At 48.1% G+C, this 109,204-nt stretch overlaps 5 protein-coding genes across 6 annotated transcripts in view; 2 read left to right on the top strand and 3 right to left on the bottom strand.

Annotated features, from left to right (window-relative positions):
- Positions 1-8,489: 8,489 nt before the first annotated feature.
- On the bottom strand, positions 8,490-33,253 carry LOC136565832 (protein argonaute-3). Its single transcript, XM_066564663.1, has 19 exons — positions 33,166-33,253; positions 26,441-26,612; positions 25,271-25,391; positions 24,519-24,727; positions 23,189-23,325; positions 20,987-21,121; positions 18,763-18,850; positions 18,484-18,631; positions 18,056-18,175; positions 17,452-17,574; positions 17,142-17,275; positions 16,545-16,729; positions 16,112-16,271; positions 15,376-15,466; positions 14,224-14,418; positions 13,779-13,913; positions 13,112-13,213; positions 11,852-12,051; positions 8,490-10,785 (listed from the first exon to the last, which is right to left on the bottom strand). Exons 1-19 carry the CDS (start codon positions 33,182-33,184, stop codon positions 10,677-10,679), a joined length of 2,583 nt encoding a protein of 860 aa, XP_066420760.1. The 5' UTR covers positions 33,185-33,253; the 3' UTR covers positions 8,490-10,676.
- A 2,577-nt stretch (positions 33,254-35,830) lies between these two features.
- Positions 35,831-58,668, bottom strand: LOC136565820 (protein argonaute-1). Its single transcript, XM_066564640.1, has 20 exons — positions 58,588-58,668; positions 51,511-51,694; positions 50,669-50,789; positions 50,358-50,539; positions 49,946-50,082; positions 49,711-49,845; positions 49,355-49,442; positions 48,218-48,365; positions 47,996-48,115; positions 47,075-47,197; positions 46,553-46,686; positions 45,207-45,391; positions 44,898-45,057; positions 44,522-44,612; positions 42,635-42,829; positions 42,376-42,510; positions 41,409-41,510; positions 40,404-40,603; positions 39,486-39,980; positions 35,831-38,376 (listed from the first exon to the last, which is right to left on the bottom strand). Exons 1-19 carry the CDS (start codon positions 58,610-58,612, stop codon positions 39,872-39,874), a joined length of 2,574 nt encoding a protein of 857 aa, XP_066420737.1. The 5' UTR covers positions 58,613-58,668; the 3' UTR covers positions 35,831-38,376; positions 39,486-39,871.
- Positions 58,669-60,075: 1,407 nt separating this feature from the next.
- Positions 60,076-75,057, bottom strand: LOC136565825 (protein argonaute-4). 2 transcript variants are annotated; one of them, XM_066564653.1, is made up of 18 exons: positions 75,039-75,057; positions 72,316-72,481; positions 71,542-71,662; positions 70,390-70,571; positions 69,856-69,992; positions 69,642-69,776; positions 69,388-69,475; positions 68,787-68,934; positions 68,591-68,710; positions 68,244-68,372; positions 67,972-68,105; positions 67,316-67,500; positions 66,912-67,071; positions 65,641-65,956; positions 65,060-65,194; positions 64,196-64,297; positions 63,782-63,981; positions 60,076-63,689 (listed from the first exon to the last, which is right to left on the bottom strand). In XM_066564653.1, the coding sequence occupies exons 1-18, from the start codon at positions 75,055-75,057 to the stop codon at positions 63,581-63,583; spliced, it is 2,586 nt and encodes an 861-aa protein (XP_066420750.1). In that variant the 3' UTR covers positions 60,076-63,580. The 2 variants fall into 2 exon arrangements, with proteins under 2 accessions (XP_066420750.1, XP_066420751.1); XM_066564654.1 differs by lacking the exon at positions 75,039-75,057 and having other exon boundaries at positions 68,591-68,686; positions 72,316-72,407.
- Positions 75,058-80,376: 5,319 nt separating this feature from the next.
- On the top strand, positions 80,377-94,602 carry CLSPN (claspin). Its single transcript, XM_066564837.1, has 25 exons — positions 80,377-80,415; positions 81,175-81,304; positions 81,860-82,320; positions 82,615-82,779; positions 83,371-83,460; positions 83,689-83,761; positions 84,018-84,126; positions 84,653-85,206; positions 85,662-85,853; positions 86,274-86,476; positions 86,846-87,048; positions 87,250-87,314; positions 87,709-87,914; positions 88,493-88,653; positions 88,740-88,966; positions 89,185-89,299; positions 90,041-90,122; positions 90,432-90,526; positions 91,083-91,247; positions 91,332-91,453; positions 92,080-92,207; positions 92,489-92,591; positions 92,676-92,758; positions 92,948-93,109; positions 93,307-94,602. The coding sequence occupies exons 1-25, from the start codon at positions 80,377-80,379 to the stop codon at positions 93,418-93,420; spliced, it is 4,047 nt and encodes a 1,348-aa protein (XP_066420934.1). The 3' UTR covers positions 93,421-94,602.
- A 13,969-nt stretch (positions 94,603-108,571) lies between these two features.
- The window catches only part of C23H1orf216 (chromosome 23 C1orf216 homolog), a 3,587-nt gene continuing 2,954 nt past the window's right edge, over positions 108,572-109,204 (top strand). The window contains exon 1 of the mRNA XM_066564690.1: positions 108,572-108,652. The gene's annotated coding sequence lies outside the window, so the exon portion shown is untranslated. The remainder of the gene's footprint in view (positions 108,653-109,204) is intronic.

The following is a 109,204-nucleotide window of genomic DNA, read 5'->3' as shown; positions in this document are numbered from 1 at the left end:
TTTGTGCAACATCTCAAGTCACAGCTCTACTTTACTCTTGAAACATTTCCCTTTTGCTTCGAAAGCCCCCAGGACCTTTATGGTGGGAACACATTCACGCTCCTGCCAAAGCAATGGGACACCAAAACAGGGGAGCAGTTACCAGCATATGAGAAAGAGCAGACACATGGGACAGGATCAATCCACCAGACTGGTTTATTAGAATTTTATTCAGAAAAGGAATCCCAAACAGCATGACTTTTTCTTTTATTGAACAATATAAACCCATGGTATTAAATATGCAAAATTTCTATGTGTGACATTGCTTCCAGCAGTCTCCAAAACTAAGAGAGCTCACTGGCCAGTGAGCACACACGATGCCACCTGAGCCACCTTCTTCCCAAAATCCTTTAATATTAGCTTGTAACCAAATGCTACCAATTACTGTGAAAGCTCTGGAGTAACACCTGCTGACAGACAATGTCTTTGTCCACGATCACACTCCTCCAGCCAGGTGAACAGCCCACTTTTTCCCCACCAAGCACCATTTATCCACCATGAGGCTACCTGGGGAGCTGAAATGCTTATTTCAAGGGAAGAGACAATAACAGGAAGGAGGGTTTGTACCCTGTGAGTCCAAAGTGTCATTGCTCCCCTGGAACGCTGATCTGTGCACCAGTGCCTGTAAAACCAACATTTCTGACCCAAAACTCGCTCTGCCCGCCCCACTGCTGTGCTGCAGCTCACTTTTCACACCTGCCTGCAAACAGACACCAAACACAATGAGCTAGAAGCAGGTTTTTCTACAGGAAAACAACGTGTAGTTGTCTCAAGGAGAGATTCAACACTGAAAAACTGCAAAAATGAGAAGATTTCACTGAAAAACAGAAATCAAGTTCAAAAAAAAGTAAACACTACAGCCACAGGAGAGAAGTGATGCACAAAAGCGAGTACCCAGAAGAAGCCATTCTGCACTGCAAAGCTGCCAGAAGCTAAACTCCATCTCTGGCATTCTTCCTCTCACCAAGTTTTGTTGGTGTTCAATTATCCTCACTACTTCAGGAGCAATACTCAAGTTTTCACTTTGCTGGCACACCATCAGGTTCCAAAACTTCCAGAAGTTCTTTAAATTCAGCATTGCTCCAGTGGGCATCACTTTGCTATTACATCTGAGTGGACACTACCTACCAAGACACGTATTTTCTATCAAAAAAACTGGTTTTGAAGATATTTAAGAGATTTGCAAGTGTAAGCAAAATGAAAGTTTATTAGTAACTATTTTAAAAGCTAACTTTTGCACACCTGTACTGAAATGGGTCGTGGATCTATGATTTATGGGCAAGCATGGCCCTAAACTCAACATACAGCCATATTTTTGTGTTGCTAGATAGCGTTATAGCATTAATTTTCCAACTGCCAAATGCGTTAGAAAGACCTGTGTAATTCTCAGCAATGAATAAAACCCCTTTCATTTAAATAAACTTGCCCTCTGAGCATCTGTTTCACAACAAATGGGTTGGTTTAAAGAAAGCAAGATGGCAAACACAGGAGACTGACCCCAAGGGGCTTCAGCCTCGGGCAGAGCTGCAATGGGATGGGAGGGAAGAGCTCCAGCTCCCAGCAGGGATGGGCTCCAAACAACTGGAATCACTGGAAGATACAAATGTGCAAGAAGTGCATGGGTTTGTATCACGAGGTTACCACTGTCACGACATGGTTCACCCTCAGATCACCCGGTAACTCACTCTCGTAAGGCGATGTGAATCATCACAAGCATTTTCTAGATGAAAAATGAGGCAGAATCATTTCCCCCAGGTCAGGAAGGGAACCTGCTTCAGAGCCAGCTGGTTCCAGAGCTCCTGGCTGGACAACTTGCCAGTGTCTCAAAACAGCTTCAAATAGAACCTGTTGGAAAAGCTCTTCCATTTTGGTCTGAAAATCAGCTTTTTTTAGCAGCTTAAAGCCCAAACTGGCATCTAAGCACACATGTGCTTACTTCTGCACAGTGCAGTGTCTACAACTGGTGCCAGAGGATGGGGGATTGTTCCTCTTTCCACACCCAGGGGGCCACACGATTCTGTCCCCAGACATCGCCACCCCTGCTGCTGGCAAACTGCTTTCTGAACTTATCTGTGACATTTAATCCTCACCTCCACGTCCCCACTGAGCAAAGCTTTGCACTGCTCCCCAACATTCACTGGACAACATTCCCCATGTCCCTGCAACCTCCAAATGGGTGGGGAGGGGAGAGAAAATGGAGTGTATGGAAAGCTGCAGGAGCACAGTAAAGAGCGAGGACATCACTGGACAGGCAACATTCAAATAAAGGCAGAATTAATGATTCTCATTAGATAAACATATCAAGGTTAAATTTTATTTTAGAAAATTGCAAGTCTACCAGGAAGTAGATTTATTTGATGACATTACTCTCCAGAAACCACTTATTTTAAAAGCTTCTCCTCTCTGGGTAGTTCTAATTCACAAGTAATTCAGGGCTTGCTTTGATTAAATAATTCAACACAAAACCAACTCTGACCAAGGGTTTTGAGCTTTAAAAACAGTTCAAGAAAAATACTAACCATCCTACCAATGCAAATACTAGTTTTTCCAGCTCTGTTCCTGGTCAGAAAAAGGCACATACTTGCTCTCAGTGAGTTCAAGTCCAACACAAAAAGTTCAGGATACCCAAGTTCATGTCTGATGTCCCTGAAAGGTGTGAGCTGATCACAGCTCACCTGACACCCACCCACCTCCTACCCAGTCCTTTGTTTCTACAGGCTTTTGTCACCATCCCACCCCCACCCTCACATCCAGAGCTGCTCTGTGCTCCAAGCAGCCACAGCATCCTCAACATGGCTAATTCCATCCAGGCAGTGGAGGGAGAGAGACCTGGTCAGGGAATGGGGAGGTAGGTAAGAGCTGAGTAAGAGCAGAGCAGCTGCAGTGCTACAGCAAAAGGAACTCTACACCTGCCTGCTGCTGTTCCTGGGAGCCAGGCACACCTCCAGCAACCAGGAATCTCTCAGGGCATCTGTGTTGTACAGCAGGGCCACATATTGCTCACAAAACCCCTTGGGTTGGTGCTGTCTGAACCAGTGGATCCACTGGAAACTGCATCTGTTCCACCCAAGTAAGGGATTCCAAGGTTTGGATAAAACCACAGTTTGGTTTCAGGGGACAGCTGTCACAGGCACTGCCACCTGGAGAAGAACAGCCACCCCTAAAAATATACAGGAACATGCTTTTCCCCTCATACATTAGTTTTTGAATTAGCAGTCCCAGAATAACAGAGTAGTCTGGGTTGGAAGGGATCTTTTAAAGCTCATCCAGACAAACCCCCCTGCTGTGACCTGGGACCTCTAGACCAGGTTGCTCCAAGCCCCATCCAATCTGACACCGTGGATGTTTTCTGAGATGGGGCAGCCACAGCTTCTCTAGGCAACCTGTGCCAGTGTTTCATCACACACATTGTAAAATTCTTAAATCTAGTTTGAACTGACCTCCCTCAGTTTAAAACCATCACTCCATATCCTGTGGCAACAAGCCCTCCTAAAAGTTCACCCCCATCGTTCTTACAGGCCTTTTCAAGTACTGAAAGGTACTGAAGTTTTACTTTTTTATTTACTACAGGAGGCAAAGGAGGCTCTGCTGCTTCTTCATGAGCATCAATATTCTGATGTTCCCACTCGATAACTTTTAAAAGAATTTGAATAACTCCTACAGTGCTCTGTTACTTTGAGTCTGCCCTTTCTGCTTCTTCCACCTTTTTTCTTTCCCTTGTAGAGCTGTCCCCACAGCCACAGGATCTCAGTGTCCCACAGGTTCTCCATCTCCTGGAGGTCCTCCCTGTTCACCTGCAGCTGCTCCTTTTTGTGTTTTGGTTTGCTGGTTTGTTTTTGTTTGGTTGGTTTTTTTTAAAGTATTTTAATAATGTCTATTTTCAGTAGTTTGTTAGCTCTTATTTAATTTAGATACTTTAAATCATCATGCACCCTCCAATGACTGCAACAGAAACATTTCTACTGGAACTAAACCTCTCATGTGGCAGCTCATGGACACCAAGGCAAGAGATTTGTGTCCAACAGAAAACTGCTTCATCAGGTGCAAGTTCATTCCTTTTGATAGAAAGAAGAGGCAGCAACTTCCTTCTAAATCTCAACAGGTTCAGTATGAGCTAAATATAGAGAGAAACAAAGCAGTTGGTTGACAGGCAGGGGAGGAGATGGAGGGTATTGCTGCAAACAAGCTGATGGTGCAAGATTTTTGGCCCTTTTTAGTCTAAAAGATAGAAACAGCTACTTCTAAAAGGGTCAGGAGACACAGTTTTGGCTCAGAATTTAGACTGAAAAATGCTTTCTAAACCCCAGCCCAGTAACATTGACAAATTGGAAATATAAAATAATTGAACATCATGGCAAGCTTAATACCAACACAGTGGCATTGGGCACTGCAGTAAGACAAGAAAGTTGGTACAAGCTACAAGAGACATTGGATCATGTCTCAAATCAGAAGAAATTACAGAGCAAAGAGAGTCAATTTGTGCCTGGGGAGCTGCAGCATCCCCTCAACAATGAGGTGTGGGCAACTCAGCAAGGGCACTGCCCAGTGCTGGGACTCTGAACCCCACATATTTCATTGATGATGTCCAGAAGCTCTGCTCACTCCTAGAAAAAGTCTGGACACAAACATATTCCTGCAAAGAGACCACTTGGAATTACTCTGTGAGTTCTGTGGTTAAGCTCCTGATATTCAAAAATATCCTGACATCAAGTTATTCCACATCTTGAATGCCCAACACTATAAACAGTAATAAAATGCACAAAATCATTTTAGTTGTAGAGAAACAAGGTACCAATGAAGCACTTGTCTATGGCGAGCGGGTTAATTGTCTCCTCTCAAACACGACTGGTTAAGCCAACTTTCTTTGGAGAAGAAAACCAAAACATTCAGAAACTTCTCCTGCCTAAAAATAAGTGTTAAAAGCAACACACAGAGCAGACACACAGACCTATGAGCTGCACACAGACCACCAATAAATATACAGAAACACCACAACAAAGGATAAGGCTCATCATAAAAGAAAAATCCCATAACTGCTACTCAGACTGATACCAAAGGAAAGGGAAGTGTTTTTTGCAGGCATGTGCAAGCACATTACAGTGTCAAAGCACAACTTTGCTATTATTATTACTTTATGCAGCATTACAAGGTTACTGAGGTGCAGTGTTTAATAGTCTAGTCTACAGCTTTTCCTGACTGCAGGAACGCTCACCAAACTCACCATGGACCCACCCCCTCATGGCATCACCCAGCCACCAAGCTGCTCCCATCCAGAGCATCCAGCGCCCAGCTGGCAGTCAGAAACACCCACTGATCCACCCCAAACACACGTGAGCCATGTGAGCACCAACCATCTCCCAGGCCATCCTCCTAAGACACCCTTCAGTTTGTGCTTCCCCTAAGAGAAGCCATCCTGTGGGAGCTATGGATTCCTTTCAGCACCAATCAGGTCCCCATGGCTTCTGCCACACCCCAACCCCCAGTCCCCTCAAAATGAAGAGGTAAATCACATTGACCAAACCCAACCTAACCCCAGCCTACCAGCTGAATTTGGTGATCGCTCCTCAATGCCTCTCCCTCCAAAGGAAAACACCTTCCTGGTTATTCTTGGTCCTGACTCAGAGAAGCTGGTGCTTGAAAGTACCTAAAAGATACCATCAAACACTTGGCATTTTCAATAATTTTTCTTAAATTTGCAGCCACGTACAACTGGAAAATAAAAATCTACAGCACCATCTTCTAAAAAGGCACTTTCTGAGGACTGTCTTGCTTAAAAAAAATAAAAGTCACTCCAAGTTTTAAACAGTGGAACTGCTTTGTTTGAAAAGGACCCTACGGTAACAACCCGTGTCAGGTGAGGGGGTACCTCAGACAGGATGTGAAAGGCCAGGGCACGTGGGATGGAAAGTAGATGGAGTCTCCCCAACACCCTTATTCCTGCCAAACCAATGCTCTGATATTTTCCCTCACACGCCTCTCCCTTACAACTCCTTCCCCACCATATGCACCTTTATCTACTCAGGGAACAACAATTTGGGTTTTAGTGTCACAGAGATCAGGATTTTTGAGATTCTGCTCGGGAGGTAAGATGTAGGATCCTGTATCCATCTTGCTCATACCTCAACTACAGAAAGTACAAAATCTTCTACCAGCAGAAAGCATCAACGAGCTCAAGCTCTAACCACGATATTTTACAAAAACAAGGAGTGAATTGGCTAAGTGAAGTTTGATTTCAACATGTGCCAAACCAAAAATGATATTCCAAACATGCAGCATCAACCTAAAGTACCATCTTTGGGTAGAAAAGACAGACAGAAATCTTTCCCTTTGACACCCCTATGGAATTTTTCACCAGATCCAAACAACCTGCCAGTAGCAGCCATGAAACTCCACAGCACTGAAAGGGACAGAGCATCTGCCCGGCCTGACCAGAGACCACGATGGCCATTTAGAAACAACCACCTTTGAAAACTGAATTTACAGGTCCAACACACATCATCTGAACTTTTGATTCCTTGGTTATAAAAGTGCTTTGAGTAAGGTTCTAAACCCTCAATTCACAAAACAGGGAAAATACCAAAAGTGGACAAGATATGAAGAAAGTGTAAGAAAAGGGAAGGAAAAAAAAAAGGCCTTAAGCTTGAGCTTGGAATTTCACCAGAGTGAACTTTAAGACTAGTAGAAAACCAGTATTTGTAGCTGGAATTTTTACAGCAGACTACATGGTATCTCATGTTGAGCATTTTATAGGACAAGTATTTGTACATGAAGAAGTGAAAATCATTTAGGACCAAGAGCATCTTGAAATAATTTGACTGACAACTTCCAGAAACCCATTTTACTCCTGAAAACCATTTCTGTGGCCAAACTCCCAAAAGAAGACCGGAATGAATACTATAAAAATAACTTTTGGACACGTGTAACCAGATGACACATGGAACAGTGACACAGCGATCCTGAGTCAAATGGCCACAGCTCAAGTCCCTAGAAAGGGAAAAAGGCGACTTACAGCGGAGCCACTCCTCCTGTTGGCAAATGTCGCGAGTTTAACGCCTCAACCACAAACATCCTGGGATTCTCTCCAGCTCTGGATCTAGCAGTGGCCAGGTGGGAGGTTTGGGCAGGGCTGGCTGGGTGAGGAGGGGCTCGGTGATACCCTGGGCCTGCCCCCACCACGGGAGCACTTAGTGGCACTTGTTCAGTACAAGTGAGGTCTCAGTGTCTGAGGAGATGGGAACTGCTTTTCTCCACAGGCAGAAACCCGAGGCCAGTGTCTGCAAAGCAAGAAGAGCCATCAGCCTGTGCCCACATCCCTCTTTGGACTATCCACAGCCAGCTCTCGGCCAGAGAGGGGGATCTGCTGTGCCACTCAAGGTTTCCTCAAACAGCACATAAAATTTGAGGTTTTTTTTTCTTTTTCTTTTTCAAGGAGAGCAGGTACAAAAATAAAAGAAATCCATATACTCTGAAAATATACTGGAAACTGCCACCACAGATGAGGTACCATTTATCCCGACCCCCCACCCCCAAACTGCAAACATCAAAATATATATGTTTTTAAACAAAAGAAGAATATCTGGCTATTTAATCTCAGTTAAAATGACAGCACCCTTTGTTACACTTGATATTTCACACCATTAATTCTCTTTTGAAAAAAACCCAAGATATCTAACTAACCTTGATTCCTTGCTTTTCTCCTCATTCCTTAGTGCAGTAATTGTCCATCTCCATTTAAATAAATATAGCAGCTACAGCATCATAAATGTGTGGCCCTCACAACGTCAGTAACTTGATATCATAATACAAAGAAGTATCGGCACTTGACGTAGATATTTGCAAAACCAAGAAGAGAGATTAAAACTTCCAAATACTCTTCACATGAAAACCAGGTACAATGTTACCTTGACAACTGAAGTCACTTTGCCAATGAAGTTTCTTTAGTTTTTGGTGAAAGTAGTGAGCAAAAAAGCTTCTCAAATCCGAGTCACCGAGCATGGGCAGGGTGAGAAGCAGCTTTGAAAGGAGAGCTAGAAGGCTTTGTAAAAAGGAATTTTCAGCTAAATGCCAGAAGTCCACAAGAACTCTTTGCAAAGTAGGTTTTTTTTTAAAAAAAAAGTTCTCTGTTTTCAAAAGAAATTTCTGTATAAAGCTTAAGCTGAACCTTTTACAAACAGCATTGCTACTGAGAGAGCTTTAGGAGAAAAGTGTCAGGTCACAGACTGGGAAAAAAACATCTGAGAGACTCACTGAGAAACCACCTCGCTCAAAGGACTCTGTCACACCCCCCTCCCTGCACCAGGTGTGTCCAAAGGCACCCACAGGGACAGGGCACTCCAAGCTGGGACCCCCTGGCTCTGGGGGTCCCCAAATCCTCAGGGCCTCCTGAGCCTCCCACCAAGCACCCCCAGCCAATGCCCACCCCCACCACTGTTTCCAGTGCAATTTTAGCTTTGCCAAGTTAGTCTTTGACATTATTTTCCTTGTTTTTGAGAGATAAAATAGGTATCTACACCAGCTGTTAGTAAAGCTCTTGCAGACAGTGTTGTGAACAGCACTACGGACATTTCCATACAATATACAAACGCACAAAATACAGTACTTGGTTTTTCTGGCAGAAAAAAGGGGGTTCATGCCTGGTGAAGCAAAATGGGCTCAGATTTTAGGCTCAAAATACAGTATATTGGCAAACAGCAGATTTGGTGAGAATGAGGAGAGAAGCTACTTAGACCAACCAGGTTTTCATGTGAGAGCAGGTGGAGGTCGGGAGGGCTGGGATCACAGCAATGCCCATACAAACAGCTGCAGTAAATATACTATGAACCAGTGCAAATAAAAACAGTCAAAAATGCAGTTCACGAGTTTACAAAGTGCAAAACTCCCCAGTCCCCTCGTTGAATAAATGCTCGTCTCTGACATCTTAAACATTGGTTTTAAAGTGGAATGAAAGAGTCCCATTGGTTTGTTTCACATTTCGGTGATTTAACATGTTAGAACTATCCCAGCCCTCTTTATTTGCAAAGTGAAATGAAGTTACCAATAACTTAATTTTAAAAGGAAAGTCACTATCAAAGAGGAAAAAAGCCTAAAAACTTTTATTAATTCCAGACATTTTACTGATGTCAAATAGGTTTAACTAAGCATGTAAAAACTGAGATCTTAATACAAAACCCTTTCCATTTAATTCAAATATGCTCCACATTTCAAAGCCAAAAATAAGGCCAATTCCTTTGTTAAATCAAAAGACTGCAGCAACAAGTAAAGCTTGCAGAAGTCTAGAAGCATTTTTTGTAATTTTTTTTTTGATTTAAAAAAGGAAAATTCAAGATTCCTTCTGACTATAAAACTTTCCTTTCAAAATTAAGGCTTTTACTTTGTCCTTTTAAAATCCTGGAGGTGTCCATTCTCCCATGGTCCGTGGTACGGACACTGCTTCAGTACAGCTCAATGGACACAGTTTTTCTTTAGAATGCTTATTGCACTAAAAGGTAGCAAAACAAGTTGTCAGTTTCTTTTTTTAAAAATAAACATGATTACATTTCTAAAAAATAAAAGTTGATGTTGACCATATGTTCCGTAATAATTAAATTAAAGCATTATTATTACTCTAATAAATATAAAAGAAACAAAAGGAAGCTAAACTTCAAACACACATACATATGAATCACATTAAGGTGTGAGAGGCAGCAAGTAAAGTAGCAGGTTTCTTTTTTTTCCAAAAAGACCTTAGCTCTAAAGTTTCAGTTCTGGTGGTTACTGTATGTCATCCCAGAAAACCTGGGACATCAGATCTCACGTGAGGCTTCAACAGATTTGACTTGCCAGATAGGAAAAAATTGAAACTTTTGGACTAGGTAAAACAGCAGCTTTAGTAAATTCCCCCAGGGAGCAAGAAGAGTTGGGTCACTACTGCCTGCACATGAACCACGAGCTTCTTGGATTGCTTTTGAAAGGGAATTCTTGGAGCTGAGAACTCCAAAGCTGTGAGAAAAGACACAAAGGCAGCCATTGGCTAAATTAGGTTCAAATTATTGGATTAGTGTGCAAAACATCTTCCCCCCCTCACTGTTACCTAGCTAGTGCTGTACATTCCAATGCACTTGGATATGTTCACATTCAAACGCTCGATGGCAATACTGAGAGAAAGATTCCTCAGTGCACGGGGGTTAAAAACTTATTTTCTTTTTTGCACACTTCCCTTCTCCAAACAATCACTGTGATTGTTTCTAAAAGGTGGTTTGTTTTTTTGTTTTAAATTACACAATAGATTTTAGTTTATTATTACTATCTTTTTTTTTTTTTGCAACAATAGTTGTGCTGCCGAGCAACTTGAGGTAAAGGCAGAAGAGGGTTAAACTACGAGAAATAATAATTAAAAAAAAATGATGGCGGCGGCTTCCCACAGGAGCCCGCCCCAAAAAAGCAGTTGGCTGGTTTCATATTGCATAATAGTGCTGTGTTCCTGGATGAAGTAAACAATCTTCCTCGTGTCAATTTAAGGGTGAGCCTCTCGCCCCTGCACAGCGTCAGCTCCAGCACGATGGGAGGCACAGCCCCTAAACCAACCCCCTGGAAACATACATTGTATGTGGCTTAAGTTCTCAGTTCTCCTCTCCGTGAGTGTCTCCCGGGTCATTGACTTAAGCGAAGTACATCGTGCGTAAGGTGTCTTGGTGAATCTGTACAGCCTTCGCCAGGGCCTGCGGGTCTCGCCCGTTGCTCTGTCCTGACACGTGGCTCCCTTCAGCACTGCAGGGAACGAGGGAGAGACAGGCAGGGCTGTAAATTGTATTAATTCGGATCAAAAAGCTGCTTTCGTTCTCTTTGATAGAATCACTCAGGTTGGAAATGACCTCTAAGGTCGAGTCCAACCTGTGAGCGATCCCAACCTCATCACCCAGCCCAAAGCACGGAGTGCTGTGTTCAGTTGTTCTTGAGCGCCTGCAAGGACGGGGACTCCACCACCACCCCAGGCAACCCCTTCCAATGCCTGACCACCCTTTCCATGGAGAAATTCCTCCTGACGTTCTGTTGTTCTTGAGCACCTGCAAGGATGGGGACTCCACCCCTTCCCTAGGCAGCCCCTTCCAATGCCTGACCACCCTTTCCATGGAGAAATTCCTCCTGATGTCCAACCTGACTCTCCCCAGGCACAGAATGAGGCTGTTTCTCCTTGACTTATCCCTTGTTCCCTGGAAGCCAAACCAGCCCTGGTTGGACCCCCCTGTCAGGGAGTTGTAGAGACTGAGAAGATCCCACTTTTCTCCAGGCTGAGCCCCCAAAGGACTGACTCTCCAGACCCTTCACCAACACAGCACCAGTGACAGAGCTGGACACTGAGAAATATCAACTCTCATATTCACTCAGCCACCTTGAGGCTTTTGACAAATCTCTTCACCATGGCTGCTCAGCTTGTTCATCTAAAAATAAGCCTTTTATAAATAAATTGATGACTTGAAGGTTGTAAAATACTTCTGACATACAGAGTTAGATAAGTGGAAGCACTTAACATTTGGTTCATTCATGACTACTCTGATTCTAAAGCAAAAAAATTAAATCGGTGGCTTGATTGCCTCAGACCACGTCAAAATCATAACAAAACACTTCAGTAACTGAATTCTTTTTATCTGAGTGTTATTCAGTAGAATCCACCAACCCACTCTGGTCTGATGTAGAGCAGCAGCTGCCAGGAGCGATGATCTTAACATCAGTCCTAGAGGCAACAAAAACTGAGCGCAAGACCAGCAGGAATCACCCAGACACAGTCAGGTGCCTTTAGGCCTGACAGTGGATGAGAGCAGAGGCTGTGATGTACCTGTCGTGTTCCTTGTCCACGAGGTGGTAGCGTGCTCTGAATGCCACCAGGTGAGCGTAGTAGGCGGGCGCGGGGATGGAGACGGAGCGGGTGCAGCGCACGTACGTGTGGCACAGCTGGTACGTCAGCAGCTGCAGCTCGTCTGCTGTGAAACAGTTGTCATCCCACAGCACGTGGTAGTGGGAGGGACGGCTGGTTCCCTGCAGAGATGGGCATGGACAGTCACTTGTCTGGGTTTCCATAAATAAGTCAGGTTTTGATGCCCAGAAAGGGCCAGGCTATCTAGTGTGAATGCCTACGTAACAGCAGCTGAACAAGTTCATTTTTATGTCAGCTCTAAATGTATTTAAAGATTACTGAGTCTAACATATACATGATTTTATTGCTCTGTATGTTCTTGCTTGGATAAAACCCCTCAGTGAGCAACATCTACTCCCAACATGACTAAACCACAATTACAGCTCCTCTTACCTACCTTCAATTAAACTGTTTCTCATGAAACATCCCAGAGAAACACCCAGTGCTTTTAAATCCTTCTGGTTCCTGAGCCCCCTAACTGCAAGTATGAACACTAGAAACTCAAGTTAAATCTTCCAGTGCACCTGAATTGGGTGAATAGTTGTGCTTTAGCCAAGCTACAAGTCTCTCCTTTTAAAACAAATATATCTGGAGTATCAATTTAGCTCAGGTTCTTTATGCCTTGTTATATTAAACACAATGAGCTGCAACTACACCCAGCATTTCTGCTTCAAATGATATAAATCTTTTCTGCTTCTCCTTGATATAAATCTTTTTCCACAGGGCCAGAAAGCAGCTTGCTCAGACACAGTGTAAAGGTTGACAAAAATCCCATTGAAATGATTCAAAACTGGAAAAGAAGTCATGCCCAGCCAACCTAAACAAAACTGATGACAATGTGGTCAGACGCACATGATAAAAATTTAAAGAGTAAATTTTTTTCTAACCTTTTAAGCAATAGCCTGATACAAGGCTATAATATTTTTTCAGAAATAATAACATTACAAAATAAAGTGACTTCTTAAAAACAAAACTTTAAAAAGCACCACTTACCATCAGTGAAAATTTAAATGTGCAAATAATTTGTTAAGCAAATCATCCTCTAAGTCTCACAATAATGTTTTATCTCAGATAAAACCGAGCTAAAAGAACGTTTCCCTGCTAAGTAACTGTTTGTAAACAGGTGTCACAAAAAGAAGAAAAACAATTTGTTCTAAATTCACATTTACAAAGCATCCATACCTGTATTCCAGCATGGCTACAGAGGTAAAAATCAAACTCGTAGGGGTGTGTAATGTCTGTATCTACAGTTGTCCCAGCTGGAATATTGCCACTTCGTCCAACCTAGAGAAGAGGTTTGTTAAGTGCAGCCTCAGCTGTTTATACAGCTCAATTGTAATGAAAAATACAAGTTTCTATTCACCACTGGCAAGGTTTCGGCACATCAAGCACCACAGAACTGTTTGGAATGTGCCACTACATCAGCCTTGGAGGTTTGACAAGGACACTGGATGGCTCTCCAGCAGCTTACACAACACTGCACCTCCAGCACATCAGAACCTTCCAGCTCAGGCTGAAGAGCTGCAGACATTTGTATTTAGAATTGTCAGCTTCAGTTTGGATTGATTAACTCAGAAAAAAGGTTCCACCATTTTGTACTTTCTTTTATTACTGCTGGAGATTGGTCCTGAGTAGTCACATGGATTTTAGCTCCAATGTGATGCTGTGGGGGTTTTTGACAGACTTAAGGTCAATGATTTTTCAATTTGGAGCCCAATTTTATCAAATCAACACATCCCTGCATGCACATTTAACCAGATGGACAGAAGCCCACGCTAATATTTTCTCCAGCAGACTAAAAGCTCCTCATGAAGCTTTCCCAAAAGGCTCCTCAGAGGGCAGTGATTACCCTTTCTGTTCTGTCAGCACAGAACAGCCGCGTATGATGTCTCTTCTGCACCACAATGTAGGTTATTCCAGGCTGGTAATCCTTCTCCAAACTGATGCAGGCTTCTCTAATGGCCAGCAGTTCATAATACAAAACCTACAAGCACAAGAACAGAGGGGTTTAAGTTTTCCTTCCACTGTATTCTACACACAACTCTGTGTAGTTAACAAGTACAGCTTTGGCACACAACTGGTAATCTCAGAAAGTACTTAGAGATATGTGATTTCCCAAATTTGAAGACTTCTTCCCAGACAGGAAAACAGCTGCAACTCTTCTTACCCAACAAGATTAAGAAATTCTCTCCTCAATTATTTTGTGTAAACATAAGCAACTCAAACAGTACAAAACAACACCTGCAGCTACTACAGAGTAAGAGAATCTTTCAAGAACCCACAACTGAACCAACCTGTCGGAACTGTCCCTCAGAGACCCCGTCCCTGTAGAAGATGATCCGGGTGGGCTTGAACCGTGTTGATTTGTAGAACTGGATGAGCAGCTCCCTGACCATGGAGGCCAGGTCCTGGATGATCTCCTGCCGGGGCCTCTGGACCCTCACCGTGGCACAGTACCGGCTGGGATGAGCATCCATGCTGCCTACAACCTGGGGGGAGATGCACCAGGGGAGGCTTCAAGCTCAAATCTATGCCAAAACAACTAAAACCAAAAAAGCCAAGAGAGGCAAGCACAAGATGTTTGTGCTAAACAATAGCCACAGTAACACTTTCAACAGGAACTTGTACTTGGTACAGGTTTAACACCTTTTGCCCCCAAGCATCCTGAAATGCACCTGCAGAATTTGGCTTCTCACTTAGGCATATTTTTATAATCCAGAGACATTTTTCTGTGACGTTTTCTCACCTTTAACACTGAGAAAAACCTCAGCTTCCCTTAGTTACTTTAAACACAGATGCAGTTTCCTGCAATCAATGACAACTAAAATACCAAGGGGACGAAGTAGGAGAGGACTGACCAAGCCTCCAATCACCACCTTGAGTTCCTGGACTGTACCAACACAAAAGGTAAGAAATGTCAAAAACATGTCTGCCAAACCAGGCCTTTAATGACACTTTTCTCCTTTAAAGAACCAAAAAATGTTACTAGCTAACTGTTGCAGTAAGGAAGAAAAACCATAAAGAAAGGCCTCATAAAATCAGGCCTGCTCTGGCTGGCCTGTCATTTCTTCTAAGGCAGGCTAGCTATTTATGTGAATACAGAATGGGCTTTTTCCACCATGAAGAAAATGGAGTCCTGTGTGATTTATTCCCATAGTTAATGTCACCAAGCTGTATTATTTCCTTGAGAATATTTCTGCAGAAATATATTATTTAACAATGTCATTTTACCTTGATTTAAAAATTAAAGAGCTAAGGAACCACTCTGAAGTATAAGGCAGTTTTTTTCTTTTAAATACATGATTTTTAATATCATTGGGACTGTGTACAAAGAACTGGCATAAGCCCTGAAAGATATTTGATATGGACATAGCCCATAAGTTGCACTTACTATTCTAACATTTACCCACAATGAAAAAACACCATGTAAATTTAATAAAACTTACAGCAGCAATGGAAGGCTTCTTTCCATCTCCAGCTGGAGGGTGAGTGACATCAGCTCCCAAAAAGATCACTGGCTGCTGGAACACAGAAGGTCTTCAAAAAGAAAAAAGTGCTAAGTCACACTTGTAGCTGAAGAGCTGCCACAAGGTCATCGCTCACCGTGGGGGTTGTTTCTGTCTCAGCCTTATCAGGTACCCGGGCCAAGGCTCAACAATGGGATCTTTGTGCACAAGAGGTGAACTTGGAACCCTCCCCAGCAGAGCCCAAAACACACTGCAAACACACTGCCAGAACTGGGGCACGACTGGTGGGGAGCAGCCCCAGGGCTCCAGTGGAGTGGCACAGCCAGGGGCTTCAGAGGCCCCATGTGAGCTTGGGGGTCCCCTGAGCCCTACTGAGCTACAGCACCAGCATACACATTATACTGTTCTGCAGGACTTGAGCAGCAGGATGCTCTTACACTGCCTTTAAAATATTTTTCCTCACACAACTGTTCCGCATTTCAACTTTGATACTGATCAAACATTTGACAAGAACCTTGGCTGAAGACCTACTGCACAGGCCAAGCACCACTCTGAGCCTGTGCTGGAACGAATTTAATTCTACTTCAAATACCACATACTATTATCAAAAGACTATTTTAAATTAAAACTTGGCCACATTTAAATTTTGGGTGCTAAGAAGCAAACGTAACCATATCTGTTAAAAGAAAACCCAACGCAATCTCCAGAGTCTTACCGTTGATGAGGTACAAGGATGTTGTTGATTCCTCCTAGTTTAACATTAATCTTCAGGCACAGATTTGAGAGGGTCTGTGGAGATGTTTTAATGACATTCTTGACCTGAACACACTGTGTGGCCATTCCCAACAGCGTGTCTCCCACGCGCTTCACCTCCGCTGGGAAGCAAACACAAGGAGACAGCTTGAGTCCTTTTGAGGTTATTGCTGCATTTTGATCTCAGATAAGTCACAATAATTCTAGTGCACATACTGTGCAGTAACTTCTAACTTAGCTGCATACTCAGACCTGCTTCCAATTTATCTTCAGACACAAAACAATGGTGTCCAATAGCTAAAGGATGGTTCTGAGTAATTTTTAACATATGCTGGGCAGCAGATTTCTCCAAATAATACCTGACTGAACAGGTAAAGACAGAGGTGTGCCCTTACCATACACAGGTGTCTTCCCTGGCAGGATGACAATGATGAGCTGAAGCCCTGAATAGGTGTTCTTGAGGTGTCGGAACATGGGCTCCACGCTGTCTGCACCCTGGGCGTACTTGCAGAAGCAGGGCTGGCCCTGGATGGGCATCCCGGCGTCCTTGGAGATCTTGCGCAGCTGGTCTGTGAAACCCCTGCAGATGAGGAGATTTTTGGATTTGTGCAGTAGCAACAGAACACAATAAGCAAAGCACAAAGGGACAGAATCGTCAAAGGAAGATGATTCCAAATAGGTTTTAAAGCAGCATTTTAAAAATGTTTGTTATGCGAAGGGTGCACAGCTGTGAAACACCACAGGCCAGAATGGGCTAAAAAATAGTCTAGACAGTACTTTGTTCAGGTGTCAGAAGGGACTATATACAGTGATATTACAAGACAAACACCCCACAGTGTACCCAGGATAGTGTTTTGACTGTAAGCAAACCAGCCCAGATTCCCACTCTAACATCTCACATTAAACCCAGGTAAAATGCTCATTGTAATCCTACATTCGTGTTTCACTCCATTAAGAGAACAGTCCAAAGCCTGAACCATAACATGCCTTACTTCAGAATTTCTTCTCTGCACTGTCTCTGCGTTGCAAAGCAAGCTATGGCCCACATCTTGATCTCCACCCCAGTGTGGAACTGTTTTCCTCTCATGTCCCACACACCGTGGCTTGGTGTTGCCACGGTTCGATTCTGGGGAAACAAAAGCAACAGACACTCAAGTGACTAAAAAAAGAAGCAGCCGATGCTATTTGCAGTTTCAGGAGAACAAAGAAGAGTTTATCATTCAAAGCCTGATCCCTGTAGAGTCAAAGTGTACAGGAAATCACTCCTCAAAATGGAAAGCAGAGGAAAAGCCAAAGCCTCACCCGTCCTCCATACTGCAGCATCGGGGCTGGGAGCACACGTCCTGTCACATGGGCCATCTCATCCCTCACTTTGAACTGGAACTCTTGGACAAAGGGATCTGCATCATAATTTGCACTTCTCACCTAGGAGAGATTTACATGTTACAGAAATATCTGATTATAATCTATATAATAAACCATAGGCTAACAGGAACACTGCAGATGTGTTCTTAAAACAATTTCATTGAAAAAGGCTCAGACGTGACTGCTCAATATTATCAACCCATCCTCAATGAAAACAATTACTACCATGAGATCTAATGGATGAGATGGTTTCTGTTCCCTTCATTACTCAAGTGCTCATTTTCAGTTTGTTCATTCAAAAGTATTTTTTTGAGCATTTCCTCACAGTAAATTAAATGTGGAGATGATAATGCAAGAGCCTGTACTATGGACTCATGTTATCTTTGCATGCCATTTTAAATAAATCCTATTAAAAAAAGTAGTTCAAATCTATTAAGTTAAAGGACAAGGAGGAATGAAAATCCTAGGAAGTTTTGCATGAATATAATCCAGCCCAGTGTCACTGAGCAGTGTCCCATGGAGCTGGGACTGGGGCACTCACCAATCTGCTGATCTCCTCCTGCCTGTCTGGGGCAGACCTGGCTGTAGCTTTTATCATGGTTGATGTCTGATTGTCTGTCAGCTTCTTGATGCACCTCTGGCCAGCCACGATGTTACACACCTGCAGGGAAATCAGAAGCATTAATTCACACCAGAAACACTCAGATCACACCACACTGTACACACATGACACTGTGCTGCCACTATGAACCCCAATGTGTTTGAACAACTGCCCATTATTTCTTGTATTTCTACACTTCAAAGCACTGTAGGATGCAGACAGTATTTAGTGAAATTAAAGAGTAAACCATGTACTCTATACATGCAAACCCATAAACACACTTGTATTGCAAAGAGCATAGATTCTTAATGTTTTGTAAACTGACAGAACCCACCCAAGCCCAGCTGATCTATCAGAGTAAGGCTTACTTCTAAAGGCAGGTAGGTGTGTTTTTGTTCCTGTCCCACTTGCAGACAAGGAAGGTGAGGGTATTTCAGCTGGAGGTTGTATTTCTCTCTGAAATACTGTGCTACTGTCCTCTCCACAGTCTGGCCATTTTCTAGCTGTAAAGGAAAGCTGAGAAGACAGACATTTTAGTAAAATATTATCTGTCTAATAGCATCATCCCAAAATGAATGAAATAATCAGGTCCTGTTACTCAGTGTGAAACTATCACACATTTCATGCTCTGACAGAAAGGCTCTTACGTTTGATGACTTGCAGGCCGTCTCGTTACGTTACAGACACGGTACTTCCTCCTCATTGTCCCACAGTGAGTCACTTCTACCTTTAGACCTGCATAAAAGCATCAAAAAAACCTGATGCCATAACTACACAAACATGTACACAGGAAACACAAGGTTTTAAATGATAGAACATAACAGCTTTGGGGTCAGCATCAAATAGCACAAAGAAATTATTATTCGCCAAACATTTTTACTTTCATTATAATTTGAGTTCTGACTAATCCTGGTGATTATCCTCACAAATCATGACGTAAAATATTTAATGTTCAATGGCTTCTGAATTTCATTTCAAAAGCATTGACTGAACTCGGACAGCAGTTTTCACCATATCCTCCTGTTCTCATTCTCAATCTTGTACATCTCTCCAAACTATCAGTTCCAATATAATTGAAATTAAAAGGACAAAACCAGGTTTCTACTTTATCATCTTCCCCCCAGCCTTCTGTCCACATTCATACTGTAATTTTCTTTAATTTCACTGACCAAGTTCAATTTTGCATGTTGAGAATCTCGTCTCAAAGCACCCAGCCTACACACCAGAGCCTCTCCAGACTTATCTCTGCCCACGATAATCATGACAGTGGCAGCTCCAGGAGGCTCTGGGGGCTGTTGCTGTGACTGTGCACACACTGTGCTGCTCACACAGAGCAGCCTCAACATCTGCTGGGAGCACCGAGCTTACCACACGAGGGCTGCACAGCATCCACACGCTGCTGTCCTTCCCCAGCTCCACAGGACAGAAAGCAGCTAAAAACAAAGCCTGGGTACTCAAAGGTTTCACCTCCAGTAGTAAAGTCTAATTTTAGTGATGTCTAGGACTAGAGGCCTTTGAAAGAGCAGTGGGATGGCTCATCCTGTTGAGGTTTGTGTGGATTGTGGACCACTGACTGAACACCACCCAAAATCAGGTCGCCAGGTACCAGACACCAGACTGTGTTTAGTTTACAGGGGACACAGACATCACAAAGAAGCACTGACTGTACCTGCTTGCTCCCTGACAACACTAATTGCATCAAGAACATCAGTATTACTCAGAGGACGGCACAGTAAAAATAAACCACCACTGCCCTGACACGGCATTAAGAGAAAATAGAGAAAAGAAACCATGGGGCACTGTGACCACAGACAAGGGCTGATGAACACAGAGATATCTGGAACCCATTCCCTGCTCTGTCATTACTCTGCTGTGACACTACCAAGGCAGTGCCCTCCCCCAGTGCTGCTCACACACAGCCAGCTCTAATGCAGGGCTTGTTTTGCTGTACATGGTCACGTCCTGGCTGGAGCTCTCAGACCCTACAGCAGCAAAGATGAGTCTGAGAGCAAAGGGAGAACTTTCAATATTTTCTGACTATGGTAACAGAGCCTCTGAGGCACCTGAGATCAAGCAGAGGCAGTTTCTCAACCTCCAGTTACCTGCCCTACAGAATTAAGGCAGACAGGCAGATGTAAAAGGGGGCATGCTAGGACTAGTACAAAATAATTTCTGTCTTTTTTCAGTCATGGCTCTTCTGTGAGCACATCCCTTTATGATTACAGTTCAAATTTACTTTTTAGCTGCCCAGTATTTCAGTAGAGTCTAATCTTGCATCAAGTGTTTAAGAGCTGAGCTCCTCCAAGGCTTTTCTCTCTGCAAATTACACTGGAATGAAGGATATGGGAAAATACAAACCCAAGTAGCATATATGGAGTGAAACCACTCAAACCAGCAGCTTATGCAATTCCTTTGGAATGGAATTTGGCCTTCAGCTGCAAGTGGTACTTATTTTTCCACAAGGCAATCAGTTATTAGAATTCACTATAATACTCTTTCATAGAATCAATGTTGGCCCTGAAATCAATGTTCACTTTGCCACAGCACTGAAACAACAAGAGCCCACACACAATGCCAGGTGGCCTCAGGGACCCTGGGTTAGGAGAGGTTGGCAGAAGCCACTTACCTCTGCCCAGGCAATGAACAACGTGCTCCCTCTTTCCCTCTAAGCCACTGGAATGTTTTTCAGCTCCCATTTCTGCAGAGCTGCATTGTTTGTCTCAGGATTAGAGCTACACACATGGATACTACAATTCTCTTGGCAGTTCCAGGCCCTTCTGATCCATGTTAAACAGACTTCCAGTTAAAACAATTCCCTTAGAATTAACTTTACTGTGTTACCTAGGAAAAAACCAACCCATCTCTACTCACCCTTTATCTCTTTGGTGAATTTTACCCGATGAGAATCAGTCAGAGGTCTTGGTTGTTCATCAATATTATGAATGTCAAGGACTTCACACATGAACTGAATTACGGGTTGTGCTTTGTAGAAGGCAGTGGCAGAAACTGCAAAGAGTAAAATATGAAGTGTAAAAAAACCCCAGTCAAAGTATTGTGAAGCAGCTCAAACATCAATATTTCTTAGAATTCCACATAAACCTCAGGCACATTTAGAAACAGAACAGTGAGTTCTGCAAGAGTAAAATATCAAAAAGCCAGCAGAAAGTCTACAGTGACACATCTCTCTACAGTACAGTCATCCTGCTACTAACTGGAATTTCAGGGGTTTAAAAGGGTTTTTCCCCCAGAGAACATTTATTTCTAGAAAGCTGCAACACCCCAGAGAGACATTCTTTTACCTCTGCAGAGACAGGATTAATATCCCTCTACCACAGACTTTTGAATATTAAAAGCTAACATAATTCAACGTGCAATATAATTTTGTCAGTTACACAATCTGCTCAATTACTGAAACAATATCTGGTGTAGACATGAGCACTATTTTGACTATGCACAAATTGTGTTGGTGTAGGGGGAGTGCAACTCTTGATCTACTCAAATCTCCTCCCCTCCCCACATGCTAATGACACTATCACTTTAAGGGGCAATATACTGGTTTTAAGCAGGACAGCTGACTTATTATAAATCATAAATTACCCTCTTGACAAAGTTATAAGCAACTGAAATGACACCTTTGGCAGGAAGGGCGAGGTGGGACTAGACAGAGCTCAGACACAAACTGTTCCACACGTTTCAAACTTTAAATGTCAACAACAGAAAAGAAACACTCAACAAGCATTTATCAGTTTTCCAGATCTCATGTACCAAACCTGCCACACATCTGTGCTCATACAACCCAACATTCTTCAGACATGTGTCACTTGAGCAGCCTACCAGGTTCACATGAGGCATCAACCAACACCTCCAGATGCCTGAGACTGCTCCAGATTTGAGTGACCCCAAACCCTCACTCTCCCCACCCTGGCAGTGTGTGGGTTGTCTCCCACAGCAACACTTCCATGGAGAACCTCATCCAACTAAACAACTGAAAAACCTCCAGTGATGGGATGTGAAGACAATTTCACAGCCTCAAATGAGGAAACGGAACAACAGCTCTGTGAATCAGCATTAAAAAGGGCTTCAAATTTCTCATTCACAGGAAGGACTGAAAAACTTTTACTCCAAGAGTTACTACTGCACTTGTTAATGCTGGTAAGAAAAACTTGTGTCACAAAGTAACAGCACAGTACATTATCAATTGGTGTAAATTCATCCTCTTCTACATGAACTGCAGTTCTCTCAGTACCTTACATATAGATACCAGCACTGGTTCTTTTTGGGACAGGTTGAGATTTTTACATTCAAATTTTTAAACCACAGCTGCTGTTAGAAAGGCAATTTTACAAGAACAAACTCTGTAACTCCAGTCACACGAGAATCACCCACAATTTACGTCAACCAGAACACATGGACTTGCAAATTTTTAGCAAGACAGCTCAACATCTGCAATATTTTATTATGCTCCAAGCACAACCTGACTTGGAGTGCTCAATGTAGAGCAAGACAATTTACCTTGGGTTTATAAAGCATTTCAAAGACAGTGAGAACTGAATGCAAATCAGAGAAAACCTCAGGCAGCACCTGCATCTCCACCACTGACACTTTTCAATGAGGGTTTAACAACTAAATAGAGTTGAGTGCTCACAGGACGAGGGAGTCTGACACAGGCACCAGTTGGTCTCAGATCCATTCATCTGGGACTCAATACAGTGCTGCAGAGCTGATCCTTTTGCATAAGAAAGCCTATTCCAATCAGCCCTATTCAGAGAAGTGTTCGGGGTATGTTTTCCAGAGTTTTCTTGGAAGTACTGAGCACCACTCACTGTGTACAGCTGCACAGAGACACAGTGCAGGCAACCTGCCTCTGTCACTGGGGATGCACCAATACTGAAATTAAGCAGGAAAACAAGCCCTGTGCAATTCCATCTTATGTAGGGATACTGGTTTTTATATGGCAGCTAAATTTCTGCTCAAACATTGACACCATGAAAATGCAAGGAAAACAGACTGAATTTCTAGGTAGCCTTTGCCTTACATGTCTGGTCTGAATCTCAGCCCTGAATCTCCACTTACCATCGATGTTGAGCATCATTTTCCACATGGCAGGTCGGACAGACTGATGGAACCCAAACCAGACCTCCCTGCCCCCTCCCAGGGGGTGGTCATAGCCTTCTGGAGCTGAGAAGAAGGAGCGGCCCACGGGGGTGTACCTGGTGAAACAGGTGGCCACACATTTATGCTCTTGTTTTCCAAACATCAAATTCACGTAACAAAGATTATAACACACTGCATTATTATTTTTTGGCATTTTGTGCACCAGCAACCTGTGCCAAGAAGCAAGTATAAACAAAATACTCTGAATGCTTCTTTTCCTATTGCAGTGCTTTTAAATTTAGACAAAAAACATTTACTACTTTTAGCAATGCACAAACCACTTTCAGTTTTTACAACAAATCAGGAACTAAGTTAACTTACCCTTCCTGATCTTCTGCTTCAAGAAAGTGGGATCTCCACCACAGCAGATTCTGTACAACAGCCTTGTCTATACTGGCCTGACCCTTAAATACCATTTTTTCTAATTCATAGGGAACTTCTGAATACAAGATACATTGAGAGAAGCAAAAGTTTGGGTGAAACAAAGAACTAGATGAAATGATGTTTCTCTCACAGGTAGAAAACAGCTGCTCCTGAGCCTCCACACCTCCTGTTTTGTAATGCACAGGCATTGGTACAGAGGCTAACATCTTCAGATCTGGGGAAGCTGAGGAACACTGGATTCCACAAAACCACAGGGCACTTTTTTTCGTTGTCAGCTACACGCAGTGAAACCCATCAGAGCTATCAGTGAAACCTATCAGAAATCTGCTCAGAGCAAAGCCATTGTGCTGCCTAAAGCCAAGAAACTTCAAAAGTAACTTTCATTGACCAAATCAAGCAAAATTAGCCTTCTCTAAATGTCAGGGCTCTGAGATAAAATAACAAATATGAGACTTGGTTAGGACAGATCCTGGTCCCAGCCATGTATTTCAGAGATGAGAAGCATGACTGGTGCCAGTGTACCAATGGATTAAAGAGACTGCTTTTCACAGGCACTGCCCTCACTTGGCTCAAGCTGAGCAGAACCAGGACAGCAGTGCTGCAGCTCACTGGAACCTCTCAGCATTTCTATGAAGGCCCGTTATAAATGCCTGATGTTTCTTGATCTTTTCCAACACACACATCACCTGCTCTGCCTACAGAAACGCTTGTACAGGACTGACTATAAGCTCCCTGTTCAGCTCACCAGCAGTGCTGCAGAGGGCAATGAACAGTTTCTCTTTTCACCTGTGAAGAAATGGGGATGAAGGTCTCCCAGTGGGGATACTTCAGGTAAAGACAGACTGCAGGAAGACAGTGAACCTACTTCATGGAGGGGAGGTGTCGTAGCACCACATCGACAGCATGAACAGGGTTAGTGCTGATAGGTTTGTCTAGTTCCAGAGGCTCAGGCAAGGTTCTTCCTGTCAAAACTTCATGCAGCAAGTGCCAGCTCACCCGAGAAACAAACTTTATTGACACTTTGAAGGGACGATCTTTTCCACCTTCTCCGGGTAGTGTCACATCCAAATCCACCTGGGCAGGAGAGAAAAGAAAGAAATAAAAAGCAGCTTTTTAATCTGGAGTCTGGTAGCCTTGAGATTCCACTCGTTCCCATAACTGGACCAGAGACTCAAAGACTCAGATATTGAAGACACAGCACGTTTGATGAAAGTACATTATCAAATGCACACAGTGAAGAGAAGTGGGCTCTGACCAAGCACAAGAGGACAGAATAAATTTTTGTCACCCCAAATCATAAAGCAATACATTCTAGAAAAACTCTGGCTTGTTTTTTCAATTCATCATAAGATCATGTGTTACAGTCTGTGAAATGAAATGTTTTAATAGATTTTGCTGTAGAAAGCAGCTACTAAATTATACAGAAAGTTCAAAATGCAACTATTACATGAACATTTACATACATTGGAATTTGCAGGAAATATATCAGAAGGACTCCGTTTCAGTACAGATGCTGTAAGATACATCCAGCTTTTCAGAAATCAGCAATATTTAAAGTTGGGTTTTTTCCTTTCCTATGAAGCTGCTATTAATATAACATGTTCCCAGTTATCTTACCCCAGTAGTGGCCACAGGAAGTGGATTGGCTGTATAGAGGCTTCTTTTCCCATCATAAACTGGTCTACGGTCCCCAAATATTGTCACTTTAAAATGCTGCACCATAGAGTCCACCACGTCCCTGGAAAAAGGGGATATTTGCATTGAAGATGTTTCTGAAGAAGGATCAGACCCAAGCTGGCTCCCACTCTCAGGTGTTTTGCTGAAGTAGTTGCAATAAACAATACTTGAGTGAATTATAAACACCCACTGCTGTTCCAAAAGGTGCTTCACGTACTTTAACTAAATAAACACAACAGAATAAAATCAGAATCAATGCAAATGCTCAAACACTGGAGAATATTGGTATTGAGATAATTTCAGAAACTCCTAGAAATTACCAAGGCCTTTGTATCATCTTTATGATGGGAAACAAGAACACTGTTACCTTGGAAAAAACCCACAAAGTGGTACTGTGAAAAAACAGCACAAAGCCCATCTGGAAGCTCTGCCAGTTCACTGTACTGTCTGCAGCAATGTTTATCTGCTCCTTGATGAGAGTTCTGAATTCTGCCTACACTGGTTATAAACATGAGATGCCCTAACAAAACAGGCTTGGCAGTAAGTCCTTAATAACCTGAGTTTCTACAAAATCATGCAAAAGTCTGATCCAATTTGCACACAATTATAGATTTGCCTCCCTCGCTTTATTATAAATTGATGGCAATAAAGATTAACCTGACACAAGCACTGAAATTACACTTGAAAAACCATAATGAAATTTTCAGCTTATACAAAAATGCTTCTTGATGCAAGTAGTAGATAAAACTTTTGGAACACAGCAGACTTTTGGAGCACCTCCAAGTGTAACAAGCCTTTGGGATCTGAATTCTTTGGGAGGTCTCGGTGTTTCAGTGGCACAGAATGGAAACACTTTCCTTTCAGCACATGCAAAGCAGCCTTCCTGCACAGCAGCAGCTTCCAGGCACCACGGCCTGGCCAGGCAATATTAACCCAAAGTACTTCAGGAAGATGATAAATATTGACTTCCTCTTCAAGCTGAATGAGCAGCAGCACTTTCACCTCCCAGCTTGGAGGTGGGGAAAAGGAAAGAAAGTCTCCCTTTCACGGCTCCTGATGTTATTCAACATTCCCATTGGTATGATTTACAAGACAAATGTATCTTCTCACCTGTTCACCCTCCGAGGACACTTATCTGGTTTGATATCCACCTCATAGAGGTAGACATCAATCTTTGGGATTTCAACTTGGAAGCAGTTGGCCAGCAGTTTAATGGGCTTGCCCATGGTGCCATAGCCGGGACGTCTGGGCACCATGAGCAGGGGCTGGGCCCCCACGGGTCCTGTGAAGGAAAAATCCCACAGATTAGGAGAAAAGCACAACAAAAAATCCCCTGAACCAACTCCCAGGAGAACCAGGTGGGCACCAGAGCCAGCACACTCGAGGAAAGGAAATCAGCTGTCTCCAACAGCATGAAATTCCAAACAAATGCCTGCCCATTATTAATCCTTAATCCTCCTCCTACATCTAGATTGTTCTCTTACTCATGAACTTCAGTGATCAGCATGAATAAAATCCGGAGGTTTTGTTTAGATTTCCTAAGAAAACCCAACCAAAAATCCAAAACAAAAAGAAAAAAAACAACCAAACTCAAAAACCCTTAAACAAAAACAACTCCAAAAATAACACAGAAAGTTTTACAAGTCTTTTCTGAACACCCTGGTAATAATCAAGTGGCTGCAGAGTACAAAAATACAGAAGTAACTCTGGACTAATGCACAGGATTTGAGATAAACTCTTCATTTCAGTGCCAATATCAGCTTAGTCTTGGAAGACAGATTATTCTTGAACTTTGCTGGCTGAAAATAGATGAAGAGTAAGACCATTACCTCCCATCTAACTGCCCCCATAAAGCCAATTTGCCAGAAGAGTAAAGACTAAGATTAAGACAGGATTGTAAAACTCTTGATTACTTGCAGGCTAGAGAAGAATACCCAGAACTGCTCAGAAACATCTAAATCTGCACTGAGATGGGTACTTTGAAAAGTAGCTAAAACACCTACAGATTTGTTCCATTCTCATCTATTTAATTTGCTTTGCATAATTTAGGTGAGAACCCTCCACTCAAGATTTGCATTACTCATGCCTTACAAACCAAACACGGTAGTAAACATAGCCCATTTCCCAGAATTTCTACTGGTATTTCCACTTAAAAGCACTTCTTTCCAGTTAAGAAACAACAACAAACCCAAAATGCTTGGTAGCCTGAGTTTTAAGAAGTTACTCGTGGTACAAATGTCCTGATTTTCAGAGCATTTGAGCGAGGTAGTGCAAAGTTCTCCCCTCTCCTCCTACTCGGTGACGCAGGCAGCAATTCCAGCCCACTCGTTTTCATTGCAGAGTTAAAATGTCAAGTGCTGGGAAAAATGGTTTTTATTTGCCTTTTGATTAATCTCCATAATTTCTGTAAAAACCCTGTATTATCTTGAAAGAAATAATCATGTCCTGAAAACAGGTGAACATCAAAGCCAAGTTCCTCTGTAACATTTGTCTGGCTCTACCCAGAAAACTACTGAAAAATTCTGAGTGGGGCTGGCTTGGAGCCACAAGATAAAACAAAACAGAAAGCAAGAAGCATCATTTAAAACCCGCTCACAGACTCTGCTTATGCAAAACTTGTTCCAAGCATCTGCTCTCTTCAACTTTTCCTTCATTTTAATAATCTCACGTGAGTAAAAGCAGCCCTAGAATTTACTCCAGCTATATTTGCAGAATATAAGCATAAGCAAAAAAGTTACTACTAAACATTTGAGTGGCATAAACAAGTCAACAGTTTGCTTTAATATTCTAAAGACATACACAGCACAGTTTATATTTAGTTCCTATCTGGAGGAGAGAGTAACAAAACTGATGAAATAAAGATAACATTAAAAAGGTTCTTTTAGTCTGGTCAGCCTTGGGTGTCCCGCTCACCCTGGAAGAAGTTAGAACCCAGATTTTAGCAAACAGGACTTAAGTGACCAATAAATGAATCACAAGTGCAGGTCTACACATTGTTCAGGTGTAATTTAAAAAAATTCAGCTATTTTGCTATTATTGTGTGAATCATATGCTCCCTTGGACAAATGAACTTAAAAACATGAGTATGCCAGTACTGCCCAAATATAAGGGCACCCACTGAGAAGACCCTGCTTTGAAGAGACACTGACTTGCCAGATTCTGTTGTCAAAGTCTTGTGTCAGTGGCCTCAAAGCTGTGACTCAAAGCCCAATAAAACACAAATAACCAGCGAAGCTCTGGGGATGGTTCTGCCGCTGATCTATCGGTGACTCACCCAACCTCATGCCTAAGTCCTGTGTCAAGCCCATGGAAATAAACACACAAACCAAAAATATTCAAAGTACTATTATTCTACTGAGTACAGGATGCCCGAGTGGCAGATCCTTTCCTTCAAGTCCTTTAACCATTGCAAAAACAAAGTGGGTCAAGGCTGAAAAACCTTTCTCAAAGCAGCAGCAATGTGACGCCTCCTCCACAGGGGATGGAGCAGCTCCTCAGTGCTTCCAGAGAGTTCTGTATTGCTCAGCTGCCCACAAATTTGAGAGGAGAAACTTCTTTGTGTTAAGGAAACCAATATTCTGCCATTGCAGCACCAGGTACATACATACCATAGAATCATGGAACAGTTTGGGATGGAGTCACTTAAAGATCACCTCATTCTCACCCCCTGCCATGGCAGGGACACCTTCCACTGTCCCAGAGTGCTCCAAGCCCTGTCCAACCTGGCCTGGGACACTTCCAAGGATGGGGCAGTCACAGCTTCTCTGGGCAACCTGTGCCAGGGCCCCTCCACCCTCACAGGGAAAAAAATTTCCCAATACCCCATCTAAGCCTGCACTCTGGCAGTGGGAAGCTATCCCCCCCATCACTCCAGGCCTTGTAAATTGTCTCCCTTCTCAATTTTTCTTGCAGGCTCCCTTCAGATATATGCCTAGGACATTCTTAAAAATCCAAGTAAAACCCCCAAACTAACTCTGTTCAGTGTGCTGGAGCAGAGCTCAATTCATAAAATCAGCTCAGCAAAGCTCCCAGCACTAAAACTCAACTGATTTATAACAGAAAACAATGAACACACAAACAGGAACTATAACTGGTGTCTCAGATAGATTCTTGGAAGGCTTTTGTGCAGCAAGGGAGCACGTCTCAGATCATGGAATGGTTTGACTTGGAAGGGATCATAAAGCCCCCCCAGCTGCACTCTGGAAGTCCCTCTAACGGCTCCAACGAGCTCCGAGTGAGAATCTTTTCTTCCATGGAAGTATCAATGTTCCAATCAAGCTTGAACACAGCCAGAAGGGACGGCGATTCCTCGGCAGCCCAGCCAGCACACGGACAAGCCTGGCCTGCATCCAAACCCTGGCTGCACCTACCTAGCAACCAGAGAAGCCCTGTCGGAATAAAGCCTGAGCACAACGAGCAGGAGCTCAGAAACCTGCAAATGCTTCCAACACACCATTGTACAAAAAACTGCAGCTCCTGGCACAAGCAGGGTTTTTACAGAATGAAGAAAACCCCTGATCTCCAGCAGGATGCTAATAGGAAATGCAGATTTCCTTACAGAAAGGGCCATCCCCACCAAGCTTCCAGAAAAAAATTATCCTCTTTCACACTGTGGCTTCAGCATTATAAAGCCAAACTCTAATAACAGAGATAACTTAGTAGTTTTATTTTTGTTTATACAATAGTTCTAAATCCAACTGGATGGGTGGTGGAACTGCCTAAAACACAACAGCAAGGCCTGAGCAGGTAAATACAACTTACTCTGGCTCAGGAACACGAGGCAGATTTGTGGAACCGATTCCAGCCTCAGGCTGGAGCTGCACTGGAGAGAGCTAGAGCTCTCACAAGGAAGGGGAAAAAATAAAAGACTCCCTTTCACAGGGCCCCTGGCCTCTACTCAGAGGCCCAGCCTGTGGAGCTCTAAGAAGATTTTATCACTAACAAAAAATAACCTAATTCTGGATTAAAAAAAATACATAGAGAAGATTTGATTCCAACGTTGGTTTCAATGATCGAGCGCCGTCTGCCAGAAATCATGAATTGCCTCATTTCTGTCACTCGGCCCTGCTGGGTGGCATTACATTATTTATGAGTAATGCAATCCATGTTTTCTAAACATTCCTCCTTGCAATTTAGGGTTTGGTTTTTTTCAAGGTTTCGGATACTAAGTCATGTTCAAACTCATCAAAAGCCAACATTTTGATGCTGTGCTCTGTGACTGCCAACTGCACAAGCAAGTACTGGTGTGGTAACTCATTCTGCCCTAATGGACTTACAGAAAACACACTGGAGTGTTTTGGGGAGAATTTAAAAGACAATCAATGCTTCTGAACCATTAAAAAAATCTAAATACAAAAGCTTTAAGCCCAAAAATGCAGCTTATATGCACATAGTGGAGTTAATACCCAATTGCTCTGGGAGAAGAGAATGTGCCAGCCCACACAAACCCTGCACAAGTTTTCCCTGGAAGGTATTTCCACAGACCAAAATCTGGAATGTAAAAATTAGCTCAAGAAACACTCTTCGACATCTTCACCCCTAAGGAAGCAAAGCTCTGAGGATGAAACAATTTTCGATGTTCATACTGTGAGTCAAACAACTTCCACAGCAACTCCAGAGGAAATCTGCCACTGTATCTTACAGTAGAATAACTTTTGAAGGCAACTATGAATCACCCCCTTCCCTGCTCTACCACACCCACAAAAACGGGACTTTTAATGGGCTTCCCAAAGCACTACTCTGAATCAGAGAGAGAAAAGCCACTTCTTGGGATTTTCTCTGCCCAAGCTTTGTATGGAAAATAAACAGAACATTAAGGATGCCTGCAGTGCCTCATTAAAAACTGAAATTAAAAAATCCAATCCAAAACAAATTAACACTTTCAACACAAAAAGATGTGAGCTTAGAAAGAACAATGTAGGACATGGAAATGAAGACAATGGCACTGACACAACTTGGTTACACCACAGAACATCCCCTGTTGCTTGAACCTCCCTGCCTTTTGGAATTTTACTGAACATTCTCCTGGTGGAAGTGCAATGCCTGACCTGTGCTGAGAGCAGCTTTTCCTTCACTTCACTTTCCCCACCAAACATTTTACTGCTGTTCCTCAGTTTGGCTCCACCACAACCCACACCCTGAGCAGCCACCTTCACATCCAGCTCCTACTTTCAGTGATGTTCAAATTCCATGGACCAGGAGAGCCACAATACGCCCCAGATTCCTTAGCCTAAGCCTCTCACACAAACAGGACATCACCCACAGCACTGCTTCATCCAAGATGTCCTGGCACACACTTCCACACTTTACTCCAGGGATACTCACACCCCAATCTTTGTTCCCCTCTCTGCTTATTTCATCCCATGTTTTCCCTTCATGCACAGAAAACAAAGCACAGCTCAGTGTCTTTCTCTCTTTCATGACAGAGCTTTAATCCTCATTTGCTCCACCAAGGATGGTTTGTGTCCTCCTGCTCCAACACTGCACTTAACACTTCCCTAGACACAGGAAGAACCATCCCTTGTTCTGGACATGCCTGAGCCCACAAGGAACACTCTGCAGCAGCTTTGCTAAAATCCAACACATTGCAGCCTAACAACAGGAAAATTCACCCCAAAGGAAAACTAAACCATTTATGGGTTCCTCTTGCAAATCTGTTTATCAGGAGACAACTACAATTGCACTAGGTTATAATGAGAGTTTATTTAACACTGTGTAAGAGAGCATTATATGAATTCCACCAGATTGTTAAAATCCTGCACCTTAAAACATTCTCAACCCATCACGACCCCAAGCCAGGCAACAGCTGAGGTAGGGAGTTTTTCCAGCCAAATGCATCACTGTCCTTAAATCTCCAAGTATGTTAGAAAAGGATCTCCATATGGAGATGGGAAGGCACGTTTTGTGTTGACACCTTCAGTCTCACTCTTGTATTTTCACCACCTGTGGTACCTATTCAAGTGGCAGACATGGAACTCCAGGTGGCTTTGGACATTCCCTTTGCCATCGAGGTACAGCCAGGGAATTGCTGACTAAACACTGCCCAACCCTCAACCCTCCTCCACTCTTCTGCCAGATTTGGAATAAGTTATCTTGAAAAACTGAATCAGAACTTCTTTCTCCAACCCTCAAAATCCATTTAAACCACAAAGTTGATAAATACTGAGCATGTGCTTTCCCAGCAAAAGGATCAAACGGCCAAAATCTGTAGATTTTCATAGAATCACAAAATTATTTGGGTTGGAAAACACCTTTAAACCCATCCCATTCCACCCATACCATGGGCAGGGACACCTTTCACTATCCCAGGCTGCTCCAAGCTCCATCCAACCTTGTCCTGGACACTGCCCAGGGATGGGGCAGCCACAGCCTCTCCAGGCAATAACTCCTCATGATGATTATTGTGAAGCAGCACGCCCAAAGGCACAGGAATTAACCCCAAAACTCAAGTGCTAACACACAGGGGCCAATTAGCGGGTGTGAGCCCGGAAGGAGCTGCTCGAGGGAGCGCTGCCCGGTCCCGCCGGGCTCTGCGGCTCCGTCCCTCGGGCACCGGCACGGCGCGGGTTACGCAAGCCGGGCACCCCGGTTATGAAATACCGACAATTCCTCCTCCACCTCCGGCACGGCAAGCAGGGCACGGAGCGCCTCGGCCCCGGCTCTGCCCGGTACCAGGGCCCTGCCCGCGGGGCTTGGCTCCTCCCGCCCGATCCCGCTCGGGATGAGCTCGGCCCGGCCGCTGCCCCGCGGCACCGGGGCGGGCACTGGGACTTGTGGGGGATGGCGCGGGGGGCCCGTTCCCCGAGCCCGCCAGGCCCCGCCGGGCCCGCGCTCACCTGCGCTGCCGATTTCCATTCATGGAGCTGGGGCGCAGCCGCTCGGGGCTGCGGCGGCCGGCGCGGGGCTGCGCTAGGCGGCGGTTCCTCCGCCGCGCTCCCGGTTGGGCCGCTCCCGGCGCTGCTGCCGGTGCCTCTCCCGGCGCTCCCGGTGCCGCTGGCGGCGCTCCCGGCCCCTCACGCGGCGGCGGAGGCGGAAGTGGCGTGGCCGCCCCGCAGCCCCGGCTCGCGCGGCCGCTCCCGCCCCGCCGCGCGCGCGCCCCGCACGCCGGAAATCCCGCCCGCGCTTCCCCTGCCCCCGCGCGCGCCCCGGCCTTTCCGGGGGAAGGGGAAGCGGCGCCGGAAGCGGGCGGGGCGCGAGCCGGCGCGGTTGCCACGGCAACACCGGGGCTGGCGGGGAGGAGGCGGGAAAGGCGGCGGGAGCCTGAGGAGCCCTCAGGGCCGGGGCAGCGCGGGGCGGGACTGGCGTGCCGGGACACCGCTAAAACACACATGAGCCCAGCGGGAGCACCGGGGGTTGTTCCCGGCTCCGCGGCGTTGTGGTGTTTGAGTATAACGCGTTATGTCTGCGACGTTTTCTCCCTGCCGCAGCAGCTGCCTGTGCGGCGGCTTCGAGGGCTTGCAGCCCGCTCCCCAAGGAACTCAGCTGATGTCTCCTTAATCCTCACTAAAGGCGCCAGAAAAAGCCCCGCGCCCTGGCCCCGGCGATGTTCCCGGGAACGGGACACGGACACGGCGGGTGGGAGCGGCCGGCAAGGCCCGCACGCTGTGCCCGCTCCGGGTGGCGGGACCGCGACACTCGGAACGAGTCCGGCTGCGGGAGCCAGAGGGTGCTCGGGCCCTGAACGGCTCCCCGGGGATGGGCACGGCCCCGACCCTCCCAGAGCTCCAGGACAGAGCTCTCCGCACTGGGTGGGATTGTTGGGGTGTCTGTGCAGGGCCAGGCATTGGGCTGGATGATCCCTGTGGATCCCTTCCAATTTAAGGATGTTCCATGATTCATGATTTGATGATTCACTATATCAACATAAATTCAGAGCTTATGCTTGCCCTGTCCTCATTTTTGAGACTTTTTAGCAATGTTCAGTACCGCTGTGTTAGGGATATTTTATACAAACTGGCACCAAACAGGCAGAGGGGTGAAAGGGGCAAATGGCATGTGGGGAAGAGATTAGAATGTGACAGATGCAACAGGCTCAGTGCTGGGTCAGGCAGTGACACCGTTATTTCCTCTGCCCTCAGAAGATTTTTTTTTTTTTTTTTTGTAAAAACAGTATATTGGGACTTTTCCAAGTGGGTTTGAACCTGCTACTCATTGTCTAGAAACAATGTCACTTTTTCTGGTAGTGAGAGGGGCCCTTCCCCTGGGAAACAACTGGGAAGGTACCAAAGAACTGGAATTTTAGGCCAATGGAAGTTAAAGATCCATAATCCAAATGTCAGGGTCATTATTAAGAATTACCATCCTGAAGATTCCCAGCTGAATTAGTCTTTAAAAGCATAAATTTAGTTTTCAGGTAAGTGACACAGTAAGGATTTTAAACCCATGCAAATTAAAGGTAACCTGCTAGAATATTTCCTTAACTGAAATGGGGAGTGGGAAATGTGATCTCCAGGATGAAGCAGATACGTGGGAGAGAGGCATCTCTGCAAACACACATCCCTCAGGGGCAGCACATCTGGTCCCACAGCTCGGGCACTGTAATCAGCACCAGGGCCGGGGCTCAAATGCTAATCTAACACTTGAAACCAGTTTTCTGACCTGTTTTCCAGGACTCCAAACCCAGCTGCGTAAGGCACGATTTGCTGTTGTACCTCACATAGGAAAAGCCCCTTTAAAACTGCTAAAGATTATTTTTAAAATAGGAGATAGAACCCACAAAGCAGTTGGATGTGTGCAGGACCCCAGCTCGGGACAGAACTTTCTGGTGCTGCAGTTAGGTAAATTAACTGACAAGTGCCTGCATGCCATTAGCAAGCACTTCCTTAAAATTCCTTGGCATTATTCAAAAACCTAGTTAGAGCTCAACTGCTAAATCATTCATTGGCTTAAGGTCTGCCCCTGCATCTTTGTAAGGTAAAACAAAGAACTCCAACAAGAACTCAGAGGATGGTAAACAACCTTCAGTTCTGGACCCTAAAACTCAACCATAGGCTGCTGGCAGTGGAGACTAGGATGTCTGCAAGATTTGCAAAGCTGGGAAATGTAAAACATGATGGGAAATGCAAAAGATGAGGCAGTGCAGAAACCCAGAGGATCAAGTTTAACCTCAATCCAAAAGGAGTCTGAAATCTGTCCTTAAAGCACCTCAGAGCCAAGAGCCCCTGAAGCATTCAGTGAGGCTGCAGGAACAGCAGATTTTGATGAACATTTCTGTTTTCTAATAACCCAGGAGCCCAAAATCAGTCAGTTCTCAGGTGACATTTTAATAAAAGTGGAATTGTACTGTATTCCCAGAAGATTTAAGCACAAATTTGTTTGCTTAAGTGTTTCTCTCATTGAACTGAGACCTGGACAGTGAGGGGTGCTGGATCCTCTGCAGTGTCTGATGCAATTCAGCTCCAGTCAGCGTTTCCCTGTTTGTCCCCCAGCCTTTCCCGAGGGAATGCCTGGGATGCGCATGTCCCTTCCCCACCAATGTGACTCAGGAGTGTCACCCCGACATATTCACATTGCTTTTATTTAGGTCTTCTGCCAACAGTTACAGGGTAACAGACACTTGGGACTGCAAAGTCGAAGTTGCAAGCAAAAATCAGGACCAAGGCAAAAAAAAAAAAAATCCACAAAGGCAATTAAATCAAATCCAATATAAATACAATGTTCTGGAGCTCTTTAATCATACTGCTTTCTTTAATAAAGACGTGGTTAGGATCTTACAGTATTTTCTTTTGGCCTAATCCAAGGATTTTGTTACTCTTCATCAGTCTTAATTCCACACATACAAAAAAAAAAACAACTGATATTCCACCTTTAAAATATAAGCCATATTTTCTTAATAAAATAAGTTTTGTGCTGCTGCTTGTTTAGTAAGTACTGTACATCAAGTGTTCACGGCTATTTAACAAATGGACCATACAGAGTTCAAGCTAGAGCAAAAAAAACCCACAAGAAAAATAACAACCCAAACGGAGCGTCCTGTAAACACCCTATGTACAGTCCCACACTTGCTCATAGAAAGGAGGTACGAAAGGGGCTGGAAATCAAACACAAAAGCACTGGAGTCCTGGAAATTTTCTTTCACAACTATTGAAGTGCAAATCACTCAGGCAAGATATGAATTTCACTTGTTTATTGCTCTCCTGCTGTCTGGCTTCCCTTCCTGAAACAATCACATTCTTTTATTTCACACTGATTTTCCAAGAAGAAAACCTTCCGCGAGGCAACGCTGGATGCTTGGGCTGTTTGAGACATCGTGTGTGCGATCCCAGAACACCCCGACTTCCCTGGAAGCTGCGGGAAGAGGGCAGAGCAGCCCTCCCACCTCGTTCTGCTCAGATATGAGATAAGGGAAACAATAGCATTCCACAGGTAAATGAAAGCTACTCCTCTTCCCACAGAGCTGCATGCACTCGGCAATGCTTCCAGAGACTCGGAGCTGATCGGGATGCCCGTGTGGGGGTTGTGGCTAACTACAGATCCTGATATGTACCTGGGGTAACACCTATCCGCTACAGGCAGCAAAACGCACCTCAACATGCAGCTACTCGTTTGCATCTCAGACAAGAGAGGGGGAGAAATGCCGATGCCAGAGCGCGGAGAGGGCACGGTGCATAGTCCGGTATAGAAAACATGCGGGTCACTCCAACCTCTCTAAACTTCTTCAAAGTGGAAACAGGGTTTAAAGGGCACAGCAGCTACTGAGTTTGGCTTTTTTGTTTATCCAAAACCATGAAAACCCAACGCAGAGGGTGAAATAAGGGCAGAACACCAGATCTGCAAGTCAACAGCTGAGAGTTTCAGAAGCTGTGAAGCTTTTGTGTAGTTAAAATTGCTGTTAAAAGTAGGTGCTACATCAGCAAGTCTTCATTCATAGTTTTCTATGAACAGCCACCTTACAAATGAGTGCAAATCTTAAAGGTCCATTTTACATTTCAAGTCTCAAGGTTAAAAAAAATTGTTACAGAGCAACAAGCTGTTTCTGTAAATGCCCACACTATCTCTTTTCAAATGGTTAAAAATGGCACGTGCTATGCCACAGCTACTAAAAGACATTTCAGAATTCTAGACCCAACTAAAACACTAAAATTAAAACGAGGAACCAAAATACCTTTGCCCCTCACTGCAGAGCAGCAGCCAGGCGCGTTCCGGTGTAATGCTGGTGAACAAACTGATTTGCAGAGAGAACCTTGACCTTGACCCCGATTTTATTCTTAATGAGGAGCTTTCTAACACCAGGTGAGCGGGAGCAGCCCCTCTGAGATTGTTTTGCTTTCAATGAACATAAGTCAGAGTTCGGAGGATGAGATGGAGGTGCTGATTGGTGTCACTATGCAGGCACTTGTGTAGAGGAATGTAGGCTTCTCATGTTGACACTTAGTGTTGATGTGTTCCCTACGCTCTAAAAGCCTTCCTAAGAGTTCCCTATCTACTGACCACGGATAGGTCCTGGTCTCCTCCCCGTCACCTTGAGGATATACAGCAGTGGAGGTTGACACAAGGTGCAAAGGAGGATATGAACCAAACAGTGTGGTCTTGAGGAAAACAGGACTGTGCTAAACGTAGGATCTTCACCAAACGTGACATCAGTGGGCTCAGCACTTAGTTTGCATAGCATAGTGATGTTGTCACTGTTCACAAACACGTTGCCCCAAAAGAAAATGGGAAGAGTGAATTCCCGGGGTTAGGACAGCTCAATGGGCCAACATGACCGGTGTGGGTTTCATGAAGGCAAGGCAAGTTTCAACGTCAGAAAGTACAAACCAAAGAGGTGGAGATGTGCTTCTGTCCGCGCGCGGGCCAGGGGCAGCGCTCGCGTGGGGCCGCCTGGGAAACGCGTTCGGCAGGAAAATGATACCAGAGCTCTTCCCCTCAGAACGTGGCAGGAGCGTGCGCCTCGTTTGTCTCTTGAAGGAAGCGCTGTGAATACTTCATAGGAAAAAACCCAGATAATGTGCCCGGATGATATCAGTACTGAGCTGCCACCACGGCCCCGCCACCGTGCGTACGGTCACTGTGCAGCAAAACGGGTCTGAAAAGCAGTGACCAGGTTCCTGTGGGGAAAAAGGCTGTTTTCCTGGTACAAGCACAAATCAGGAGTTTCCCCCCTGACAACAACAGGGATTTCATCATTCTAAGGAACAATCTGGTGTGCTTTCAGAATAAAAACCCTGGGCATGAGAGCAGTGTGATACCATGACACAAAGAGCAGCAAAACCTAGCAGCAGAGAGGGTGAGAGCCTGGAGGTGCTGGAGGTGGGGATGTGGTAGGTGGGAAAGCAGCCCGGGCAGACACGTGCCAAATGCACACAGGCAATGGGCACTGTGGAGCACCCGGCACTGCACAGGCTGCAGCACTCACTGGACAGAAGCATTGGAGAGCTGTGGTGTGAGCACACAGCCTCAGGAAGTGTGGGGATGTAAACTCTGAGAATGTTAATGACTTGTGGATTTTGGCAACAGACTCAATATCGTATAAAAATAATGTTTAGTAAAAAAATTCCGGTGTCCATCATAAAAATTGGGGGGGGGGAATAAAAGAAAGAAAAACATGGATAGCGCTTTCTGTCCTAATGGGATGGAGATGCCCCCATTTGTCAGAAACAGTTTTAAATAACAAGTAGTACATTGGAAACAAAAATGGGTCAGCAGCCATTAAACGTGTCCTGTATGAAAGTGCACATCTTTCAAAGGGGTTTAACCACCGTGAGGTTGTGATCTGACACAAACTGCAACTGAGGACCATAGAAATTAACTCCTTCCGATGGAAATATGGACCACCATCAAGACAAGATTACTAGTTTCCTTACAAGATTAAAAACATTGAAATTTTGCAGCATCATAGTAAGGCACTCACCCATGGAAAAGTCTGTGACTGTTGCTTTGAGCAGCAGCAGCTGACTAGCTTGTAACACGAGGAAGACAGTTTTCAGTTCTGAGCTAAGTGCTAGGGTGCCTTACATTATCTGGGGGGAATTACTCAGGGGCGGGGAACTGTTAGTGTTACAATTCTCCTATAAACTAGTTGTTTTGTTTTTGTTTTTTTTTTTTCCCCTCAACCCATTAAAGCATCTCATAATCTAAAATATTAGTTTTATAAATCTAGTCTTCTGTTTTAAGGCTCTAAAAATCCCCTCCCCCAACCCCCACAAAAAATACCTACCAGCGCCTGGTGGGCAACGGAGGACCAAAGCCGCCAGTTCACAGTCAGGAGTCTCTAGTATTGCATCTTAAAAATGAAAACCTGCTTCCGCCTCCCGGGAGTTTTATCCCTTCCCTTGAATGCCTTCATGTGTTTGGTCAGGTCAAAATTTTGCAAAGCCAGAAAAAATTAAAAAAATAATCATCATCGTCATCAGTCTCTTCCAATCCTACAAAGGTGTTGGATCGTTCTGTCCCATGGTGCTGGTCTCCTGCCTCAAGTCGACACTGCCTGCCCTGCAGTGATTTCTCATTGGAAAAAAAAACAAGGTGTCCCAATGCTTCCTTTTTTGTATGGCTCCTACAAATCTGAAAGCTTTCTTGAGTGAGGTAACAAAAGTTAGGCTTTCAAGCAAAGTACATGGTACGTAAAGTGTCCTGATGAACCTGCACAGCCTTCGCCAAGGCCTGGGGGTCTCTGCCGTTGCTCTGTCCAGATATATGGCTGCCCTCGCCACTGAAAATCAAGGAAATCACTGCATAATTATTTCATATTTTCCCCCCAGGAACACTGAGAAACTCCCCTGGAGATGGGGATTAGCTGAGTGCTGGCAGCACAGGAAGTCACCTCACTGCAGTGCACAGGGATGCTGTGCATGCTGGTGACTGCCTGTACTGCAGATTCCAGCACCTTGAGGCAGCTGGAAATGCTCACACACCCCAGGAATGCTCCCACAAGCCTGGGATGAGCTCAGGATAGGATTTAACTCTCCTTTATCCCCATTCCCCTCTGCTGGGCCTTAAGAGGATGCAGCTACATGCAGTTCTTCCCCTAGAAATGCTCTGCTGCAGCACTCTCAGATACAGGCACTTTCAAACATCAGGATGCCCTGCCCATGCCTGGCTCTGCCCTCCTAGAGCCATGGGCTGTGTCCCTCACCTGTCGTGCTCCTTATCCACGAGGTGGTACCGTGCCCGGAACGCCACCAGCCGGGCGTAATAGGCTGGGGCTGGGATGGAGACGGAGCGGGTGCAGCGCACGTAGGTGTGGCACAGCTGGTACGTGAGGATCTGCAGCTCGTCCGCCGTGAACCGGTTGTCATCCCAGAGCACATAGTAGTGGGACGGCCGGCTGGTGCCCTGGGAAGGAGAGGGCCGGTGTGAGAGGTGCTGCTGGCACCTGGATGCAGCTGCCTCAAATCCCCATCAGCCCCTCCCTGAGCTAAATGATCTGCCAGCCAGCCTAGGCAGGAGGGATGCCTGTGCTTCCCTGCTGTGAGAACCCTACACAGCATGGAGGCAGGAAAGCCCTTGGCACCAAGGTGCAAACCAGTACTAATGCTGCTGCCTGGTGCCTGTTCCCTCTGTGCCACACATCCCCCACTGCATCCCCCACTGCATCCCCCACTGCATCCCCCACTGCATCCCCACTGACCCAGGCCAGCTCCTGCTGTCTGCACAGAGGAGGGGAAGCCAAGCAGTCTCCCTTCTGGAAGCAGCTGCAGATTACACGAGTGCAGTTTTTCCAGTCCGGTTTCTGACTAATCTTGGCTGCCTGCAGCCAGGCAGCTGCAGAGCAGGCAGGGACGGCTGGCCTGGCTCTCCCGCCCACGGCCAGACAGCAGGTCCCTGCTGATGAGCAGGCGCCCCGGCGAGCCCGGCACGCTCAGACACCAGCTGACAAGCTGCTGAATTGGCTGCTCTGATGGAGGAAAATCTCTTAGGAGAGACCCTTGGCTCCAGGAGAGAAACCGAGTACGTGCCACACAATGCAGTAGCAGCACAGACCCTGCACCTGCTTGCCAAACCACCGCAGTGGCAGCTCAGATCCAACTATCCTCAAATCCTGGCTGTTGACAGGGCCAGGACAAATGCATGAGGACAATCTGTAACAGCAGCCAAAAAACCCAGCATCATCCCAAGAGCCAGTGTTGGAGCACAGTACCTGAATGCCTGCATGACTGCACAGGTAGAAGTCAAACTCAAAGGGGTGGGTGATGTTGGTATCCACTGTTGTTCCTGCTGGGATGTTCCCACTCTTTCCAATCTGCAGGGAACAGAAAGAGATCCAAGCACTGCAGAGTTTGGTTATTTCCAATTGCCAAGAGTACTGTCTTTAACACAGCTGCCCTGCCCCAGGACCATGGTAGAGGGTCCCCATCTCCTTTTGAGATGTAGAGATGGTCTCCAAGTGCCCATTCAGGGGGGACAGAAGCAGCTCATCCTACTCTGCTCCCTGCCCAAATAGGCCTGCTGGCATTTTTGCAGGCATCAACACCAGGCATGACATGGAGACATAGCCAACAACATGGGAAAGAGAGCAGCAGGGTAAGGGCTGGGCAGGGGCCCATCCTACTGCAGAGATGAGGAAAACACCAGGGATCTCTGTATAGCATGTGCTGGAGTCTGTGCCACAAGATACTGGGGCTTTTATATCCTGATCAAAAACTGTCCTTAGTTCCCAAGATTAAATCTTCCTGCTCATGTGGAGCAGTCTGGTTAGACTCAATCTTACCATTAAATTCAGATGAAATCTAGGAACAGTGACAGCAATCAATGTTACTACACAGCACACATGAACAAGCTGTGAGCAAGCAAGGGGTTATTTAGACTGTCACGTCAGCAACTCCAGCTATCACCAAAACAACAGATGTTTTCAAGCTGACAGAGGCTATTTCAAGAGTCACCAGGATCATCAGCACCCAGTAACTCATAATAACACCAAACAGCTGGCTGGGCTTCTAGAAGCAGACTAATCCATGTGGCTGTAGGAGTCCACTGAGCAGCACGTTTCATTCAGAGCAAGCTCTCCCTGCCAGTGGTGAGATTTCCCCTCGGAAAGCCAGGGCTGGCTCTTCCATCAGACAGGGATGAATCAGCCGCCTCCAGCCCTGGCACCCTGCAGCACTCACCCTCTCGTTCTTGTCTGCGCAGAAGAGACGGGTGTGATGCCTCTTCTGGACGACGATGTAGGTGATGCCAGGCTGGTAATCTTTTTCCAGTTTGATGCAGGCGTCTCGGATTGCCAGGAGCTCATAGTGAAGGATCTGGAGAGACAGAGAACACAGAATGAGGGGACACATCAGCACCAGCTGTCTCTGAGCACCCTTAAGGAGCCTCACGGGAGCTGGTGCAGCCCTGCTGGCCAACAGGGATCTGGGGGTTCCTCACCTGTGGGAGCTGCCCCTCAGGAACACCATCGCGGTAGAAGATGATCCTGGTGGGTTTGAAGCGTGTGGATTTGTAGAACTGGATGAGGAGCTCCCTCACCATGTAGGACAAGTCCTCGATGATCTCCTGGCGAGGACGCTGCACGCGCACCGTGGCACAGTACCGGCTCGGGTGGGCGTCCATGCTGCCCACGACCTGCAGCGACAGACAGACAGACAGACAGACAGACAGACCATGTCTTACACCAGGAAGGACAGAGGGGATGTGGGACATTCCCAGCTTCCACCTGTTTCCCACACAAACACCTGGCCACGGGCAGAGCACCTGAACTCATGGATCAGATGGGACAGCAAATACTGTACAGGCAATCAGTGCCCAAAAGGGACATCCCTGGTCATGGCCACATCCTGATGTCACACTCTGCCATGCCCTTTTAAACATTTGTGGGAATTTCCAGTGAGACAACTTTGGTGGGTGCCACTGAATATCGTGGCTGTGGGGGACTGCTGCTGCTCTGCCCTTGCTTCACTTCTCCTGCCTGGCAGTGAGAGGGAGTGGGGCTGCCCCAGACAGCCATGGGCTGCCCAAGGATGTGGAAGGTCGAGTCACTGTATGGCAGCCATTGAGCAGGGAGTTCCCACTGCAGTGCAGGCACACCTCAGACACGCCAGAGCAACAGCTCAGGGGCAGCTGGGCTTGGCTGTGACACAGAGCTGGGGGCACAGTGTGAATCAAGTGCTGGCCCGTGTTGGGGAACAGACACCCAGCTGCCTCACTCCCCACACTCAGCAGTGACTGCACTGTGTGCCCCACATTCCCTGAGCAGAGGGAAAGCACCACAGACTCCACATCCTGAGCAGCGTGAATCTGCTGCCCCTGCCCTCTCCAACACTTTCACTTTCACTCTGCAAACAGCTCTGGGACTGGGGCTCCCCCACTAGAAGCAATGTGTATAATAGAAACTGTTTCTTTAGTTTCAGCCACAGACCCACTGCTATTGTCCAACCAGCAACACACCAAGGACATGGTCAAGTTACTTCAAAGGCTCTACCCTTCTCCTCCCCTGTAGCTTCAAAAAAGCTTTCACAAAAATTAAGAAAAAAGCCCCAGTGGTCCTGCACAAACCACAAAAGATATTTTCAGAGGGGAAGCTCTGCTGCCAGGAAACAGACTGTTCTGTCCCACCCACACCTACAGCAAACAGCCCAAAGCCTTTCCCAAGCCCTTCTAATTAAGAAAAAAACACTCCTCCAAAGACGCATTTGCATGCCAAGGAAAACCTGAGCTGTGAGTCCTGGAAAGTTAAGAACTTAATAGGAAAATGCTGACGTGCTTATCCTGCATGGCAATGAGCACAGGGCAGTGTCTCCCAGCCCAACACAGGGCACAAGCTGTCCCTGGCCCTGCTGGCACGGAGCAGCACTTTGCTCCATGGATGCTCATTTTTAATTTGAGAAAAAGGCAAATCCTCCTGCACAAAGGGCTCAGAAGCTCAGTCACCCCAGTTTCCTCCATGTCCCAAACCCCAGCTGTCCAGCAGGGGGAAGGTCCCTGAAGGGCTGTAGCTGGACAGGTATACCCCAGAATGACTGCAAGCAGGACCAAGCTCCTGGCACCGTTAGGGCCACACTCGGGGTCAGCACACCACGAGCCCCATCTGGTGGCAGCTGCCAGTCTCCCTGCGGCTCCCAGAAACTGCAGCTTCTCTGCACGGAGAGGCAGGAAGGGATTGGGAGGAAACTTCCCAGGACTCAGATAAAATCATCTGACAGGGTACAGGCACACCCTGAGAAGTGTCATCATGGGGTCAGCAGTAACACATGGACACGTGAATCCCGCTCCAGCTCCTGCATCCTGCAGGGTTTTGGGCACAAGCTGTGAACTTACAGCTGTTATTGAGGGTTTCTTCCCATCTCCTGCTGGCGGGTGAGTGACATCAGCTCCGAGGAAGATCACTGGCTGCTGAAAGACGGCAGAGCTGGTCGGAGGGGAGAGAAAACAAGTAGTCAGTTTTTGGGGCCATCTCCAGGTGATGTACAACCCAATGGAGATGAGCAGATGATATCAAGGATATCTCCTGACCTCCAACTCTGGTCTGGACACATCAACACCTCATTATCAACAAGGTGGAACAAGTTACAAATTCCCATTTCAAAGAGCTGCTTTATGAAGGCCCCCTCTTCACCATGTAAACCAGGCAGGCAGCACCACGAGGGACTTGGGGTACCACCCCAAAACTATGAGAGGCAGTGGCCATACGAACCGCTGGTGAGGCACAAGGATGTTGTTGATCCCGCCAAGCTTGACGTTGATCTTGAGGCAGAGGTTGGAAAGGGTCTGTGGGGAGGTTTTCACCACATTCTTGACCTGGACGCACTGTGTGGCCATTCCCAGGAGAGTGTCCCCAACACGCTTCACTTCAGCTGTGGGCAGAGGAAGCAGGTGAGCACAAAGCAATCAGCCTTGCACCAATTCCAGCAGCACCCTCGGGAATGAGGAGAGACAGCCCTGCAGGAGGCAGCCCTGCTGAGCCAGCCCAAAGCCCTTCTCTGTGTGCTGGCCCCAGACTCACCGTACACAGGTGTCTTCCCTGGCAGGATGACAATGATGAGCTGAAGCCCTGAATAGGTGTTCTTGAGGTGTCGGAACATGGGCTCCACGCTGTCTGCACCCTGGGCATACTTGCAGAAGCAGGGCTGGCCCTGGATGGGCATCCCGGCGTCCTTGGAGATCTTGCGCAGCTGGTCTGTGAAGTTCCTGTGCCGGGAGGAGAAGCTGTGAGCCCTGAGCCAGCTGTGCCACTGTGAGCCCCACGGCCGAGTGCTGCAGCACAGCACACAGACAGGGCCATCAGCTCTATGGCACCCAGCACATGCATGGCACAGGAAACACAAGATCAGCACATGACAGGGCTGAACTGTCCCCTCTCAGTGCCCTCTTACCCACATACTGACTCTTCCTAATGCAATGGAGCTCAGCCCTTCTCCCTTAGGAAGCTGGAGCAGTGGGGAACAAACCTGCTGCCTGCGACAGCTGATTTCCGGGTGACTGCAAAGCTGATGCCAGCCTGCACTTACCACAACTCAGCCACACTCTGGATTTTTGGAATGCCAAGGATTTGATGCCATGAGAACCAGAGGAAACACAGGGCTCACAGCTCTGCTGCAAAGGGATCACGGGAGGAGTGTGGTGTCACTCCCACCTGCACCCAGGTACTGCACATGTGGACACTGAGCTCTTCCAAACCCCAAACACTGACCATGCCAAAGACACAAAGCGCTCACCTCGCTGCATCCACTCTTAGTCAGGAGAAACCTAAGGCCCCAGAAGAATCCAAAACCAAAGTGACTATTTCCCTAAATCAAATAAACTGTTCCTGCTCTGTGTCACTTTGCTAGAGAAACATATTCTCTAAACTACCGAAGCTTTTCAGAAAGCCCAAAACTTCTCTGTAATAACTCATGGGAAGTTAGGATGCTTCCTACATGAATTACATCATTTCAGATTACTGGGGAAACTTTTAATCCTTAGAACCCCTTCTCTCTGCAGAGATTCAGACTAGAAGAGTTCAATACAGCTTTAAAGCTGGCAGTTTCATCTCCCAGTACTGCAGCTCCCTGATGCAAAGACTAGATTGAGGAGAGCCTGACTGACAGCTCACAGGTACTCACTCCAACCTGGCAGCTTTGTGATGGCTTAGGGACCATTTGCAGCTGGGACAAACAGGCTCTTTGGATAAACCAAAAGCAACAGGAACTGGACACCTCACATCAGATTGGTACCACAAGCAGTGGAGCTCCCTGCATGTCCAGCAGTGGTGATGCCAGACCCCCAGTCCCCAGCTGTGAGCAGCAGTGTGGCTCTGCAGCCACGGCCCCTCTGGCTTCCCCCACCCACGTGGGCTGCCCCTTTCCTTACTTCAGCACCTCCTCTCGACACTGCTTCTGCGGGGCAAAGCAGGCAATGGCCCAGACTTTGATCTCAATGCCGTTGTAGAACTGCTTCCCTCGCATGTCCCACACGCCCTGGTTGGGAGTTGCAATGGCCCGGTTCTGCAAGGCAAACAGAGGGTCAGAGCACAGCCACAGCCTGCCCGGCCCCACAGCCCCAGAGCCCCTGCATGGGCTGGGGCTGTGCTCCCTGTCCCAGTGCTGGAGCTGGAGCTGACTCCCTTGCAATGGGCAATCCACAGCTTCAGCTCCTCAGCAGTGACAGAAAATTCACCCGAGCTGCCCTATGCTGAGCACCCCTCTCCTCTTCATCTCATCACCAATGACTCTCAGCTACAACTTTCAGAACCAGTTATATTGCAAAAAACTCAAAGCCAAGTCACTTTGGTGAAACATTCCAGCTCTAACAACTTTTGCTCAGAAGCAGTGTTTCCAGGTGTGGACAGCATCTCCCTGCACAGTGCAGCCCAGCCCAGGCAGCCCCACTTACCCGGCCTCCATACTGTAGGATGGGAGCTGGCAGGACCCGCCCTGTCACCTCTGTCATATCATCCTTCACCTTGATCCCAAACTCCTGAATGTATGGATCCAGGTTGTAGCTGGCATTCTTCATCTGCAGAAGGAAGGAAGGGCCATGGGAGAGAGTAAGACCAACTGCTACATCCCAGGCAGCTGCAGCTGGCCAGGAAATATAGACACCTGAAGCCCTGTTCTCCACAGAGCTGCAGGTGGAGCACCTCTGACAGGACAGGTCGAGCAGATCAGCACTGAGGCTCAAAACCTCTCCTGCACTCTAACCCATGGAGACCTGATTTTGAAACACACTAACCAATGCAACTAACAGCACAGCCTGCTCCTGAGATTTAAGACTTCAACAGGATGGTTCAGACTGGCAAGAAACTTATCAAGAGTCCCAGAAAGAATACCAAGTGTCCCTGGCTTCAAAAGCCCAGATGTACGCATTTGGGAAACAACAGCCCCGTTAACCAGTGGCCAGGCACAGGGTTCCTGTACTGCAGCTCCACCACACAGAGCCCCACATACACCACAGCCAGGGGTGTGTCTCTAATCTGTTTTTCCCATTTTTAGTTCCAGCTCCCTTTGGATCAGGTTCCATCAGTGCAAGGGCCTGAATCTGCTGCATGTGCATTTGCGTGATCTCTTTGAGCCGGGCTCACCTGTGCCACTGTCCATTACATACACACAGGCACCTCTGCACAGGGATTCAGTGAGAAGAGGGGGACAAAACCCCACCATTAACCTCACCAACACCTCGTCAGCAGGTCACAGCTCTCCACCACAGAGCAGCTGAGGAGCAGGACCATGACAAAGTCCGCCATGGGCACGATGCCATAACCTGCCATTGGTGCCAAGCCCCAGCCCTGCCCCTCCAGGGCCTTGTGTCACGTACCAGGCGACTGATCTCCTCCTGCCTGTCTGGGGCAGACCTGGCTGTTGCTTTTATCATGGTTGAGGTTTGATTGTCCGTGAGCTTCTTGATACACCGCTGGCCTGCCACGATGTTACACACCTGCACGGGGAGGGGACAGATAGCAGCCATGTGTTGGGGACAAGTAAGACATGAGGGGACCCCAGCTGAGCACAGCCCCAAACCACAGGTGCCAACACTCACCTCCAAGGGAAGGTACGTGTGTTTCTGTTCCTGGCCAACCTGGAGACAGGGCAGGTGAGGGTATTTCAGCTGCAGGTTGTATTTCTGCTTGAAGTACTGAGCCACTGTGCACTCCACTGTTTGACCACTCTCCAGCTGCAGTGGGAACCTGGCAGAGGCAGGACATAAGGGATGCACCTACTCAGAACAGACACTTCCAGACCTCAGGTACTATGTACCGTGGCTGGGAAAAGGGAGCTGCCAGGCTCCCACCCTGAGTGCCATACAACAAAATAAAACATCAGGACAGATGTTTATTGCAGGACCTGCCATATATGCCATGGTTGGGCATGAAAGTACAACACTGGCACTCAGGAGGGCTTCTGTGCCTGGTGTCCTCTCTGGGAGCTGAACTGAACTCCAGGGAAAGGCTAATTGGCCTCTCCAGATACAGGACAGCAGTTGCAGGGAGGGCAGATGGAGGCAGGAGGGGTTTCCCTTCAGAAACAGGGGGAAAAAAAAATCAAACTTCCTGGCTGCAGGGCTGAGAGGTGCCACAACACAGCTGGAGTGCAATACCCACCCTCAGCCAGCAAGAGGTACTCCCAGCTCCATAAAGAGCTCCATGAAAATGCAGAATTGACCTGATATTCTGTAAAGAACCAAAATTACGGGAGAGCCAGGCTGACTACATCAGCGAGGTGCCACATTCCTCCTGCGCTTGCCAAGCCCCAAGGCTGTGACCCATGCATGCTGGTGCACAGGAGACACTGAGTGGTGCCCAGGCCCAGCCTGCTCCCAGGCACACACAAAAAATTCCAAGGCAGACACTCGTGTTAGCCCCTGACAAAGTCTCTGCTCTGGCAGTGAGTATTTTAAGAATGAAGAAAACCAAACCCGGAGGTAAAAAGTAGGACAATTCCTGGCATGTCAGCTCCCGCCCGCCGCCGCACTCTGCCTGCCAGACACAGCATCCTCTGAGCTCCCATCTCCCTGCATCCCACTCCACACATGGCACAGGGCTGCAGAGCCCCACACACGTCTCCCTTTGCCATCAAAGACTGGAGCTTCCTGTTCAGCTCTCCCTAACGACACCAGCAGCTGTTAACAAGGAGAGCAGTGTGGATTTTTCCAAGGGCATCTGCCCACCCGCCTTACGTCTGGTGGCTGGCTGGCCGTCGGGTAACGTTACACACACGGTATTTCCTCTTCATCTGCCCACAGTGGGTCACCTCCACCTTCAGACCTGATGTGAGACAGGGAGACACAGCACAGTCATGGTGAAGATGGGAGCAATTTCCCTTTGCCCAACTTCTCCAGGACACTGTCAACAGCTTCCTTAATCAATTTTCTGCTTACAGATATCCCAACAATAGCATATGGGAGGCAGTGGTGCCCCAGAAGACATTTAAAATGTGCAACCCCTGTAGCCCCACCTCGCTGCAGAGGCTAGGTGGGACACAAGCCACAGCCAGTGTCAGGGGATGGGTTCCAGAGCTCTCTGGGGGCTCTACCTTTGATCTCCTTGGTGAAACGCACTCTCTGTGAGTCCGTCAGGGGCTTGGGCTGCTCGTCAATGTTCCGGATGTCCAGCACCTCACACATGAACTCGATGACAGGCTGGGCTTTGTAGAAGGCAGTGGCCGACACTGTGGGACAGACATCACAATGTGTCTCTGCTCTCAACCAGCCTTCCCAAATACACCCAGCCCTCCCACTGCAGCTCCCTAGCATGAGAAATAACGTCACCATCGATGTTGAGCATCATCTTCCACATGGCAGGCCGGACAGACTGGTGGAAGCCAAACCAGACCTCCCTGCCCCCTCCCAGGGGGTGGTAGTAGCCTTCAGGGGGGGAGAAGAAGGAGCGGCCGACTGGAGTGTACCTGTGAACCAGGGAACCTGTGAATACCTGTGAACCTGTGCACCATGTCAATGGTACACACCGGGCCCACAGCAGCACCCCCAGACCCTCGAGCTGGCACTCGCCCTGCCAGCTGCTTCACTCTCTCTATTTCTTTCACAGGAGCACCCAAGGACACGGCTGGCACAGCTGCCTCCTCCAATGGCTGTCAAGGCCAGTCCCAGCCACAGCAGCCTGCCAAGGGCAGCAGTCCCCTCCCCTCCCTGGCACAGCCCCATTGTCCCTCAGTGCAGGTACCTCATGGAAGCCAGGTGCCTCATGGCAACATCCAGTGCCTGCACGGACTCCAGTGGGACGGGGATCTGCCCGCTGACCAGGGCCTCGTGCAGCATGCGCCAGCTCACAATGGCCATCCATTTGATAGAGACTTTAAATATCCTGTCCTTGCCTTCCCCCGGGATCGTCACCTCAAAGTCAACCTGGGTGCAGGAAGGAAGGGACAGTGACCATGGCATCCCTGCAGGGATGAGGTGGGATCGTTCTCTGCTGGTCTTTCCCAGGCAGGAGGGAGGTCACAGTGCCCACATGGGGCTCGCTGCCCCTCTTACCCGCTCATTCCCAATGGGTAAGGCTGTGACAGTGTAGATGTTCTTCTTCCCATCATAGACTGGTTTTCGGTCACCAAAGATCTGTGGTTTGAAGTGCTGCACCATGTACTCCACAACTTCCCTATGCAGGCAAGACAGAGGAGCAGGAGGAGAGAAGGGAGAGGTTTGTTTTGTCACTTTCTTTACAGCCTGATACCTTCTGCAACCTGTCCAGTCCACCCCAGCCTTTCTCCCTAGGGCGACTGAGAGCAGAGCTGAGACCCATGGAGCAGGAAAGCCCCTGGACAAGCAGCTACATGCCTTGTCCCACAGCTCAGTACATTGGTTTTGGCAGAAGGAGTGTACATGGCACAGGGGAACACACAGTGGCTGGAGCTGCCTCAGTGTGACCCGCTGCTGAAAGCACATGCAGCATCTGCTCACCGGCCCTTGGGGCACAGAGCTCCCCAGGCTGCAAGGGCAGGAGGGGACAGGCAAGGAAGAGCACATCAAAAAGAAAAACAAAGAAAAGTACATGATGGCCCGAGGTCTGAGCTTGCTATTTTTAAGTCAGGGATTGTTGCCAAAATAGCACAGCTGCTTCGGAGCAGCAGGGACTGTGCTGAGGCTCCGGACCCCTGACGCTCCCAGGCCAGGAAGCAGCACTGGCTGCACAAACATGGCTGGGGGGTCCAGCCACCTGTGGGCATAATGCAGTGCCATGACCCCTGCCACTGCTGTGACCCCTGCCATAATGGTCACCCTAATGACTTCTACTGCAAAGACAGAGACAGACACTTAGAGAGTCTCCACTAGGAAACTAGAAGCAGGGAACAATGCCAAACCTCTAATACTTGCCTTACCTGTTGACTCTGCGTGGACATTTATCGGGTTTGATATCCACTTCATAATGATACACATCGATCTTGGGAATGTCCACTTCAAAGTAGTTGGCCAGGAGCTTGATGGGCTTCCCAACAGTTCCTATCCCAGGCCGACGTGGTGCTTGAAACACCTGCTGCAAGGGGGGCAGGTATGCGCCTGCAGCTGTGGAAGAGAGCACAGGTCAGGAGGGCTGCCAGGGACCCCATACTCAGACAGACAGACAGATCTCACAGAGTCACAACGCTCTCCATCACCACATCCTGAACTGGAACGTGTCCCATTACCCCTCCTCCTGGCAGGAGGTGGCAGTGGCAGAATTCAGAGCAGCACACCAGGAAGCAGCTTCCCTGGGCACCATCTGGGGAGCACTGGTGCCAGCCAAGCTGCTGAAGGGCAGTGCCAGGCACAGGGGCCCCACCAATTCCCTTGGCACAGGCTCCAGCACTGCCACCTGCTATGGGAGAGCAGCACCAGCTCCATCATCACCGTGCCCCTTTCCAAGGGGATGCAATTCCCTGGATACTCTGTCAGCAGGGACATACAGACACATGCGTTTCCCCTCCATTCCCCAGCAAATTCCAACTCACTGCTGGAGGGAGGATGCCACAAGAAACAGGAAATGCATTATTCCATCTGCACTACACAATTGTTGAACTGTTGGGTTTTGCACAAAAAAAATCCCCAAAACAAATCCAAACCAATCCCAAATCCCCACTTGAAGCAGTGTGGGGACCTGTAAAGAGGGAAGTACCAGTTTTTCCACAATTCCCATTACACAGACTCACTTATGAAGTTTGGGAGATGCAGGATGGCACCAGCACATGGCTACAGGACTGAGCTGCATTTCTAAACCAACAGCACCCTTGGACTCAAATGAAAATATTGCCAAGGAATTACTTTATCCCACTGCTCCCTGAGGTGAGCTCTGCCCTTCCTGCCCCATTCCCACTTTGCCCATCTCCACCCCTCCCAGTCTGCACCTTCTATTTGTTCCTCAAACACCGTGAGGTCCGAGCCAGCTGGGCCGGTGCGGGGACCGAGTGTGGGGGTATTGGGAGCGCTCCATCTGCGCGGCCAACTGTCCACGTCGGCCCACAGGCAGCAACCCAGCTCCAATTCAAGCTCCTGAACACATGGTGCTTTTAGCACCCCTTTCTCCCATCCACTTGCTTTTTAAATCCAAATTTCCATTCCAGGCTAAAAATACCAGAAGCAGAAAAACAGCAGAGCAGCAAACTAAGCTTCAAATTTGCCTTTTACTTTTTCACCCAAACTTTGCAAGACTTTTCCTGCCCATGGAAGGCCGCCTGTGCTGCAGGACACTGAGGGGATGGGAAAACTCTTGTGAGCATCCAGGGGCTGAACTGCAGAAGTTAATTCTCCAAGACCAACCTCTGCTCCTGCTTCTGCCCTGCAACAGGAGCTCAAAAGACCCAAAATCTGCTAGAAGCCCCAAGCCAGGGCTCACCTGGCCCCAGTGCCTCCTCAGACAAAGCAGCACAGGACTTGGAGCAAGGTGGGGATTCCTGAGTCCCCTGCAGGCACTCACAACTGCCCCAGGACAGGGTGAGTGCCAGCCGCCCCCAAAAAACATCTGCGCTGCACTTCGGAAGAAGCTCGTTTGAAGGAACTGATTTTCAGATGAGCTGCTGCTGGTAAGTCATGTCTCCACATGATTAGCATTTCTTGGCAGTGGCCAGCTCCCTGGCTGCGAGCTGATGCATTTTTAAATCATGGCTCACAAGCAAAGAGGTATTTGCCAGTGCTGCTGGAGCCTCCCAGTCCCTGAGTTTGAGTGAGGAACCAGACTGCCCACCTGCAAGATCTGTCAAAGGACGGCAGCTCTCCACTGCCTTTGCTGCAGCCACATCAAGGCCAGCACCCACAGCTTCTCCTCCTCTGGATCATCTCACTCCCCAGACAATCCTGGCAGCCGTGTGCGAGCAGGACCACACGCAATTCCCTGTGCCCGTGGTAACCCCACAGATGCAGGGAACACAGGGCAGTAGCCATAGTTTGACAGCTGTTCAGTGGCACTTGGGTGCCCAAGAAGAGCTAAAGCCAGTTTAGGGCTGGCAGGAGTTGCAGAGGTGTGACCAATTCACCCCACAGCAATCTCACACTTGGCACTGCTTCGGTCGCTCCAAAACTAAGGCTTATCCATGCAAACCCTTTTGCCAGAGCATCCCCAGATGCTTCATGAACACAACACCCCGCAATTAGGCTCATGAATCATAGCTGAAGGAAGGAGCCAGCCTCTAGCAACACAAAAGTTGGCTCAGAATTTTGATTGGGCACAGAAGATACAGCAAACACAGGGTAAGATAAACGGGCAGAGTGGCCAGAGGGCACAGGAGATGCTCTGCAAAGACCAGGGCAGGACCATGACCAGCATCGAGGATGGGCAAGTTCACCCCTGGGCTGACTCACAGAGTTTTATTTTGGTGACCACAACACCCAGTCCCTGAATGTTGACAAGCCAAAGCAGCTGCCCAAGCAGCACCTCCAGCATGTGAGCCAGGCTCTCACCCAGCCTTGGCTGCTTCAGCCCAGGTGGGATAGACCCCAAAACGCTTTGCTGAACATGCAGGCTTGGCTTATCCTTTCACATGCTACATTCCTGCCCTGGAGCACTCAGGGTCCCTCCATGATTTGCCTCAATGAAAACCACACTTCTCCTCGGAGGATGCTGCCAGGGAATCCCCGATGGACATCTCGGACAGACAGACATCTCAGACAGACATCTCAACTGTCATCCCCAGGCACCTCATGCCTGAAGCCGGCTCAGGCAGCAGCAAAGGAGGCAGCCAGAAGAAGCCTCGTTAAAAAGCTACCCAGAGTGCATGGAAAGAGGGGGGCTCCAGTGGCACATAGTGGGGCTCCTGCAATAGGGGGGTTGGCTCCTGCATACCTCGACTCTCCATGGCGAAGCTGCACAGGCTCCCACTTTGTCATGTAAATGCGGGCGCCGGGGCCGGGGGCTGCAGGGCGAGTGTTGTTCCTGCAGCACAATGCGGCCAGTGAGCGGGATGAAATCCGCTGCCATTAGAAATTCCGCGGCCCAGGAGGAATCACAGACTTTCGCACACAAAGCCGTGCCCTGGGGACGCGCCGGCGGCGGAGCATCGACGCCCTTGCACCGGGTACCGCGGGCAGAGACGGCGGCGAGGGCAGAGCCACCGAAGTGAGAGCAAGTTTGAGGTAATTAGCGCTGGAATACGCTTTGTTTCTGTTATTTATTGTAACAGCTGGGGAACACGACCCGCTGCCCAACAGCTGCCTGCGCCGGGCGAAGCCGCCGGTGGGACGGCATGAAATTACCATGTCATTGAAATCCTCTCCAGCGCCGCATTCAGCCGAGGGGCCGCGGGAACGGGGCCCAGACAAAAGGGAGTTTTATTGCGGCGGCGGCGGCGGCGGGTCCGTGCCGGGCCCTGTCCGCACACCCACCCGCCAAAATACAGCCGGGAATCAGGGAGGTGCAGACGGGGCCGCGGCACAACAAACGCCACCGGACACGCAGCGTGATTCATCCTCACCCTGAGACATCTCCATCCTAAACCACCCCAGAGCTCCCCCGGGAAATGAAATCCCTGTCGGGGAGCAAAGCAAGGGGCAGCACCAGTGGGAAAGGCAGCTGCTGGGGAGGATGAGCAATTGGCATTCCCGATCTCCAGGCTCGACAGCTTCAAAACCACTGGCTCTAAGCAGCGACCAACACCATTCCACACAGACCAGACTTCAAAAAGCCCCATCTCAGCTCTGTCAAGCCAGACATCGCTGCCTGTTCCTCCCGAGTGACCTCAGCACTGCCAGGGTCACGCAGCTTTGAGTGCTTTTTGGTTTGACACCAAACTGAGTTTCAGCAGGTGATGTACACACGGGACAGAGGCTCCATCTGCAGCCATCAGAGCCTTAAACCTGTCTGTGCACCAGAGCCTGGCTGCTGAGAGCACAGCTGAGCTGCTCTGGTCCTGCCCTGCACTCGGGTGGCTTCATGCAAAAAATGAGCCAAAACGGGCTCTAAACGGTTTTACTACAGGACTGACATCTGAAAACTGCTGAGTTCTTCGTATCCTCACACTAAACATTGCAAAGGACACTGCTTGCTTCGCACCTGGAAATCATGGGTGACACCCTACAGTGCAAGCTATAAACCTGCCTGGCCGAATGGGTGTCCCTGCACCCTGGGATGTGCAGTCCCACAGGTTGAGCCAAGCAAGAGGGTGAAGCTGTGGGTGCTGCAACAGAGCCCAAGGAACAGCAGCAAGAGGGGTGCCAACTCCATGACACCCACATGCAGGGGCTGTACTCCAGCTGCTCTGGCTCTGGCGAGCAGCATGGTGATGCCAGCGGCGTGGTGATGCCAGCAGGGTGGTGCTGGCGGTGTGGACACGGCTCAATCATGAGCTGACCCATGAGGGTTCTGCCAAGCTGTCTTCAGCTGTCCAGCAGCTCTCTTTTCCATCCCTCAGACGGGTTTGAGAAACACTGGCACAGCAAGTGCCAGCACCCCTGCTGAGCACACTGGGTGACTCTGCTCAGTGACCCTGGGGTCCCCGCTAATGGTGCCTGGGCTGGGCGGAGGCTGAGATGCCCTGCCCAGCTCTGCAGGGTCTCCTGCTGCTCCTACACTGCCCAGGCAGCAGCCAGGGACGCGCAGAGCCGAGAGTCGCAGACAAAGGCAGCCCCCAGTGCCGGAGGGACAGGACAAAAGCGACGCCTCTCTGTGTCCCACCGCGGCCCTGCAGTGCCACCGGCTCCCGGAGCGGAGGCTGAACCCGCCCGTGGCTCTGCATGGATCGCCCTGCCCAAGGAGCAGCTTCTCTGCCTGATTTGGCTTCCTCCTCGCGTCTGCCATCTTAATAACTTGTCTGTGTTTTGTTCTTCCCAGGGTTTAGGGAGAGGCTGCAAAGAGTGTTTAGAGATAAACCATCCGTGCTGTGTCTCCAGGCAAGGTGCTTCTCCTGGCTTTGTTTCTCGGCCTAATCCCGTCCCAGAACCAGGCATACGCAATTTCGTGTTTCCTGAAGATAAAGAGCCCCAACAGACGGAGCAGCTTTGGGGTTTTTGCAAGGTTCAGCACAGGAAGACAACGGTTGAGATTAACAGCCTTTAGGAAGTTCATAAGGGATAAACTAAAAGTTGTGGGAAAATAAGTTTAGTTTTTAAAACCTCTGTGTGTGTGTGTGCTTCCCCGAGTGCTGCCTGTGGGTCAGATGTCCTGGGTTTCCCTGCTGCCTTTCCAAGCATCTCCGTGTTGGGCACATCCAGGCACATGCCAGTTTCTGCTTTATTGCCCTGATAAGCCACAGCATCATCAGAGCTCGCAGGCAAGGCTCGATCCATACTCAGGGTCTGGCATAAGTAAAGGGGTTCCACAGCAGGGCAGGATTCACAGCAGCTCTGACAACATGGGGTTCGTGAGTCCCCTCCCATGGGGTGAACTCGGGTGGGAGGAGATATCCCCCAGCCAAATTTGGGGACACAGGGGGAAACTCCCAAGGGTGCAGCAGCAGAGCCCTGCTCCCAGTGCAGCCCTCACAACCCAAACCTGTCCACCAAGTGCATCCCCATCGCAAGACAAGAGATTATTTTAAAGCCTTAAGAGCATCATTTCAGGCTGAGGTAGGAGGGTGCCTGGTTATCTGCCTGGCCCTGAGGCAGCAGTGCTGCTATCGCCCCAAGGTGCTGGCAAAGCCTGCGGTGCCGCCAAATCACAGCTTCCAGAGGCCATAAATCAGCCCAAACACAAAGCACCCAGCAGCCAGAAGGTAACGCAGACAGAGGGAGATTTCTGTGTCACACTTTAAGTAAACCTTGTAAAAAGGACTGAAGTTTACAAACGCTCAGCAGATTTATGTCAAAATCTCACCAGGCTGATGGGTTATGGAGGGTGGCAAACGCACCAGCACAAGAGAGGCGGCAGGGCAGTGACTGCCGATCCCCGTGCCTTGTTCCTCGGAAGGGCAGCAGCTCCCCATTCCCATCGCCCCGTGCCTCAGCAGGGCAGTGACCCGCGTCTCCATCACCCCATCCCTCCCTCTGCCTTATTTTAGGCACCAAAATCCTTCTGCGACTCAGCAGTGCAAGTTGGCGATGCTCAGGCCAGGCACAGGAGCGAGCGGCAGCCGATGCGACGGCCTAGGGAACAGCTCTCCAAAGCCCCGCGGAGCTGCCCGGCACCAAGGGCACTGCCAGCTGCTCCCGTTCCCAGCCGGGGGGCGGAGGTTGGGGCAGGGGACACGGGGGTACAGGGTGGCTCTGGAGCTCGGCCCCGCGGGGCCAGGCTCAGCCCCGGCTCCGCGCATGCCCTGGCACGGGCAGAGGAGACGCTTCGTGCTGTCACGGCACACAGCGTCGCCGGCCTCCCGCCAGCTGCAGCCGGCGCCCCGCTCCCTGAACTCGGGGAACGGGGAGCTGGGGGATGGATGGGGAGCTGGGGGACGAAATGGGAGCTGGGGAGGCGGAAATGGCAGGGAAGGGGGTGGAATGGCAGCCGGGGGGATGGATGGGGGTGGGATATAGGGGGAATGGAATGGGAGCTGGGGGAAAGGTTGGAAAGCTGGGGGATGCTGCTGCTGCTTTGTGCAGAACAGGCCCCTTGAGCAGGGCTCGCTCCGCGCTCTGGGGACCTGCGGCTGGACGTGACCCCGGCCCTGTGCCCCCTCCTGCGAGGTTTCTGCGGGTTCCTCCATCGCCCCTTCCCCAGCGCCCTCACCGCTGCTGCTCTCGGGGCACCCGGGGGAAGGCGCCTGCCCCGCAGCCCCCCCGCAGCCCCGCTGCTCAGACCCGCGCGCTCCGACACCCTCCGATCCCCGGCATCGCCCCCGCACATCCCGCGCCGCCGCCACATCCATCGCCGCCAGCCGCGGTCCTCTCCGCACACCCTTCCACCGCGCTCCCCCGCCCCGGTCCCCACCCGGTACAGGCCCCTTGGCCCCCGCCGCACACCCGCCCCCCGTTCCACCGGCCTCATCCCTTTCGCCCCCCGCCGCCCTCCCGGCGCTCCCCGGCGCGCAGCGCTCCGAGCTCCCCATCCCCGCCGGCGGTACCTGCTCCCGAGGGTCCCGCTTCCATCCCATCCACGCGGGCGCCGCTCCGAGCCGGGGGCCGGGGCAGGGCCGTGCCGGGGGCCGGGGCCGGGCAGGGCCGGGGCCGGTGCCGCAGCCGCCTCACGCCCCTCACGCCGCGCGCACGCGCCGCCGCCGCCCGGCCCCGCGCGCAACAAAGGCGGCGCCCGCCGGCTCCGCCGCCATCTTGGGGCCCGCGGGGACCGGGGGGACCCGGGGGAACTGGGGGGCTCCGCTCGGGACAGCGGGGGATGCCCAACCGGGGCCTCGCTGCAGCCGGGGAGCGGCGGAGCGCTGTCCGCCCGCCGGCGCCGGGGCCTCTCGCTGCGCCGTTGCCACAAATCCACAAATATTTATTTCGCGGGTTTATTTCGTGGTTTTCCTTTTTTTTTTTTTTTTTTTTACGTTTTTTGTTTGGCCGGACCGAGGAGGAAGGGCCAGTTCTTGTATCGACCGCTGTTCGGTCATTCCTGAAGTGCCCTGAGTCTCGCCAGGCAGGAGCAGGGCAGGAAGTCCCCGTGGCCCTGCTCCATCTAAACGCACAGAACCGGGCAGAGCATCCCTTTTCCATCCTGTTTCCCACCACGTCCCAGATCAGTCCTTCCCAGGAAGCGCAAATCCCGACCCTGTGCCTTGACTTTGTCAATAGCATCATAAACCCCAGGAGCATCATTCCCACAACGAGCCCGGGTGTGTGTTCCTGACTGGGCCATTACAGGAAAAGGTGGAAAAGCCACAGGAATTGAGGCTGTCAAAGCATTCCCATCTCCTGCTGTTCTCCCAAAGCATGAGCAGCAATTCCTGCTGTCCCGAGGGAGTGGCTGGAGCAGGACCCAGCTGGGATTTTGGAATCAGAGCTGCACAAACAGCAAGGCTGTGGCACAGAATCACACGCATCACTCAGCCCTGGGTTCCTGAGGTTTGGTCTTTACATCAAGTTTGGAAGACACAGGATGAGCAAACCTTGGGGCTTGAGCTCCTCAGGTTTCCCTGAGGCTGAGCAGCCTCAGGATCTGCCCTGCAAACGGAACTGACACCTAACGCGGGGCTGCAGAAGGTGCCGGGCATTTCTGACAATCCTGTCCCGGTTTCAGTCACAGCTCCCACGCTCTGGCCTCCTCCAAAAGCTTTTCCTGTCCTTCCTGCAGTATTTATAGTGCAGTGCAGCTGTCTGAGGAGACAAACCCTCACCTCACATAGAGAAGATGAAGCAGCCAACAGCTCTTGTATTTATTCATTGCATCTCTCTGATAGAGAATCCCCTCTCCAGGCAGGTACAGTCCATTTCACCAAATTTCCTCCGTAATTTCCCAAACATTATAAAAACAGGCCCAAACTCAACCCTGCCCCTGGGATTTGCAATTTCAGCTTCCTTTAGGATCCTGGGAGATGTCACCCATACGTATTTCTTTAACTTGCTAACTCTTAATGCATCAGATATAGATATATTGTGGTAATGAGTTCCACAGGTGACACATTCTGTACAAGTTTTAATTAAAAGTTAAATAGTTTAAGACATTTGTTTACAGGCAACAGTATTGGTTGCTCACTCTGTACATTGCATTTATTGGACAGCAATAAGGAAAAACAGAACATTTGGCACGAGAATGCCAATTTTTTTATTATTATTATTATTTTTGGACACATGAACACAAAATATCCCTGCAGGCTAAAAAAAAAAATACAATGCAATTGTACACGACCAGCATCTTATCTCGACACGGGGCTGTGAGCCCCAGGACAGTTTAGAAAGTACCTCGTATTGCTAGAGACATACATCCAGTCCAAAGTTAATAAAATACCATTTGAAACATTACAAGTCTAACAATATAGAAACCAAAAAATTACATCAGAAGTCAAACTGAACAAATGCAAACATTTTACATTGAAGTTGCAGCCTCTAGACATAGAAATATGAAAATGTCAATAGCAAGGTCTAAGAAAATCTGTGATATTTAGTGCAAGATCTTTCCTCCAGTGCACAGGGAAAGAGCCTCGCAGTGGATCGGGATCAGGATGGATCCAATGCCCTCTGGCCCTGCCTTCTGAAAATGAAAGCAGAGTCACTGCCTCGCTATTGAGCAAGAAAACTCCTACAGCACATCCACAAAGGGGTCGGGGCTGTCAGTGCCAGCTCTGAGCCAGGGCCCTGCCCCATCCCGAGGGCCCGGCCAGGGTGGGCACAGGACAGCCCCTGCACCGCCCTTCGGATGGAGCTCCCAGCAACGCAAGAGCCAGACTGGTGGAGACAGGCTAACTAGGGATTGCCAGAGCTTGTTCAGAGCTCAGCAGGGACAAAGCAAGCAGAACCGGGTGGAAAACAGGATTTCTGCCCCCTCCCCCCGTTTTTTTTATATTTTTTAATATATATATATCAACCACCCCCTTCCCCAACTCCTTGAACTTTGCTACATTTAAAATCTTTCACACCACAGAGCTAAACAGTGGCCAACAGGCTTTATTTATAAAAAAAAAAAAACCAAAAAACAAAAATCAAAACACCCTAAAACTACAGCTACAGAATGCACATCTTCCCATTGATTGACACATGCAGAACGAGTCACTCAGGCCCACAGGGCTCACTCAGGTCCTCAAGTCCTCCAGACTTGGGCTCAGACCTGCCTAGGGCAGCACTGCTGCAACTTGGATCCTGAACTTCAGTGCTTTCCCCCCAAAACTCCAGCCCTGGGCCCGGGGTGGGCTCACACCAGCCCCGCTCGGGTGCTGGCCCAGGGCTCACCAGGGGCTGATGCTCCACCTGGTCTGAGGTTAAATATCCAGTCACAGGCAAACCAAGGAGAGGCTCTCCATTCCCTCAGTCTCAACCAGGAGTGCTTGGCACTGGACAACTAATTGGTCATAAAGTTCATTTTTTATGCACCCTCGTTAAACCAGCCCCATTCCTAGTGCACAAACTCAAATCAGGGATCTTGGATCCTACCACCTCCAACAGGTGCTCAGGTGCTTTTCAAGGTGCCAAAGTTCTCTGTGTGTGTTGGGTCAGTCAGAGTTCACTCTAAAAAGGGTTTTTGTGTCTTCTCCCTGAACGAGTACTGAGAAAAGCAGCGGTCAGTCTCCCACCCACATGTCCTGATTTTGTTACACAAGTGAGGTATTCTTTAAAAAAAAAGTTAAAAAACGTAAAAGAATCTTTTTTGTTTTTTCAATCTAAACCTGTCCCGGCACGTGCCAGGAGCAGGGTTCACTTCAGTCCCATTTTCAACAGAAATGAAAAGAAGTTAAACTTAATTTATGAGACATACTACTGGCAAGGAGGTTATAAAACTGTTTGAAGATGTTCAGTGTACTCTGGTACAACTGAAAACAACAGCATTTAGAAATGTAAACTTTCATTTATTTACAAGCTTAAAGACTGAAGGAAACAGCATTTCCTATTGCTGAAATTTGGAGGGGGCTGGTTCCTAAGCTTTGGGACAGCAGACAACTTAGCAGCAAACCCCACACAAGTATCAGAGACCACAGTGCAATCCTTGGGCTCCTCAAACTCCTCCTCAGTTTAGGAATAAGCTTTAATCTGCACTAACTCAGGTATACAGTAAGGAATCTAGTCTTAAATTACTACGTTCATGGATTACAGGAATACCAGGGAAACCAGGTCCCTGTTCTGGATTACAGGCTGCAGCTGAAAAAAGCCAAGCAGATTAAAAACCCTAATTTCTAGGCTGGGACAGAATCAGCATTTGAGACTCACACGGGTTCAACATGCTGTAAATGCAATTGTGTGGGCAACCCAGATTCCCAGGAAAAAATAACAGTTCAAAATGCTGGTAAAAGTCCTCAGGTTGCCTGTCACACAATACATTTCAACTGCACACGTTGGCCTTTCCTACATGGAACACCCAGTTTCCAAGCTTATAAAAAATGTAGACAGGACACCAACAGTGAATATAAAACAGTTAAAAATAATTCTTAAAAAAAGCATGGAAATGCGTCTTTTCTAATTTGTTTCAGAAACTGCCAAATTGTGTGTTCAGAAAACGACACGAGAATGTTGGTTAAACTCATGCACAATCCTCAGCTAGAAAATTACACTGTTTGGGGGGGCTTAAAAAACAAAGATTTATTGCCAAAGTTAAACCTTCTATGAGAAAAAAGTTTTAAAATCACTTAGATTTATCAAACCACACAGCAGCATAAAGTGGGCACTTTTGTAAAAGTTTGCAAAATACCTAAAAGCTAAATTTTTTTTTTTTGTTTTATCATTTTTAGAGGGGGGAAATGATGGTTCAGTACTTGTTACGATACCATGGCAGTATTATTTATAACCATTATCATTAAAATCTACTGACAGGCATCACTATTGGTTATATTACACATTCACAGAACAAGAACCACCTATTAACTCGCAGTATAGTGCAATTGCTTTGCAGCCCAAGTCTGCAGAGATTAAAAAGATAATTAGTAAAACTGACAAAAAACTGCAATACCTGTGAAAGTTATGTTTGTTAAAAGGCATTTACAGTAGTGAAGTCTAAAATCTCCATAAAAAAATCTATGGCCCCACACGACAGAAGGATTACAGCGAGCTGGATAAAACATTTTGCCATCACATCATACTCACGAAGCAGGGCACGGAGACAGAGCAGCAGTCACTGTCAGCTCATGGGATGAGGAGAACTGAAAAAACCATAGCTAGCAAAAGATTTGATAGAAACCTTTCGTGCCAAGTCCTTGAAAAATTTCAGGATGATCGGCCTTTGCGCTTTGAGGTAAAAATTCAGTCCAATGCATCAGAAAAGACAAGTCTATGGATTTCTAGTACAGAAAACAATGAAACAAATGGCTCAATTGTGTTGGTGCATCAGACGTTGCAGTGAAGAACAAATTCAGTGCGACTGTCCGGAGCTGCTGGTAGTGGGCAGTCCGAAATCCCCCGGCCCTGGATAGAGCAGGAGGCTTCCAAACACTTCAGGACTGCATGGGTACTTATTTTGCCTCATCTTCCCAGGTGCTCTCAAGCGAAATACATGGTGTGCTGGGTGTCGTGGTGGATCTGCACGGCCTTGGCCAGCGCCTGCGGATCGCGGCCGTTGCTCTGCCCCGACACGTGGCTGCCCTCAGCGCTGTGAGCAGACACACACCCGTCAACAACTGGGACAAGCAGCTCAGCTCAGCTTCACTACCTGCTTACCACGATGGTGAGGCCATTCCTTACCTGTCGTGATCCTTGTCCACAAGATGGTACCTGGCCCGAAATGCCACCAGCCTGGCGTAGTAGGCGGGCGCGGGGATGGAGACGGAGCGGGTGCAGCGCACGTAGGTGTGGCACAGCTGGTACGTCAGCAGCTGCAGCTCGTCTGCTGTGAAACAGTTGTCATCCCACAACACCTGGTAGTGGGAGGGCCGGCTGGTTCCCTGCAGAGAACAGGTGAGCAGTCAGCTGGAGAGCAACAGCAAGGACAGAGGTGGTACCTGCAGGCTGCACCTTCCAGCAGGCACTGAGGAGTCAGTGCCAAGCAGGCACCAACACACTCTGGGTCTGCCAAGTGACAAACAGAAGTGACTTTTCCCATGGGGACAACTACAAGGATTTAGTCACACTGCCTGAGCGCAGCAGAGCTGACATTACCTGAATTCCTGCATGGCTACAGAGGTAAAAGTCAAATTCAGAGGGATGTGTGATGGTGCTGTCCACAGTAGTGCCTGCTGGTACGTTGCCACTTTTACCCACCTAGTGAGAAAGGTTTATTATTAGTCCATGGGCTTTTTTGGAAGTGACCCCAAAATGCTTTCAAAGGTAGGCTCTATTGAAAGCTGCTGGAGAATTTACTGCTCAGAAAGGTGAAAATATATTAAGGTCGTTTACACAGGAGGAATGAAAATGTTCTCTGTGAATTCATTTTTAGAAACTTCACCAAATCCAGCTGGTGTGTCATCAGAGGAAAATAAAACCCTTGCCAGCACCATTAAAACTGCAGAGTGGGATAAAGCCTACACAAGTAATTCAGGATCTGAAAATACAGGCTCCTGAGATAAATTTATTTCGTACCCTTGTTTGCTCTCACACCCTGGAGATCTGGGTTTAAAAGCAAACCACAGATCAAGCTCTTCCCTAAAGAAGGTTCCTCAGCTGGCCTGTGGATTTGTACCACAGGCACATCTTAGATGCACCTGGAGACAGAACAGGGAATAGAGTGAACAGCCAGGTCAGCTCATCATCAGGAATCCTGGACTATAAAACCCCAGGATACATCTCCAGGTACACAAATACTGGGATACTGAGCACACCTATTCCAAAAGGGGGAACAAGCTGTTCCATCTGATATAGAGCAATAAAAAAAGGAGGAACTGGTTATTTTGGTAGAGGAAGCCTGTACCACTCAGTACTGCTGCTGCTTTACAGCTTTAGTGGGCAAGACAGATCCCACCCCACTGAATCAAACAATCCCACTTTCCTGTGCCACCACCTCCCCCTCATGGAGTCAGTACTTGCCCTTTCAGTTTTGTCAGCACAGAACAGCCTGGTGTGATGCCTTTTCTGCACAACAATGTAGGTTATTCCAGGTCTGTAATCTTCCTCCAAACTAATGCAGGCCTTCCGGATGGCAATCAGCTCTGGCCAAGCTACCTACAAGGAGAAGATTTAACTATTATGTGATGAATTCAGTAGGTATTTGATTATTTTTTTTTAACCTGTGTACAAATGCTGCATGGTAAGGGACACAAGCAGACTGGTTAATTGTGCTTGCCCAGGACAATTCACTTAATTTTTAATAATTAAGTGAATTTAAAAAATTTTTTAACCTAATTTTTCCAGTAACATATATAATCTAGATAAATACAAATGCTGCATGGTAAGGGACATGAGCAGACTGATAAATTGTGCTTGCCCAGGACAATTCACTTAATTTTTAATAATTAAGTGAATTAAAAAAAAAATTAACTTAATTTTTCCAATAACAAATATAATCCACATAAATAAATATATTTTTTCAATGGCAAATCCCTTATAATCCACATAAATATCTAGCAATCCCTATTCATGAGCAACAAAAAATTATCACCAGGCAGTACCTGTTTCATCTGTCCTTCCGACACTCCCCCTCTGTAGTAAATGATCCTGGTGGGCTTGAAACGAGTGGATTTGTAGAACTGGATCAGCAGCTCCCGGACCATGTTGGTCAGGTCCTGGATCACCTCCTGGCTGTAGAGCAGCTCCTGGGAGGTCTCCTGGCGCGAGGTCTGCACGCGCACGGTGGCGCAGTAGCGGCTGGGGTGCCCGTCCATGCTGCCCACCACGGCCGCGATCGACGGCTTCTTCCCGTCCCCGGCCGGAGGGTGAGTGACATCTGCTCCCAGAAAGATCACTGGCTGCTGGAACACCGAGGGCCTGTTTGGTAAGATTGAGTTTATTAGTTAGAATCACCGAATTCCAGAAGGGTTTGGGTGTGAAAAGGCCTTAAAAGCCCAGCCAGTTCCACCCACCCCACCCCAACCTTGGTTGCTCCAAGCCCTGTCCAACCTGGCTTTGAACACCTCCAGGGATGGGGCAACCACAGCTTTTCTAGGCAACCTGTGCCAGGGCCTCACCATCCTCACAGTGAACAATTCCTTCCTAGTCTCTAATCTAATGTACTCTCTTAAAGTTTGAAGCCATTACTACAGTCCCTCACTGGCCTGCTTGTTGGTCCTTTTGGATACTGGAAGGTGCTGTGAGGCTTTCACACAGCCTTCTCTTCTCCAGTCCAACTTCCTCACCCTGACTTGAGAGGAGAGGTAGCCTCTTATCAACTCATAATAATAAATAAGAACAGTAAAAAGAAAATGGGCCAGGAACAAAAAACATTAAAGCTGAGGAAGGTGCATCCAAAGCACTGAACAGAACTTAAACCTGTGAGAGAGTCTTTAAGGGCAAAATTCTCTGCCTCCAGCACTTACAGTCCAGAAAGAACAGAAAGTGACAAGGACAGGATCAAAGGCAGACCATGTTACAAGCATTGCTTCCAAGTCACTCCTCCTCACTCCTTCTCTTTCAATTTGGACATAAACACAGGATGCTATTGGAGGTGGCAAGAGGAAAATGTACACTGAGTGAATCCAAAGGCAGGAAAGAGACAGGAAAAAAACCTTGGTGAGTTTGGTGGCTCTGACTGCTGGATGGCTCTGACTCCCCTTGGCTCAGGGCTTACTGGGAACACTCCAAATGCAGACATATCCTCCACTGTCCACTCCACACTGTGGGAATTTCTGAAGTATGTTTTATTTTGAAAAGTATCATTTTAGCAAAACAACACAATTTTCCTTGACAATGCAGACATTACAAAGAGCTTTTGATTGAATCTCACCTTTGATGAGGTACCAGCACATTGTTGATTCCTCCAAGCTTGGCATTGATCTTCAGACACAGGTTAGACAGCGTTTGTGGAGAGGTTTTGACCACGTTCTTTACCTGAACACACTGTGTGGCCATGCCTAGAAGAGTATCTCCAACCCGCTTGACTTCAGCTGTGACAGAAAATAAGGCAGTGGTTCCTGCTTGCTCTTATTTTTTTCAAATGTTACTCTAATTCAGATCCTTGAAACTTCACTGACAAAAGTTCAGTTTGCTCTTTGGTAATACACAACTTCTCCAACCAGGCCTGACAAACCAGCTCCAATCTTTTTCAAGAGAACCCATCTCTCCTCTGCCTCCTTCCTGCCACCCACTTGCAGTACAACTCCTGATCACTTTACAGCCCCTTCTCCATACCGTACACAGGCGTCTTCCCAGGCAGAATCACCACGATGAGCTGCAGGCCCACATAAGTCAGCTTTAAGTGTTTGAACATGGGCTCCACGCTGTCTGCACCCTGGGCGTACTTGCAGAAGCAGGGCTGGCCCTGGATGGGCATCCCGGCGTCCTTGGAGATCTTGCGCAGCTGGTCTGTGAAACTCCTGAAATAGAAGTGGATTTGTTCTGGCCTTCTCACTATGGCTCACTCATCAGTTTTATCAACCAGATCTACACTGGTTCTGCTATTTCACAGCACTACAGTAACTGTTTTTTAGCAATTCTATTCCCAGCAGGAGCTCACTAATATGACTCTAATCCTCTCTGAGGAAGGTCATCAGCTACTGTAGTTTTACAAGCCTTACAGAAACAGACATTTGAGATAAACATCCTGAGGCAGACTCCCAAACTAATACTGATGCTCTGGTAAATTTTCACTTATCCACCTACTTTATCTGAGTATTATTACAGCCATGACTTTTGCCAATCAGTGGTTCACAGAACCTCTTTCTTTAGGATTCTGTAGAGTAATTTGAAGGGCAGGGGAAAATCAATTTATTCTACACATCACCTTTCAGAAACATGAGAAAAATACACCTTGAAGTAGAATCCTAAATAAATAGGAAAATACTTACTTCAGCAAGTCTTCCCTGCATTGTTTTTGAGGAGCAAAACAGGCAACAGCCCAAACTTTAATCTCAATGCCAGCATAGAACTGTTTCCCTCTCATGTCCCACACGCCTTGGTTTGGTGTGGCCACAGTCTTGTTCTAGGTAAAAACCAAAGGCAAATTACAAATCAAGTGCTGCTCCGTTTTGACTGTAGCCCACAAGAGGAAGATACACAAAACACCTCATGAATTTCAATAACCTCAGGACAAGGAGTTTTACAAGACATGGAAACTCACCCTGCCTCCATACTGCAGCATTGGGGCTGGCAGAACTCTGCCTGTCAGCTCTGTCATTTCGTTATGGACAACAATTCCAAACTCCTTCAGATATGGATCAGGCCCACCAACCATACTGTTACTCTTCACCTGGGGACAAGACAAGTACTGATGTCACTAAACTAAAGCTTCAGGTGACTCTGCCCTCTTTGTCCTCAACAGCCTTTCAGTTTAGAAGGATTTCTTTTAACCAAACCAGATTTTTTAACTTCTCTCTTGGTCATGCTGCTCAACATCACCTGCTCCAATGCTCTGGAAAAGCCACGAGAAGTGACAAACACAGACTGTGCAGCTGGAAAAATACTCACCAGTCTGCTGATCTCCTCCTGCCTGTCTGGGGCAGACCTGGCTGTTGCTTTTATCATGGTCGAGGTCTGATTGTCTGTGAGCTTCTTGATGCACCTCTGGCCAGCCACGATGTTACACACCTGCACAGGAGCAGGGAGAGGTGCTGTGACACCGTTTAACAGAGGACACCCCACAGTGCAGGACTCAGATCCTTACCTCCAGTGGCAGGTACGTGTGTTTCTGCTCCTGTCCCACTTGGAGACAGGGCAGGTGAGGGTATTTCAGCTGCAGACTGTACTTCTGCTTAAAATACTGAGCTACTGTGCACTCCATGGCCTGCCCATTCTCCAGCTGCAGAGGGAACCTAGAAATGACATTTGTTCTGGTTAGACTTTGTCAGATTTTTTAAAGGAAAAAATTATATGAAAAATCTATTCCAGACTACCTTTAGCAAATCTCTATTTTCCTTACTTACTGGATCTCTTCTTTATGAAAAGATTTTAGACCATATACCGAATTTCTTGTATTTTAGCTATTTTAAAAATTTCTTGTATTTTAGCTATTTTTATAGGAGCTTTTAATAACTGTATTTAAAAACCAGGATATAGCTCAGTTTTCCTGGGTTGAAAGAAATAAAAAGGTAGTCAAAACCCACACTATTCCTCTACTCCACTAAGACTAAACATTCCTGTAAAGCCACAGAGCTGCTTCACCTCCAGAATCAACTATTCCTGCATAAAAAATACACCAAGTATATTCCAGATATATTGAATAGGTTGAAGATTTTAAGAACTGTCAGGCAGTGCTTGATACATACGTCTGGTGGCTGGCTGGTCGCCGGGTAACGTTGCAAACTCGGTATTTTCTCTTCATCTGCCCACAGTGGGTCACCTCTACTTTTAGACCTGAAAACTCAACAGAAAATAAATTCAGGGACAGGAATTACCTTTGAAAAGGATGAAGGGAAAAAGGGAACAGCCCAGCTCTCCATGTGCATTGCAAATTTTCATTACAATATATTAAGAGCAGGTTTCAGTATTTTCTTGCAGCAGCTTTAGGACAAGCTTTTACCTCTGATTTCTTTGGTAAACTTGACACGCTGGGAGTCTGTCAGAGGTTTGCTTTGTTCACTGATGTTCTGGATGTCCAAGACCTCGCACATGAACTCAATGATAGGCTGGGCACGATAGAAAGCAGTTGCTGACACTAAGATAAAAAGACAGGACAATGAACTGGGAAGCACAAAGAACTCTGTTACATGAGCGAGACAGAATCTCCTACACACCATCGATGTTGAGCATCATGTTCCACATGGCAGGACGGACAGACTGGTGGAAGCCAAACCAGACCTCCCTGCCCCCTCCCAGGGGGTGGTAATAACCTTCAGGAGGGGAGAAAAAGGAGCGACCCACAGGGGTGTACCTGGAAAAAATAAGAAAATTAATACTCTGATCATTTCCTTCTGATGTATTTTTTACATTCACACCTATAGTGTTTAAAACATGTTATTATTACAGCATGTTATAACTGTCAGAGCTGACTTATGGCAAGCACACAAAGACTTTTCTGACAGGGCAGCTGGAAAGGGTACAGCAAATTCCTGTTAGAAACATGACCAGCAGACACAAGTCTAGTTCAGATCACATTTCCCTATTCTAGTGCAAATTTGTAAGGCAGGTGTTGAATTACATGGCTGTATCCCTCATCCCTTCTACCACAGGAGTGTAATGGGCAGCAGAGCAGCAGCAAGGAATGACAAACACAAAGGTTAAGATGGATAGAAGACATAGCCAGTCAAGAAGGCCCCACAAGTACCCACCTCATGGAGGGAAGGTGCCGTGTGATTACATCCAGTGCCTGTACAGAATCTTCAGGAACTTCATTCAAGTGCCCTGCCAGAGCTTCCAGCAGCATCTGAAGGCTGACGACTGACACCCACTGAATGGAAACCTTAAATGTCTGGTCCTTCCCCTCTCCTGGGAGTGTAACCTCCATATCCACCTGCCACAGGCACAAGAAAATTAAGCACAAGCTTTTGTCATGGATTGCAGACAGACACAACACTCAGCAATGGTACAGTTTTCTCCTAGGCGTCCTTTGATTCTGTATTTTTGATTATTAGTTTGTGTAATGACCTTAAAATATTACAATTGCCTCCCTCAGGACTTTGAAAGTTTGTCATTTATTCATCTGAGAAACTGCACTGAAGTATCTTTAAATGTAAATTTTCAGCAGTGATTAGTATGGTGACATCAAAGCTCTGGAGAACAGTGAGTCATTTTTTTTAAGTCAGCCAATTAATAGCAAGATGTTTTGTGAACCAAATGGGAAGGCAAGAAAACCTTTTGGTCATAAAGGAGACTCTCCGAGAGACACAAATCTCAGGGTTCTGGCGCAGCACTTGGGATAACTGTCACACCCCACAGCCCAGAGGGTAACTGTGAACTCATCCTGGACATCCTCCAAGGCACAACAATGACCAGATCCCTTGGGAGATCAGTTGATGGGAGGAAGTTTTGTTTAGAGCTGGGGTGCACATGCAAGGCAGGAACAGCTGATCTGGTTGTTCCAGGAAGACAAGGACATATCTCCACAGCACAACCAAACCCAACCAGAGTCATCATCAGCTACAATGACTTTATCGTTCAGCAACAGAACAAGGGTCAGTAGAGGGAAAAGGGAAGTTCCCACCAGGGTGAAAGAAAAATAGTGTCCTTGCAGCAGCTCTAAGAGCAAAATGTAGTTCTCATGTCTCATGATATTCTGTACTGAAGAAGTGGGAATTAGAAACCCAAAGACACAAACTTCAGTAAAACACCAGTGAGCTCCTAGAGTCCCTGACTGGTCCTGTCTGTCATTTCCAAGACTACACCAATAGGTGTGACAGTATTTTGGGTTAATGTCAATAAAAGAACACTTTTCAAATGACACTGTAACAGTTTTCCTGTGGAAAAGTTAAAGCAACACTTACTCTATCCCTGCCAATGGGTAAGGGGTGTGCTGTGTACATGTTCCGCTTCCCATCGTAGCCAGGCTGCCGATCCCCAAATATCTGCATCTTGAAGTGCCTCACCATCGTGTCCACCACCTCCCTAGGCAGTGATTCATTGAGTGGAAGAACAGAAAATTCAGTAATAGTCTTACACAATTTAAAATTATTTTTTTCATTTTTTTTCTTAAAGGAGAAAGATAGGAAAAACAGCAATGCACAAAAGCACCCCCAGGTCACACCAGAAGCTGTGAATGTCACCCCCAGGTTAAGACACCCAAGTGGCACACACAGGTGTCTGTACAGGTATCTGTGCTGTCAGCAGAGTTACAGTGAAAACAAACAGAGGAAGATGTTCTCCAAAACATCCTGGACATGTTCTCACACAGGAGCCTTGGGGTGGGTGGGACACTCTGTGGATTGATCCATGTGTGGACTCCAAAATCTACAAGCTGAAATGCCTCCCCTCAGCTGCTACACGTTTGTGTAACAGACTGTGGAACAATTACCAGGGACATTGACTTGTAGACTGTAAAATAAAACCAGCTGGAGGTCAATGCTCAGTACATTTCCCAGAGCCTTCCAGATTACAGGCCAGTTGCAAGAATATTATAGTTCACTGAAAAGCAACTGCTGACCACAGTACAAACACACACAGGCCTTTAGCAGATGGAGAATTCCTAGGATTCACAGCTTCCTTACATCAGGCATATACACTTAATTGAAATCAATAAACCTTTATTAAGTTACTCCTACCTGTTGACTCTTCGGGGGCGTTTCTCTGGTTTGATGTCCACATCATAGTGATAAACATCAATCTTGGGGATCTGAACCTGGAAGTGGTTGGCCAGGAGCCGGATGGGTTTGCCAACAGTGCCCAGGCCTGGGCGACGGGGTGGCTGGAAAAGGCTGGTTGGGGGCCCTAGAAAGTCAAATAAATGTGTGTGAGATGTGATGGCTCACTCCATGCACCATTTGACTGGGCAGGAAGAAATCTTAAGCTTTTTGAGGCTGTAAACAGAGGCGTTCAAAGAGGCTCAGCCTTCCAGTTGCTCAGAACTCCAAGGTGAAAAAGGTGTTCCCGAAAGCATGTATAGGTAGGTGCCATAAATCATTCTTAAAATTTTAGTTAAAATTTTAGTGGCATTTATTCATGACAGCGGTTAAGAACTTCAGAGAGTCCTAAGAAGGAATGCAACCATACAGATATTATGTATTTTCATGTAATGCAAAGAGAAATACATCCCTACCTCCATTTCTGAAAACAAACCAACAGCCACCAAAGCCACACTTTGTCATTGTTTTCACTACAGGCTTAAAGTTCAGATGTCAATGATCCAATTTAAAATTCCAACATAAAGACAGGAGTGAGGAAAGGTTCAGGCTTTCCTCTAAGTAGAAGGATAAGGGAGAAAGCATTAGACAGGTGTGGACTCCTAGAGACATGGAAGAGATATTTTATTGGGACAAAAGAAGAGCTTCAGGAACAGATCTAAGGAGGAAATTATTAGAGGCCTGGAAGCATTACTCACATGCAAGCTGGTCACTAGGGAAGCCTTTAGTTACCCTCCTCAAAGTGTTAAGATCTGAGATACCATGTTAACAAGATTAAACTGACTATTTTTTAAATCGATCAGAGCCTCAGCTGACACTGCACATAAAGCAAATGACATTGGTATATTTTCATGGGTTTGTCTATATCTGAGCAAGGCTCAGTGTGATCAAAGTGTCTTCCCTCTGTTGTAGAGTAGCAAAGGAGAGGGCAAGCGCTCTCACTAGAATGTAATAATAAACCTATCATAAAACTTAGGGCAAATTTAGCATTATAACCTGACAGCATCCATGTAGTACAAAATCTCAGAGTTTGTACCAGGAAAAAGGAGAGGTAGGTGACTCCTATTTGGGTACACTGCAGGGTGTAGCAATAAAGTTTAACACAAGCATAAACTGAAGCCAGGACCAAATCCCAGGAGATTCCACACTGGATTTAAAAGCCATCCATTGGCTACTGCATTACCAAATGAAATTACCAACCTAAGGACACCAGCCCTGGAATATTTTTAAGCAGAGGGAGCACAGAGCATGTAAGCAGCTGAAGCCCATGGCTGTGTCGGCTCTGCAGAGCTGTTGGGGGCTGTTGGGGACAGACACCCCACAGGACACGTTCCTGGCTCCACACCTGCCTGAGGGATCATGCTCCCTCACGGTCAGACCAGTTGTGGGGTACAGTTAGTGTTTAAAAAAAGTTACAGTTTGTTGTTTAAAAAAACTACAGCTGTCTTGGACAAGCGTGAATCATTGAGGGCAATCAAAGTTTGCTGTGCTTATTTGGATACGAGAGATGATCCATTAATCCCATGCTAATTAGTCTGAAGGAAGTGCAGGCACTGACCTCCTGCAAGAGATTAAATGACAACTATATTTACCCATTTTCCTCCCTTGGTATTGACAAGTTCTGCAAACATGCACAGCAACGCTGCCCTCTGTTCTGACCAAAGGAAATAAAACTTACATCTCCTCCTGCCTAAAGTTGTTTCTCAAAGGATTCTAAAGAATCAGCTACAAACTGTTTTCCCATTTGAAGCCAGGCTGCTCTGGCATCACAGGATTTTCATCTGATCAGCCTGACTAAGGTTGTATGTGCTGTTGTATTTTAATTTCTCTTACCCCACAACCATTATGTACTAAGCACCTCAACCGAATTGCTTCAGACAGGAAGCAGTTTTCAAAACTGAAAGAGAATCTGCTTCTCCAGCTGGAACTCGGGGAGGCCAGGATACATCACACACATACAGCAGGCTCTGAGTCAGGCCCTCACTACCTCAAACTCTGGATTCTTCTGGAATTGCACCTTTGTGTCAATAAACGTTTCATATCACACCAAAATTAACACCACTTGGCTTATACCAGTCGTTTGAATGGGAACTTGATGGGTCAGGTGTACAGGCCACTGAGGGCTAGAAATACATCCCGCAGGCATTTGATGGGAGAATAATCATGGAATAGGACACAAGCAGGAAAGCAGCACATGCAAAAACCCACCAGTATTTAAGCGAAGTTTGTTAAAGAAATAAACAGCCGTATATTCAGACAGCATCACCTTAAACTCTCAGAAATAGCTCAATGTCAAATATAAAACTTATCACTGCACAGGTTGCAGGGCGCGCATCGCTGTGACACCACAGCCCTGCCTGTCCCCGTCCCCTCGCTGTCGCTGTCCCGCTCCAGCCCCGTCCCGTTCACCCCGGGGAGGTCGAGCCGCGTCCCCCGGTAGTCCCGGCAGCAGCGGGGCCGTGCGGGCATCCGCAACCCCCACGCAAAGTTTCGCGACCCGCAGCGGCTCCTCGGCACCGGGCATTGCCGGCGGCTCCGAGCGGGCCCCGCTGCTGCCGGGGAGCCCCGCCGGGCCCGCGGCCTCCTTCCCCCGCCGTCACGGCCCGACAGGCCGCGGCCCCCGCGCCCCCCCCCCGCGCTCTCACCGGGTCCCAGCGCCTCCATGGCGGCGGTGGCGGCCTCGCTGCTCTCGCCGCCGGCCCCGCCGCCCGCCCCGGGCCCCGCCGCCGGCCCCGCCGCCGCCGCGTAGCGCTTGATCTCGGGAATATTGGCGGCGGGGTGGGGGTCCGGCGCGGACACGGGGGCGGCGGGGCGGGAGGCGGCGGCGGCCGAGGAGGAGGATGAGGAGGAGGCAGCGGGGGCGCGGCGGGGAGCGCTCCCCGCGTTCCGCTTCCCCGAGCGGCGGCGCGAACAATCCCCGCGCTGCGCCCCCGCCGAGCCCGCGCGCGCTCCCGCCGCCGCCAGCACGCGCCCGAGCGCGCTCCCGGGACGGGGATGAGGAGGAGGAGGAGGAGGAAGAGGAGGAAAAGGAGGAGGAGAAGGGAGGGAGGAAGAGGCCGCTCCGCGCTGCCCGGCGCCGCCGGCTCGCGCACGCGCGCCGCCCCCCCCCACCGCCCGCGGGAGCGCGCACGCCGCCCGCGCGACCCCGCAGCCGCAACAGGTGCCGGCTGTGAATCACGGAATCCCGGAATATTTCGGGTTTGAAGGGACCCTGGAGATCGTCCAGCACTAACCCCCTGCCAAGGCAGGGTCACCGGAGCGGGTGACAGGGACGCTCCAGGTGGGGTTGGATTGTCCCCGGATAGGGACACCACGCCCTCCCTGGACACCTGTTCCAGTGCTCGGTCACCCTCAATATAACCAAGGTGTTAAGGTGAAACACCGTGGTTTTGGTTATGGCCATTGGTCCTCATCCTGTTGCTGGGCACCAGCGAAATGATCCTTTTCAGTGGTGCCCAGCAACAGGGTGAGGACCAATGGCCATAAACTAAAACACTTCCTCAGCATAAGGATGAACTCTCCATGAGCATGGCCGAGCACTGGAACAGGATGCCCAGGGAGATTCTGGAGTTCTCCTGCCTGGAGATTCCAAACTCACCTGGATGCATTCCTGTGTCACCTGCTCTGGGTCACCCTGCCTTGGCAGGGGCATTGGCCAGGATGATCTGCAGAGGCCCCCTCCAACCCCAACAAATTTTGTGATTTGGTGAAGAGTCTGGCATCATTCTCTTGGCACCTGCCTTTCAGATATTGGTGTGGATTGATGGGATCCCCTCTCTGCCGTCCCTTCTCCAGACTAACCAGGCCCAGCTCCCACAGTCTCTCCAGACCCCCCATCATCTTTGTGGCCTCTCCTGGACCCTCTCCAGTATCTCCTTGTCTTTCTTGTCCTGAGGAGCCCAGAAGTGGACACAGCACTCCAGATGTCCCTCACTAGGGCTGGGTGTCAGGATTTCCTCTGCTGGCTCTTCCCAGGGTGCATCTCACGCATGTGGCCCTTCCAGAGCTGCCTCAGAAGAGGTGACAGCTGCTGCCCCTCGGGCACCAGGAAGGAGGGAATTGTCTGTCTGTACCTCCCTGTTCTGTCCCAAAACCCAACACCTGTTTGCAGGTTTAATAATTAACCCAGAACTCCAGCACGCTCCGTGCCAGCCACCCTGATGGTGCCTGCCTGCCCACAGCGGTGCTGCTCCAGCTTCACCAGCTCTCCACTGCTCCCCAAAACCACGGAATTCTCCCTGCTCAATTGATGACACCCTGAATAACTCCCAGCATTCCCAGCCAAACAGCCTCAGTGGGGTTTAAAACACCTGACTGTCGGAATTCAGGACATCCCTCTGGCTGTCCTGGATTGCCAGGACCCCTGCCAGGGGGCTCAGGGACCCCGGCACAGAGCCCAAGACGCCTGTGAGTTTGATTAGGACCCATGGAGCAAATTACCAACCTTATATGAGGATCTGCAAGCCACAAAAGTATAAGTAGAATAATAATCAGTTTGTCACGGGGTGAAAAATAGACTTTTTGAGGTTTTTAGAATGGGGCTTCAGGGGGCAAGATGGAGGAATCTGGGCATGTCCAGCCTTTCTCCTTCTTCTTCTTGGCCTCCATCTTCTGCTGTGATGGTGGCACTTTTGGATTGGTTTAGAGTAGAAGCTCACTGTCTAACATAGGTGATAGGTATTGGGAAGTTATTGTAAATATTGTGCACGTAGTTTTTAGTATAAAGAGATAACAACACTGCCCTGAGGGTGGTGTGGCCAGAGTGCCTCTGTCTGTCCTGCTGAGAGGACCTCGGCAGGCCAGGAGAAAGAATTTTATAGATAAGAAACAATAAACAACCTTGAGAACGAGAACTGAAGAGCTCTGACTCCTTCTTCGACTGCCAGGCTGGGAAAAGAGACTTTCTAACACATCTCAGGGTTACTGTGAGCAGCTAAAGCCCCGAGAGCTGGCAAAACAGGATTTGCATAAGGCAGGTGAGCCCCAGCAGTGAACCTGTCAGGGCTGTGACCAGCAGCCCTTGAGGTGCTCCTTGGACATGGAATGGCTGAGGATCTACAAGGGCTGGAGATCCATGAGGGCTGGAGACCCACAAGTGTCTGGCACAACCTTGGACACCACCCAGGAGCTGCCTGGGAATCAACGGGGTGGGAACCCAGGGTGTTCCACTGACCAGGGCGTTCAGCTCCTGGGACAATCTTGCCATGGCCACGTCCCCTTATCCTCACAGACAATAAATTTATCCTCTGGTAAAGAGACAACACTTCCAGCTATGTGTCATTAAATAGAGGGCCTAGGGACTTTTTGCCTTTTTAAGCAGTTTATGTTATTTTAGCGAGCTGCTCCCTTGTGCACCTCCTGGGTTCTGTTTAACCAACAGCTCCCTGCTGACTCACCAGAAAATCAGAAGTCAAAACATTTTATAAATAATAAATGCTGAGTCCATTTTATTTGCCTTTTTTAACCTGTGGGGCTGATATTTTCCAAGTTGAAACATCAAAATCTATTTTAAAATGAAATGAAATCTGAGATTCTCATATAGATCTGAGATTTTCTCATAATTCCCTGACAGCAGCTGATGAACACCTGAGGAAAAAACCAGTTTTACCAGACCAGTAACAACCTCCACAACACCTGGCAACATTTCCATGCTATTATTCATCATATCTATGTATAAAAACCACGTATGTAAGGCTACACAGACAGTACTTTAAAAAAAACCCACCAAAGATACAATCTCTGTCTCAAGAAATCTGCAATACAAAGGCTCAGTCCTGTAAGATGTTGAGTGCGATAACTAAAGCCTTTACTCACTGCATTATAAATTCAATTAACTTGATAAATATTACACACATAGTGAGACATCCCCACTGCCACAGCAGTCAGAACCCTATTTCTCTATGTTAACCCAGCCTTATCTTGAAAACAGCCACATTTCCAGGGTCAAGACTGGACGTGGGAATGACAGATCAGAGTTATGACAGGATTAGCTCTGACGATTTCCTTCTAAACACCTCATCTGCTACAAGCTGGGGAAGGAGTATGTTGTTTAGTAAAAACCAGATTCCTAAACTAGCTTTTATAATATAAATGTCTTAAGATGGGGCTTGATCCAGTGCTAAAAGTCTGTGTGACATTTAGAACCTCCTTAATGGCAAACATTTTACCTGTTCCATGGCTGCCTCTGTGTGCCAGGTATGAGTAACAACCCAGGATCAGAAATTACCTAATAAGGCCAATCTTTTTGTCACCTTTTTCTTGTCAGCTGACTCTGACTCTCATCCTGACGCAGCCATGAGAGCGCAGCCCTGAGGAGGTGTGTTTGTGCAGAGCCAGCATCTGTCCCTCTGTTACTAAACACTAATTATTAAATTAATTACTGTAGCTCCTGCAGCAGCTAGAAGAAAGCAGAACTGTGGTGTTTGTGGCGGGTTTCATGGACATTTGCTTTTCTCACTTCCTTTGTTCTCAGGCTTGTTGGCTCCATGTGAACTGTCATGGTCGATCAGTCTATCTGCTCCTTGTCCCTGACAAAACCATAACAATAAAATACCCCAAAAACTGACCAAACACCCCAAAACACTTCTTATTTTTCCCTTGCCTTCAGTGATAGCAGATTCCCACAGGGTGACTCGGAAGGAAGTGTATTACTGTAGCAGGATGTTCTACAAGTAATTGTAATTATGAAAAAAGTGCCAAATACCCCCAGTTGTAGATCAGAACAGGGTCCCTGACACTCACCCCAGCTCAGGGCTCTCCCTCCAGCTACTTGCAAAAGAGCTACAAAACTAAATAAAGCCAAAATGGATAAAGTAGAATATTTTCATACTTGGATTGACTCTGTACTAGAATATTCCTGTATGGGCCATTCACCTTGCACTTGGACTTGGTGATCCTTGTGGGTCCCTTCCAACTTCGAATATTTTGTGAAATCTGTGAAGTATGAAGTGATTTGCATCTGTTGAGTAGTTCTTCATTGATTTACGTGTTTTCAGTAAATTTTTCTGTCTTCAGAAGCCTTTATTTTCTTCCCTTAAGGAGCATTAAGCAGCAAGGTTAAGTAAAGAAGTTGTTAAATAACTATATAATGAGACTTTATGACTTACGAGAGGTAAAACTTAAATCTTTTGTATGTAGAGGGAATATTCAGAAATTCAGGGGGAGAAACTGAAAGAAATTGAAAGAATTTACCCAAAAGGTTCGAGCCTTCATTCACCTAAGATGAGTGGGACTGGCTCAGAGTGTGTCTGTACAGCAGCCAATGGAAAGTGCATGTATTTTATTCTGTAAATAGGACACTGTTGACAGTAATAGCTGAGTGTATCTAATATCCATGAGCTCGACTCGTGTGCTCTCACCCAGAGACACGACATGTAGCATATCACAAAGATCAAAACGAAACATAGGCTTTGTTTAACCCATGAAACAATGTGAAATGTTTTGGCAGTGGAGCCCTGTCACCACAATGTCGATAATTGACAGAGCTGTAAATCCCCGGGCCCTTCACGCCCCTCCCTTCTCCTCCTCGTCCCTCACGACCCCGCTCGGTCCCTCACGTCCCCTCTCGGTCCCTCACGAACCCTCTCCGTCCCTCACGTTCCGCTCGGCCTCCCACGTCCCCTCGCATCTCTTCTCGTCCCTTTCGGCCCCTCACTGTCCCTCACGTCCCTCTCGCTCCCCCTCAGTCCCTAACATCCCCTCGTGTCCCCTCGTGTCCCCTCGTGTCCCCTCACGGTCCCGCCTCAGCCCAGGCGCGCGGAGCGCCCCCACCGCCAGGCGGCGCAATAGCGCGCGCGGGCGGGAGCCGCGATTGGTCCACGCTGAGGGGGCGTGGCTTCAGGGGACCCCGCCCAGCAAGGCGGTCAGGGGCGGGGCTTATGGCGCAGTTCTGGGCAGCCATTGGGTGATCCCGGGCCGGGGCGGGGCCAGGGCAGCGCGCGAAGGCTCGAAGCGGTCCCCGGGCGGCGGGAGCGCGGGCGGGTCATGGCGGCGCTACCGGTAACAACGGAGGGTTCTGTTGAGGTGAGTCCTGCCGCTCCCCTCCGTTCAGCATGGCCGCCCGGCTGCTGACGGCGGAGGCAGCTCGCGGCTGCCCGAGGCCTTGCGGCTCCTTGGGCTATGGCGAGGTGGAAGGCCCGGGAGGGACAGCGAGGGAGATGGCGGTTCCAGTAACCGTTCCGGTACGGCGCCCGTTCAGGTAGCAGTGCCGGTGGCGGAGCCAGTAGCCACCGGCCACCGCTGCCCGCCGTCCTTGATCACGGGCAGTCCCGCGCCTTCACTGGGCTCGCCCTTCCTGTCAGACTACAGCTCCCAGCATGCCCCGTGCCCGCCCTGCCGGCCGCGGGACACGCTGGGAAGGCCGCGCTCAGCCGGTCTCTATGGGCGCGGTGCATGCCGGGAGGGCTGCTGGGCCCGCCGTGCCGGCTCTGAAAAAAATTAATAAAATTAATAAAATAATAAAATAACGAGTAAAAAACGTCCGGTCTGAATACGATCAGCCAATGTCAATGCTGTACAAACTCGCACGTGTACTACCCATTATGTGAATAGCGATTTATATTGATAAATATGGTAAATATAAATAACAATAGTAAATATTACTAAATATGTAAATGCCATAATTGAAATATAAGGAGAGAGCATGTGGATTTCATTGTCTGTGAGGGCTTAGCCAAGGTTTTGGAATGAATTTGAATGCCAGCAGTCAGGACTACATAAGCAATATGTTACCCCATTAAGAAATATTTATCCCATTAAGAAAAATCGAATTTTGCTTTGTAGCTTCCACTGGAGGACTTGAACCCAGACTTGCAGAAACCTCTGGACAGTGACTCTGACAGTGGCCAGGGCAGCTGTGAGACAGCATCCCCAGGGCCCCTTGGCAAGAGCACAGCATCCTTCGAGGACAGAGGTCTGTAACATTCCCATGAATTGTTTTTCTCCAACATTACATTTTTTGTTTCATAAATACCTTTTAGGAAGTTGTCACTGCTTGACCTGTAGGAATCCAAAGTCTTCTTGTTGCTCAGAATGTGGGCAGGCATCTTTAAACCTCTGAAGAGTGTTTTATGAGCTACAGAAAGAAAGACTGAATGGGATGTGTTTAATTACTTATTCACTTTTTACTTATTAGTAATTGCTTATTCACTTTTCCCCCTCTTTTGTTTAATCTATGTAGTCTGATTTTTATTACTATTTTAAGGCAGGGCACTACCAATGAAGGATTTTCAGCTTTGCCCTTTTTTTAAAGGTTAAAAACCTTTAACATCAATTTGGGTTAATTAAATGCTGCTCTCTGGGGAGAAGTGGATTTTTGAAAGTCGAGTTTGAAGCATGAAAGATTTTTCATGCTTCCCTGAGAAGCTCATTTGCTGTGGATGGTGATATATGTCAGATTTAATGGCTGTAAATTTGGTTGTTTGTTAATTAATTTGTTGCACTTTTTTATTTTCATGTATTTTGCCAGATTCGGAAGAAGAAATTTTTGTGCGTAAAAAAGCAAAAAACCAGAAAGTGCTTGAGGACAGTGAGAGTGAAGAGGAAGAGGATGGAGGCTCAGCTGGGCAGGAGGATGCTTTGGGTGGAGACAAGGAAAATGGGGAGGAAAAGGAGAACATTGCTGCTGAAAAGAAGAAAAAATCCCATCGGATCCTCCCAGCTCTGCTGGACAGTGATGACAGTGACACTGGGGACCCACTGCAGATTGAAAACCTTGAAACAGGCAGGAGCTCTGCCTTGCCTGAGGGTGAGCTGGGAGAGGAGAGACCCCTAAAATCTGGGAAAAAGTACAGAAAGCATAAACATAAACATGATATTGAAGAGGAGCCACTAAAAGAAGCTGTCACAAAATCCAGAAGGAGAAAGGACAAGGAGAAAATAATGGAGTCAATTAAACAGCTGAGGAAAGAAAAGAAGCCTGTGGCAGAGGTGGGTGTTTTGGCACAAAACCTCAGATAATTTCTCAACTAAGTTAGATGTATTGTTATTTGTGGTTATTCTGTTGCAAAGCTTCAGTGTTGTGTCCACATTCCTGAGCAGGTTTGGGATCCACAACATACAAGTCTTACCTGCAAAATCTGCAGGTCAATTTTAATTAAATTGCATTAAATTTGCAGTTTAAGGAAGTAAAAACTTGATTATTTAATGCCATTTTAAATTAATGTCAAAGAACCAAAGGGACCTTCTGAAAGGAATCACACAAATAATTTATTCTGGAAGCAGGTGGATGGTGGTGAGAGGTTTCCCTTCAACGACAGTGGATGTCTTCTGGATGACAAGGACCTCTTTGATAATGGCTTGGAAGAGGAAGATGATCAAGCCCTTGAGGATGAAGAGTCCCTAGAATCCATACGAGCAGCTGTGAAAAACAAAATAAAACACTACAAGGTAACAGTTGGCTGTGATACAAAAATTATTGTAAATGAACTGTCTTCCATACTGATAGAAAATAGGTTTAGATGGGATATTGGGAAGGAATTTTTCCCTGTGAGGGTGGGCAGGCCCTGGCTCAGGGTGCCCAGAGCACCTGTGGCTGCCCCTGGATCCCTGGAAGTGCCCAAGGCCAGGCTGGACAGGGCTTGGAGCACCCTGGGACAGTGGAAGGGGCTGAAATGGGATGAACTTCAGGGTCTTTTGCAACCCAAATCATTCCATGGTTACTGGATTCAGCAGGAATTTCTACCTGAACAGATTCTAAAACTCTCTGTGACCGTGGTGGAGCTGTGCTGCTGTGGCAGAAGAGAGGAGAGCCTTCTGGATTTGTTTTTAAAGATGGAGTGATGTTGTCCTGGCAACTTAAAAAGAATTCTGGAGTAGGAGCTTTGGAATCTGCCCTTGTGTGGGGTCTGTGCTGGTTTATGAAGCACTTGCTAGCTTTGGTGACCAGTGGTAGCTCTGTACAGTCATTTATTATGTGTTTGCCCTTGATAGTGCCAGTGTATTGATAGAAATCATTGAATTTCTTCTTATACCCCATAGAACAAAGAACGTTTTCCTGACAGCGAGGGCTACAAACATGTATTTGATGAGGAGAATGAGGAGCCTGTATTAAAGGAGCCAAAAAGGAAGGTGAGGTCTTCATCTTTTCAAAGCTCTGGATTGTTTGTCATGACTAAAATGGTTTTGTGTGCACAGTGTGGTTTTGTTTTTGTTTTTTTTTTTTTTTTTAATGGGATGCTTTATTCTGACTCCTTGCTGTTTGAAAGGGAAAAATAAACTATTTAAAAAGTAGAGAAAGAGCCCCATGTTTTGTTCCCTGACTTCAGAAACCTTTCTTTTCCCTTTTCTCCCCCTAAGGAGCGGAAAGCAGCACGGTTGAGTAAAGAAGCCATTAAACAACTACACAGTGAGACCCAACGACTTCTTAGAGGTAAAACTTAAATTCTTTATATGTAAAGGGGTATAAACTGTTCAGAAATTCAGAGGAGAATTTGAAAGAATTTACTCAGAAGGTTAGAGCCTCCTTTGACCTAATGTGGCTTACTGAGGGTTGAAGGGTGCAAGACCATTTTTATTGAAGGACCTGTTAAAGGTATTTTTGTAACTAATGAAAATAAAGATACTTGTTATTAAATAAAGGGCTCAGATGATGTTTTAAATCTTCTCTCACTGTTTTTCTCTGGCAGAATCATCTGTGTCTCTCCCATATCATGTGCCTGAGGCCAAAAGTATTCATGACTTCTTCAAGAGCAGACCTCGACCAGCATGTCAAGGAAATGCCATGGCCCTGTTGAAGTAAGGACTTAAACCTTCCTCATCCAATTTTTTCATAAACTTTAGGCATCTCTAGCTTTTCTTTGGAGGATAACCAAACTTTAAATCCATAAAAATAGGAAATTAGGAGAATGCCATTGCTAACATCAGGCAATGCTGCTCTCCTGACAGAGTCATACTGTTGAAATGATCAGGGCCAGGAGTAACTCATATGAAGGAACTTATGATGGAGAGTTATTTTAATGGGATTTAGGCTGAACTCCAATATTTTACTTGGGCTGTGTCTTCTCTGAGTAATGTTTAGTAAAATACTGAAGCTACAGTAGTCACAAAATCCCTCAGGAATTTCATACTCTGATACTGTAACCAGTACAAAACTTTTACACTTCCTTTAGGTCTCATGAAGTTTTCCAAATTTCTGTCCTTCATCTCTTCCTACACATTAATGACAATAATTAGGAAATGGTTTAATCCTTTCAGTTCGTCCTCAGCCTTCTCTCCATTTCACACTAACTATGGGTGGTGTGTTTCTTTCTGCCTCTTTTAGGTCCTCTAAATACCAGCTGACCCTAAATGAAGAATCTGCAGCTGTTGGGAGCTTGAGCAAGGATGGCAAAGATGGGCCAATGGAAGGTGATCAATCAGCAGCTGCTGAACCAGAAATGAGCCTGGGCAGAGATGTTGATGCTTCTGTGACTGAGCCTCTTGCTGCTGAAGGGAGGAACTTGCCAGAGGACTGTGCTGAGCAGCCCAGGCAGGACAGGGAGGATTCTCATGCAGTTACAGAGTCTGTAACTGATGATAACACAAAGGAACAGCAGCTCTCCAACTGCCTGAGCACTGACTGTGATGAGCAAAAGGAGAGTGAAATTCCTCCAGCATCTGGAGATGCCCTCATGGAAAGAGAGGAAAGAGCACCAGGTGTACAAGGGGAAACAAAAACTCCACAAGGGGGGCCTGGGCTGGTGGCACAGCCTGAAAAAGTGAGGAAATCCAAGCTGGATAAACTTCGTGAACTGGGAATAGACCTGTCCATCCAGCCAAGAATCTGCTCTGACAAGGAATCCTTCATAAACCTCGATGAAGCTGATTCAAATAAAGGTAGCACTTGTGTTGTAGTCCTAAGCAGTGTTGATCTGAGCTTGGCTGGAAAACTCAGAAATATTTAGGTGATAGAACTGTCAGGCACATTCACTTACTAGTGTGGATTCTTTGAGATATGCTAACAGAAATTTAGAATTGCTTGGTGGATGGGAGGCTGGGCTGGAAGTGAATTGAGGTCTTGTGGACAAATGGTAGTCAATGGTAAGATAATTTAATATTAGCTAATATCAATGAAATACAAGCTACAGCATAAATATTCTGTGATGGTTATAATTAGTTGAATAGAATAGTTTTGCCAATATTTTAGTATTCAAGATTTACCTTTTAAACTATCCTTTTTTAAACTTAGCTTTAAACTAAACTTTGGGGGCAAGAAATGCTCAAGACCTACTCTTTTAACAGTCAATGCTTTTCCATGCCATCACATTGATTTAATTAATATGTATTTCAAGAACTAGAAGCCCTGAAAGCACGTTTCTTGAAGCACACTCTCCAGACATCGAAATCCAAAGGCGAACGGGCCATAAATATGAACATTATCCGTAAGGAAACAACATCTGATGGGAAGGAGGAGCTGAGAGCAGATGTGGTGCCAGCAGTTTTGGCTGCAGAGAGCCTGGAGGAAGCAGTCCACAAAAAGCCAGGTTGGTGGGGGAGAAGAAGAGACAAGGATTGAATTGGAAAACACAGCATGAGAGGAAAATGTTTCTCAATGCTGCCCTACAGAATACAGGTGGAGGGATCTTCTTCTGTAAGATTACTGGGTATGTTCCCCCTAATGGATAGCCCTCTTTAAATTAACAAATTCTTGGTAGACCACTGAAACAGCAGTGGCCTGTGTAGGACAGCCTCAGTCATATCTTTGTGATTAATTCCTTGGATTTTTCCTGGTTCCAGGAGAAGCTGTGGCTGCCCCGTCCCTGTAAGTGTCCGAGCACAGGCTGGACAGGGCTTGGAGCAACCTGGTCTAGTGGAGAGTGTTCCTGCCCATGGCAGTGGTGGAAAGGGGTGAACTTCAAGGTCTCTTCCAACCCAAGCCCTTCCCTGAATCTTTTCCTGTGCAGGTGAAAAGCTGCAGGCCCTGAAGGCCAAGCTGCAGGAGGCCATGAAGCTCCGCAGGACCGAGGAGCGGCAGAAGCGGCACGCGCTGTTTAAGCTGGACAATGAGGAGATGCTGGAGGAGGAGGAGGAGGAGGAGGAGGAGGAAGAAGAGATGACAGATGAGTCTGAGGAGGAAGAAGATGAAGAAGAAGAAGGTGATCATGAGGTCTGTATGCAGCATTTTTCCATAACCTCATCAGCATCTCTGTTCTGCTTCCTCTCCCCTGTGGAATGGGACTTTGGTACACTACTGACTGGGGGAATTGCTAAGAATTCCTCCTAGAAGCTAAAAAATTCTATACTTGGCATATTCAGGATTTGGATTGTCTAACCTTGAACTCATGAGTATTTTCTTTATTTATCTAAACACTATAAAATCAAATAGAAGTGTTTAAAAGGTTTTGATGCCCTTTTCCCTTTTTATAAATCCTTGGCTCGTTGCTGGCAGGGCCAAACAGCTCACGTGCCTCACCTGGGGTAGGATTTGCCATGACCATAATCATTAACTGTGATGTGTTTTGGGGATGTTTTTTAGAATTCAGAATTTCTCCTTGATGAAGCAGAGGAAGATAATGAAGATACAGAAGAGAAACACACCGAAGATGGTGATAAAGAAACTGACAAAGAATCCATTGATGGAGAGAAGCTGGAGAAATCTGAACATGGTGATTCTGTTCTAAAACATCCTTCAACAGAGTCTACATTGATGCTTTTTAAGGACAGCTCCTCAAAAATGGGGTAAATAATCCAAGCCTTAAAAGTGGTGACTGAGAAATTTTAAATTTGATCAGCACGTGTAGATTTTTTTATTTAAAGTGCCTTTTGTAAGTATTTTTCTGTTCCCTTGTTGTTTTTTTTGTTGGTTTTTTTTTTTTTCAATTTGCAATTAAATAAATTTAAATCCTAAATTTATTAGCAAATATCTTTTATGAATTGCAGATATTCTCTTCCTGATGAAAAACTGGAAATGGAAGAAACTGTAGACAAAGGACCTAACAAGTTAGGTAAAGTAGAATTATTGCCCTAGATAATTGTTGGGTTTTTTTTTTAATTTAGCATATGTAAAAGTTTCTATTTAAGACTGGTATTCAGTATTTCTGTTATTTCATCACTTGTATATAGTTATACAGTATGGTTTTAAAAGTTTAGATTGATGAAAAAATGGGTGGGCTTGAAAAAACTAGAGGGAAAAATACTGTTCAAAATAATACTGGAAGAAATATAAAATGTCAGAAAAGTAAAAAAGTGTAATATGCACCCTGTGAGAAGAAGGAAATCCAACATGATCACAAAATGAATTTTTAGCAAGGTGTCAGTGTTGCAAAATATTATATTGAGGTTTTGCTGGATTACACACACAGAAAAAGTTAAACACTATATTTTTTTTTTTATTTCCAGAGGATGATGATTCATTTTCTCTACCAGCACTGCCAAAGGAGAACAGCCACAACAGCAGCTTTGAGTTCATTGGCTCCATGATCCCATCCTACCAGCCCTGTAACAAGCAGGCCTCGAGGGGAGGGAGCTTCTTCCCTGCAGCAGGGGGGTTCAGGTCACCCTCCCCAGGATTCTTCAAAACAAGTTTTATCAGCTCTGCTTCCAAGGTGAGATTCTCCTGGTCATGTCTTATACTATAACACAGTGGGAAGTAAATAAATGTATTTTATCCTGATGGGCAGAGCTATCAAAAGAATCAACCCAGACAAATGCTTTGGTATCAGTGAGATTTCAGAAGAGCAAACTGCCCCTTGGGTTTGTGTCCACATTGGAATGGATAAAAATGGCATTCTAAAACTTATATACTAAAGCATTAAAGAAATGATGCTATAATCTGCCTTTTATATCTAAAATACATGCATCATAAATTTGGTTTTAAGAATGCTTGCATGGGCTACACAACATCTGATAGCAGTGAGCTCCTGTGGTGTAATGGAGCCGTGTGGACATAATTTGACTCCTGCATGGTTTGGGTTGGAAGAAACCTCAAAGTTCATCTCATCCCACCCTGTGCCATGTGCAGGGACACCTTCCACTGTCCCAGGGTGCTCCAAGCCCCATCCAACCTGGCCAGGAACACTCAGGGATGGGGCAGCCACAACTTCTCTAGGAAGTCTGTTCCTTCCAATGCATTTAAATTTAAGCTTGCTAAACAACTTCTATATTTTTGTATTCCCCTGACTAGAGCTCAGGAAAGACCTCTGAGCCTTCTCTTCCCATAGAAGATTCCCAGGACCTCTATAATGCCTCTCCTGAGCCCAAGAGTTTATTTCCAGGGGCTGGGGAGTCAAGATTTCAGTTTTCCCTGGAAGATGACACTCAAAGCCAGCTGCTTGATGCAGATGGGTGAGTGATGGGTGTAAAGGATGATGTTTGACAGAAATAAGATGTGCAGACCAGCAAGATTTTTCTAACTACAGCCTTTCTTTCAGGTTCTTGAATGTTGGACAACACAGGAACAAATACCAATCCTCAAAGCATCAGCTGCCACTGGCCAGCATGGATGAGAATGCCATGGATGCCAACATGGATGAGTTACTGGACCTGTGTTCTGGACAGTTCAGCAGCCAAGCTGAGCACGTGCCAAACACCAGCAGCACCAAAAAGCAGAACATGGAGGAGCTGCTTAATCTTTGTTCAGGGAAATTCGTGTCTCAGAGTATGTCCTGAATTCTTTTCTCAGAGAATGTCCTGAATTCTTTTGCTGGTTACTTGATTTAGAAATTTTTAGCTGAGGTGACTTCAAGTCTGGGTGCTGATGCCACATGTGGAGTTTTGTCTTTGTTGGGAGCATATGCAGTTTTATTTCTGGGGTGTTCTCTGACACTTTAAGAGCAGAAATAAGTTAAATAAGTTGCATCTTATTTCTTTCTGTAGCAGGTTCTCCAACATGGGCTTCTTCAGTGTCTTCCAAGGCAGAAAAAGACAGTGACATAGAAGATCCAATGGCAGAGGCTCTGGAGCTCTGCTCAGGCTCCTTTCCCACAGACAGGTTAGCATTGCTCTCCTAAAATTTACAGAAGTTAATTCTGGTAACTCTCCTGTTTCACTCTTAGAAGTGTTTTCTTTTTTTAACATCAATTTGCTGTCAGTGAAAGAGTGCTTTGTTTTGGAGGTGAAAGGGAGGAATATTGCAAATTGCTCAGCAATTGCTCTCTAATTGGCAGCATCAACTGTTTCCCACAGCTACTGTGAAGGGAAATCCTTTGTCTTACACTGATAGTGAAAGAAACAGTGAAGAACTTTCATTAAACTGAGAAAAGTGATTAAAAGTGGGACTTTTTGGAGTCTGTTCTGGGCTGTTGCCAAAGTGCCATAACAAAGTTGGATACTTGGAGTTTTTTATTGACAAAATTGGAGAGTGTAGGGCTGCCTGACAAAAGGATAGTGGGGCTTAATAAGTGGGAATGCTAAGGGGATCCAAGAGGAATTTGAGAGGAGGAAAAAAATTGGAAAAATTAGTGCTTGTCCCGTGGTTTCTGCAAGTGAAGACAGAAAAAACATCAACTTCAATGGGGATTTAAGGCAGTTATTGCTAAATGCTGCTTCAACTTCTTAAAATATCAATTCAAATGGGGATTTGAGGCAGTTATTGCTAAATGCTGTTGGCAGATTGGAGCTCTGAGCACTCCCAGGGAATTGCTTGATAGCAGCTGAGGTGGGTGTTGAAATTTTGCCTTGGTTTACTGGAGGTAAAGTGAAAATGCCTTTCTCCCATTTATGTTTTCCCTAGGGAAGAGGAAGAAGAGGAGGAACAAGAAGAACTTGGTGGTTTTCAGCTTTTAACAGATGATGAGGCCTGTGCAAGTGAAGAGGTGTGAACTGATGGAGCCAGGCAGCTGCTGGATAAAATGGATAAAATTCCATTTATCTTTCTAGGTTTTTAATATATCCATCAATGCAAAGTACCACAACTTCCCTAACAAGCTACTGAAACATTTTTCAGAGCAAACTTTGGATCACTTAAAAGATCTCTTTAATATAATGATACAGTGAAAAAGGCAAATCCTCTGAAATATGCATCATGTTTTAGTGTCTTGTTAATTGAAGAACACACAAATCTGTCATTACAAAGCAATCCACTCTGAGAAATTTCTTATTTCTGGAAACTTTCTCTTTGACAGGATGAAAAAGGTGAAGATAGTGCTGCTGAAGAAGCAGAAGTGAGTGATGAAGAAGAAGAACTGCTGAGACATAGACCAGGCTTAAAGAAAAAACTGTAATTATTTTTTAAAATCTTAATTACCAGAGAAAATAGAATATTAATAGCACTAGAAGTTTAGTTTGGAATTATTCCCTCTCTAGCAGATGTTTATATGGTCTGGTTTTTTACTTTGGAGCTATCATATTACATGAATTGAACTGTGTCACTTGTGGCTTATAGATGATTTCCATTATGTATGGAAATCAAAAAGCCACAATAAAAGCAGTGCAGCATTTTTTTTTGACCATAAAAAGGGATGCAAGAATATTGTTGTCATTCCTCATGTCTTAAGATCTTATTTGTTCTAGCAAGAAAAACCCATAGTTGACAGTTATTGCCATCATCTTTGCAATCTGGTGGATGACAATGGTTTGGGGTGGTACATGATGCCAGGCTATGTGTGTAAATGTGCAAGAACTCAAGGCTTGGTCTTTCCAAAAATTACATGAGAAATTAGGATACATCCTTAGGAAATGTGTTCATTTTAGGTCAAAAGATAAATCTTACTTTCAGAAGATTTGGGTGATGGCTGTTTTGCTCCCAAACTGAACTCTTTTGACATTTTTCCTAGAAAACTGCAAGATTTCATGGAAGAGGAGGCAGAGCTGTCAGGGAGTGATGTGGGAAGTGAGGATGAGTATGACGGTGAAGACCTGAACGAATATGAAGAAGAGATTATCGACGAGGAGCTCCCAAACGACGCAGAATTAGGAAACCAAATACAGAAATTCCACATGTCAGTGCCATTCTCAGCAGGTTTTTGGGTGTGTAAGGCCCTGGCCAAGCTGGCCTAACCTGTCCCTGTCCCCTGTGCTGGCAGGAAGGCCATGCTGGACGATGACAAACGGCAGCTCCGCCTGTACCAGGAGCGGTACCTGCTGGATGGGGACCTGCACAGCGACGGCCCAGGCAGGACCAGGAGGTTCAGATGGAAAAACATAGGTGACCTGTCACAGACACATTTTATGAAAAGTCTTTTCCTTAGGATTGTTCCTCCTGAGAAGCTGAGAGGCCTCAGGAACAAAATGTAACCAATGGTTATCTGCTGCTGTGGAATGCAACAGGGGCATCTGGGATTGGTCTCATGTGGTTGTTTCTAATTAATGGCCAATCACAGCCCAGCTGTCTTGGACTCTGAGATTCACAAGCTTTTGTTATCATTCCATTCTTTTTCCTATTCCTTTCTTCTATTCTTTTAGTATAGTTTTAATATAATATATATCATAAGATAATAAATCAGCCTTCTGAAACATGGAGTCAGATCCTCATCTCTTCCCTCTTCCTGGGACCCCTGTGAACACCACCACAGTGACCCATGATCCAGAGTTCAGGGAGGGGGAGAAAGATTGAAAACAGAGCTTGTTGTGTGTGTGTGTGAAGTAGCACTTTATGGTCCTCAATAAAATATTTCAGTAATAAGTTGGGGAGGGATGATTCTGGGTTTTTTTGTTTGGCTGGGGTTTTTTTTGCCTTGTTTGTTTGATTTGCTTTGGGGTTTTTTTGGTTGTTGTTTTTTACTAGCCTCCCTTTTCAAAACTGATAGCTGACTGTCTTGTTTTGTTGCCTAGATTTTGCTTCACAGATGGACTTGTTTCAGAGAGATTCAGATAACGAGGAGGAGAATGAAGAGTTTGATGAGACAGAAGTGAAGTGGAGGAAGGAGCGATTTGAGCGAGAGCAGTGGCTCCGTGAGCAGGTAGGGTGAGCAGCTGGAAGGGCTTGCTCAGTCTCTGTATCATTGCTGGGTGTGAAATTGTTCATTCCTCAAGTTAAACTTCAGTATTAGGTCAGATTTCTCAGCTGAATGTGATGCTGTTCATTAATAGAACCAGGATGATGAAGTATCTAAGAAATTACAATAACTTCTTACAGTAGAAAGTAAATAGAATTAATTTACATAAAGAAAATTACTTAAAATACTGAATGAAATGTCCATTTGTAATATGAAAATTTTCAATTGTCTTCTCTCTGCTACAGAAGGAAAAAAACAAAGAGCAGGAGGAAGAGGAAGAAATTGGTGGAGACAGCGAATTCATGAAGCTGGCAAAAAAGGTGACTGCCAAGTCCCTGCAGAAGAAAGGTGAGTTTGATTTTTATTGAAGTGACAAGAAAAGAGGTGGGGAAAAGAGTTCAAAAACTGATCTTTCCCCCATGTCTCTGCCAGCCAGCCCAGCAGTGGTGGCACAAGGCTCGGCTCTGTTACCCAGGAACCCATTTGAAGCCTTCAGACCTGCCAGTGACATCCAGGTGGGTACCAGTCCTCAAAAATGGCATTTCCCAACACAGCCAAGTCAGCTGCCCCTGAATTCTGGGCACTCCTGATTTGTGTTGTTGTAATGTGTGAGCAGAGAGTAGATTTTCTCTGCAGAGTAACTTACTGAGCAACCTGCCTTGTTTCCTGAGAGTGGTTTAATGCAGCTTTTCTTTGCCTTTCAGATAAAAAATGGGTCACTCTTGAACAGACCTAAAGCTGTCCTTCAGAAGCTGGCAGCAATGTCAGATCTTAATCCAAATGCCCCTCGAAATTCAAGGAATTTTGTCTTCCATACACTTTCACCAGAGAAGAGTGAAGAGGCAAAGGAGAAATCAAAACCTCAGGTAAAGATTTGGGTAGCAGGTGCTGGCAGTTGTGCAGATTATTTGAATATACAGGCACTGAAATCTGCCAAGCAGTTGAGAGCACTGCTGTCTTAAATATTTGGTATGAGAGCACACAGGGAATATTTCTCTAATAACTCAGAATTTAAACTTTTTTTTGGACATGTTGTAAATTTTAATGTATTGACTGCCCTTAGGTGAAAAAGAGAGGCCCTTCTGCAGTGATAACATCAGCAGCAAAGCGGCCCAGGGTAGAGAGCTCAGAGGAATCCAGTCAAAGCAGAAGCATTTTCCAGTATTTGGAGAGCTGAATATTCCTGCTTGGAGCCAGAGATTGTCTCCCCTTTGCCAGCTGCAGTTTATTTTGCCAATCTGCCAGAAATCACCAGCCAAGGAAACAAATGGGTGCCACCACCTCATTCACAAGTTCCAGTAATTTCCAGGCAGTGGTTTTGTGCTTTGTTTTTTCTCAGTCCTCTGTGGCAAATGGGAGCACAAAATCCATTCCTGGTTTGGAATAAAATGCTGTCTTGATCTTTCCCAAGCATTAAGAAAACTTCCACTACTGTGGGCTGTCCTCACAGGTACTGCAGAGGTATCAGTTCCACCTGGAAATGCCATTGGTGTGACAAGGAAATACCTCAGGTAAGTGAAAGCACAATAAAGGAGGAATTTCTGCAGCTCTGGGAGAGAATGAAGCAGTGTTGGCCATGGCAGGACACTTGTTTACAATTGCAGCACAAAGTTTTAGCTGTGGCTCCCTCCAGTGTCTTATTTTTAATGTTGAGCATTTATTAAGCTTCTCCTTTTTAGAAGCTCTAATTTATCTTTGAAATGTTTACTTTGTGGGAAAGGTCCCAGTCTCTTCTGAGGCAATATGAGAAGGGTTTCTTTCCAAGTTTTTATTACTGCTGATGTCCTTAAACTTACAGATGGATGTGTGTGTGGAGAGGGAAGAACGTGAGAGACGTGTGGGAGAGGAAAAGGTCTGGGGGGGTTTATTTGCATTGGTGGGGGAAGATGCTGGGGTTGCTTTGGTTTGCCCAACTCCAGGCTATCTTTAACCATGCATTCTGTTGTTTTCATGCACTCATCCAAGAGAAACCATCCATTGCTGAGCAGCCAGTAAGGAAAGGGCTGCTCTAGAATGAGGGAATTTATAAGGAGCTGTCATTCACAACTATTCCTAACAGCGTGACAGAAACATGAGCCAGTGTCCAGCATTCCTGATGTTTCTGATCACAAGCTGAAGGTGTTGGAGAGCAGATAATGGTACCACAGGGTCCTGCTCTAAAACTAAACCTCTCTGGGACTGGATGTCACATACCTGAGGTGCTGACCCCATTGCAGAAATGTCTGAGCTGTAAATTTTGTAACATCTTGAGCACATGCCTGATGTGCTGCGTGTAAAATATTTTATTGTACAGTATGTTATAAAGAATTATGGTACTAATTGAAGTGCAACTTTACAATAAAACATGGTTTTAATTTTGGAGGCAGTTATAATTAATTTATAGGATTTTGCTCATGTCTTGGGGTTTTCCCCCCAAATGTTTTTTATTTCTATGTCTGTTTTTTCATTGCTGCCTTTTTTTTTTGTAGCCACAACTCAGCCCTTCACTAGGAACAGCTGCAATAATATTGGAATACAACAAAAACAACCCCTTGTGTTTATTGGAGGGTGGATTTTCAACTCCTCAAGTCTTCCACTTGGGTTTGCACAAAATTCTTGGCCTGAAGAATATGTTTTTTTCCTGCTTCAATAGTTTTGGATTTTTTAGTTCCTAGACAAAACTTTCTTTATCCTGGTCTTAAGAAGTGTCTATTTCAGTTCAGTGCAGCAATTCTAATGATTGGTGTACCTGGATTTGGGATTGGAGGTTTAGGGAAGAGGAATGACCTTTCCTTCTTCGTTATCAGACTTTTCTTGAAGGACCATGTAACTAAAAGATTTCTGAACACTCACTTCATTCTTTATCAGTGTTTCACTGATATGAAAGGTGAACTAATTCAGCCCAGCTTTGTTGGGTAAAAACATTCAAGCTCCAAATTTGGGCATTTTCCCAGGATTTTGCTCCTGCTCTGCCACTAGAGTGCAGCAAGAGAATGTGCTTGCTCTGGCACGGGGCAAAGCAAAATCATTAAAGCTTAAACTGTGTCTTGACTCCAGGGGAAATTCTTGCAGTTTTCCATGCTCTGGCATTGCAAGGGATTAAATTTATAGAGACCTATAATTGCCACATTTTTGCATGAGAAAGTGGTAGTTTGAGGAGCACCTTTAGAGGATTGGCTGGGTCCTGGTGGTTTCCTGGCTTCTCCTCAGCACATGCTACTAGCCATAATTATGGCTTTTATTTTGCTTTCCCTGTAGAATTTTCCCTTTAAAATACGTTTCCCTTGTTCCAGAGCCAAGGGTAGAAAAATACCATTGAGCCTGAAAAGCTTGTAAATTGAAATACATGGAAGGGGAAGGTTTCTGGCTGCATTTCCCCCACAACTTTGCAGTAGTTCAGGGTTTGTCAGTTGCTGCTGGAAGCTCTGCGTTGAACCCTAAAAATTCCTTGCCTGGGAGCCTATTCCATGGGAGGGAATTGGAGGAGGCCAAGGACAGGTTCTGTGGGAGCTGGAATATCAAGGAATATCCCATCCATCTCCTGGCTCCAGCTTTTCCAGGGCTGCCCCTCTGCTCCTGTCTGGCACATTAACTCAGCTTTGCCTTCTCATTTTCAGGTATTGATTCAGCTCTCCCCTCCTGGCATGGATGTGAGGCTGCTGTGCTAACAGGGACAAAAATCCTCCCCATTGCTGCTGGAAGTGCCAGGGGTGGGCTGGGAAGGAGGGAATGGCTCAGGGTGGGGATGAGGGTCCTGCATCCAGGCACTGCTGCAGCTCAGCCTCAGCAGAAGCTGCTCAAAGGTTGGACTTGATGATCCTGGAGGCCTTTTCCAACCTCAGTGATTCTGTGAATGGTGTCTGCAGGGCTCTCCTGGGCTGAAGGAAGAGCTGATTCCACTTCTTCCATTTCCCTCTCTTTTTTTTTTGCCCTAAGTTGCCTTGGGATAACTCAGAGTTACAGCTGAGTGCTGTGATTGGTGATGTTTGGGTGTGACTTTGGTGCAGAAGTGGCTGCAGCCTGAGATTTTCATCTGAGTTGGGTAGCTCTAATAATAACAACACCTCTCTGTGCCTCAGTTTCCCTTTCCCACAGAGGGGACAGGAGGAACAAAACCCATGAGCTCTGAGTTCCTGATCCTTGACTGCACCGCAGGAACCTTGATAAGAGCAGTGCTGCTAATGCACAACATTACCTGCTGAGTTTGCAGACAGAATGAGCTTTTGGGAACCCAAATGATAATGGAGAATTTTTTTAAAAAGGACTTAAAAGCAGAGGGAGGAGCAGCCCTAGGTGTGTGGTAAAGGTTGACATTGCAGACACGTTCATAATCCCAGCTCCCGCCGCTGCACGGCTCCTCGGGGCTCAAGGCACTCACTGAATTATGTTTTCTTTCCCTTTTTTGCCAAGAGACTGAAAAGGGGAGAGAAAAAAAACTATTTGTTTGTCTTGTCTAATTTAATTTATGTTATTTATCAAATAGACAGGTTATTTGGGAAACCAGATGGACCCAGGCTAAAATCATCTGTATTTCCAACATGTGAAAAATTATGTTGGAGTGGACACATAAAAAGCAGCATGGAACAGGTTTGGTGAGCGCTCACCATGTGAGCTCTGCACCTCATCTGTCCTGGGCCTCTAATCAGTTGTCCCAGACCCATTATGAGGGTTAAAGGACAAAAAGACCCCCAGGCACCCACGGGGGTGTCTTCCAGAGCAGCCATGTCACAGTTATTTACCCTCCCTGGCTTTCACTCTGCTCATTGACTGGGGCATCCCTTCCTCAGGGATGGATGGGGTGGGTTTTTGGGCCTAAATAAATATTTTAGTTGGGTTTGGGAGTAGAGCAGGTGATGGTTTTTGGTGTCTGTTTTTTTTTTTTTTTTTCTCCTTTGGATTTTCTTGTTGGAAAAGGAAAAACGGGAGATGGAGAGCAGCATGGATGGCTGAAAGGGAATGGATAGTGCAAGAAATACAGAAATAATAAAGAAATATAATAAAAGCAAGAGCCCTCTGTTGTGGTTGGCTTGGCCACCCTGATTGCTGCTGCATTCCCAAGAGCTGAGCCTGGAGCAGCCCCCTGGCAGCCAGGGCTGCTCCTGGCTGTGCAGAGCCCAGACAAGCTCATGGCACAGAAATCAGCTCTGGGAGACCTGCAGGGTTTAGTGGGTGACCTGTAAAGCAAAAGTTCCATTCTCTATTAACTATCAGTCATTAATATTAATTCCAGTGCAGACAGATGTTCAGTCCTTGGAGGTTGTTATTTTCTCTTGTACCATCCAGAAGCCCAATTTAGGGCTGACTCCAGCTCTGCTTCTCCAGGCAGCAGAGATCTAAACCAGCTGTAATTAAAGAAAACGACATAAAAGATTGCAGGGTGTGGGGGGGGAGGGAGATCAGCAAATCTTACAGCTTTGCAAGAGATTAATTTTATTTTTAGCTAATATTTCTCCCTGCTCCTCAGGGCTGTTTTCATGCAACACATCCTGCGCCGCTTCCCTTGCAGTGGCCCATTGATTTTCAATATTTGATGGTGTTGGTGCACGTGGCCAGGGGGGATCTGTATCCTAGGGCACATTCACGTGTGTCCTCACACACCAAAGGCCACCTGTGGTGTCCCAGCCCTCACCTTTGCCATGGGGATGCTGCACAGAGCCCGGAGGTGCCACTCCTTGCTGCCATGGCTTTCTGTGGCTGCTGTGCCAGGCCAGGCTCAGCCCTGAGGTCCCAGCTGGAGGGGGACAGCCCTGCAGCATCTTCCTGCACTGCCCAATTTCCAGCTGACACTCCTTTCTGTGCAGGAAGACTAACGAATGGCCCCAATGCCACCTTTCTGGTGGCTCAGGATCCAGAGGTGGCATTTCCACATTCCTACTTTACATGAAGCCTGAAGGAAGCCCTCAACCCTTCCCAAAACAGACCAGATTAGAGGGAAAAAATGGCTTTTCCTTCCTTGCTCCTGCTCCTCAGTGAGCCTGGATGGGGCAGAGTGGCCCAATTGTGCCTGGGAATGTGACGTTCAGGAGCTGCCACTTGGGTTGGCTTTTTCCCAGCCCCAGCTCCAGGCTGGCACTGTGCTGGAAAGGGGCATTGCTGTGGCTCAGTGGGACACCCTGAGGCCCCTGGTTGGCAGTTTTGGGGTGCCTCAAGGTGCCTCAATCAGCCTCTCTCAGCAAACTCTCAGTCAAGGACCCACAGAGAGGTTTTGGCATTCAAGACATCTCCCATCCCATCCCAAACCCCATCCCCACTTCCCAACTCCATCCCATCCCACCCCATCCATGGTGGCCACAGCTGCATTCCCTGCAGGATTCACATCCCAGCTCCACCACTGCCAGCACAGACGCTCCAACCAAAGGCAATGCCAGCCAATGCAGCCACTGCTGTGAGAAGATAATTAAATCAACAGGTAATCAACCCTCCGCGTGGTCCCCATTTTGTGTGATGTGAGGGTGATGCTGGCGGTGCAAATCTCCAAGTGAGGCATCCAGGATGAGCTCACAGGCAGCACTGGGCTGGTTCTGGTGTCCTTGGCTCCACCTGCAGCTTTGTGAGGGTGTGTGATCCTCAGAGCTGGGATGAGCGAGCCCCCAGGTATGGTAACATCTCCCAAGGTGTGAGTGCAGCCTGACCCACAGCGGGTGCTCTGTCCATCCCCTGCCCTGCAGAGGGAAAAGGAAGGGAGGAAGGGAGGATTAGATGGCATCAGTGCGGCTGGCAAAGACCCCTGGACACCTGCAGGGGCAAGGGCAGGGCTGGAGGAGCTGGGTTTGGTACCCTCAGCCAGCACCCAACACAAGTCTTGAGGGTTGGGATTTGTCCCTGTGGCTCCTGCTAAAAGGCTGTGAGTGACACTGCTGGGGTCTCCAGCTTGAATGGAAACTGGAGATGCCAAACCAAATCCCATCGTGGTGCTGGTGATGGTCAGGCAGGCATTGGCTCCTCTCCCCAAAGCCACAGCTCCATCCCAAGAACGGTGCCACAATGACCACGGGGTGTTTTTATTCAAAGTGCGGGACCTTACAGCAAAATCCTCACACAAATTTTGCCAGGACCACTCTTGAGGGCACGGGGCTGATGGTGGGGGGCCAGTGTGATCCCCAGTGATGGGGGACAGCCAGGAGGGGCCATTGCCCTCTGCTCTGCCCTGGTCAGGGTCAGGGCTGGCTGGGCCGGTGCTGCAGGAGCCACGTGCACATCCTGTGAGGGGAAGAGCCCTGCTCCCAACATCTGCTTGGCGTTTGTTTGTCTTTCATTCCCATTCCTGCCCTGCCCCCCCTCTGCTTTCATCCCTCCATCTGCACAGGCCTAAAAATAGGGCCAGACTCAGTCTGTGCCTCATCAGCCTGTGGGGATTTTTGGTATGATCCCATTTGTGGCCCGACAAGGTGGGGACAGGACCCACCAGTGTCCCTCGGATGCCACTTTCCTGCCACTGATGCCAAGTGGCTGCTCAGGGGTATCTGCACCCTTGACTTTTGCCCTGGGCACCGTTCCCTGCTCCCAGCCCAAAATGCTCAGTCCTGGGCATGGGGGATGTCAGGCTGAGCCTCATGCCAGCTCCTGCATGGCCCCACTGCTGCACCTGGGCTGGGCACGACACCAACTGCAAAGGTGCCCTTGTGGAGCAGAAGGAGCAGAGAGATGTCCCCAGCCTCCCTCATACGCTCCCCAAAAGCGCTGCCTGGGGTGAGGAAGTGGAGCCACAGGGACGCCCTCGTCACCTGGCTGGGGCTGCACTGGGACCTGGCTCTGCCACCTGGGCAGCTCTGGGGTCCCCAGGGGCTGCCCCCCGAGTTTCCATCCCTCCTGCTCCCCAGGCAGGCTCATCCCCTTGGCCTCTCGAGAGTGTGGAGCAGGATGAGCATCAATTTGGCACGTCCTTGTGTCCCCCTGCCCGTTCCCCAAGTTGCTATGAATAAATCATTGTTTTATTAAAGAGAAGCAGCTGCTTTTTTTCTTCTCCTTTTTTTTTTTCTTTTTTTTTCTTTTTTTTTTCTTTTTTTTTTTTTTTTTGACACCCCATCCGTACCCACGGAGCCCTTTGGCACATGCTCGAACGCTGAAGCCCCATTGAGGGCCCCCAGAGCATAGCAATTGATACACAGAGATCCCCAAATCCTATTCAGACCCCGCTTTTCTGCACGAGCAGCCTCTAAACAGCTCATTCACTGCTCTTTTTGTCGCCGGGGTTAAGTGGTTAAGTGTGTGTGGATCCCATAAAAGGCCTTTACTCCATGAAAAGCTATATTTACATTGTAATCACCAAAGAACTGTTTAGGCAGTCAATAGCGGGGCAGCGGCGGCGGGGGCTCGGCGGCGTGTCCCTCACCTCTCCCGCTGAGCCCCCCGGAGCAGGACTTTTGTGGGATTACGTCCCCCCTCGCCAGCTGCCGGGGCCGCCGCTCTTTGTCTCTGCGGAGCGGGGACAGCCCCGGCTCCCGCAGCAGCATCCCGGGACAGCCCCGGCTCCCGCAGCAGCATCCCGCATCCCCGGTGCCTTGGCAGGAACAGCCCCGGCTCCTGCAGTAGCATCCCGGGTCCCGCAGCAGCATCCCGGTCCCGGTGGCCCCGGTGCCTTGGCAGGGACAGCCCCGGCTCCCTCAGCAGCATCCCGGGTCCCGGTGGCCCCGGTGCCTTGGCAAGGACAGCGCCCGGGGTCCCGCAGCAGCATCCCGGTGGCCCCTCAGCAGCATCCCTCATCCCCGGTGCCTTAGCAGGGACAGCCCCGGCTCCCGCAGCAGCATCCCGGGTCCCCGGTGCCTTGGCAGGAACAGTGACCCGGGTCCCTCACCAGCATCCCGGGTCCCGGTGGCCCCGGTGCCTCCGGGCAGGGAGAGCGCCCGGTCCCGCTCAGCACCGCAGGTCTGGCATGAACCCGGGGGATGGTGGCTCCTGGGGCAGCTGTGAGCTGGCTGGGCTGGTGGCCGTGCAAGCAGCTTGGTGAGCTCATCCTGTCATCAGTGGGAGAATTAGGTTGGGTATCAGAGAAAGGTTCTTCTCCTCAAGGGTGCTGGGCACTGCCCAGGCTCCCCAGGGAATGCCAGAGCTCCAGGAGCTTTGGACAGCACCCCCAGGAACAGGGTGGGATTGTTGGGGTGTCCTGGACCAGGAGTTGGACTCAATGATCCTTGTGGATCCTTTCCAGCTCAGGATATTCCATGATTCTACTCTGTGATTAACCAACCCCAGGAGCTTCCCTGGTACCCCATGAGTGAAGTGTGAGCTAAAATTTTATCACTTTAACAAGATTAATTGAGCACAGCCAAGAATGGCAAAAGTAAAATTAATTCACTGAGAGGAAGGCAAGGGCTTCCCTTTCCACCAGCAGCAATTTCCATGTAATCAATTAGATGATGTTCCAACTGATATCCCTGTCAGGGAGTGTGCCTGCTCTCCCCACATGGGAGCAAATATTCACAACAGCAGCACCTGAAGAGTAAATATGGGAGAATCCCCCCATATTCCCCTGGAAACCCCCGTGAGGTGTGCCCAGGAGGGATTAGCACTGGGGCAGCCAGTGGGAATGGGAGGGTGCATCCCAGCAGGAACTCAGATAGGGATGGAGGTAGGGATGAGGTCAGGAAGGAGGCTGGAGATGGAGATGGAGATGGAGATGGAGATGGAGATGGAGATGGAGATGGAGATGGAGATGAGAATAGGATGGAAGTGGGTGTGAGGATGGGACTGAGGATGGGGATGCTTCTCCAGACACATGCCAGCAGAGATCCCTGTGGAGGAGCAATTCCAAACCACGCTGGTCCCATCACAAACCCCAGTGAGTAAAGTGGGCACAGCCCATGGGACGTGGCCACCAGCCCCTGGGTGCTGGGGTGGTGGTGGAACAGCTCCACTTGGTGGGGTCTCCCTTCCCCTGCTGTGTTTGCTCCTGAAAAACAGAAATGAGGATGTTTTCACAGTTCTCAGTTACTTCAGCTTTTCCTGCTGCCTCATGTGAGGCTTTGTGATACAAGAAGTTTAGAATTCTTTTACTGCCAATGGGAATTGGAACTGTGAGGCTGAGCACACTGGTTAAGTAAAGAAGGTGACTTTGCCAGTGGGCAAACCCCCATGGATGGGGTTCCTGGCTCCAGCACAGCCTGAAGGATGGCATTCCCTGCCCAGGAGCTGGCAGAAAGCTGCCCTGAGTGCCCCTGTGCCATGCCCTGCACTGGCAGCACCACATTTCCAGCATTGCTTTGGCCCTGGCCCTGCCTTGCTGAGCCATTCACATCATCCCAGGGTTTTGTTTTCCCTCTGCTTTGGCTCCCGCCTGGATTTTTCAAAGGCTCTGGAGCAGCAAGCGCCCTTCCTCCCCCGGCCAGCGCACATTGTTCGAATTAGTGCCTAAATGAAAGGATATTGTTGGTTCCTGTTGGGAGATAATAACCTCGGTAGCGGAGGGAATTTCACCCATGCAGAGAGAATTTGCTGGGCTGCTCCCCTCGCCGGGGTCTGTCTCGCTGGGACGATGGCTGATGGGAAAGGATCCGCCAGGAAGAGGGAGTTTATCTTGGCATGCTGCTCTAATTGCTGAAAACTCTGCTTTCTGACCTCAAAAATGTGCCACTGCTCCCCATCTGGCACAGGGGCACCTGTGGCACAGCTCAGCTGGGATCAGGGCTGATAGCAGCGGTTGCCAGCCATGAGCCCCGTGGAAAAGTGCTCCTGTTCCCAAATTCTTATGGGATTTTGGTTTTCCCTCTTCCTTCCCATCCATCTGCCTTCTCCCACGGCTTAAGGAGCTATGAACCCCTTGCCATGCCATGGAAGTGGAAGAAAGAGAAAGGAAAATGTACCCAGACAATGGAAATCCCAGTATTTCCATTTTATTTCAAGCATATGGGAAGCATCCTTGTCAGCCCAAAAGGCACCTTCTGCTCCAGTCTTCTGGTTTGGGGATGCCAAGTGGCTCCCGCTGCCTCAGTCACCACCATCCCCAGGATGTTGTGGCAGGTGCTGGTGGCGTGGAGGTCACAGGGACACAAGGACAAGCACAGTGGCACCTGGATGATGCCAGGACAGGAGGGGATGGGCTGTGGGATCCCTCCATGGTCCCTGTTCCTTGCAGCCAGGTGGGCACCAGTGCTGAGCCCACATCCAGCCATCCCACCTGGCTTCAACCTGGACAGTCATTTCATTTTACACCCCAAATTTTAATTTTTTTTATGTAGCCAGTTGTGCTCTGATTGAATTTTTAACAGATGTTTGGACTTGTTATAGGCGAAGGAAAAATAACTCAAAGTGTTTCTTGAGTAGAGCTTGTTCAAAGTTCTCCAGTGGAGCTGTTTCCACACCAGAAAATCCTGACTATGTGCAATCAAACATTTAATTTCCATGGACACAATATCAGAGGATTCCTTCAGGTTAGAATCTGTTACAGTTATTAATCAAAGCGGCGCAGCTGAAATGAAACCTTTTATTGAATGTTGTGACAAAGGGATAAATTAAAGCATTTCTGGAATGTATCAGATTTGGGTCCAAGGCTGAAATTTCAAAATCCTGACGTTTTTTCTGCGTTATGAAGTCCAAATGTGGAGCCTTTCTGTGTCAGAGCGAGCGTGCAGCACTCGGGGGGTGCTGGGGCTGGCAGGGAGGGAGGGGACAGTGCTGGGGCTGCAGCACATGTCACACATCCCCTTCCCAGTTAGTGACACCAGCCCTGCAGGGACACTGTGGTGAGGATGCCCTGGAGAGTTCGGAACAGCCAAGGGATGGTGGTCAAATAAAAAACATATAATTCAATGTACACTGAGATTTTCACCCCGAATCCTTGCATATAAATAAATCCATCCGCTGGGAAGCTCTGCCTGCAGCCCCGCGGGGTTGGGGCCGTGGCTGGAGCAGATTTGGGGACCCCAAGGCGGAGACCAGCCCGCGGCTCTGGGAGGTGACGCCGAGGGGCAAAGCCACCCAGAGGCACCGGCTGTGGTGTCCCTCCCCCTTCCTTTCCATTTCCCAATTTCCTAATCAGCCCTTTCTGTCTGGAGTTTATTAGTGATTCACAGGCCAAGAGGAAATGGTGATTTTTGGGTCCTGGTCGGATGTAACGGGCGCAGTCGGTAGCAATATTCCCTTTTTGTGGCTCAGGAGGGATAAACCACAGAGGAAACATCAGCCCAGCTCCCCTGGCCAAGAGAAATCCATTTTTGGGGGGGGTTTAGGAAAGCAAAGAGTAAGGAGGCTTGCTCCTCAGAACGAGTGCTTTGGCAAGGGGGTCTCTGCCCCTGCTGGGTGACAGAGCTGCGTGTCCATCCCTGGTGAGAGGGTCACACCTCTGCTGGGCTCCCAAACCCCGCAGCCCTTTCCTCTTCCTCCTCCTCCTCCTCCTCCCAGAGCCACCCAAAGGCTGATTCTTGGGGCTGGGAGCTGCTGCAGCGAGCAGGCTCTGACCTCCGTGGGATTCCCAGGCCCTCTGAAATCCAATCTGGCTGCAGATCCCTGGCATTTTTCACCAAACACATTGCATTTGCCACTGCTTTGGATTCTGATGGAAAAGGATTTCAGGAGTTACAGGTAGACATCAGGCAGCAGGACTGGGCAGGGGCTGGGGCTGTGCACAAGGGAATGGGATTGCCTGCATCCAGCCCTCTCTGCCCCTTCCCCAAGTGGTGTTTTCCCCAGAAGATCCTGTGGGAAATGCAGACCATGGGATTCTGTGTGTAAAGCAGCAGAGGGCTGGGGATGGACCTGGGGCTGGGGATGAGGATGGAGCCAGGCCAGGGATGGGGCTGGGCTGGCAGTGATGCTTCCTCCCTCCAGACCAACAGCTTTTCTGGCCCCTCTCGTACAGCCTGGGGTTGCTTTTCTTTTCCTCAGCCTAAAAAAAATGACCAGGGTCTAGAAAATAAGAGTGTTGTTTTTAAATTTTGTGAGGCCAAGAGGACAAACCTGTTAATAGCATCCTCCTCCTCCTCCTCTTCCTCTCTCCATCTGCAGGACCTGCTCCCAACAGGAAGTTTTCCAGCCCCAGCTCTGCAGTGTGGTGGTCCCAGTGGCAATGCTGGACCTCAATCCTCACAGTCCTCAGTCCTTGTGAAGCCCCTCACACCAGGGAGCACATTGCCCAGAGACATCACCCAAGGCTTTGGCCCAGTGCTCAGCCCCAGTTTCAGTGGCTGTGGGGACAGCTGCTTCCCCAGGACCCCCTCAGTCCCCTCCCCTTGTATTTACTGAATGTGTTTACAATTACAGGGGATGCCAGGGAAGGCTGTGGCCAGCGAGTCAGCGTCGGGGCACTGCGGGCTGGAGGTCAGCACACTGTTTACTTTAATTTCTCTGAGAGCTTTTTGGGAGATTTCCCTCCTCCATTATTAAACTCAGATGAGCCGCTGGGGAGGTTAGGTCGCATGTGGTTCAGGGCACTTTTTTCTTTCGTAATTTTTTTTTTTTTTCATATTTGCAATGTTTCACCCTTAACTCTTTCAGGACAAGCTGCCCATCTCAGCACTGGGATACCAAGATGAGCCCACGAGTGGGATGGAGGCTCCTGGGTGAGCTGTGACCTGGGCTGGTGCTGAAGATGCCATCATGTCCCCATCTGAGCATCACTGGGAGGTTTAGTTGGATATCAGGAAGGAGTTTTATCCCCAGAAGGTGCTGGAGCACTGAACAGGCTTCCCAGGGAATGGTCACAGCCCCAGGGCTGCCAGAGCTCCAGGAGCACTTGGACAATGCTCTCAGGGACAGGGTGGGATCCTCAGGGTGCTGCTGGGCAGAGGGCACGGGGTCTGCAGGCAGAACCTGAGGAGCAGCAGCACCAGCACTCAGCAGGAGCAAGGCTCTGCATCCCCAGCTCATTTTGCACCGGGCCGCTCCAAACTCTGCTGCCATGGCTGATGTCATATGGGCACAGGGCCAAGTGCCAGGGCTCCTTCTGGGACTGATTTGGTTCAAAGCCTGTGGCACGCTGCAGTGGTGAGCAGGACACACAGCAGATGAGAAGCAGACAGCAGGATGAGCACAGGGAGTGGGAGCTGGGCCCTGGGATTGGAGGGTGAATTCCAGCATGGCCAGTGCCAGGCTGCCATCTCTGGCACGTCCCTGTGATGGCAGCAGGTCTCTGCTGGTCACAGAGGCCACCCCATTCCAGGCCCCAGGGAATGTCCCTGGTGGAGTAATTGGTGCCAGTGCCCTCTGGAGAAGCTCCAGTGGGTCACCCCAGCACCCTTTGGCCTTCCAAGCCCAGGAACTCCAGCTCCAAAACCCCAGGGAATCAAGTCCTCTGCTCAGCCTCCTTAAATTATTTTTAATTTCCTGGAGGGAGAGCTTTTAATTTATTTCTGGAACAAAGTGAGGGAAGGGGAGGGGAAGATGACTCTGAAGTCCATCACTAAGCCCTCTCCACTTCCAAACATTCCCTTTCCCACTGTCCCTGAAAGGACCAGCTCAGCCCTCCCTGAGTCACCATGTCCCCTCTATCCTGTCCCCAAGCTGGGGTTCCCTGCTCTGGGGTTCCCCACAGTGTCCCCACAGGCAGGTCCTTGCAGAGAGGGACAGCTGGGCCTGGGGGACACTGGCTTGCAGAGGAATGGAACTGTTTTCACAGGAAGCAGCAAATCCTGCTGGTCCCCATCAGACACAGACAATCCCAAGAGCTGGGCTGAACCTGAGCTGCACCAGTACAAAATCCCAGTGAGACAGACCCCTAAAATCACTGCTTCTGGATCCCTCTGTGAACCCAGAACTTCCCCGGCTCCTGCCATGGTTGGCACTTGGGGAGGAACCCCAAACCCCCCCAAACCAGTGGAGCCACACTGGCACCTCTTGGCCTGTGGGGATTCCTGGGGTGGGGACAAGCAAAGCTGAGAGAGGAGAAACCCTGCTCTGCCCTGGAGCCAAACCCCAGTGGCACTCGTGGTTTTCTGTGCTGTTGAAATCTAAACCAGAGATGGAAAAGGCCTGTTTGGGATGTGCCTCTTGGTAAACTGGGGGAGAAGGTCCCTGAATGGATCAAAATTCCCTCTGTGCTCTCAGTGATGAAAATTTCACCCAGTTTGAGTTCAGGCCATGACGGGAGCGAAGCCCAGAGCAGCACAAAGCAAAGGCTTGGCTGATGGCAAAGGCTGAGCTGAGCCCATTGTGTGCCCAAACTCCTCTTTCTGTCCTGCCCATTCCCAGGTGCCTGAGTCAGCTCCTGCCTTTCCTGTGTGACAGGAAGGGTTTGTTCCTTTAATCCCAGGCTTCCCCTGGAGCTGCAGCCCAAGTGTCCCAGTTACAGCTCTTGGTCCTGCCCCTCTGACTGCTCCTCCATGGACTTGTCAAAGCCCTTGCAGCAGCCAGGAGCAGGAGAGGCTGTCAAGGGGCCTGTCAGGCAGATGAGAAATTAAAACAACTTATTTATCACTCACATATTCCACTGCTCCAACCCCTCACCACGTCATGGGGGAACATCTGCTCCCTGCATCCCACCTCCAGCAATTCAGAGCTTTCAAAAGGATTTTTGTCCACCCTGAAAGCACCTCCACCCCTCTTCCTCCCCCTCGGGGCAGGTGAGAGGTGCCGAGCCCAGCCTGGGGTTGGGCTGTGGAGGGTGCTCTGCTCGTGCCGTGTCTATCCCAGAGCTCGCACAGGATGCCAGGCAAGGCCACATCGGGTGATCGGGCAGGAGATGGGGCCATCCCCGCCCGGGGCAGCTCTGGGGGTGACTGGGCAGTATGGGGCTGTCCCCACCGCGGCTCCCAGCCGCACAAAGCCTCTTTATCCCCCGAGACGTTCCCGGTGCTTCATGTGACCCCCGCGCCGGCCGGGGGCTCGTGGGAACCGTTTGATGTTCCTGAGCCTTTTCCTTTCCCAGTGCCGACACCCCGGCTCCGGGCGAGGGGAATAAAGAACCCACTGAGCGCTCAGCTCCGTCCCCATCCCCACGGGGACCTGCTGAGCCTCACGGGACCCAGGGGCCGGTGGGAAGGAGCCAGAGTATCCCAATCCAGCCACCCTGCCCGTGTCGGGGAGCTCCCACCAGCACCCACCCAGCATCCCTGTCCCACCCCCCAGCGTCCCTGCACCCCCCAGCATCCCTGTCCCCTCAACATCCCTGTCCCCCCCATCATCCCTGCATCCCCCAGCATCCCTGTTCCCGCAGCATCCCTGTCCTCCCCCAGCATCCCTGTCCCCCCAACATCCTTGTTCCCCCCCCCCACCATCCCTGTCCTCCCCCAACATCCCTGCACCTCCCATCATCCCTGTCCCCCCCATCATCCCTGTCCCTCCCCATCATCCCTGTCCCCCCGAACATCCCTGTCCCTCCCCATCATCCCTGTCCCTCCCCAGCCCCGCCGGCGCTGTCGGAAGTGCGCCCGTGTCACCTCCCCACGCGGGGCCGCTTCCGCTCCCGCTCCCACCCGCGGCGGCGGCGGCGGCGCACGGAGCCCGGGCCGGGGCCGGGGCCGGGGCCGGGGCCGGGGCTGGAGCAGGGCCGGACCGGGCCGGTGAGTGCTCGGGGCCGGGCGGGCGGTGCGAGCGGAGCGGCGGCTCCCGGGGCAGGGTTCAGGGGGGCTCTGCGGGACCCTCCAGCGGGGCCGGGGTCCCGGAGGCTCCGGGGGTGCTCCGGGGGGCTCCGGGGGGCTCTGCAGGGCAGGGATGCTCCCCGGCCCGGCCCCTCCGGCCGCGCATCCCCCCCGGCAGCGCAGCCCGGCCCCGCTGCTATGGGGCGCAGCTCCTATGGGGCGCAGCGGTTTTATGGGGGTGTCACCCGGCACTGAGCGAGCAGATGTCACTGCGGGGGCTGCAGGGCGGGGGTCCCGCGGTTCCAGGCCTCTGCCAGCACCTCGGGCTGGGCACGGGCTCCTGCGCCCCTCCTGGTGCCCCGCTGCTGGCCGGGGTCAGACCGGGACACCCGATGGGTTCCTTGCTGAGGTTCCTGTGAGGATTCCTGGTAGGAGAGGGCTTGGAGAGCGCCTCTCGCTGCCGGTGACCCGGCAAGGAACACTGGGATAACCTTCCCTTTTCTGGGCCAGCCTGTTCCCAGTCCTGCAGGGAGG

The sequence above is a fragment of the Molothrus aeneus genome, chromosome 23, assembly GCF_037042795.1.
Source record: "Molothrus aeneus isolate 106 chromosome 23, BPBGC_Maene_1.0, whole genome shotgun sequence".
Lineage (NCBI taxonomy): Eukaryota > Metazoa > Chordata > Aves > Passeriformes > Icteridae > Molothrus > Molothrus aeneus.
Note: the sequence above shows the minus strand (reverse complement) of the source record. Positions and strands in the feature narration are given on the sequence as shown.

Coding starts and splice junctions, on each gene's coding strand:
- LOC136565832 (XM_066564663.1), bottom strand. Junction 18,176..18,483: donor ACACCTACCTGCCTTTAGAA/GTAAGCCTTACT, acceptor ATTTCCCTGCAG/GTGTGTAACATCGTGGCTGG. Junction 13,214..13,778: donor GTGCTGACAGAACAGAAAGG/GTAATCACTGCC, acceptor CCTCTTCTCTAG/GTTGGACGAAGTGGCAATAT.
- LOC136565820 (XM_066564640.1), bottom strand. CDS start 58,612: ATGGAAGCGGGACCCTCGGGAGCAG. Junction 49,846..49,945: donor GATGATGCTCAACATCGATG/GTGACGTTATTT, acceptor TCTGTCCCACAG/TGTCGGCCACTGCCTTCTAC. Junction 45,392..46,552: donor TGTCGAGAGGAGGTGCTGAA/GTAAGGAAAGGG, acceptor CTCCCGGCACAG/GAACTTCACAGACCAGCTGC.
- CLSPN (XM_066564837.1), top strand. CDS start 80,377: ATGGCGGCGCTACCGGTAACAACGGAGGGTTCTGTTGAG. Junction 82,321..82,614: donor AAAAGAAGCCTGTGGCAGAG/GTGGGTGTTTTG, acceptor TTCTGGAAGCAG/GTGGATGGTGGTGAGAGGTT. Junction 91,248..91,331: donor CAAATACAGAAATTCCACAT/GTCAGTGCCATT, acceptor CTGTGCTGGCAG/GAAGGCCATGCTGGACGATG.
- LOC136565825 (XM_066564653.1), bottom strand. Junction 69,993..70,389: donor CGGCACCTTCCCTCCATGAG/GTGGGTACTTGT, acceptor TATTTTTTCCAG/GTACACCCCTGTGGGTCGCT. Junction 68,711..68,786: donor ACACGTACCTGCCACTGGAG/GTAAGGATCTGA, acceptor GCTCCTGTGCAG/GTGTGTAACATCGTGGCTGG.